The sequence below is a fragment of the Cupressus sempervirens genome, chromosome 5 (assembly GCF_028749045.1).
Source record: "Cupressus sempervirens isolate cs-2001-9-10 chromosome 5, ASM2874904v1, whole genome shotgun sequence".
NCBI lineage: Eukaryota > Viridiplantae > Streptophyta > Pinopsida > Cupressales > Cupressaceae > Cupressus > Cupressus sempervirens.
In genome coordinates this window covers 509963007-510107185 of record NC_143122.1, presented here as the reverse complement: position 1 = coordinate 510107185, position 144179 = coordinate 509963007, and the positions used below count along the sequence as shown (strand labels likewise).

The window sequence follows — 144179 nt, the reverse complement described above, 5'->3', positions numbered from 1 at the left end:
ATGTTTTACTAAATCACTATATTGATAAACGATCCCTCTACTAAAAGATCAATTTCCTCTAAATTACTCTAGGAAGAATTATCTATTTTCAATTGTTATCACTTTATAATCTCAATAATTTATAGAACATCCTCATAATTTATAAAACATCCCCATATAAATTCTAATTCGTTTTAATCTTTTTAAATACAAACTGCATCAATAATTGATTTCTACAAATTTAATAACTAAATAAAAATTTCATCAACAAATTATATAATAATATATAATTATTATTATTAAATTATATAATAATAATTATTATACATTATTAATATATAATACTAAAAATATAAAATAATTAATATTAACAACAAATTATATAATAATATATAATAATTATTATTATTATACATTATTAATATATAATACTCAATAAAATAATTAATATTAACACAAATTTTATAAACACAGAATAATAAATGTGTTTCCCCCCTATGGTATGCAGTACAGTTCTCTGCAAAGTGGGGTCATACCTTCTTGCAATGCTGTCACTGCCTTAAAATGACAGGGTCGTGGCTGCCTGCTAAAGCAAGCCTGCAATAGCATTGTTGTTGCAGAGCCTGCGGTGATAGAGCCGCCAGCGTCGCTTTAACTAAAGGGGGGTGGGGGTTACGGGTTCGTCCCTCCCCGCCCCTTTTAAAATTTGCTAATATTTTTTATATTAACATTTTTAAATAACATTTTCAAATGCGCTTAAAAGCATTTTTGATAAATGCGATTCAGTTTTTATAATAAAATTTTTTGACTGTGATTTAATGAGTAGTGTTAACAAATATATATATATATATATTGTATGTATGTATGTATGTATATATAATACTTAGTAATAATCCGCATGTATATATATATATATATATATATATATATATATATATATATATATATATATATATATATGTATGCAGATTTGCATCATTTAAAAAAAAGAACAAATACATAGTTTTTAAAACAAACGGGCTTTCTAATTTTATAATTTAAAACCTCTTCCTATAATGATTGATCTCTAGATTTGCCTAATTGATCCTTCTAATAGGTTTGTCCATAGGCATTTGAAAACCCTAGCCCCCATAATTTCCTTAGATCTATGGATATGGAAATTTTTTATATAGAATTTAACCACCCATAACAAAATGCATAGAACCAAGATATGAAAATTCTCATAAAGCATTCAAAAGACACGAAGAAGATAGGAAGTGCAAGAAGAAAAATTTCATATGCAAAATTCACAAGTGTCTACCTGGACACTGATGCTAATTCACTTCTCCTCAGAATCCATAGAGCAAGCTCCTTCCTTCTCCAATGTTCTCGAGTCCTCCAAACACGCTTTCTAAGCTTCTAGGAGTGCCTAAATATAAAGAACTCTCAGGAAACACCTAGAATGTCTCTAGAAACAACCAGAAGGTGTTGACAACTAAGCATGAGTCTTTTCCAACCTTTTAGATGAATCACAAGGTTGTAGACACCATGTACTTAATTTGTGTGCTAACTCCTATGTTGTTGACATACGTGAAATAAAAAGGTGCATTTACTCCTAGTTAGACTTATAACTTTTATTTTAATTCTTTTATCTTTTCTATCATTATTATTTATTTATTATTTTATTATTATTATTATTATTATTAATTTTAATTTCTTTAATTTAATTCTTTTTCTCAATTAATTCCCATTTAATTAATTAAAATCAAAATATCAAAAGATCATGATATAATATTAATTTTTCCTAAAATAATTAAATTATTAATTAAATCTTTTAATTTAAGACTTAATTAATAGAAAATTCACCATAGACCTCCAATATAAAATATGAAGATCCATTACAAAACAATCCATGCAAAATCAGTCTAAAGGGTTAAAATCACAAGTTATGTCATCTGACACATTCGAAAGGTAAAATATCTTGGATACTTGTCCTACCTTTCTAGGAAAAATGGTTTAAGGATTTAGGATTTGGACTTGAGAATTTATCTCCCCTCTTTTACCATTGAGATAGTGCGATAGGGTATGCTCATCCTGGCAATTCAGGGAAGTCGATGCCCGGTACCTGCAACCTACATTAAATCCATGTGTGTACATACAATATATAAATACTAAGCTAAACAGGCAATGACAGAAAGTGGTGCATCATGTAGATCCTGACTAGCAGGTGACTATGACTCCCTTCCTTAACCACATCAGAAATGCCATACAATAAGAGAACAAACACACACACCATACACACACAAGTATGGGGTTAGTATCCATAAGAAAACACATGTAATAATAACCATCTAACTAATCATGATCAATAACTAGAAATAATGTAATAATCATGATGCATTTATGAAATGTAAAGTTTAATTAATCTCATCACATATTAGCTAAATCCATAGCACAATATCTGATAGTCTCAAAAAAATGCTACTAACCATCAACATAAAACTATTCTAACATAGTCCAGCAATAATAGCAACAATGTGTCTAGAAAAATGTAAACAAGGGCAGGCACTATAGCTAACAAGTTGTGATTGCAAGTTGCCATCCTTGTGAAAAAAATTAAAATATTGCATAAAAAGAATGCATGTCAAAGCTTCAAATGCACAAGGACTACTAACGATTGTTTGCAGGGTTGCCCAATGCATAAAAATCTAATTTTTCTTGTTCTTTACTTTTACATGTGCGACATATAGTAGTTGTTTATTCTTAGGCACATTAAAACTTACAATTGGGATCTTTTGGTGATAGGAGAGTATGCTCTTCACCCTTGTGGTGAATCAGAAATCTTGACTTACCATTTGGTTTCAAGAGTAAGGGGCAACTGAATCTTCTTGGTGTGTTTGGGAGAAAATGATTGGAATAAGAGAGTATGCTCGTCACACTTGTGGTGAATGAGAAATCTTGACTTCAAAAAGTTGATCCTCTCTTTGTGTAATTTAGAATCCTTTAGAGGGCTTGCTCTTGGACAACCTGAGAGAAATGACCCAAGTGGAGACAAGTCGATTGACTGGCTCTTCCAACCCACTATAAACACAAGGCTACCAAGGACACAAAACCTTGGTAGACGTAGTGTTTGTCTTTGCCTAGTCTAATTGCTTATGGGATTTTGACCATAGGGAGATCACTAGGTAAGACTGCTTAAGGTACTCTTGTGGTCATGAGATCGGTTACTCATCACAAGGTAAGGTGTCCCATAATTGAGAACAAGAGGAACACTATGAACGGAAGCCCTATCTAAACACCCTAAGTTAGTAACTACCCTTTTTAGCCACTCAACTTCTTGGTGCAAGGATCGATCCTAGTGGACTAATTGAATCACCCCAGGATTTTACACTCACCATCTGTGTTCCCTTGGTTATGCTTATGAAATTTCCATGACAAAGCCAATATCTCTTGTGAGCAACCACTTGGTGTGAGGCAAAGGAGTATCAAGCGTGGGCCAAGTTGTTGAGTAATGAACCATGTCCTTTAGGTATATATTTCTTGATGTGTTCTCAAATGTGCTAGACCTATGGAATTCTTTGGAACATACACATGATGATAGTTCTAGAAATTTCTTTTGAGACCTCACATATTCTTGTATCATGCAAGGTTGCCTTGTCCCTAGCTTGATTGTTTGAAGAATACTCCATGTGTCATTGTCTTGCTTGGAAAAAAATTGCTTTTGAACATCAAACTTGCTATGCTATCAACTATTGTCAAACTTTGTCAACCAAGTCAAAGCATCAAGTCTTAACATTTTTCTTGTTTTGCATGCTAAGGGGAGTCTCATCATTTGATTTTTATCTTAGAGTTCTTGAACATGCTTAAAGTGGCTCTTTGGTCTTAGTGATCTTGGTCTTTTTTTCTTCATGGTCTATGTTTGCTTGCTAGTTATCCTTTTGCTGAAATGGTTACCTTGATTTCTTGACTACACTCTTAGGTTTGGAAATTTGTTCACTTGTCACCCCACTTGCTCTATCTACTTGGTTATTGGCTTCTTGCCTAGCTCTGGACTTGAGTCACTAGTGTCATAAGTAACTTGGACACTTTCTTGACAAGTCACTTTACTCTATCTTTACTATATTGGCAAGTGAATAATCTACATCTCTAGTTTGGACATCAAGTTATCTTATGTCACCTTATTAGCTTCCTCTAGTCTACTTCATGCTTGATTATCTATCTACCACTATGGAATTCAAAGCTTGTGCCTACCAAACCTCAACCAAATCTAGGTGATCATGATATCCTCCATGCCGCTAAAGAGTTTCAAGATCTATATGCACAATACAAGGAACTAGAAGAGACAAATGATCTTTCTTACCTTCATCTCTCTAAGCACATGTCTACTCAATATAACAAGAAAGTTCACCCTCATGAGTTTCAAGTAGATGAAGTCATTCTTAGAGAGAATCCAAAAAATCAGCAACATAGAGAGCAAAAAGGGAAATTTGAACCTAATTGGTTAGGTCCTTACATTATCACAGCAGCATTCGGGTCTAGTGCTTATTAGTTGTCTACTCTTGAAGGGGAAGAGCTTGCAGAACCTATCAACATCCTACACTTGAAGAAGTTCTATGCTTAGAGTCTTGTTGCTTAGCTATCTTGTATATATCTATGATCATGAAAAAAAATCCTAAAAATCAAAACAATGCCTTGAAAAAAATGATCATCGTAGTCCCTTATGCAGACATCATAGTCATTTGTGGCATTCATCTAGTGATCTTCAACAATATCCTCATGATGAAACTCTTTTCTTTCTAGACTCTTCACTCTCCTAATATTGTCAAAGTATGGCTAGGGAGAGTTGTTTTCTTCAAGAGGACAATTCTCCCATTCCCATTCGAAAGACAAAATATCTTGCTTCTACTTCACCTAATATGGTCCAATGATCAAGGGTCATGCCTAGCAAGGTCTTCGTTGTCTCTTTATCTTCTTATATGCTGACTCAATTTGCCAAGCAATCTCTAATAGCACTAGTTTTTCACTTGGATATCTTGGAAGCTTCTTAAGATTAATGAAGGCACCAACTACTTGAAGATATGTGAATGCTTTGAACTGGATGAAATAAGCTTAGAGAATTGTAGTCTATGCTTTGGCTTCATTAGATAGCCTCTTCCCATAATCTCTCTCAATGAATTGAATCATCCCAAAAGTGGATGCATCATTCATGATTCTATTCTTCTTACTTATGCTGAGGGCTTCTTCTTTATTAGCTGAGGGTAGACTATGTATGGCCAGGCATTAGGATCTTGCATACTACCTCTCCTGTACAAACTAGGGTAGTTTATCACCCTTGTCGCAAGCAAGTGTACCATGTAAGAAGTCATATAGAACTTCTTCTTGTCTTTTATTGTCCACAATTGCTCACACAATTTTTCACTTAGTGTGGTGGCCCAGTCCAATGGTATCTTCGCTACTCTAATGGTCTCAATGAAGTTGACCATGAAAGTGATGAGGTGGCCCACTATAGGTAAACTCATAACTCTGCTCAAAAGAATAATAGAATAATTGATATCCTCCTTCATTTATCCTTGGGTGATATCCACTTTTCCTATTATGTTTCCCCTAGGAGGCTTCTCAATGAGGTATGATGATTATATAAGGTCTATCATCTCCTACTAGTGCTCCTTGTACCATCTCTTTGCCACTTCATATGATATTCTAATGAATTGATCAGCCCTTGGGAGATGGAAGACCCTCTAAATATTGTTAGGTCATACATTCAATACAACTTCTCCTGTGACACTCTTGACCACTCTCTCTTCAGCAACAAAATGTTGCACTAGTGTCATGATTAGTTTTCCTAACTGCACTAATATGGGATGTGAAGCTACACTCATGAACCCAAAATGAATCAGTGAGGATACAAGAGCTAACCTCTTGGTGGGCTTATTGTAAATTCTGAGGAGTTCTCCTAAGTCAGTATGTCCCAAATCTGTATCTTTGATTTTTGTGTGATCATCATGGAATTTTGATTTTGATGGTATGCCTTGGAATTTAAATATGACAGGCTTGGCTACCATTCTCGATGTGGATGCCATTTTAATCTTTGATCTACATGACGTGAGAAAAAATGTTTATTAGTTAAAAATAATAAAGACTTGGAAATAAAATACAAAAGCCTTAAATTTAATGAAAAATAAACATAAAAATGAAATGCCCAATTTGGAAACTTTTATTTTATTTTATTTTTTTTTAAAGTCTATTTTCTTACTCTATTTTATTATTTTTATTTTATTTTATTTTTTACTTTTTTATTTATTTTTTCTTTTATTTAAAAAAAAGGGTGGGGGTGAAAAGTGGATCCACACACAATTTAGGGTTTGGAGGCACATAGCGCTACTTTGGAGCGAGTATGGAAGACAATAGCATGAGCAGTGGTGAGGTTTTAAAATGGGTCATGCTATGTGGGAGTGTGTGTAGGTGTGTGCCATGTTGTGCGGGAGTGTGTGTAGTGGAGCACATAGAAGACACGGTGCCATGTAGCACACTGAGGGTGGAGTGTGCAGAGGGTGTAGTGTCATGTAGCACATGGAGGGTGGAGTGCATGAAGGGCACAGTGTCACACAACACATAGAGGGCATGGTGTCATGGGCTCACGATGTCATATTAACATGGGCACACAACTCCAGTTGTGCTGGAGACATGTGACAATGTTTGGGTGCACCTTTGTATAATGCATGCGGCATGCCAAGCTCCTCAATCGCAATGTGAAATAGAATAATGAAGTGTTGTGGGGGGAAAGGGAGGTTTTATGACCCCAATAGACATGCAGGGTGTGTGTTTCACCCTTGAGCATATGCGCAAGTATGCGACGCGCACCTCGCGGGTTGCACGTGCATGAATATGGTGCACTCTTTGATTTTTTTTGAAACTTTTATAATTTTTTATATTTTTTAAAATTTTTAAAAAAAATATTTATTTATTTATTTATTTTTTACTTTAACATTTTTTCTCAAATCTTGAACTATGAGTTTAGGAGTTCGAAAAAAATAGGGGGTCCCTATTCCGAGGGAACGAGGCATGTGTTGTGGGAACTACAACAAATAGCCCCAAAAAAAGGAAAAAATGATGAAGGCATTTCTTCATCTGTAAACATTCTTCCAACGTGTGTCAAATACCAACCAAACTTTGAACATCTCGAGCTTATTTTGAATGACTCTGCAATCAAAACTCTAGAATTCAAAATCTTCAAGATTAGTGTGTGATTCATGTGTTCATTCCCTTTGATGTCTCAGGATGCAGACTATAAAATTTTTCTAACAACTCAAAAGCAATCTTCCACTCCTTCTGGCTCATTCATTCAAAATCTCTATGAAGGTTATTCATCGATCATTTGCTTGACCAGAAGAGAGCATCAGTTTGAGGGCTCTTGGCATGGTGTCATGTTCTTTTAATTTTCTAAAAAAATTGAATAATCGCTCCATGTAGTTTTGATGAAGCAATGTTTTAGATACAAGATACTTTGCCTTTGAAAACATATCTTTTTTCCATTTCAGATCTTTAGAATCCTTCAGTCTTAATAGTGCATTTTTATTTTTATTTTCTTTCTCTTTTTTTATCTTTTGTATCTTGACTATGGTTAGATTGTGTAGTCAAGACATCAGTGTCATTTGTTGGATTTGATCTCTTGTGAACATCCCTTACATTCATCGTTTAGAACTTTTTAAAGAAACTCTCACCCCAAACAATGATCTTAGCAACCTTTTGAGAAGACCCCTCTTGTTTCAACCATTTGGTGTTTGGGTTGCCCTCCATCATCTTTGACTTCGATTTAATAGCACCTAAAATAATCAAATTTTAAATTTGCAAAGTGTTGAGAACTTGTTGGTCTAAACTTCTAATTTCTAGATTGAAAATCCCCTGTTTCTACAAGAAATGTCCGTTGCTCAGTTGGTATAAGACACACAATCATCCAAATGTCTTGACAAAGAAATACCTCTTCCTAAAATCATAACCAAAGAGTTTTTAGTAAAATCTTGAGAGAAAATCTCAAGTACACCTTACCCCCTAGGACCGACACAACTTTGAAAAGAAAACACACAATGAAAGCAAACACACAACATGAAAGTGAAACACACTTGCGAAAAATAAAAACCTAACTACTTGCAGAAATAAAATTTAATTAAATATAGAAATAAAATCTAACTATTTTTTTGTGTTTTAGGCTTCAAAATACTGCTTTAGAAACTGCCCATTTACAGGCAAGGAAAGAAATTCCCCCTATAAGGAACTAAGCCTAAAAGTATTTTCTTTGAGGATTTACACAATCTGATAAGGACCCATCCACAAGTGTTGAAACTTTGTATGACTACCTAGCTTTTCCTTCACCTTATCCCACAATAAAACAAGGCCAAAAATCTTGAATGACTTTATCATGTCCCTCTTGTCGAACCATCGCTTTATGATAGCTTGATGTTTAGCCATGTGCTCCAGTGCAGCTGTGCATTTTTCATCGATCTCCAAGAGATTCATCAATCTAATTTGTACTTTGTTAGCATCTTCAGCATATCCACTCATGAACTTTAGAACAAGGATTCTAAGGTTAAGTGGAAATACTGGCTCCTATCCATAGACAAGAAAATACGAGGAAGTCCCCAAAGCATTCTTGACCCTAACTCAATCCATCCATAAGGCATATTTCAATTGCATATGCCAGTCTCTGGGGTTCTCCTTTAATAATCACTTTATTACTATGATCAGGTTCTTTTTTGTAGATTTTGCTACTCCATTTCCTTATGGGTAGTAATCCAAAGACAATTTGATGATAACTTTATTCTCAAATAACCATTGAGTCAGAAATAGTAATGTGAAATTAGACTCGTTGTCGCACATAAGAGTGAACGACATCCCAAATCTAGTGACAATGTGCTCCTCCAAGAAATCTATTACCACTTTGGTAGTGCAATTCTTGTAATTTTTTTCTTTTGTCCATCTTGTGCAATAGTCTGTGGCTATAAGAATGTAGGCATGTCCAGTTGATGATGGTGGGCTAATCAGACCAATCAAATCCAACCCCCACTTTGTGAAAGGATGTATCTCATATACAGGTTGCAATGACATCGTTGGGTTTCTTTCTTTGTTTGCACTCATTTGATAGACATGACAAGAGTACACGTGATCAAAGGTGTCCTTAAACAATGTGGGCCAAAATTATCCCAACCTCAAAATCATATGAGCCATCACTTCTGCAAAACCATGCCGTCTACCATATTTGTCATGAAATTATTCTAGGACTTCCTTTGCTTCTTCACATCATTGGCATTTTAAGTAGATCCTCTCATAGTTCCTCTTCTACAAATTGTTGTCTTGCAGCATGTAGGAGTCACATTTCATTTTAAGTCCTCTACATTGTGAACTATTCATCCAACTTGGGCATCGATTCTGTAGGAGGTAATACACAATATCCTAGTACCAGACGTCTATCACTACACCTTGGCCGATATTGACTTGAGATATTATCATTTTTTTCATGTCATCTTTATTTGTTTCACTATCAAACTTGAACTCCTTTTCATTTCTGTCATGGATATCAGCTATCATCCACGACAATCCTTGACCTCTGACTAATTTCATAGGTTGGATCTCTAGGTCAAACTCTTGAAGTATTGCCATCCATTTACCCTGTCTTTCACCAAGTTCACTTTGCATCAAAAACATCTTTATTATTGGGTCAAGCACAATAGCATACACCTTACTTCTCAGTATGTAATGGAAAAATTTCTTCACTACTTTAACTAAAGCAAAAGACTATTTTTCGAGGTTAGAATAGTTTAACTCTACATTCCTTAGTGGGAAACTCATAAAAGCAATAGGTCTTTCATCTTCCTTCTCCTTCTTTTGAGTCAACACCCTTGCACATGAATGTCCTAGAGCAAAGGAATATATCTTGAAGGGAAGGTTGTAATCAAGATTGGTCAGTACTGAAGCCATGGAAATGACTAACTTGATATCCTCAAATGATCTCTTAACTTTAGGGGACCATTCTATCTTAGCTCCTTTCTTGAGCAAGTTATTAAGTGGGCACATAATCTCTGCAAATCCACTTATGAATTTTCAAACAAAATTTATCTTCTCAAAGAAAGATTTGAGTTCCTTTCGACTATTTAGGGGTGACAACTTTAAGATAGCCTCCATTTTATTAGGACTAATGGAGATGCCAGCTTCCAAAATGATATGACCTAGGAGTTTTCCTTTAGTGGCCCCAAATGAACACTTTTTGGGATTCAGAGATATGTTGTATTTATGACACCTATTGAGCACTTGTCTTAGGTCAGTTATGTGTGTAGTTTGGTCTTTTGAAAAGATAGTCAAATCAGCCATGTAAATAACTATACATCTATTGATCAATCCCTTGAATGCTTCATCCATGGCACGCTGAAATGTAGCTCCTATATTAATCAATCCAAATGGCATCCTCCTGTAGGCAAAGGTTCCATATTTGGTTGTAAAGGTAGTTTTTAGTCTATCTTCCTCTTCGACCATTACCTGATTGTAACCATAATATCCATCCAAGAAAGATATCATTTTTGAACTATTCATAATCTGTAAGACCTCATCAAACAAGGGCAATGGGTAATTGTCCTTCTAAGAAGCAAGGTTCAAATTGTGAAAATTCACACAAAGTCAAATCTCTCTGGTCTTTTTTCATATAGGAACTAGAGTAGCCACGCATGTGGAGTGATGTATAGGGAAGATAATTTTTGCATCCAATAATTTCTTGACTTCTTTCAGTATCAAAGGTTTGAGGATGGGATTAATTGGTCTCTGCCTTTGTCAAAAAGGTTTGGCATCCAGTTTGAGGGAGATATCATGTATAATGATCCAAGGATCATAAGTCTTCAAATCTTCATAGCTCTAAGAAATGACATCCTTGTATTCAATGAGTAGTTTGAGCATGTCTTCCCTTTCCTACAAACTGCATGCTTTCCCAATCTTTACCATCTTGGGATCATCTTCTATTCCTAAATTATATTCATCACGTTTCTTAGTCCCCTTTTCTTCCAAAATTATTTTGTTAAGTGTTGATTCATCATGATCAAAGATACATTCTAATTCAACCATCCCCTTAGGAATAGTATTGGTCTTGAGGTTCAAGATTCCATCTTCATCTTGAATTTTAGGATCCTCTGATTCGTCATCAGGGGTGTCATCTAATTCTTGTCCCTTAAAGTGACCACTACACATGATAAACTCTAGTATGTGCTGATCATCCTAAAAAACTTGAAAGTTCATGATATTGTCTAGAATAGATGGGGTAGCAAGCAGTTCAACTAAAAAATGTTTCAACTTTGTTCCTTCAATGGGTTGCAATGCACTCACTGAGATAGCAAGGGCATCAACTACCATGTTCTTTCTTCTAGGGATAGACTTTATGTTTAAAGCTTGGAAATCATCTAACAAGTCCCATACCCTTTTTCTATAGACAATCAATCTCTTATCATTGCAAGAGTACAACAATTTTACTTGTCGAATAACCAATTGAGACTCTCCTTCGATGATAAGAGTTGTTACTCCTTTCTCAAGTGCAAAGAGAAGTCTTCAAATCGGGGCTTCATATTCTACAACATTATTTGTGCATCTAAATTACAATCAGTATGCTGAATAGAAAGATTTACCCTTTGGGGGAACTAGCTTGATACCTGTACCAACTCCTAATTTACACTTGGAATTGTCAAAGCAAAGAGTTCAAATTAAGTTTTCCTTGGGTTTTCTGACCTTGTACTTATTCATTCTCAATTTCTTTTTTATTTGATCTTTAAAGGATTGTTTCTTTGGAACCCATTGTAATTTTCCAGTAGGAGGACTCGGCGATTCATCATTGTGAATACCTGATAGAAGGTGCATATGTTTTTCTTGTTTTTCATGAATATCCCCTACTAGTTCTTGAATTTCCTCAACTTTTGACAGAGGACATACAACCACTGAAGTCTGCCCCTGACCTTTTATGTACCTTCTTTTTCTTTGTATTTTGATCATTCCGAGTAAAAGAGAGGATAAACCTCTACCATCAGAAGAGGTATCACTTTATGGTGCATTCAAATCTTTAGTTTCCCTTTCAATTTCTTGAACAATATTGGATGCATCTATAGGAGTTTGATTTTCAAAAGGTTCCCTCTATAGATCATCAACTTTCTTTACTTTGACCAATTGGGTCAACACTCAAGCAACAACTTCTTGACATGAAAAAAATTCAAATTTAGAATGACTAACTTTATGCAATTGAAAAAATCCTGGAAAGAGGAGAATATTGGGATCAGCCTCTTCCCCCAAACATTGTAGGTTGGCCATCATCTGGTCTATGAATTGTGTTATGACCTCATCTTTTGGGGCTGAAATTGTGGAGTCCATATCTTAGTCATTTGGTTTCTCGATTGATGTAGTATCAAAAACCATGATCTTATAGGAGCCTAGATCTATTTGGAAGAAGGCTACCTCATTAGGGGCATTAAAATCAGTGATCATCTTTTTTAACTTGGGCTTTGCATCTATCTTGATTTGATTGTTCAAATATTTCCATGGCAACTAAAGCTGGGTAAAATCTATGGAAAACCACCCCCTTAGACACTTTGTCCATTCTCTATTGAGGAGAAACCTGTATGTTTTTGGAATATTAACCACATGTATATCAATGACGTCTTAAATTTGAGGGTCGACTATCAACTATATCCACACATCTTTTAATATGCCTATGACTTTGACCTTTGTTTTGTCCAACTATATCACTACCTAATTAGTGGGTTGAGGGGTAACTTGTAGCTTTTGTGCTATGGATAATAGCATGACATTGCATGAAGCTCCCAAATCAATAAGTCAATTATGAAGATTTTTCCCATATATCCTTATATTGAGCAAAAATAGGGGCACCTCCATCTTGTCTTTGAACATAGTGGGCAATGCCTCCGCGGTGTTAACTTGTTGTGACACCACCTTTTGAGGGGTGGTATTCACATTGTGGGAAGACTTTGTATAGTCCGGAGTCTTCATGAGTGCCTCTTATTGTTGTGGACAATTTTGAAACATGTCAAACATAGACATATTGGGTTTTTTTTGTTTTAAGTCATCCATTGCACATTTTTCAATATTTTTGGCACATTGGCTTGGTTCTAATTTTGTTGCCCCGTAGTTGGTGGTTTAACTGGTGCTGGATTGTTACTCACCCTTGGATTGGGAGGAATTGGTTGTTGTGCTAGAGGAATCCCATTTGTTAAAGGTTCTTTTTTGATTCTCAAGTTGTATGTATTCCAATTATCGCTACGAAAGGAAAACATTTCTTCATGCTGAAAGTCAGGTTCTCGGTTGAATGGAAATGAGAATTCTTCACTGATGAATTATTCTACTTGTTAATTTTGTGTGGGGTCATAGGATTCTAACAACATGGCATTAAATTTCATAGGAGTAGGATTATCACTTTCCTAAGAACTTTGAGCCATCTCTGGGTTCCCATTGTAGTGTGAAATGTCATTACTAAGTGCATTATGACCATCCTCATACTGATTGACATCCACATACTGAATGTTGTTGTTGTTATCAACAAGAATACTTCCATTATTTGGATGTGTATTCCACTATCAGTTATGTCTCTACAAGCCATTGTTGTGATCGAGAGGATTGAAATTGTTTCCCCATTATTATTTCCTGCATTGTTGTTGTTGCCATTGAAGTTTCTGTTGTAACTTTGGCCATAATTGTTGTTATAAGGACCGACATTGTTTCTTTGCAAGTTGTTATTCTATCCTTGTGACAACCTAAGTTGTTCATTTGTGACATAGTCTTTTTCATTTGATCAAATTATAAAATGAAGTTATTGTCTATTTCTACAAGAACTATTGCCTTCTTCTCAAAGAAAGTAGTCTTAGGAGGCTCATACCCTAGATAAGTCAATGTAAGGTTCTGTGGAGTAGGTGCTTGCTATAGTGGAACTAGATTTTCTAGTACAAATGGTCTAGGCATAGTAGGCACTCCAACTAGGTATGTTAGTGTTGTTTTGATGGCTTGAGGTGGGAGCATTAGTCCTCCTCCATTAGGATTGGCTTGTTTGGTGAAAGTTATTGCTTCTACAAAAACCTTCTCTAATGTATCAATATCTTCTATAGGAAGCCTTCTTAGAAAGATAGCTATAAGGGAATCCATGGCATTCAAATAAATTTGAATAGCTGCTTTAACTAGTATAGTGTATGGTGCCTCTAGCTTGCGATATTCCATTTGGAAGCAATGGTTGAAATGGGAAACCATCTCAGCTGGGTCCCTTTTGATTGATATGAATTGTTGATGCATCACAACTATGTAGATGAATGTTTTGAAATGCTCCAGGAATAATTTTTTGAAAGTATTCCAATCTCCAATACATCCCTATGAAAAATTGATGTACCAATTATAAGCAACTTCCCCCACAGGGTAGGGGAATAAACAAAGGACCACATCCTCATTGGCAATCTACTTTTGGTTGCAAATTTCTTTGAAAACTTTAATGTGGTCTTCTACAATTCGAGTTTCCCCATAGATGAACCTTGGGAAAAATTTCTCAAGATTATTAGGGAGTTCATGGAGTGCACCTCTCAAGTTTATTGGTGAGTCTATTGCATTTGTGAAGAAGGCCATCGGAGGATTTGGCAGGCCTAAAGGTGGCTGTTATGGAGGTGGAACTATGGGAGTATGCAATGGTCCACCAGGTGGTTTGAGTGGAGGTGGAGTTGATGAAGATGATGAAAGTTTGAATGGAGGTGATTGGATCTGGGGTACTCCCTTATCACTATGTGGTTTGCAAAAGTGGGTAAGCTCAAGAAACTCGTGTGCCCTTGGTGAAGACCTCAATGCTCACTGAAAAGGGGATTCTAGATCGGAACCCTCCAGTTTCCATCAATTCTAGAAAAAGTGTACCTTTGTAGAAGCACACTTTTCTCACCTCACTAAATTTTATGCACCATAGAGTTTCACACACCTACATAGCTATGGATCTATGTACTTGAAAACCTACAGAGCTACGCACTTGCGCACCTAAATTTCTCAAAAACTCAAAAAAAAATTGAACTTGTGTGAAGTGCAAATTTTGCAAAAAAGTGTAGAATTTTGAAACTTCGGCAAATTTTCCTTCATTTTTTGAGAATGAAAAGTGTGGCCCTCTTTCTAGTGCCACTTTTATTGAGCTATCATTATACATGATACTAAATGAAAGGAATTCTTGAGAATTCCTCTCTTGAAAAGCTGATTTTGTGAATCAACTCCAAGGTTTCGGGTTGTCTTGTGATGTACAAAAATTTGCTCAATTGAAGATAAATGAGATTGTTCACAAGGAGGCCTTTGCTAGTTCATTTTGATTTCAGAATCAGATGAAGAATCTACATGCTGCTCCAAAATAACACTAAAAGAACTATGTTTTTTTTTTTTTGTATTTTTTATGTTTTCTAATGAATGCAAGTTAACAATGCAACTAGTATGAATTCCTACTCTAACAAAGGGGTTAGAAAAGAAAATAACAAAACTTGAGAGAAAATAACATGAAATTAAAATTCTTAATTGACATAAATTATGAAAAATGACACACTTGCAAGTTAAGCTTTCAAAGAAATCAATAAATAACTAATGCAAGAAGGAGTAGCGCTTCTCTGATTCCATCGATGCAATTGTCAGTGAGAAACTTAATAGGCATATGATGTTTCACCATTCATCATATCACAAGGCCACAAAAAGTGCCCTAATGTGAGATGAAAAGTTATGTAAGAACAATTCTATGATTAATTCATAAGCTAGTTACACAAGAGAATTTTTTGATACCATAATAAACACCAGAACTAATGAAATGCACAACTAGGAACTAAGCAATAAACCTTTGGCTCAATCAAAAATTAATGAAAATAAATCCACAAAATAATGACACATTCAAGCAAGAATTACTACACTCCAAATGCAAGCACCAAAAGCATAATTTTATTGAAAAATAACAACAACCCTCCTTACATATTACAATGGGGTATTTATAAGAAATCGTCTTCAAAAATTGTGTTGAGATTGAGGGATATCTTCATGCAATAAAATGCTTTTAAATAACAAAATAAACTAGTTATATGCAAACTACAATCTAATTGGCACAAAGTAAGACTCCATCCATATTTTAATTCATTAATTGGATGCACGAGGCTTTTAGATGTTTAAAAACAAAGAAATATGAGAGTTCAAGTCGAAGTGGAAATGTCTGGGAGTGCCAAAAATAGAAGCTAATCCTTTAACTGCTATCAGAATGCATTTTCGATGCATGGAAAGCTCTATTTTTGGAGCTGGTAGTTAACTATCGGTGGAACTTTCTTGAAAATGTGCACCTACGAAGCTGTGTACCTGCATAACTACGCACCTCAAAATGGTTCAAAATCTCAAAATTTTATTGAGTGTCAAAATTGAAATTCGAGCATCTGGGTTTTGTTCTTCTTCATCCCAAAACTATGTTTGGATGTTTGCCCTTGATTTTTTCTATCATCTTAGTAATTTTAGCTGCATTAGGTAGATCTAAAGACTCATATTTTTCTTTGACCTTCTATCGATAATTGTCTACCTCAATTTGGGTATTAGCAAAATCCCTAAGTTTGGTATCCAATTCTAACAATGCTTCTTCAGTTATGAAGGCTTGTCAGATGTCTTCATCATCATCAACTTCCACAAAAATCTTCCTAAAATTCTCTACTACTACCTCAATAGGTAATATTTTTTCTTGTTCCTCATCTTCAAAAAATCCAAGCATGCATCGCTATAATGTTTCTCCACTTCCAAAATTTTCTCTTGGGCTTGTTCCTTGAGCCGATGAATCTCCTCATGTAATGTTTCCATTACTTTATTGCTATTCGCTATTTTCTCCATCCAATAATCGATCATATCTAATTCTTCTCTTGTATATACATCAATCAAAACCTGATATATTTGACCCATTATGGCTTGTAGAGTTTTCAAATCCTTACTCTAGGTCCATACTTCATCCATGATACTAAAGTCCTCCTTCAAAATTGCTACCATTTTATTCACATTTTCTTGCGTAGCATGCAGCAACTTCAAATTTCCCGTAATAATTTGGATACCTTTCTCCTCAAAACTTTCCCACCACTACTGACAGGCTTTCAAAAATGGATCCAGATGTACACCTCCCCCCTCTCTAAGTATAGTGTTCAAATTTTTCTCAAGCTGCTCAAGATCCAAGGGACCAACTACTTTGGCTAGATATCCCTTTAGGATCTCAACCTACGTTTGAAGTGTTTGGAGTTTGGCCTCATCATATTCCATGTTCTTGAGGACCTCTTTGACTCGTAGAGTCATCATCAATTAGCCTAAATATTGTGTAGGCCTCCCCAACATAACATCCTTTAATTCATAATCCTTGAGACCAAGGCTTTCCACATCTATGTCTTTAGGAGGGACAACCACTTATGCAAACAATTCTTGGCTCTGTGTACTAGTGAAAAATGCTAATGGCATTGCCTCATGGGATGGAGACTCGGGTTTATTCAAAATCTTTGCAATATCACAAATGTCTTCCTCTAAAGCACAAAATTGAGGCTTAGTACTCCTCATTATTTCCTTTCAGATCCATCTAGGGATATGTCCTATTGAGTACCTAGCTCTTGATGATGAAGGGGTATGTTCTACAACTTCCTTTCCTTTTTCGCTCCTACTTGGAGTTATCTCCTATTGGTAAGGCTCTTCTTATGTATCCTTAGTGTTAGTAGACCTTGCAACTTGAACCTTAGTGTCTTGGGAAGGTGGTTGAAAATATTCCATTACTTGTTCTTCCTTTGACACTTCATTGGTTTCCATTTGTTCTACTCCCTCTTCTTATGATGGTTCCTTCTAAACCTACTCTTCTTTTGAACTTTAAGGTGGAGGAGTAACTAAGCCCTTATCTATCACCATAATTTGTGGTGTAGATTAGGGAGTAAGATTAGGACCTTATGTATCTGGAAAAATTTGTGTCCACTCTTCCTATTGAGGTTCATCTATAGGGGTGTCCCTAATCATATCCCCAATCAATTCTATACCCACAAGCATAAAATCAAAATATGACATTGTAAAAATGCCATCGCCCTGATCACTCTACTCATCCACACATTGTTTTACTTCATCTTCCAAAGAAGAGAGTTCTAAGTGTTCTAATTGGGTGGATGGTGAGGTACCCATGGCACTCTTTCTCCTTTGTAGTTCATTGGCTCTTGCTAACTGAGTTCTTCCCTGCAGGGGCACTTGTTCCTCTTCCTCTTTTGATTCTTCTTCTTCCTCCTCTTCATCCCCTTCTAGAATGGTAGATGGAGAAGGCACCAATCTTCTATTGATCTTTTTCCTCTTTTTCATGCAAATCTTAATCCTCTTCTTTTGTTTATTGGAGGCAGAAGGAGAAGCGGGCTCTTCTTGTGCAGGAGGAATGGAGACTTTTGAAATATCTCCCTCTTCTAGTTGGTTGGGCACAATGGGAGGAAATTAAGGTTCATCCTAGACTTGAGTAGATCAAGTATCTTGGGACCCTTGTGTAATCTCTTCCTACTACTATGGAGGCACCTATTCTTCAGCCTATTGTGTTTGAATCCTCTAAGGGGAGGCCCTCTTCCTCTTGTTCTTTCCTTTCCTCTCTGGAGGGTGATAGTATCCAACCGGGCGATCAAGATGGTATATTGTCTCTGGCCTGATAGGAGACTAGGTCACAAAGGTAGGAATTGTTACTTTCATCCCTCTACCTCTTTCAGGGTGGGTTTGAGTGTGGAAGATAACTGTGTTAGGTATTGGATCAAGTTGAAAAGGCTTTTTGATACAATCCTTGTTCATTTTGACTATGTGCCTTGCTTGATGATTAATATCATCACCCTCCTCCCTATTAACCTTGACATTCATGATGGGTCTCTCTCCTATTTTATTTGAGTTAAACAAGGGCTGCAATAGCTCCTTTGAATCATGTTGCCTTATCTCCTCTGGGATATCTAACTAGAGAACCTTCTCTGCTAAATAAAAAGTCATCCTACAATAGGCCCTTATGCAAATATCATAGTCATTTGTGGCATTCATCCAGTGATCTTCAATAGCATCCTCATTATGAAACTCTTTTCCTGCTAGACTCTCTACTCTCCCAATATTGTCAAAGTATGACTTGGGAGAGTTGTATTCTTTGAGATGATAATTCTCCCATTCCCATTTGATGGATGGAATATCTTGCTTCCACTTCACCTAGTATGGTCCAATGACCAAGGGCCATGCCCATCAAGGTTCTATTGTCTCTTTATCTTCTCATATGCCGACTCAATTTGTCGGGTAATCTCCAATAGAACTAGTTTATCACTTGGATATCTTGGGACCTTCTTTGGATTGATGGAGACACCAGCTACCCGAAGATATGTGAACATTTTGAACTGGATGAAATAGGCTCCAAGAACTATAATCTATGTTTTGGCTTCATCAGATAGTCTCTTCCCATAATCTCCCTTAATGAATCAAATGATTACAAAAATGAATGCATCATTCATGATTTTGTACTCCTTTCTCTATGTCAAGAGTTTCTTCTTTACCAACTGAGGGTAGGCTATGTATGGATTGGCATTAGGATCCTGCATACTGCTTCTCTTGTACAAACTAGGGTAGTTTTTTGCCCTCACCGCAAGAAAGTATACCATGTAAGAAGTCATATAGAAATTTTTTCTATCTTGTATTGCCCCCAATTTCTCACACAAGTTTTCACTTAGTGTGGTGGCCCAGTCTAGTGGTATCTTCACTGCTCTGATGGTCTTAATGAAGTTGACCATGAAAGTGCTGAGGTGGCCCACTGCAAGTAAAACCATAACTCTGCTTAAAATAATAATGGAATAACTTATATCCTCCTTCATGTATCCTTGAGTCATATCCACTTTTATTGTTATCTTTCCCCTAGGAGGCTTCTCAATGAGGTATGATGATTGTATAATGTCTATCGCCTCCTACTGGTGCTCCCTATACCATCTCTCTACTGTTTCATATGAGAGTCTAATGAATTGATCATCCCTTGGGATATGGAAGACCCTCTCAATATTTTTGGGTCGTAGGTCTAATATGACTTCTATGAAACTCTTGACCATTCTCTCTTCAGTAACAAAATGTTGAGCTAGTGTCATGATTAGTTCTGCTAACTATACCGAAATGGATTGCAAAGATGCACTCACCAACCTGGAATGAATCAGTGAGGATACAAGAGATGATCTCTCAGTGGGCTAATTTCAATTTTTGAGGAATTCTCCTAAGTCAGTATGTCTGAAATCCATAGCTCTAATTTTTGTGTGATCATCATGGAATCTTGATTTTGATGGTACACCTTGGAATTTAAATACGATGGGCTTGGGTGCCATTCTAAATATAGATGCCATTTCAATCTTCAATCTGCATGACGTGAGAAAAATGTTTATTAGTTCAAAATAATAAAGACTTGGAAATAAAATACAAAAGCCTTAAATTTAATGAAAAATAAACATAAAAAAGGAAATGCCCAATTTGGACGCTTTTATTTATTTTTAAAAAATATATATTTTCTTACTCTGTTTTTTAAAAAAAAGTTATTATTATTATTTTTACTTTTTTATTTATTTTTCTTTTATTTTGAAAAAAGGGTGGGGGAAAAAGTTGGATGTGTGCACAATTTAGGGTTTGGAGGCACACAACACCACTTTGGAGTAGGCATAGTGGACGCATGCGGCATGGTGCGGGAGTGTGTGTAGTGGAGCATATAGAGGGTGCAGTGTCACATAGCACATGAAGGGTGGAGTGTGTAGAGGGCATGGTGTCATGCAACAGATGGAGGGCATGGTGTCGCACAACATGTGGAGGGCATGGTGTCATGGGCACATTGCACCATATTAACATGGGCACACGATGCCATTTATACCGGAGGCATGCAACGAATTTTGGGTGCACCTTTGTATAATGTGTGTGGCATGCCAAGCTCCTGAATTGCAATGTGAAATAGAATAATGAAGTGTTATAGGGGGAAAGGGGGGTTGTATAACCCTAGTGGATGAGCAAGGTGTGCATCGCTCTCTTGCGCGTATGCGCAAGTGTGCAGTGCCTACCTCATAGGTCGTACGCACATGAATATGGTGCACTCTTTGATTTTTTTAAAAAAAATTGAAACTTTTATAATTTTTATGTTTTCCAATTTTTTTGACTAACATTTTTTCCTGAATCTCAAACTATGAGTTTAGGAGTCCAAAAAAAATAGGGGTTCCCCATTCTAAGGGAATAGGGCATGTGTATCTTCTTCTTCCATCACATTATAATTTACTAGCCTTCCTCTTGGATCATGTCTAACAACAAATGACCAACCCAGTTTATGTGGAACACCAAAGTAAAACACTTGCTCACATTGGCTTGGACAAACATAGGGATCATATCCAACTGGCTCAAATGACCTTGCATTAATCAGTGTAAATCCACTATCATGTTCAATAATAGTTGTATTAGGATTATTTTGATTCAGCTGCAGCTTGTACCATTTGATGACAAATAGAACTAATTTTAATGAATTAAAATTGCACTCAAATATATAATCCAAAATGTCATACTATCAATTTTTAGATTGTTGAGGATGTATGTCATTTCTAGATAAAATATTGGTGACCTCAAAGACTACACTTATCCCAGAATCAAAAATTTTCTTCATTTTATCTAACTTTTTTAAAACAAAATTTATGAACATGGTTGTACATAGCTTTGTGGTGTTTGATATGCAATTATTCAAGCATGTCAAAATTATTTGCATCAATCAGTGAGTTAATATAAAACTTATAGGTCATGATTAGTAATCTTCTATTTACCTTTCTATCTCTTAAGACATATGCTAGATCAAGTACTATTGTGGTAACATTAGGATATCCATTATGACTAGATTCTTTAACCAATGATACAACATCGTCCCATGTTAATGAGTGACCATTTTCTTGAGACTAATGAATCAATACCATCATCCAATCAAATATTGTTTGAAACATACAAATGTAGTGAATCCCACTCATGACTAACTATAAAGAAAATAATAGACCAGTTAGAAATAACTTATATTGACGATGGATAAAAAATAATTAACTACAATAACAATTTATAATTACCTCTCACTTTCCTCAATCTACCTTTCCCTATCAAGTACTCCCCTTCGAATATATTACTAGAGTGAAGATTCCAAATGTGATCTACATAGAACTTTGATGTAAAATTGGGAAAATATTCACTAATATATACCATGTTCTAGTATACCATATATCCCTCTTCCATAGAACCCTTAGGATGTGTTCTTTGTTGAACCAAGCCCTTCATAAATTTCAAGTGCCTCTAAACCATCCACATGGACCTAGTTTTTACAAGTCCACGCAATTCAATCTCCTCAACTTGATGTATGATATAGTGTTCTTGAACATTGAAAAAAGTTGAAGGTAGACACTTTTGTATTTCACACATAAGCTGTGGAATTTTTCTTTTCCAATATTTATATCTTTTTTATTAATTTCTTTAGATGATAACTGTAATCACCTAAAAATGGTCATCTAGACTATTAACCCCCTTCTTAGCATTTTGGCTAAATTAATTTAATCATTTACCTAGACCAAATTGCTAATAATCAATTTATTTGATTATAACCTATAGTTTGACTATGCTATCCTAAGTTCATTATTTGATTAAAAGAACATGTCCTCTTTTAATTAAATAAAAGACCCCATTCTTCTAACCCACTTAAAGTGCACACATAAAGTCCTTTTTTTATTTTGCAATTAAAAGAAAAGTCTTTGTGACTTTTGTCTTATATGAAAAGTCAACTTATATTCTATTGGTTGACTTGTGTGTGCACATGGATCACTCCTCTTTTTGAATTCCACCGTTGATCATCCACCATCTTCATCTTGATCTCTACCATCCATACATCTTTAAAAGGGAGAGAGCTTTCCCCCTCAATCAATCCTCATTTTTGAATATTGTTATGCTGCAGGTTTTCTAACAGGTTTCTTTGGAGCTTTGTGGAGAATTTCTCTTTCTTGTCTACATTCTCTCATCCATGGCATTCTAGCTTAGCTTAGCTTTCATTTTTACATGTAGCTTAATCTCACATAGCTTAATAATGGTATTGTAACACTCTCATACATGTTTTAGGATAGCTCCACTTTGCATCTCATTCTAGCTTAATTTTCATTTGCATTGCATTCTTGAGGAACTCCTTGGGACATTTGCATTCTTGCATCTTATCTTTGGAACCTCCCATTGCATGGTTTACTAGCAAGAAGAGTATCTCTAAGGCTAATCTAAGAGCCTTTGAACTTGAAATACAATCTCTTGCACTCCGTGGATAGGGAGCTCTAAGCCGGCATCCAAGCATTCTGAACTCATGGAATCATTTGGATAGAAGGGTTTAGGGTGTGACACAAATCAAGTGTACATTTTTGGCACCCACCGTGGGGCTTGAATCAAAGTTTTAGCTCCATTTTCTTTCATTTCTTATCTCTAGTTTTTTATAGCAGCATATTGGATTTAATTAAGTGCTTTTGTAGAATTATCACTTTGATTTTAAGACCAACCCATAAGTAGATTGGTTTGAAGGCCAAAAATCTAGTTGGTTTAAAGATTTGATCATATCTTTTAAACCACTTGGAGTTTGGTTCTGAATTTTTTTTTCAAAGTTAACTATGTGTTCAAAATATCTTAGTCCAATTTTTAGAGAATTTTGAAATGATTTGTGGGAGTTATGATTTTTTCTTTATTTTTGATAAAAAGCCATTTCTGATTGCAAATCAGTGCATTTTTCAGAAAAACTTACATTTTCAAAAAAAAATTTGAATTCTTATGGGGGTTATTTCTTTGTGTTTTGAATTTTGAGGTTGTATTAAGGATCAAAAACTCGATTTGATAAATTTGGCCTATTTTGACAAAATCGATCTCTAGAGTGCAAATGAATTTTTTTTTTTTTTAATTTTTTGTTTTTTTGGAAAGCTCTCTAATTTTTAATAGGGGTCTCTTCTTTTCATTTCTATTTTTGGATTCGGAATCATAACAAACAAGTCTAATCTTGTTGACTAGGTCAAAATCAAAGAGTAAAAATGAGAGCATTTGTGATTAACTTGCACTTTCTTTGCATGCACTTGGTTGGAAGATAAATTGGATTTTTGAGGAAACTAACCACTTTTTATTGCATACTTTTATGTTATTTCACACTAACTTTTGGTGCTAACAAGTTGTGATTACAAGTTGCCATCCTTATGAAAAAAATTGAAACATTGCATAAAAAGAATGCATGTCAAAGGTTCAAATGCACAAGGGCTACTAACATTGTTTGCAGGGCTGCCCAAACCATAAAAACCAAAAATTTCTTGTTTTTTTATTTTCATGTGTGGCATTGACTAATTGTTCATTTGTCATAGGCACATAAAACTTGTGATTGGAGTATTTTGGTGATAGGAGAGTATGCTCTTCACCCTTGTGGTGAATCAGAAATCTTGACCTTCCATTTGGTTTCAAAAGCAAGGGGTAACTGAATGTTCCTAGTGTGTTTGGGAAAAAACAATTAGAATAGGAGAGTATGCTCTTCACCCTTGTGGTGAATCAGAAATCTTGACTTCCAAAAGTTGATCCACTCTTTGTGTAGTTTAGAATCCTTTAGAGGGCCTGCTCTCGGACAACCTGAGAGGAATGACCCAAGTGGGGACAAGCAGATTACCTAGCTCTTCCAACCCACTATAAACTCAAGGCTATCAAAGACACAAAACTTTGGTAGACATAGTGATTGTCTTTGCCTAGTGTGATCACTTATGGGATTTTGACCATAGGGAGATCACTAGGCAAGAATGCTTAAGGTACTCTTGTGGTCGTGAGATCGGTAACTCATCGCAAGGTGAGGTGTCTCATAATTGGGAGCAAGAGGAACACTATGAACGGAAGCCCTATCTAAACACCCTAAGTTAGTAACTACCTTTTTTAGCCGCTCAACTTCTTGGTGCAAGGATCGATCCTAGTGGACTACCCGGATCACCCCAAGATTTTACACTCATCATATGTGTTCTCTTGGTTATGCTTATGGCATTTCTATGACAAATCCAATATCTCTTGTGGGCAACCACTTGGTGTGAGGCGAAGGAGCATCAAGCGTGGGCCAAGTTGTTGAGTAATGAACCATGACTTCTAGGTAGATATTGCTTGATGTGTTCTCGAATGTGGAGACCTGTGGAAATCTTTTTAATATACACATGATGATAGTTCTAGGGATTTCTTTTAAGACCTCATATATTTTTGTATCATGCAAGGTTGCTTTGTCCCTTGGTTGATTGTTTGAAGACTACTCTATGTGTCACTATCTTGCTTGGAAAGAATTTTTTTTTGAACATCAAACTTGTTATGCTATCAACTATTGTCAAACTTTGTCAACCAACTCAAAACATCAAGTGCAAACATTTTCTTGTTTTTCTTGCTAAGAGGAGTCTCATCATTTGACTTTTCTTTTATATGTCTCTAATTCTTGAACATGCTTAAAGTGGCTCTTTGGTTTTAGCGCTCTTGGTCTTTCTATCTTCATGGTCTATGTCCACTTGCTAGTTATCTTTTTGCTGAAATGGTTGCCTTGATTTCTTGACTACACTCTTGGGTTGGAGAGTTTTTCACTTGTCACCCTGCTTGCTCTATCTATTTGGCTATTTGGGCATCTTGCCTAGCTATTGACTTGGGTCATTCATGTTGTAAGTTTCTTGGACACATTGTTTGACAAGTTGCTTTAATCTCTCGCTACTATCTTGGCAAGTGAACACTCTACCTCCTATAGTTTCAACATCAAGTTATCTTCTAGGCTCTTTTATGCTTGGCTTTTCATCTAAAACTATGGGATCTAGACCTTGTGCTACCAAACTTCAACCAAATCTAGATGATCATGATATCCTCCATGTCACTAAAGAGTTTCAAGATCTATATGCACAATACAAAGAACTAGAAGAGACAAATGATCTTTCTTACCTTCATCTCTCTAAACGCATGATGGAAATGAAGTCTAAACTTGATAAAAGGTTAGAGGAGAAGATTGCATCATTACATGAATCTTCCTTAAGGTCTTTACATACATGCGAGTCACCTTCTTTGAGGTCATCCTCTTATTTTAGGTCTACATGCTCTACTTCAAGACATCAAATGTCTTCATCTTCTAGATCTAAAGACCTTTGTAGAGAACAAGCACTTGAGGCTATGCCAAAATTTAATGATGGACCTATCTTTGACGAAGATAATTATGAAGACATGAATGCATGCTATTCACTTGAGAAACAACAAGAAGATCCTAGACATATTTTTGTTAGAACTTTTGCTCCCTTGGAAGATTCTTATGATGACACTTTGCAAAAACTTCTTGGCAATAAGATCATCATGTTACCTAAGTCTAGCTCATATGAAAACCCATTCTTGGATATCTATTGTGCTTATCATCAACATAATGAGCATAGTACTTCAGATTGCGTTGTGCTAAAACATAAAATCCAAGATCTTATGGATAATGGAATTATTAGAACCTCTAGTGACTCATGTGCTGAGGATACTTCTCTTGAGCAAGATTATATTGATGAACCTATATCTAGTAGTGGCTCCATTACATCCTCCACTTCTTCTAACACTCATGCATCTCCCAACACTTCAAAGCTTTCCAAAATGCCTCCATCAAATAAAGAACCTAATGCTTTCCACATTGACTACGTGTATCCTCAAGGGCTACCTCTAAAAGAAACTCAAGCTAACCTTCACTTGGCTACAAACCTTTTCCATGCTACTAATCCTAAACATCCTCAACCTTCATGCACTATTATGCCTAATCCATGCACTATTCCATTCACTCTTCATTATCCCTTGTCCTTAAAAGTGGCTCCATGTCAAGAGGATTCTCAAAAAGAAAAATCTATAAATGTCAAGAAAGATCAAGATCAAGCACGCTTTCATCTCTTTCATGATTTTCCCCCTCCATATCCTATATCTTGTCCACCTCCTAAGTATTATGAAGATACCACTTCCATTATCTCCCTTGAGCTTACTGAAAATTATGAGAAAAGTTCTCTTTCTATGCTATCCAAAGCTACTTGTCAAGATCAAAGTGTCCCCTCGTGTTCTACTTCTCCATATCCACTTCAAAATTTTACTCAAGCTTCAAGTGCTTCTATTAAAAATGTTGTTCCTATAAAAGGTACTTATGAGTCTATTGATGGCTTTGACCATGTTGCTCACTCTAAAGATGTTGATATCCCTCCCCACTATCCCTTTGCATCTTCTAAATCTATCCTTGGTCCTTATCCATCTAAGCTAAAGCATTCAAACCTTCCATCCATATTGGGGCCTTATGTTCCTCCATCTCCTACATTCACTCATAGCTCATTCCCTAGCTCTCCTATATTACCTCAAGATCAACAAAGACACTCATCCTTGATGACTTTTCACCCATCTATACATCTAAACCAGTCATATCATCCTTATTCATCCACAAATCCCAAGTCCTTTGGAAGTGAGAATAAACATAAGAATCCATTGAAAAAGAAAGATCACTATGTCCCATCTAATCGACATGTGAATGCTAAGAAGAAAAATGCACAAAACAGACTACAAAGGTCCACTATTAAGAGAGCTAAATCAAAGCAATGTGGGTTCCTAAATCCATAATTGAAGAAATGCACTCTCAAGCACCCAAAGAACAAGGAAAATCTAAAGCTATGTGGATTCCCAAGTCTCTTTTAAAAGACTTGAATATTGAAAATACTTCAAAGTTGACATTCAAGCTTCCAAAGGCTTCCATTCTATCTTCTTCCAAAAATCTTCCTAAAAATGTTCCAAAGCCTTCCACTCCACTTTTTTCCAAATCTCTTCTGCCACCTCATACATCTAAACCTCAAGCTACTTCATCCATGATTCCTCCATCATTCCAATACCCTTCAAGGTGTGTGTTAATGTTGATCTTGTCCAATATTTCAACTACCCTCATGAAATCCTCTAAAGCTTACACTAACTTTCTATACATGAACTCTTATCCTCCATATACTCTTCCTACTACCATTTCTCTTTCATCACCCTATCAACATCTTTGAGCATGCCTTTCTATCGTCTTGGCTTATCATGACTTATCTTTTCTATAGGAGCACTATCTACATTCAAAAAGCTTGAGCTCTTTCTAAAAAAAAAATTTAAAAAATGAAAATGTGCCTTGGTGAAAACCACTTCTTGTGGCACCTTGGTAGCAAAAGTAAAGAGAAATAAATTTATCCTATGGTGAAAACTACTTCTTGTGGCACCTTCTATAAGTACCATGATGAAAAACTGGCAAACAGGCATCATGCATAATTCTTCCATCATCCATCTATCCCCTCTTCTCTCTTTGATCTTGACAATGTTGAGCTATCTTTGCATATTGGCTATCTTATCCAGCAGATTTTCCATTGTGCTCTCCCATTCACTCATAGCCTCTATCTTGAGCTTTATTTTTATTTCTCTATCCCATCACTATCCTATCTAGTTGACCCCTTGGTCTTGATCATAATAAATGAAACATGGTTCTCATGGGTCTCTTGACATGGTTACTCTTTTGGACTACACACTTCATGCTATCTCACTTGTTGGCTTCATTGCTTATCCTACATGCTATCTTTCTCATTACTTCCATTGCTTAGCCAAAATATGCTTCATATGACTATTTCACCTCTTTCCCTAGCTTGGGTACTCTTGAGGAGTCAATCCTTGAGGATCACTTTCACTTGCTTCGTACTCCTTTTTCATCCATCTTTGCTTATCCACTGACTTGTTTCTCCATCATGTCCTATACCTTGCTAGACATTAGGAGAAAATGATGTGATATTTCTCGAGAACTAGTAATCTCTAAAAACCTTCTAAAAAATCCAAAGAATCATATATGATCCTGAAAAAATCCTTAAAATTAGAAAATGTCCTAAAAAAATGATCATCTTAGTGAAAACCTAGCAATAGGTGCTTTGATGTATCACCAAAAAAATACAAAAAAATTGAAAAAAGTCCTAAAATTTTTTTTTCAAGTGGTGAAAACCTCGAAACAAGCACTACTTGAAATCGTTGCACCCATGTCTATCAGTCTCAATCACCTACTTTGCTACACATTTCCTTTCATATATTTCTTTACTTTCTTCTTGTTCATGTCTTTTCACCTTCTTAATCTTTCACTTCATCTCTTTTCTATCTTATCATCACATTATATAAAGTTTTGACCTCTTAAATAATTTCAACATCCTAGATTCATTTTCGGATCAAAATCCCAATTCGAGTTCATCTTGATGGTCAAAATTGTCTTTTAAAATTCTACTTTCTTCTGAGTAGTTAGCTGACCTTTTGAGGTCTAATCTCTGAATCATCACTGGGGCATCTTCATTTCTCCATGTCTTCATCATTTCGATACTTCATATCTACTTAAATTCACCGTTTCATGCCTATAACTTATAGTTTGACTATGCTATCCTAAGTTCATTATTTGATTAAAAGAACATGTCCCCTTTTAATTAAATAAAAGACCCCATTCTTCTAACCCACTTAAAGTGCACACATAAAGTCCTTTTTCTATTTTGCAATTAAAAGAAAAGGCTTTGTGACTTTTGTCTTATATGACAAGTCAACTTATATTCTATTGGTTGACTTTTGTGTACACATGGATCACTCCTCTTTTTGAATTCCATTGTTGATCATCCACCATCTTCATCTTGATCTCTACCATCCATACATCTTTAAAAGGGCTAGAGAGCTTTCCCCCTCAATCAATCCTCATTTTTGAATATTGTTATGCTGCAGGTTTTCTAACAGGTTTTTTTAGAGCTTTGTCGAGAACTTCTCTTTCTTGTCTACATTCTCTCATCCATGGCATTCTAGCTTAGCTTAGCTTTCATTTTTACATGTAGCTTAATCTCACATAGCTTAATAATGGTATTGTAACACTCTCATACATGTTTTAGCATAGCTCCACTTTGCATCTCATTCTAGCTTAATTTTCATTTGCATTGCATTCTTGAAGAACTCCTTGGGACATTTGCATTCTTGCATCTTGTCTTTGGAACCTCCCATTGCATGGTTTACTAGCAAGAAGAGTATCTCTAAGGCTCATCTAAGAGCCCTTGAACTTGAAATACACTCTCTTGCACTCCGTGGATAGAGAGCTCTAAGTCGGCATCCAAGCATTCCAAACTCATGGAATCATTTGGATAGAAGGGTTTAGAGTGTGACACAAATCAAGTGTACAATAACTACTTAAAAAATTCAACACACAAGAACATATAAATGAGATTTCAGATAAAAATATACAATAAATTACATAAAAATTAAAGCAAGTCATAAATATAATATATGTACAAAAAATTTAAGAAATAACACTTCTAACTTCATGTATTTTGTAAGATCATATATAACTCATTTAATACTATTGTCAAACTGGTGTGGGAGGGATAGAGGTAGGACATACTATAATCATTAAAAAATAATCTTTTCAATTATATATTATGAAATAATACAATAGGTAGTACATGTAATTTTACAAATATATTGTAAAGAGAGAATATGAATTACCTTGATGAAGGTATTGTAATCATGTGTTTTCAACCCTAGCCCAAAACCACATTTCTTTGTTACAAGATTTTACTGCATCACTTTGTTGCTCCTTTAATAACCAAGGAAGGGCACTCGTATTTATGTGGTTTCCATTGACATTTGATTCAATAAAAAATTTTACTGCATGATTGGATTCATAAAATTCATTACAATTTTGTCACTTTTTTTTTTATCGTGCCTTCCATCCAATATTTTCCATAGTGTGTTTGTTACATTCTTTCCAATATGCATGGTATCAAACAAATGTACGATAGGGAGAGTAATATAGCAACGTACTAAATTGAGTAGGATAACTTTTTATTCCTCTAGAATGTTGGTTGACAACCTTCAAAATCATCAATTACATCATTACTAAATAAAAAACAATATCAAAATATAAATTTCAAACTTCAGACCACAAATAGGACATTACCTCAATGATTTAGTCGATTGTATTCCAACTTCCATAGATGAGGTGTCATTCTTCATGGCCTTGATGTTGTCTCTTCTTTTCCATTAAAAAGATGTCTTTAGTAATTCGATACTTATGATTATTGTGGAGAAATTTTCTAAACTCATTGAACACCTAATTTTCTAAACTTCTTGAATGACAAGATTTTATCTTTGAACCATGAATTGGACATGAAAAATTTTCCCTTTTTTTTAAGACCTAAAACATCATGTATTATTGGATCATGTACAATTATCATGTGCAACTTAAACATACAAGAATAATGTATAAGCACTATAATAGACCAAAAATATGTGACTTTAACAATAAAACATACCACAAAAATGAGTTAGCCTAGGGCCATCATGTATTGTCCATATAAGAATTACATGAAATTGAATTTGTCTTTGTCTTATTGGTTTAGAGATGTCATACACAGTGACCCCATTCCATAACTTCAATAACTCATTAATAAGGAGCTCAATATACATGTTCATATCTTTAACTTGTTGAATGAACTTAAATATTACATAATTATTATGACCATTTTGATGCACTATTGATTAATTAATTTAGATAAGTATTAAATAAAAAATACCCGATACAATCATTGACAATATTATGTGCTCCCTCTTTATGGACATCCAAGGAGGAATGTTATTGTTAATGACAAAAATAGGCCACACTGAGTAAATAGATCTCATATCTCCAAATGGATTGACACTGTTCACTACCAATGAAAGCTTGAGATTACAAAGTTCTTCTTTGAAGTGTGGCCATATTTTTTCTATCTCTTTAAATATAGAATCATCCACAGGCATTCACATAATGTCATCTTGACTTCTATTGCATGTATGGTAATCCATAAATTGTGCCAAGCTAGTGAAATTGAATAATCGTTCAAGACATGGAATAATGAAAATGTACCAAAGAACCTTGTGAGACACCAATTTTTTTGTTATTTGATTTGATTAATATCTACTAATATGAAAATTAGAGTATTCTGATAAAAATTCAAGTTTTTTATGATATAGAATGTGATCATTGGGACATGCATGTATTGTCTAATACTTTATTCCAATTTGATCCATAATGGTAGATAGTTCTCAGTACAAACAAGGAAGAATGTTTGATGATGGTAACAAAAAATCGCTTATCAATTTACAACAACAAATATGAATTGTTAATATAATGAATAGAAATGGTATGCTAACATTGAAGATGACAAAAATGGAATACCTTAGTATATGTGACATTACTACATTGGATAAACCATTCATAACCTTCAAGATCAGCAACAAAACTATAGTAGAGAGAAGAGTTGTTTGGGAGCCTTGGTATAGGGCCTCATGTAACTTCTAAAGTATAGGTATATCAAGACCATCTTCATCATCATAATCAGATGTGCTAGTACCATCATTGTGAGCATCTTCATTAGCTACACCAATACCATCTTCTTCCATGGAAGTGTTATCCTCAACTTGGATATTCACACCTCCATGTTCCTCCAGTTGGAAATCCACATTCACCAATTGATGAAAATTGTGGCCCCTTCAACATGATCATGTTTCCTACAATGACTCTAGGCTGTTGTGATTATAATTCTTTAATTCTTTAAGACCTTACACTTTTTGCAAGGACAATTACATTTATCAACTTTTCTTCATAATAGAAACCACAATCTAGCAATTGTCTCATAAAACATGTCCAATATTTTTGTAAATATAAATATTAATTACACCAAAATTTTCTTTCAAAACCATATGTGCAGATATAAACATTAAGTACAACATGTCCAATAATTTTGCAGATATATTTTCCTATGAAGAAAGGCCACACCTAGCAATATGAATTGAGAGGAAAATATTTACTCAATGTTTATATCTACACATATGGTTTTGAAAGAAAAATTTGGTCACCTCACTCAAATTCACCCATATTACAATCAATGAAAAGTTGTCTACTTATAATACTCTTTGTTAATTGTACAATATAGAATGCTCATTATATAATAGTTAATCACCAAGCTCATGACCTTGGTATTTAATTTTACATCTACGATAAATTCTCATAGATAGTTATTGAAACTATACCTCTCCATATTGAAATCAAATTTTAAAGATTTGCCAATGTTGCTTCTCACTAAATCCTACATTCATATCACTCTAAGGTTTCCTTTTTGGTGAAAATTAAGAAAAAAAAATAGTAAAAAAAGCAACCCTATACCTTGAACTAATAAAGAATTTTAGATAAATTGATTATACAAGTTTAAGATATTACTAAATCTAACCCTAGAGTGCCCCTAGATCTTATGAGAAAGTTGATTTTGTAGTATGTTTTAGTTATATTTACATTTAGGAGGACATAGTGATGAAAGCTAACCAATAATTGGTAATTTTAGAATATAAAATTTCATTATTTTTGGTTAAAGATTTATTATTAGGGAAATTGGCAAGGAAGCAAGGACAAAAGTACAATTCTAGTTTCGAATTTCCACCATGAGTTGTTGAACTGAATAAGTACCAAAAGAGAGAGAATGACAATATGCAAAACCTAGAAGGTCCCAGGTCCAAATGTTAGAAGAAGCCAAAGATTTCATTACAAGTATGCCCTCCCAAAATCTAATCACAAAAACATAAAGAAATAATTTTAAAAAATGCAAGATGGAGAAGCAGAAGAGTTGGACAAGGTTCCAATAAATTCAAAATTGTTAAATCTTCCAAAAAAATGGAATTCTTATATGTTTGATGTACAAAAAGCCAAATTAGGGTAGTAGTGCAGGGCCCAAGGTCCTAAACAAGATGGTCAAGCATCAAATTTTGGATGGATTAGGTGATTAATAAGTGTCCAAGTTGACACATGACAATAAGTCAATCTCAAGCATCGTAGAATGAATTTTAGGAAAATTTCTTGCATGTTGTAACAAGGCCTATGGGCAAGTTGTAGGTTAGTCATTGTTGGTCAATGCTATGAATTGACCAAAAATCTTCAATTTTATGTTTGTTAGAGTTCTTGTATGATTTATCAAGTTTTGGTAGGCATTTGAAGTCATTTGTTTGGAAATATAGATAACGATAAAAAATTGTCAAAAAGTTCTCATGCAACTTTTCTTTCAAATTTGGAAGCTCAACAATCACAGTTGTGTTTTGATCAAACAAGTAGAGGTGAATATGTAAGGTCAAGAGCCTTGGAATATAAATAAAATGTTCTTCAACCTAGGAAGGTTTTTGGTGTTGTGATTATGAAATTTGGATCAATAAAACAATTTTTGGTGGTAAAATAAGTGCAGATAGCAAGTACTATTTTGAGATTTCCTTGCAAAGTTACAGTAGGTGCATATTTTAATTGTGAAAAGTTGTGTTTCTACTTCCTGGTGAATGTACTAATTAGTTGTTGGTGAATGGGATTAGCTTGAAGTAGATTTTCTTTATTTTGTGCCTACTAATTTTAGATTAAGGTAAAAACAGGTTTTGAAGGGGCCCTGAAACCCTTTACATCAAAAAGAAAGATATACCATGAAGCTCTACCAAGTTTTAAATGGACTTGAAACTAGCAGTACAATAAAACCAAGTCAAGCAAGGACCTGAAACCAACATAAGTGTTCAGAAAGAGAGACCGGCGAGGATACTGGAACCTGGAAAAATAGATTGGAAAGTGAGGCAACCAGAGAAGCCTCCCAGACCAGGAAAATCACCTAAGATTGTTGATCAAATTTGTTCTTCCAGTCACAACTTCCTTAGAAACGTTCTTTCTCTAATGCTTATTCTTGAAGCAGGAGAAACTCAGGCTTTTGTTATCTAACAAAATCCTAACAATATCTAGATTATGAATACTATTTAGCCCCCTAATATACCAAGTAATGATTTTCATATCTATTTGTTAGGGGTAAAATCTAGAATAGTTGTCTGCCTGCCATCAGCAATATTCTGCATACTTTCTAACTCTCTGGTTTTCTTAGTGGTTCTTTTTCCAAATTTTTCTAGACAACCAACATCCGGTTTCACCTTGGACTATTGTTCTACTCTTTTTCCAAATTTATCCAGACTAGAAGCAAGAGAATTTATCTTGGTTTGCTGGACTATTTTGTTGTTTCTAGTCTCTACCCCTTTCGTAATGTTCTTAATATCAACTCTTTTTCTTTGGTTTGGTTTATGCTTTGAGTTATCTCCTTTTTCAATAATAGCATCTAGGGGGGGAGGTTTATCCAAAGGAAGGTCATAATCAGCCTAAAATAAAATCTAGAACTCCCTGGACTGAGAAATAGGAAGATCACCCATCTCTAATTGATTTCTAGCTTCAGCCAAGAATTTACCTTCCTCTAGCATGGATTTATCTTCTAAATCTCTCGTTTGATCTTCTATCCTTTGATAAATAACAATTTGTTTTGATAAATCAACTAGATCATCTATTCTTTGCTCAGGCATTATCGTATTAGATTGAAAACCATGTCCTTCTTCCTCAAAGATTGCTTTCTCAAATGAAGGCTCTTTATCCACCTTAGCATGTGATGATTTAGAATCATCTTTGGGTTTCCATTCTTTCTTTTGCTGGATCTTGGTCTTTTTCCCTTCCAGAACACTATTCAGATGCTTTTTACTTTTGGAGGGACAATATTTAACTAGATGCCCTTGTTTCTTACAAGCAGAGAAAGAGTTAGGCAAATCTTCAAATAAATTTTTCTTGAGTCTTTTTACGAAGTTTGGATATTAGTTCCACCTTGTCTGAGAGATGATTTAGGTTAGCCACTTTAGCATAAAGTCTGGCACTTTGAAGTTTGGTTCTATAAATCGTAGTATTATCTAGTGCCACTAATTCACCAAAAGAATTAGCAATACCTTTGAAAATGTCCTCATGCTAGAATTCTAAAGGGTGACCAGGAAGTCTAGCCCAAATGGGGGTGGTTAAGAAAAAAGAATCTGAAAGATCCATGTTAGGCTCCCATTTTTTAATTGTGAGAGAACATTTACCAAAAGACCATGGTCCCCCACAAAGAACCATATTCTTATCTTTAATGCAATTGAAAACAAAAGAGAAGAATCCATTCAACATTGGGGCAATATCAACTTCTCCTCAAATAATCCATTTCCTTTTAACCATTTTTCTAAGAGATTCAAGAACTAGTCTTGCTCCTAAAAATTTACCCACTAGGGTGAAATCCATGGAGGACATAGAAAAATTAACTAAAGGATCTAGAATAAAAACTTGAAACTCACCTTTCTCCCAGCAAGACTTAGCAATCACAAGTGGGAAAACAGGTTTTCTTATAGGTTTCTTTCCAAAAAGAGAAGACTAGGGTTTCAAAATCAGCAACATCTTTCTCCTTCTTGAGATCCTGCCCCAACCCATGAAAAGAGTCCAATGGGGGGACACAAACCCCACAAAAAGGACCAGATTCACGCAGCTTCTTTCCAATATCCACATCGACCAGAGAGTCTGACCTGCAATTCTTCTCAAAACCCCCAACAGATCCTCTAAGGATAGAACATCCTGCCAGATTCTCTCTGACCAGTTTCCTTCCTACCTATGAACCAGATATTTTAAATTTTGATTGAGCACAAGAAGGATCATATTCACACAAGATCTTTCCATTATCCACATCAGCCAAGGATTTAGTCCCAACATTCTTCTCAAAACCCCTTCCAGCGCCTAGAGGGTCAGTTCCTCTTACCAGATACTCTTCGACTAGATTCTCGCCTACCCCACAAAAAGGACCAGATTCGCGCAACTTCTTTCCAATATCCATGTTGGCTAGAGAATTTGACCCAAAATTATTCTCAAAACCCCCAACAGATCCTCCAAGGACAAAACATCCTTCTAGATTCTCTTTGACCAGTTTCCCGCCTGCTTGCGAACCAGATATTTTAAATTTTGATTGAGCACAAAAAAGATTAGATTCACACAAGATCTTTCCATTATCCACATCGGCCAAGGATTCAGTCCCAATATTTTTCTCAGAACCCCATCCAGCATCTAGAGGGTTGGTTCCTCCTGCCAGATTCTCTCTGACTATTTTCTCGCCTACCAGTGACCTAACCAATTCAAATTCTGAAAAAGCGATCCTAGAATCCTCCTCCATTATTTCCAACAAGATATTTTTTTATTTTGTGCCTACTAGTTACCCTAATCTATGCTTAGGGTTTTAATTGAAATGGATTCTCCTTCCTAATCTCCTCAGTGGAAAACCCTAGTTTTTGGTGTATAGAAGAGGTATAGGATGGAGATTGTTTTCTAATTTTTATTTTACCACCACCCACCTACTTGTAATATTCTAACAACATTTGAGCTAAGCATCTTCATGTGCTTAGCATGTAGACAGTCACAAATCATGTTGTAGAAGGAATAAGGAAGCTCATGGGTTCTTGAGGTTTGATAGATGATAATATGGAAGGGTTCCCTAAGTTTTGATGGAGGTATTTCTATTGTGGGTTTCAAAGTTGAAGGTCTATTAACTCAAATAGTGGTATTAGCCTTAATTTTTCTCAAACTAGGGTTCGAGAGTTAAGGGGTAAGGAGAGTCGACCTAGAACCCATTTTGTGAAGTTTTTAGGTTTTCATAAACCATTAGAGATTCTATAATTTTTTGGTGAGTTGTTCAAATTTTTTTTTCATTTGGTGAATAATTTGGTTGGACAGGGCTACTAGGAAAGAGCCCCTATTAGGCCTCCTAGAGCAACTTGTAGTTTTGGCTTAGAAGGAAGCCCAAAACCTATCAAATGGTTGTGAAACTTGGTAAAATTATGGAAAAGAGTACAAAGAGGTGTAGTAGAGTTTGATATCCTAGACAACACAAGGGAATGAGGTGTGGAGAAGATTTGGTTTCCTTTTTGAAGGATTGAGGATACTTGAAGATAGAGTTGGTATTCGAAGGTGAAGTGGGAAAGTTGTGGAAGTCATTCACCACCACTCTAGTCTTAAGTAGGTCCTAAAGAATGGCATAGGTATTGGTTGAAATTAGTATAATTTCAAGGAAGGATTTTTGGGGATAACATAGTGATTGACACCCATTACTTGCATCAAGTAGCATATACTTGTATACATAGGAGGTGTGGACCCAAATGAAGAAGGGAAGAAATGCTATATGTTGAAGGCAATATGAAAGGGGATAAAAGAAAACTTGGCAAAAATGCTTGTGATATGAAACAACATAAGAGATGCTATAGTTAGAAAAGAACCAAGGATAAAATGTGGCACAAACCATATCTAAGACACATGCAAGAACCAAATTGGTGTATCAACATTTCTTCTAAACCTAGATGAAGAACAATAGAATCCTTTGATAATTTTGGCATAAAAGATGCCTAGAGAATAAATGCAATCTAAGTAGAAATATCATGAGAGATATTTATAACCCCTATTGGTTTGATGCTAGGATGATTATTATGAACTCATTTAATATCAAGTTAATATGAATAATCTAAAAAATGTCGCAATAATACTTAGCATACCAAATGAATATCTTCCATTAAAAAATGGACCTTTTGCCTTAACTTTACATAGTTTTATTGTGACTACAAGTCATCTATTTCCTTTTCAATCCAACTACATCTTAGAAGCTTTTTAATTTATCAATTTTCAAACTCTTTAGCATTGGATCACATGATCTGCCCACTTCTTTGAAGATGTTTGAAAGAAGAAGATTGGTCACATAATTATTAAGATCCAAATTAAAAAATAATGTTCATGAAACACTTGTGAGCCTACTTTCATTGTGATTTATAGGTGGCAAGTAAGAAAATGCATAGACCCACCCCATGTTTTAATTCACATAGTTGTAATAAAAAGTTACAGATGTTCTCAAGATGAAATGAGGAATTCATATTTTTCTATCCTAATGATCATTTTCTAGAAAGATGGGATTTCCTAAAAAATGCATTTATTCCAACGACATTCAATACTATCAAAATAGTTGAGAAGCTATAGATGATGATGCTAATGCTAAAAATCATCTACCTATCACCTGCAAGTCATTGTTGATGTTCCTAATATAAATGGTTACAAAGTAATTCTTAAGGTTCATGCAAGCAACAAGAAGCTAGGAAAAGATTTCTTATTTGATGGTGTTTCCATGAGAACACCCAGGTTTAGTGGTGTTGATTTTGTAAACCTCTTAAATGAAGCAAAAACTTTTGCTGCAAGACAAGGAAAATAATACATATCACGTAATGAAATAGATGATGCAATATAAATTATTGTACTTGGTATGGAGGGCACATCAACGATTGATGGAAAGAATAAGTGTTTAGTGGCTTACCATGAATTTGGACATGAAATTTGTGTGTAAGTACACAAAAATAAATATCTATCATTACTTTATTGTATGCTTTTATGTAGACCCTTCACATATGTATGGACCACAAGTTGGAAGTCTGATTTGCAATAATATATGATATCAATGTGTGTTTCATAGGAAAATAAATCTTTTTTTGGTAATTGTTACAAGGTTAGCACAATGACCCCTAGAGATTCCACAATCCATGGATTGTTAGAGTTGACCATTTAATTATATACAGATAGATATTGTTTTCATGAAGGGTGATTGCAAAAGATATACATTGATACAATTGAAAATGATTCAAGTGTTGTTGGCTAGTTGGCAACAACTATTATATTTTGTTGTGAAAGAAATTACCAACATGGATATGAATGACCAATAATTCTTGTGTATTAGTGACTATTTTGACTCATATGCAACAAGCCATTCCTTTGGTATTTTAGGAACTTCTCATTGCATATTATCATTTTTTAGAGATTCATGGACTAGTGCAACTGATAACTCTTGCATTGAGCTTCATGTTTTCTTGGAAAACTCTAAAATATGACCTAGTAATTCTTTTAATCACATTATCTAGTTGTAAACCCAACACAAGATTGTTCCACTTCATGATGGAATTCAATAGTGATATGACTTCTCATCTTGGATTCTATTCCTTATTGTGCCCTCTCTATGCAAGGTATAATAGGGTGACTTTTGGTAATGTTCCCTCTCACTCAAACATTTTATGCATATCCTCGAGATTCAAATTGAGGATTCTTTCCATGGTAGGGAGAATTCTTTGAAATATCATGCTCTCATATGAAAACTTGTCTTTTTGTACCCAAATCTAAACATTTTTAAAAAAATAGATAACACATAATTAGAAAGTTAAATTCGAGGAAGAGATTTCCATTTTACCTCATGTAATTTGATTTCTTTTCATACTTGATCTGAATGTGTGGAAGATAAAGAAAATGTGTTAAAATAGTCCTTAAGTTTTCTAGACCTGAAATTGATAAAACATCACAAACAACAACAAGTTCAAGGCTAGGATATTGTTTTTTTTTTATATAATATCATACGATACTTTTTAGTATAGGCTACGATACTTATATGTTGTATAATATTTCTCCCTATAGTCATGTGATAGAACTTTGTATACTAGTGCAATAGATTTTTGTATAGGTATATAATACTTTTACTGGAAATTCATCATATAGTAGTATTAAGAACTATCGTATGATACTGATAAAGTATCACACAATAATCATGACTACAAAGAAAAAAGGTAGAACATCAAGTGGAAAATGCAAGATAAAAGTGTAGATTGAGAGGCAAAACTAGAACATTCTACCCCTACCTCACATGCCAAAAATGTACGCTAAGAAAGTGTACTTATATAAACCCTTCTATCCAAGTTATTCCATAGATTTGAACACTTGAATGTTGTCTTAGAAATCCCTATCCATGGAGTGCAAAGGTGTATGTTTGTGCATATGAGGAGCTCTCAAATGAGCCTTAGATACACAACCCTTGCTAGTAAACTATGCAATGGGATATTCCTTAGACAAGAGCAAGAGTGCAATTGTCTAAAAGAGCTCTCAAACATAAAATGCAAGAATGATCTATGCTAGAATGGAATGTAATAATACAAATAAATTAAGAAAGATGAGAATATTACAACCATTTTACTTAAGCTATGTGATCTATGCTAATGTGAATGGAAAATATAAGCTATTCAAAATTAATATAAGCTAGTATGAAAATGCAAAGAATTAAATGAGAAGAATAGGAGTTCTCCACAAAGGTTCAAGAAAACTTGTATCATAACATTAGCTCAAAATTGAGATCCTTGGATGAGGAGAGAGATCTCCCTTTTAAAGGTATATGGATGGTTGAGATCAAGATCAAGAAATGGGTGATCAATGGTGGGGGTTAAATTTTGGCATGATCCATGTGTAAGAGCAAGTAAACCAATAAAAAGAAGTTGACTTTTCATGTGAGACAAAAGCCTTTTCCTTTAATTTATAAATGGGAAAAAGACTTTAAGTGGGTTAAGAGAATGGGGTCTTTTATCTAATTAAAAGGGGTACATTTTCTTTTAATTAAATATAAACTTAGGATATTATAGTCAAACTATAGGTTAAAATAAAATAAATTTATTTTTAGCAATTTGGCCTAGGGAAATGATTAATTAGTGTAGCCAACATGTTGAGAAGGGAGATAATAGTCTAAATCACCATTTTTAGGTGATTACACCCTTTACTATTGACAAAGCTAACTAATAAAGAGAAATAACTTATACTCTTAATGCAATGAGGTCTTCAATAGTGCTCTTCAAATAATTATACCTTGTGGTGTCATAACTAGGTTGATGGTGATATCAGGAAAAGGCTTTGGAATCAAAGAATCTAGGAAAAAGTTTTCTTGGATTAATTGGTGTGTTTGGATAAAGATTAATGTGTTGGAAATATAAGAGGAGTAATTGAGAGGGGAGGAGTAAATCAATTACTACTAAAATAAATCCTAGATCTCTTAGATGTCAATACAAAATTACAATCTATAAACCAAATATTGTTGATGCTTGATAAATGCAAAATGTGTTAACTTATCTAATCTTAAGATATTATTAGTGATTGTTTAATCATAATTGCAAGCATGAAAACAATATTAAGAACATATATGGCACCAGGATTTAATGTGGAAACCCAATTTGGGAAAAGCCGCCAATTATAACTAGTTACTATTTTTCACTCTTCTAAAGTAAGACCTATTAGGAGCCAACTCTGTTAAAGGTTTACAAAACACACTATTAGGTGTGACCTTGTTAAAGGATTTAATCACCCTATTAGGAGTGACCTTGTTAGAGGTCTTGAAATAATTCAATGAAATTTCCACTTTGTTAGAGGATTTACAAATGGCTATTAAACCAACTTTGTTAAGAGATTTTAGATATCTACTACAATGGTTAGAGGGTAACAATGGAATGACCTGATTGAGATGCAATTGAATTACTGATTACAGATCTCTGTTCTAGTTTATACTTGATCCTTCTTGATCGAATATCACTTTTCTACTCCATAAGGATACTTTCTTATCCTTCAAGTTCACTTCCTCCTTTTATCTCTTGCAATTCATTCAATACTTCTTGCATACTTTGAAATCATAACTTGACCTTTTACTTATACCTTCTAGATTGTCAAGTTGGCTCAAATACAAATTAGAATAACTAATATTCATTACCATAGTTGGCTAGAATCAATAGGTAAGATAATTAAGCTTCACATGCCAAAATAAGAAAATCCTTTGTTAGCTGACCCAACTTGGTAGAAACTAACTCAGAAGTGATTTCCTGTGTTAACCAATAGAAGCTCAGTTAACACTATGAACTTGCAAAAATCCTTTGGTAACCAAGTGAACTTAGTTAATACTGACTCTATTCAATTGTTCTTCATTAACTAAGTGAGCTTGATTAATACTCTTTTCCTATATAAATTCCTTCGATGCCCGAGTGAGCTTGGTAGAAACTGTCTTTGCATAGAGAAAACTTAGGAATGCTTGGTAGATAAGGAAAACTATCTTCACTAACTAAGTGAGCTTAACATGCACTAACTATTAACTGATATGACATTTGTGTAACATCAAAGACAATACACAATTAATCAATTGTATTCAATAATCTCCCTCTTTTGCATTGATGGCAACACAATATGTCATAACACAATGAAACTTTGAGAACAAGACTCCTTGTGCCAATAAACTCTAGTTTGCCAAGATCAATCTCTAATGATGTTCATTTGTAGAACTTCTCCTCTGCGATAGAACTTATTAACTTCTCCCTCTTGAAATGACAAAATTTCTGAGAGATATGACAATGCACTTCTCCCTATTTGACAACACATGCCAAAGACAATAGTTCTCATTAGTAATAATGGACCTTGAGTACTGATTCATTTGCAATATTTTTTTTATTTTTTATTGCATCAACTAATTGATTTTCAACTTAGTTTCTATTGATGCATTACTAACCTTTATTTAGTGAGCTTCAGATAGAGGAATGAACCCTAGCTTACCTCTTAGATACAAAAAGACATCCTTAGGTAATGGTTTGGTGAATATATTTGTAATCTGTTCTTTTCTATTCACATATTCCAATCCAGCTTCTTTGTCCTGTACTAATTCTCTTACAAAGTGATATTTTATAGCAATGTGCTTTGTTTTGGAATGCATCATTGGATTCTTTGATATATTGATTGCACTAGTGTTATCACAATATATGACTATTGGTTCTTTGATTTCAACCTTCATTCTTTCCAACAATTGTTTGAACCAAACAATGTTAGAGAAATTTACTACTACTACCACATATTTTGCTCCTATTGTGGATTGAGATGTTTAGTTTTACTTCTTTCTTGTCCAAGATACCAGCCTTATACCAAGGAAGAATGCTCCACCACTAGTTCTTTTTCTAGTCATCAAGATTTCCTACCCAATCAGCATCAATAAACACTTTAAACTCAAAATTGCCTCCAAGTTTGTACCATAAGCCATAGTCTTTAGTACCTTTCAGATATCTCAAGATTTTTTTGATTACCATCATGTGGTTTTCTCTGGGTTTTTCTAAGAATCTTGCCACTATCCCAACTGCTAAGGAAATATTAGGCCTTGTATGTACTATATACTATAATTTTCCAATCATTGATCTGTCTAAGGTCTGATCTACTTCTTCGGAGTCATCATCTTTCCTAAGCTTAAGTCTAGTACAAAGGGGGGTTCCAACTAGTTTTGAATCTTCCAATCCAAATTTCTTGAGTATCTCTTTAATATACTTAGATTGAGTGATATAGATACCATTTTTGTTCTACTATATCTAGAATCCAACAATTTTTTTTATCTCAACAAACATGGACATCTCAAATTCTTTATTCATTTGTTCTAAAAATGCTTTGCATAAGTCATCATTTCTTATAAATAAAGTATCATCAACAAATATTTTTGCCAACACAATCTTCTTATCTGGTCCTTGCTTGATATACAAACTACTGTTGTCATTTGTTCTTTGAAAACCAATCTGTATCAAATAGTTATGTAGTCTTTCATACTAGGCTCTAGGAGCTTGTTTGAGACCATATAGTACTTTTTGTAATTTGCAGACCATGTCCCTTTTGTCAGGATCAACAAAGCCTCTTGGTTGTTTAATGTAGACTTCCTCATCAAGAATTCTAGTCAAGAATGTAGATTTAACATCCATCTGATATACTTTAAATCCTTTGTGAGTTGCATATGCAAGTAAGGTCCTAACACCTTCTAATCTTACAACAAGGGAAAAAGTCTCACCATAATCAATACCTTCTTCTTGAGAATAGCCTTTACATACCAATCTTTCTATTTTTCTTGACACTTTTCCATATTCATTCAACTTATTTTTGAATACCCATTTTGTACCAATCACATTTTTATCCTTAGGCCTACGAATAAAACTCTAAGATTTATTTTGTTTTGTCTGTTCTATCTCTTAATCATAGCCTGAATCCAACTTTCATTTTCCAGTGCATCCTTAACACTTCTAGGTTCAAATTTAGCAAGTAAACATGTACCTTTTAGTTTGCTTCTTGTTAATGTTCGATCTGATTTGTTTCCAATGATCTAATCAAGTGCATGATGCCTTCTGACATATTTAGCCAATACAAGTTCTTTTACTTTGAATGAATTCCACTATCTTCATTTTGAATCTCAACTTCAAGCTCAGGTCCTTCTAACTATGACTCAGGTTCTTTAGACTCGGTTTGAACTAGCTTGGTAGCCTTTGAATGTGACTCAGGTCCCTATGCATCAGTTTGCACTTCCTACAACTTGGTAGTTGCTGGAGATTTGGGAAGCTCAAGAGATGAAGTCTCCTTTTTGTTAAATATATTAGGTTCATAGTAAACAAATATTATGTAATCTTCTGGCTCCTTTTTTCTTTCTTCTTCTCTCCTTTATGCAAACTCATCAATTCTCACATGTGCACTTTCTATGATCTTGTGAGTAGACAAATTCAAACATTTATATTCTTTCCTTCTACAAGAATATCCTAGAAAATACCTTCATCACCTTTTACATCAAATTTTCCTTTTCTAGATTCTTTCAAGATATATCATTTGCTACCAAATACTTTCAAGAAACTTAGTTTTGTTTGAGTCCTTGCTCAACTAAAATTGGTTCAAAGTATGAAATGCAGTGTTGATAGCTTCCTTCCAGTATCTGATAGCAACATTCTTTTCTTTCCATTCTGCTCAGGAGTACCAAGGGCTGATACTTGTCTTTTTATTCCTCTTTCAATGTAGAAATTATTGAATTCATTGGAGATGAATTCACCACCTCTATCTAATATTAAGCTTTTCAATTTCTTCTGAGTTTCTTTTTCTACTCTTTCCTAATAACATTTGAATTTCTCCTCCAGATGCTTTGATTGCACTGACATTGGCTCAGTTCTTTCCACATATTTTGCAACATTTTCATCTTCTCTCATCCTCATTTGATCAAACTATCCTCTAAGGCTTTCTTCTTTGGCTCTTCTTACATTGTCATCTCCTCCATAGATTTCTTTCAATTTGTTCCACATATCATAAGCAGTTTTACAATCTTTGACCTCATCAAATTTAGCATAACATAGAGCATATGCAATATCAATCATCATGATGTTATGGTTCTTTTTCTCAGCAATATCTTTGTATTCTTCATCAAGATATTTGCAACCTCAATCACTGATGGTAGCTAGATGAAGGCTCATAAATCCTTTCCATGCTGCAAAGTTGTCTCTATTCAGCTTTGGAATCTCTCTTTTGTAAGACATCTCGATCTTTAGCTTAGGTCCTTGAAACCTTCTCTGTAAGCACCAAGAGCTTTGATACCAATTTTTGGAAATATAAGAGGAGTAACTGAGAGGGGAGAGATGAATCAATTACTACTAAAATAAATCCTAGATCCCTTAGATGTAAATACAAAATTTCAATCTGTAAACCAATTACTGCTAATGCTTGGTAAAAACATATAAAATGTCATAACTCGGTAAATGTAGAATGTGTTAACTTATTAGATCTTAAGATATTATCAATGATTTCTTAATCATAATTTCAAGCATGAAAATAATAGTAAGAACACATATGACACTAGGATTTAATGTGGAAACTCAATTTGGGAAAAACCACCAATTGTAACTACTTACTATTTTTCAAGCTTCTCAAGTGAGCCTTGTTAGGAATGGCATTGTTAGAGTTCTTGAAAAAAATCAATGGAATTGTCACCTTATTAGAGGATTTACAAATGTTTGTTAAACCAACTCTATTAAGATATTTTAGATCACTGCTACAATGGTTAGAGAGTAACAATGAAATGACCTGATTGAGATGCAACTAAATTGCTGATTATAGATCTCTATTTTGGTTTATACTTGATCCTTCCTGATTGAATATAATTTTTTTTCTCCACAAGGATACTTCCTTATCCTTCAAGTTCACTTCCTCCTTTTATCTCTTTCAATTCATTCAATACTTCTTGCATACTTTGAAATCACAACTTGACCTTTACTTATACCTTTTAGATTGTCAAGTCAACTCAAATACAAATTATAATAACCAATATTCATTACCATAGTCATCTAGAATCAATAGGTAAAATAATTAAGCTTCACATGCCAAAACAAGAAAATCCTTCATTAGCTGACCCATCTCGGTAGAAACCAACTCAAAAGTGATTTCTTGTGTTAACCAATCAAAGCTCGATTAACACTGCAAACTTGTGAAAATCCTTTGGTAACCAAGTGAACTCGGTTAACACTAACTTTGTTAAAATTTTCTTTATTAACTGAGTGAGCTTGGTTAACACTCTTTTCTTACATAAATTCCTTTGATGTATGAGTGAGCTCAATAGACATTGTCTTTGCACAAAGCAAACTTAGGAATGCTTGGTAGACAAGATAAACTATCTTCATTGACCAAGTGAGCTTGGCGTACACTGACTGTCAACTGATATGAAATTTGTGTAACATCAAAGACAACACACAATTAATCAATTGTATCCAACATAATGACGTTAGCATTGAGTAAATTTTTCATCACATAATTGAAATATATATACAATGGAGTGTTAGTATGATTACTATTAGGCATAGAAATAGAGGACAAGGGGGGAACACATTTTAATATTGTTACCACTTTAACATCTATTATATTGAATGATTTATTGATCTTGATTTGATTTTTAGGATTATAAAACTTATTAGGATGAGATGTGACATCACTCTTATCAATGGTAATAAGAGACATTAGAGTGATTCTCAAAAATTAATTCACTTTTAGTTGATAAGCATTAGTCATTGCCCATAATTGTAAGAAAGAGGTATTCTTAGTAATGAGAATCTTATCTCTAATTTCCTTTTGCAAATTATAAATAGATATGTGTTGTATATCAAGATTGGGGACAAGATAAGAAATTTGAGAATGCAAAATGTTTGAATCTTCCAATATGTCACTAACCCTTTCTTTAACCCCTTATTTCTAATGCATTAAGTTAGTTAAAGAAATTAGAAGTAATATTGTTTTAAAATTATTTAATGAAAGCATTGGCAAGTTTCTGAAAGGAAGAAATGAAATAGGAAGGTAAGGAGCATTACCATTGAAAAGCCTTGTCTTGAAAGATTCTAGTGAATAAAATATTGACAAATGTATGATCATAAGCAAAATTACTACACAAGGTTTGAATTATTTTAACAAAAGTCATAATACCACCCTTGCCACTATATGTCTCAAGATGTGGTATCTCATTATTTCAAGGAATAACAACTCAAATAATGTATAAGGACAAAGAATTAGCAATATTACATGTGGGAATGTTGAATTTGGATTTAGTCAATGAAGAAAGTTATCATTACAAGGAATAAACCATTGAAATAGGTTACTAATGGTGATACTAGTAGAGGAATGATGAAAAAAGATATGTTGGATCTCTTAGGAAAGTTACATGAGGTAGAGAGAACATTGGAAGAAGCATGAAGCATGGTAAAAGTGGTGGAAATAGGATTAGAACTAGTAAAGGGAACATTATGGTAGGAAACATGCCTATAGTATAGATCTAGCTGGAAAAAATAGGCAAGATGTTGAGTGCCCTTTCAAAATTTGAATTAGTTGGTTCGCGTGCAGGTAGGAAACTAGTCGGGGGGAATCTGGCTAGCAGTACTAACCTTGGGGGAATGACAAAGGATGTTGAGGAGTTTACGGGGTCAAAATCTTTGGTTGAGGTGGACAATGGGAAGTCTTTGGGTGAATCTAAACTTTTGTGTGCGGTCCATGATCCACCTTTGGGATCTCATTCTGCTTCTCATGTGTCAGGACAAGATCTCGAGAAAGAAAATGAAAATGTTGTCTCTTTCAAGGAAAAGTCTTTTGGAGGATAGAAGCAAGGGGCCTTGGAAGGAAAATCCTAGTCATCCCTGTTTGGTAAGAAACCAACTGGAAAGTCTCTCTTTCTACCGGTGACTACGAAGACTTGCTGGGAGAAAGGTGAGTTTCAAGTCTTTATCCCAGACCCTTTAGTTGATTTTTTCGTATCTTCCATGGATTTCACTCTAGTGGGAAAATTCTTAGGCACTAGACCCAATATTGATACTATTAGAAAGATGGCGAAAAGAATATGGGTTATTAGAGGGGAGACAGATGTAGCCCCCATGTTGAATGGGTTCTTTTCATTTATCTTCAACTATAAGGAAGATATGGATGGAGTTCTCTATGGAGGACCATGGTCTTTTGGCAAGAGTTCTCTTACCATTAAAAAATGGGAACCCAATATGGACCTCTCAGACTCTTTCTTCTTAACTACTCCCATTTGGGCCATACTCCCTAGACTCAATCTTGAATTCTGGCATGAGGATATCTTTAAAGGTATTGCTAGTTCCTTTGGTGAACTAGTGGCTATGGATAATGCTACAGCATCTAGATCCAAACTTCATTGTGCCAAACTTTTTGTTAAGGTGGTAGACTTGAATCACCTCCCAGCTAAGGTGGATCTAATTTCCAAGCTGGGTAAAAGAACTAAAGAAATCATGTTTGAAGATTTGCCTAATTCTTGCTATGCTTGTAAGAAGCAAGGACATTTGGTTAAGAACTATCCCTCTAAAAGGAAAAAATAGGCTAGCAGTGGGTTGGAAAGGAAAAAGAACAAGATTCAGCACAAGAAAGTTTGGAAACCCAAAGTAGGCCAATGCCAAGAACAAAAAAGAAATTAAAAAATTCAAACACAACAGGCTGAGGTAGAGAAAGAGCTTGCTTTTGAGGATGACAACTCCAAGAAAGAAGGTCCCAATTTACAATTTGAAACCAATGTACTTGAAAAAGAATTGGAAAATTAGGCAAATATCTCTAAACAAATTGTTATTTACTAGAGGATAGATGAACAATGGGGAGATATTGATGACAAAACTATGCTTGAGGATGGTGAAATCTTGGCTGATATTGGAAATTTACCAGAGGAAGGAGTATGTCCTCCTTATCAATCCAGGGAAAGTCACATGCAAAGCCAAATGGAAAATGACCCTTCTATGGTGGAACCTCCTCCCTTGGAGGATGTGAAAGAAAATGGCTCAATTCATAAACCTATCCAAAGGAAAAGGGTCGATAAAAAGAACAATACCAAGGGGATAGAGACTAGAAGCAGCAAAATAGATCAACATAGCAAGGCAAAACCTCCTATGTCTAATCTGGAAAAAATTGGGAAAAAAATAGGTCAACACATTAAGGTAAAATCGGATGTTGGATCCCTGGGTAATCCTGGAAGAAGATCTATGAAGAAAACTAGAGAGTTAGAAAGTATGCAGAATATTGCTGATGGTAGGCAGGCAACTATTCTAGATTTTTCTCCCAAAAAATGGATATGAAGATCATAACCTGGAATATTAGTGGGTTGAACAGTAACAATAAAATGGACATTGTTAGGAATTTTGTTAGAGAACAAAAGCCTGATTTTCTCCTGCTTCAAGAGACTAAGATGAATAAAGAGAAAGCGGAACAGATTAAAGCTTTTAATAAATATTCTTTAAAAGCTAGCAATTTAGAAGGAGCTTCAGGAGGAACTTTGATGTTATGGAAAAAGAATTGTTTCTCTGGTATTATTTTGTTTGCTAGTAAAAACCTTATGATAGCCAAAATTTCTAGTTTAGACTAGAAGAAAGAGTGGTATCTTGTGAATATTTATGCTCCTAACTCAAAGCCTTCAATGAAAAAGGTTTGGGATTTCATTTCTAACTTTAAAAGGAAAAACTACTCTGATCGATGGATCATCATGGGAGATTTTAACATCCCTCCTTATGACCACGAGAAAAAGGGAGGAAATGCAAGTCAGTTGGAAGGAAGATTGGATCTAAGGGAATTCATCAATAATGAGGGCCTTATGGACTTGGACCTCCATGGAATCCAATACATGTGGAGCAACAAGAGAATTGGTAATGAATGTATTTAGGCTAGGCTTGACCATGCTCTTATATCTCCTAACTGGACTAAAGACTTCATCTATAATCTGGAGGCTTGTTAAAAAATCAGTTCGAATCATTTCCCTCTTTTATTCACTGCTGATAAACTCAAGAAGAATTTTCCTTTTAGATTTGAGAAGATGTGGATGTAGCACCCTCATTTTGAAAATAAATTAAAATAATGGTGGAATATAGAGTTTGAAGGTACTGCCCTCTTTAGAATTGCTTCCAAGCTAAAAAATGTTAAAATGGAAGTCAAAAAATGGAACAAGAATAGCTTTGGGAACATTTTTGAGAACAAATCTATGGTTAAGGAGGATATTCTTAATATTCAAGAAAAAATACAGAAGGAAGGTTATACCTCTGATCTCCTCCTTGAAGAGAATGAAAAGCTTGTCCGATACCATGACATCATTACTAAAGAAGAAATCTTCTAGAGATAGAGATCCCGATTGCTATGGTTGAGAGAAGGGGATAAGAATACTAAGTTTTTCCATCTTTCCACTTTGAAGCACAAGGCCAAAACTCACATTTCACATCTTAAAAGGGGTGATGTGAAAATTGTTGAGGACAAGGCTATCATGAATGAGATGGTGACTTTCTTCTCTTCCCTTATGACAATTGATTCTAACATTAATGTGGAAAGTCAGGCTGAATTCCTCAAAGTAATTCCACCACTGATTACTAAGGATCAGAATAAAATGTTATGTTCAGTTCCTAAGGATGATGAAATTGTCAAGGCTATTAGCTCACTGGGAGGAGATAAAGCCCCTGGCCCTGATGGATTCCCCATGTTCTTCTTCCAGAAGCTTTGGAAAGTGGTTGGTATAGATGTTTGTGATGTTGTTAAGGAATTCTTTGGGGCTAAACAACTGTTCAAAAAACTCAATTCCACTTTTCTATGCCTTATTCCTAAAAAAGTTGGGGCTGATTTTCTGGATCAGTTTTGTCCAATCAGCCTCTGTAACTCTTTCTACAAAATCATTTCCAAAGTTCTTACCTCTAGACTTGTTCAGGTGATCCCATTGATCATTGCCAATTACCAGAATGGTTTTGTCCCTGGTAGACAAATCCTTAACTCTATCATCTCTGCTCATTAGAATATTCATTCCTTATCTTGTTCCAACAATTAGAGTTTCATTATGAAAGTGGACATTACCAAGGCCTATGATAGAGTGGATTGGTCTTTCCTTTGTAATATTTTTCTTGCTTTTGGATTTGATCATAAGGTTGTGGGTTTGATCTGCCAATTGGTTTCTACTATCTCTATAGCGATCTTGGTTAATGGTAGTTCCTCTCCCTTCTTTTTTCCTTCTCGAGGGCTGAGACAAGGAGATCCTTTATCCCTCATCCTTTTTGTTATTATGGCTGATTTTTTGGGGAGATATATTGGGGACTTAGTCCAAAAAGGATTGCTCAAGGGCTTACAACCTTCTTCTCAACCGTTAACTTGCTCCCATGGTCAATTTGTTGATGATACTATCTTCATGGGTAAGGCTGAAGTGAAGGAAGCTAGGATTTTAAAGCAAGCTATTAACTTATATTCTATTGCTTCTGGTCAAGGGGTTAACTCGAGAAAAAGTGTTGTGTTCTTCATTAACACCCCTATCCACAAACAAGTTAAAATTGCTAAAATCTTGGGATGTTCTATAGGTTCTCTCCCTTCCTCTTACTTGGGGCTCCCCCTAGGTTTGAAGGTCCCTGATGCTTTATGGGAAGATCTTATTAATAAATTGAGCAAAAAGTTGGCAGGATGGAAAGGTAATCTTTTAAGCCAAGCTGATAAGTTAACTCTTCACAAAGCCTGTCTCCAGAGCATTCCTACTTATGATTTAAGTCTTTTTAGAATTCCTTTTAAATTTGTTGAGTCACTTGATAAAATTTAAAGAAACTTCTTATGGTCTGGTTCAGAGGATAAAAGGAGAATGGCTTTAATTGCTTGGGACCAAGTTTGTAAACCTTGCAGTGAAGGGGGATTAGGAATTTGGAAAACCATTAGTTTGAATAAAGCCCTTCTAGCCAAACAAGGGTGGAGAGTGTACCATGACAATAAAGAGTGGAGTTCCATTTGGAAACATAAGTATCTCTCTAATTCTTTCTCCCTTTCTGATTTCCTTGAATCTCCTGATGTTATTCACTCTTCCTCCATATGGGAAGCTATTCAGGGGACCAAGAAAACTATAAAAAAAGGATGTACATGGAAAGTTGGCAATAGACTTAAAGTGAATTTTTGGGAAGATATCTGGCTTTTGGATCACCCTTTGACTGAAGACTTTAATGACAAGGCCTTAATCGATCATTGCAAGTAGAGATTTGGCATTCTTGCTTGTCATTATTGGCAAAATGATTCATGGGTGAATTTAACTAATGTTAGCCATGTTTTCATTAATATCCAATTATCCCTTAATGCTGTCTCTCTTTACCTTTGTTTGGAGGATGAGATTATCTGGTTTGTTGACCCTAGTGGGAATTTCAAAGTCTATTCTATCTTTGCTCCTAAGAATAAGAACTATCAACCTCTTTGGACTCAAGCTTGGATTAAGGGTCTCACTCCCAAAATTAACATTTTATTTTGGATTCTTCTCCAAAAAAAATTTTTGACTCTTGATAATTTGCAAAAAAGAGGTATAAATTTGGTTAACATGTGTTCTTTATGTAGAAAGGGATATGAAGATAGAGATCATATTTTTTTGAGTTGTTCTTTTTCTCAAGAAGTCTAGACTGAGATTTTGAACTTTTGGGGCATGACATGGGTTCATCAAAACAATGTGGAGCTTTCTTTCAAGAGCTGGAGATGCCCCTCAAAGGATCCTGATTCTCAATTTCTTTGGAAACTAACCCTCCCCAATCTTTGGTGGGGTATATGGAAAGAAAGAAATAATAAGATATTCAAAAATAAAGATCTTCTAGGTTGGGTGCTTGGTCAGAATATTATCAGAGCCTTCAAGGAGAATTTTTTGTCCCAAAGGGAGCCTGCTTAGACCTTCCAACTTGATCACCCTTTAAGATTTCAAGATCCTAAGTTGAAAATTGATAATCCTAGATTGATTATAAAATGGTTGTTTCCTCCTAATGGATGGATCAAAGGAAATTTTGACAGAGCAGCCAAGGGTAACTCATGAAGAGCAGGATGTGGAGGCATTCTTAGAGATCATATGGGAAATGTTATTGATGTTGTTGCAACCCCTATTGGTCACTCGAATAGTCATATTGCTAAAGCTACTGCTACCCTTTATACTACCATTTTAGTTGTTGATTTGGGTTACTCCAAATTATGGTTGGAAGGTGATTCTTTGAATATTATAAATATCCTTAATAATAAAAATACTACCTCTTGGGCTATAAAGGCAACATTTATGAAAATCAAAACTCTATTTCAAAATTTTGAAAAGGTGGTCATCTCCCATACTTATAGAGAAGCCAACAGGGTTGCTGATTGGATAACTAATCATGTAGTACAAAGGGGGCAAAAGATGAGGTGGCTCGATTACTTACACAAACATGTGGATCTTAAAGCAATCATTAATTATGATGTTATTCATTCCAGAGTGGAAAAGATTTGCTCAGATTAGAAATTTAATGATTTGCGAGAGTGGCCTTACGATTGTCAGTTTAGCATTCCCAAGGAGGTACATTCATGTGAAGGCTATGTGCTCTCTGCACGTATCCTCAAAAAGGTATACTTTGCAATATGGGAGGTGAACCGAGGAAATAGGAACCCAAAAAATGTGATGATTGGAAGGCTAGGCAGGATGTTTGGAAGATACTCTAGAAAGGGAATGTGGCTAGGTACCTAGAGCAATTGCATGGATTCAAACCCCATGTAAACACTGCCTTCTTCAAAAATTGGGCGGATGACAAAGTTACTCTACATGGAGTGTAGGTTAAGCTGACTGAGGAATTCATTGCCGAAGTCACTGGTCTTCCCATGAAAGGTATCAAGTTTTTGAAGCAGACCAATATTTCCAATGCGACCTACAAAAAATTCTCAAAGATAGAAGAAGAGGAGCTGCAATTGGAAAAGAGTGGCAACTTCTTTGATGTGCAACAGATAAAAGGTATTTGGCATGATGTGCTTGGTTGTATTCGCAAATATTTCATCCTTGATGGAAGAAGTAAAAGGGTGCACAAATTCCACTTTGTATTCCTTAACCATTTTAGGTACAAGGATGGAATTTCCTTCCCTTTCTATTTGTAGTTTTCTTTGCTCCAAAGTTTGAATGCCCATAAAAAGAAATAGTCTCGACCCATATTACATGAAGGTCTGATTTTACTCATTGAGGGTCTTTGTAAAAATAAGTCCATTGCTTCATCCCCGTCCTCTGCCAAGCATAAGACTCCTAATCCCATTATAGGAAAAATAGATGAGAGTGTTAAAAAGATAATAAAGGCTAAATTGAAACCCTCTAGTTCTCAAAGACAAATTGAGGAAGAGGATACTGAGGTGGAGAGCACTGATGGCTCAGATAAGGATGTCCCTAAGGAAGAGGAGGGGACGGATGTTGGGGAGTTCAGCTCTAACCTAGATGGTTACCTAGATTCGAAAGACAATAATGAGGAGGGGAGAGAGGAAGATATTATGGAGGTGAATTTAGAATAGAGCAAGTCTAAAAATGAGGACACTCATATTGTGTCTAGGGGAGGTGATAAAGAGAAGAAAAATGATAATTTAGCCATTTTGAGTGAGGAGGAAATCATGGGGAAAGCTCCCACTCCTCTTAAGGAGACTAAGGGACATGATAAGGAGGGATAGAGCCACCATACTCAAGCAGAGCCTAGTGAGGTGGAACCATTAGATGAGGGATTCATATTGATAAAGATGGCCCTATTCCACACACCATTATTGATGATGCAGGTGACTCCCTGGTGAGGGAAACCAATCTCTCCTTCCTCCACTCTACTAAAAAAAAAGCTAACTCTTTCCTTTAGGTTGATTCCTAGTTATATAATGAAATAATGGGGCTAAAGAAGAAAGTGGATACCTTGCAACATAACTAGGAGGCTGACCAGGCTATTATTCAACACATGGAGGTGCAAATGGGAGATATCCCAAAAAAATGAAAGGATTACGAGAAAAATCTTAGACTGCTCATTAGGGAAAGTGGAACAAAAATGGAGCAAGTTATCTCAAGCATCTATGCTGCCGCGGTGACCTTGGGTAAAAGAGTTGATGAAGGAACCATATCTTTGGAGGGCCCAAGCAAGAGGACAAGACAGAGTTCGAGGAAAAAAGCTTTGATTGATGCTACTTCTTTGGTTGCTAACTCCATCTAAGATATGGCTAAGATTGGTAAGGAGGATGTGAAGATGATTACAAAATTGTAAAAGTTTCCTGGGTCTTCTTTTCGGGTTTGGTTCCTATGTAGGTCCTATTTGCTGGTTGGTTCTTCTAGTTCCTATTTTTGGTCCTATTTTCTGGATTTTAGTTTTTTCATATACTATCGGTTCTAGGTCCTTGTAAAACCTAGGTATTTTATCTAGACTTTATTAGTGCTTTCAGGTCCCTATAAAACTTGATTTTGATTCTAATTTTTAGTAGGTTTTTGGGCTCTTTCCTGTTGGTTAGCTTGTTTTTTTTTCCTTTTTTGAGGATGTGAAAGGGTTTTGAGGTCCCTTCAAAACTTGTTTTTATCGTAATCCAAAACATTATGGTAGGAAGGAATAGATGAAGGTAATGAAATACATGGGATACTTGTAGGAAGAGTGGGAAGAGGAAGACTCATATTTATAGGATTGTAAACTTGGGTTGAATTGGTAACAAGCATTAGCACATAAATAGGAACACTGGGAATAGAAGTAGAAAGTGGTAAGGAACTTTGAACACTTGTAGAAGGAGAAACATATCCTATCTCTTGATCACTATATACAAAAGGTTCAATGTTATAATTTAAAAAATTTAAAATGCTATACAAGAGGGTTATGTCATGTTCATCATTGTGAATGAGTTTCCTTGAGGCTTATACAATGTAAATGGTATATGTACAGCGGTTTTCTTGAGATAATCAATTTTCCAATTTCTCCATTTTATTAGTAAGATTTTGGACTTTGGTAGTAGGAAGGTGCAATCAATAATCATCATCATGAGAAGAATGAGAGAAATTATTTTCTATTCCAAGATTAGGAATACTAGGGAACATGTTGGTCACATCGAGATTCCTAGAAAAGAAGGACGAATTGCAATCAAAAGATCTCATGATATACAAATGCTTCTAACTTGAATGTTATAGATGAGGCACAAAATTATAAATATCTTGTACAAAGAGACAAAGAAAATGACAATGTAGAAAAGATATATTGTAACAATATAGATCTAGGAATCAAAATGTCAAATAAAACTCTGAAATGGGATCTAATTCTCAAATCAAGAATGTGTAAAGTGAAACAATGTATACAATGTGAAAATGAAAAGAAAGATTAGATAATGAAGATCTAACTACACAATCAAAAGATATATAATGTAAGAATGATGGGTTTACCAAATTATCTAATGAAGGTGAACACACAATTATGCAAAGTAAGATCTAAAATCAATCCCAAAAACATAATGAAGCATGAAAGTAATAGGATCACCAAAATGTAACATAAAAATTAGGGGCACAATAAATATGTGAGATAGATATTAAGATGTGTATATTGAACCCCTAATTTTAGATGTACATTAGGGAAATTAAAATAGGGACCTTCAAGCTTTGCCTTCCAAAAGGCCTAAATCATATTAGTATTACCCAAAGTAGATGTAAGGGGCTCCAATGCTAAATCCAAGTCCTTTTCCACGATCATAGTCAAAGGATCTATTTCTATAGGATGTTCTTTCCTTTTAATTTTGTATTACTAATTTATTTTATTAATTTTTTATTTAATACAATTAGGCTAACCAATTAAATCATAAGCACTATAAAAACACATATGATAGATAAGCACATGAAATAATCAGATCTAATACAACAAAGTGCTAAGTTTTGATGTTTGGTAGCTTTAGTAGGATAAACCTATGAGATTAATTAATATAATAATATTGGTTCATATATATATATATATATATATATATATATATATATATATATTAATGAATGGACATGTCTCCTCTTTTTTTATTCCTCATAAAAATACAAAGAGATCATTGCATTTGGAACACACATACCAAAATACATAGTGCAAATATATTTGTAGGGATCCTCTAGAAACAACAACATGGTATTAGAGCCAGACAAAAAATAAAATTTAATAGGTAAGATTCATTTTTACATAATAGGTATGCATTGGTTAACATAGATTTACATAGATTAAATATCATTTTTTTGTGTTTACTCATTGTAAGGAAACACAAAATATTCATGAGGTTTGAAAGATTCAAGAAGAGCAGTGTATAGACATAAGTGATCTTCCTCAACATATGTTTGAATAAAAAACAAGTAACTTAGTGAAAATCAATAATTATAATGCTTCTATACCAGTTTGATTGTCACAATAGCTTAAGTGTGCTAGCCTAGTGAGTAGTACTTGGAAATCACAAGGAGAAAGTTGTTGGATAATAAAATCTATTTTTGAAGATTTATAATCTAGCCATCAAGAAAGGAGAAATCAAAGGTTCTCATTATGGGAATAGATGTTTATCCTCTCATTGGATACATCATGAATTATCTCTCTTTTCTCTTTGATTACAAAGAATCTTTAGTAAATATAATCATAGATTTATTGGTAGTGCTACCTAACAAAAATTTGAATGATCACTCTGCCACACTATCTTCTTAACTAGGATTGATAATCTTCACGCTGATGTATAATCTTGACAAGAAAGATGACCTATATAAATATGTGGCTATGTCAATTTGTTTCTCATGAACACTGACATTTGGAGTTGGATAAGTCTTGTAGATAATGCCACCTATAGAATCTAAAGTTAACAAAAGTCATAGTAAAAGGGAAATAAACCTTTACATCAAGGTAGAATAACTTGGCATCAAGTGTCACATGCACCATCATCATAGAAAGGTTTGCATGGGAGTTGTAATGAATGAAAAGTTAAATGTGGAAAAAGGGGTAACACATTTCCAATCCCACCCATTAACATTATTAAACTGGCAGAAAGGATATTACTCACTACCCACCACAAGTCATACCCCTCATCATTATCATAATTGGTGGCTTCAATAGGAAGGATAGGTTTGGTATAATAATGATATTTGTTTTCTATATAAAGTGACTTCATTCATGGAATTCAGAGTAAAGACAAAAGAAATTATGGATGGAATATGACGATTGAGGAAAGTTGCACATGGGTAACACCCATTCCCCTCTATACATTCCATGAGATATCCCCACTACATACCCTTGACCTTAATATAGTATTAAATATAATGCATTGAGCCCCACAATATGTCTACAATGTTAGATGTGGTTAATTTATATATGATACTATAAGAATCTTCAAATAAGATGTCTTGCTCATCACCATAAAGGGAAAGAAGGACCCACAACCGAGGTATGGAGGAATATATTAATGATTATAGTTAATATATATTTTAGTATTATTATGGATTTCTAATATTCTTATTTTAGATAAATTACAAATATAATGAAATTCATTATATAATGGTCAAAAGGAATGTCATTTTAATAATACATTAATTATATTATTTGGATGAAATAAATAATATTATTTATTATTTTCTAATAAAATATTAATGTCTAATGGAATGAAATATAAAATAAAAGGATATTGATGTACAGATAAGTATTTAATATCATTTAGTATTTTTTTAAATCAATGTAGTCTCTCTCTAATTTTTATTTCTTTATATACTATAAAGCCATTTCCCCCTATCTTTTCCTCGAACAATGTTTTTGTAGGAAAAGGAGGATTGATATAGATTCAAGGGAAGTTTAACACTTCTTCAAAGGAAAAAGGGCTTATAATATTGATGTTTAGATGGAGTCTGACACACATATCTAAAGGAATGGGTAGAGGATATGTTTCAATTAATCTTTTAAGATCTAGATCATATCATAATTAGAGGGAGTTTCTTACTTCATTTAAACCTTTGGTATCACATGTGACAGCATAATTTAATGGGCCTACTCCCTATATACATCATTAGAAAGTGATGACTTCCAAATGATTATCATGTAAATTTGTAGAAGTTATTGAAGGTGACAATATTTCAATAATTTAATCTATTGTAATAGATATCTTATGATGTTTAAAATAGATCATGACAGATTACATCTTGTATGGTGTATTAAGCTGCTTAATAGACCATGGTCATCTATTATGATAGGAATCTTATGATGTCTAAGTAGATCATGATATATAATATCCTTTGTGATGGATTAAGTTCCTTAAATAGACCATTCCCTTCTATTGTGATGGACATTTAATGATTTCTATGAAGATCACTACATAATGGATTAAGTTCTTGATGGGGAATTCTAAACTACCTCACAAGAGCTCTTCTAAATATTCCTAAGACCTATCCTTTTAGCTTGCTAGGGTACTTTCCTTACCTTACTCATACATCACTACTAAGATCCCTATCTCTTTTTTAACTCTTCACCAACTTCAAACTACAAACTATACCTCAACTTCCTTTGATGCACTAATTAGCATAATTAGTCATTCTTCTTCCTAGACTATTCTTGTGACTAGGAATAGGTTTACTCATTGTTCCTTGCTATTTTTCAATACTCCTTGATCCATCCTAATGGTTTCTCACTTGGGTTTCCCAATTTTTTCTTGTTTGGTTAGTTCTAGGTCTTGTAGCCTTTTTGTCCTAATTAGGCCCTCCTAGAAACTAGGTTTCTTGAATTTCTCACAAAATCCCTTAACAACCCCATAAGTAAACTATGGATTTTTTCTACCATTATCCAGGACTCAAATATTTCTTGGGTCTTAGGTTCTAACACTATCCATACGCTAGATTTCTACCAAACCCCTACTTTCAAGGGTTTGTAGGAGCATGTAACCAATCTGACTTCTTTGATTTCAAAAAGTGTATTAGATTTATTCCCTTCACTCCTCCTTTCTTTTTTATTTCTAAGACACATGCCTTTTTACTTTCAAACTTCTATATTAGCACATCCAATCCATTCAAAAAGCCCTCTTGCTATTGTTCTGAACCAAAGACTAGCCAGAATGTTGGTGTACTCACCTAGCGTTTGGTAGTAAAAGTATTTCCCCTAAAATAGTAAAGTCCAAAATACATATTTACACTATATATAGGGTTTTTTAAATTTATTCCAAGTGGCCATGAAGTTTTAACCATGGGAAGTCAAGTTAAAGCCATTATTTACATGATTGGCCCTAAACTAGGTAGTGAAACCACAAAACACAAATAATTATCAAAGTGATCACCAATCTTAGAAGAAAATAAACCAAATGTGAAAAATGATAGATAAATAACACAAATTCAATTTTCAATGCATTACTTCAGTCTCTTCAATCAATTAATGGCTAGATGAAAACTCTGATACACAATTACAACCAATTTCTTACTCTTCCCAATCCAAAATCTGTACAATGTCCTTCCTAACTATTAGGTTATGGTTTTGATGACCTTATATATTCCCTTACCACATGTTTGGAACCTTAGGTTAGGCTTAGAATACCATTAATCCCAATTCCAAGCTTTTAGGAAAAGTTGTCATGAGCAACTTTTACAACTTTTTCAATTTTGACAATTTTGTCAAACCATTAGCCTCCATGGTTCACCTTGACCCCAAACCACCACATAAGAAATTAAAACAACTAATAACATCAACATATCAAAATTCATTCCACTTTTGGATCTTGGTCAAATTTTGAACCTTTGGTTGACTTTCTAGGACTTAACACCTAGATCCTAAAAGACCACTCAAATCCCTTGGCTCCACTCATCCCTAAAACTATCCACACACACACACACAAAAATAAATTTGGGACTTCATAGCTTAGTCCTTGTTAACATGTAGTTATCTAGGCCAACCTACATGCCAAAATTTATTGAAGACCTTGAGGTGCTCTTGCACCATTCACCCCCTACAACAAACAAGTTAGGGAACTTGTGGTGTTAAGAACTCCTTGCTGATTTCATGCTTCTTGAAGTCACTCTTAGCTATCCAAGTAGCCTCTAGCTCTAGTTGGTGTCTCCACTTTACCAAGTGTTCCATGTATATCTTTTACCTAGTTCTCTTCTTCACCCTAGAATCTAGAATCTTCTCATCTTGTGGCTTGATCTAATCAAGTACCTTGAGTTCCTCCACATCCCTATTCACTTAAGTAATTTATTGTTCATCCTCCATCTCTGGCCCTCTATATTTGATCAAATCCTTCACATTAAATATGGGAGAAATGGACATCTCCTTTGGTAGTTCCACCTTGTAGGCATTGGGTCCATATTTGGACAACACCTTGCATGGTCCAATCCTTTTCATTTGTATCTTTCTTGGTATGCCCTTCTATAATCTAGCTTTGTTCAAGAATACCATCACTAAATCACCTCCATCAAATTGTAGATCTATTCTCCCTTGATCTCTCTTAGCTTTCAATTTTTTATTTTCCTCTATTTTAGTCTTCTTTACCTTCTCATGTACTTCTCTCATTGATTGATGAAAGTCATCAACATGATCACTGATCCCTTCACAACCCTTCAAGTCTTTGAGATCAAGTAAACCTCTTGAATGTAACCCATATACCACTTCAAATGGGCTTCTACTAGTATTTTTTTTTGTACTATCATTGTAATAAAATTCTTCTTGATGAATGACTTTCTCCCATCCTTGTCCATACTCCTTAGTCAAACACCTCAACAAGTTACCAATTATCATGTTAACTACTTATGTTTGACTATTTGTTTGGGGATGGTAGGTACATCTATGAGACAAGTTGATTCCTAATCTCTTCCAAGGTGTCTTCTAGAAGTGGCCTATAAAATTCACATCCCTATCTATCATTATGCTCATGGGTGAGCCATGTATCCTAACTATCTCCTTGAAGAAAAGGTGGGCAATGTGGCTAGCATCATGTGTTATTTTGCATGGAATAAAATAGCCCATCTTACTAAACCTGTCCACCACCATAAACACACTATCCAAACTAGTAGATTTTATAGGTAGGCCTACTATAAAGTCCATGTTGATGCACTCCCAAGGCCTATTTGGTATGGGAAATGACTAATAGAGACCTAAATTTGATGATGTTCCCTTTGCCTTCTGGCACACTTCACATTGCTCTACATATCTCTTCACATCTTTTTGCATCTTAGGCCAATAGTAGAACCTTTCTACTAAGTCTAGGGTCTTGTTCAACCTAAAATGTACACTCATACTCCCATTATGTTTAAATTGAATAAGATTCTCCCTTATTAAGCCTACTGGAACACACAACTATTTGCCCCTGAATAGTAACCCATTTTGCAATGTGTAATCAACATATTCACTATGAAAATGATTATCAAATGTAGTTCATGCCATATGGATCCCTAGGAATTCTACATCCCCTTTGTAGAGTTCTTTGAGTTTCTCAAACTAGTAGATTTGGCCTCATATTTTGATAAAAAAATGGTCAAATTTTGTACTCATGTTGGTCAAATTATATAAAAATTAGTTTTTCACTATTTTACTAATCAAAACTTTCACCAATCCAAGTTAACATTGGAATATCAATGCAAACTTTGGTAAAAAATGGCCTCCCTTATTTGTAAGAAGGTCTGTCATACTTTCAACCCAACTTAGTCAAAATGGCTCCCTCGATCGACTAGGATGCCAAACCCCATGATGACATCCTAATTGATGTTTTTGTGAAAAGTTTGACCAAAGTTTGGTCAAAATTTCACCCAATATTGATCACCCTTGGTCAAAATTTCAACCAAAATTTGGTCAAAAATGGCCTCCCTTGTTTGCAAGAAGGTCCAATGAACTTTCGACCAAACATGGTCGAAATGGCTCCCTCAATTGACCAAGATGCCAAACCCACAATGACATCTAAGTTGATGATTTGGTCAAAAGTTTGACCAATGCTAATCAGCATTGGTCAAAATTTTTACCAACATGATTTGTTTAAAAAAAATTACATGAAGATAAATATCCTAAGTAATCACTTACGACATCCTAGTCGGTGATTAGTTTGGATATTTATCTTCAAGTGTTATTGTTTGTTTGCCAAGTTGTTAGTTCCTATTGCCTATATAGTGAAGGAACTATATTCTTAAATCAATTCCTTGCTAGGCCATAAAAAGAAATATTTAGTTCTAGGTGTTCATCAATTTTATTTTTGTATGAATGGCATTAAAAGGGTGTTTCTTGTCTTCTATGGTTTCTTGAATAAAACATTTGTATTGTCTACCTTACAAGATGAAGCATTAGAGATTGAAGTATTTTCTTTACAAACAATTTAGGATATATTGTTGTGCAGGAAAACACATTGCTTGTCTTTGAAGTATTTAATTTTTAGTATAAGTTGTCTCTCTAATCATACTTTTACATAATTTCTATGTTTGAATCACAAATATAAAATATGTGATCTAATATATGCACAAACCTAAAGTATAGAATTGAATAAAGAATTGTAAACTTAGAGAAATATATTACACATATATTTCAAGATAAGGCTACAAGATTAAAAGATAATGATTACACTAAACTACCATTATAGGGTATAATGTTAAACAATGGACAGAGCAAAAGAAAAGAAATAGAGAAGCCTCACAAATTGTCAAGTCATGAGGTGCTCAAATAGCAAAAAACTATGATAGTTAAAACCATAGTAATGAAAATCAAAAGGATTTGTGTGATTTGATGATTTGATTCAAGCCAAATGATTTTTTGTGAATTGGTGAATCAAATTAGTGATAAAGGGTTTATGAAATAAGTTACTCACTAAATTTCAAGGATTTTTTTAATTTTCTGATTTGTGGATGATTCATGATTCAATTCAGCTTGTTGATTCCAATTTGATTTGTATTCTTGTTACTTTGGTTAAAACCTAAAATGATATTAAAAAGTTAAAAGTATTAGTCATTTATTTGTTTTTCTCCATTTGTTGTATGATCATGATGTATGAAAGATAGTAATGGAAAAATCCCAACTTGTCAATTATTGTTGCAATCCTAATGGATTATTATTTAAGTGCAAAAGGAGGAAACATGTCATGTGGACTTAGGGCATCTATCTTAACAAACAAGCTAGACCTTATTGTGGTACTTTATGAAAAAATATAAGGAAGCAACATTGAAATGCTATGAGAAAGTGTCACAGTAACCAAGGAGTCCATTATGATAAGGACAAAATGAAAGATTAGTTAGCAAATAATGGATGACTGTGAGAAAAATTATAGGGTATGAAAATTCATGAAAAAATCAAGGTATAGTCATTTAGAATAGATGACTGAGAGTTAGAGGTGCCTGTCACATGACTTTTTTTTAGTTATGGAAGAGATGTTACGACCCCCAACATAGTAGATATAAGTGGGCATAAGGTATAAATGTGAGGGTTTATGACATTACTAATAGCCCTATGAGGATTTGGTAGGGGATATTAGGCAATGACATGATAAAAGAGGGTTGAGTCCTTTCAAAAGAACATATAGTTATAAAAAAGATCAAAAGAACATGATGCACACAACATAGTTCGATGATATGCGACAATGCTACAAGAAGATGACTGTGTACAATGATTACAAATGTGAGGTGTTGATGATGACCTAAACAAGCCACAATGCTAGAAGCCATAAGTATATGATAGTGAGAAGTCAACAGATTCCTCACATGCCCATGGAAGGTAGACCTAAGAGAGCATGAAAGTTTCCTGTGCCTAGAGAAGTGTCAAGATACTTTATGTGGACAAGCATAATACAACCTAAAGAAACATGATAGTTTTATCATGATTTTGCAATTCAAAATTATAATAACAATAAGGCATGGGACAAAGTTCATGAAAAAATATGGTGATAATGAGGGATAGAAGATGGAGGTGAAGAAATTTTCTCTCAAAAGGCATTAACAGAGAAGAGTGTGAAATGTATATTAGTCCTAAAGATAATCATGAAATGCATATCGGTCCCAAAGACAATCAATAAGTTATGAAAGTCATAGGGATCATCACGAAACCATAAAGAGCATGTTAGAAGACTTACATCAAGGATGTTATGGATAAAGGACAAAGGGTAGTTCAATCATGTGGATTAAGGCTATCAATGCACCACAAAGACACCAACATGGTATGCGGTACAAAAACAAAGAAAAATCAAAAGAGATAGTTTACCAAAAAAATTGAAAAGGCCACATTAAAGGATTGTCTACAAAGAATGCATAGTCTAAAGGAAAAGGAGTAAGGATAGAGGACATGAATGGGCATAAATGACATGGGATAAAGTCACAAATGTGAAGAATGTTTATAAGAGGATAGTCAATGTTATGAATGACTACCACCATACAAGAAAGGTGAACAGTCATTCAGTCATAAGTGTATGAGAAAGTGTGGTGTAAAGACACAGGCATAAAATATTAACTAATAATTTCATGTTCCATTCTTTTGTAAGTATAGAAGTATATTTTGTTAGTTCTTTAACTATTATTGATTATGCTCAAGGATAGTGAGAAGAGATGTGTAGCAATTTATAGTAAGTAGAGATTTTAGGGTAAAGAAAGATAGCTATGCCACTTCCTGAGAGTCATGGTCATGAAAGTTATGAAATGTGCTAGGAATAGTCAAGGCCAAGGTTAAGGGATGTAAAGTGACTAGAACAATTAGACAATGAACCTAGAGAAAATAATGTAAAGACTAGTTTAAAAGGAATTGCACAAAATGCATGTTGAATCATTATATAGGGTTTATGGATGATCACAATACCTAGTGTTTGGTGAGACATTGCCTAGTGGCTATTGGAAATAATCAAGACTAACAAGGTTACTAAGAGGGGAGGGGTGAATCAATAACCCTAAAACTTTAAATTAATTCTACATAATAACATATTCACCATTTATCCATCTAATCTACAAATGCATGAAAAGATAAACATTTATAACACATGAACACACTGATTTGGTGACCCAAAAACCTTCCAATTAGAAAGTAAAACTGGGGTAGGGATGGTGCCCACAAAACTTCAATACTGCAACATAAAGTTGGCTTGTTAAGGCTTACAATGATCACTTTTGATGATCTACCCTGTTAGGAGCAAGTAGGATTGCTAGATCCACCTTGTTAGAGGATTTACAAACAGACAATGAAGTATGCACTCTGTTAGGAGATTTACAAAAGATTGCTAAGTCTACCCTGTTAAAGGATTTACAGACTGATTCACCTGTTAGAATGAAGTAGTGGATCTGGTTACAACTGATTGCTGATAAGATCCTTTATGCTTTGATCACCTGATGTGATAGATACAGCTTTTCTACACCAATGTCGACCTTGTTGTATTCCTCTATTCTACTGTTGATTCACTTTCTCTCTTTTCAAAAATATTGCAATACAAAATCCCATCCAATTTTCTATGTTTATGTACAAATGATATAATACATCACATATATACCATTCCAATATTTTCTTAACAAGGTCAGCCAAACACAAGTGAACAAAATATTACTGAGTCAGCTAGATGGTAGAAAACTCGGGTTCCTAAAATTGACTTGATGACCTTCTAATACTCGACATCCACTACAATACAATGCATCATCATGCACTCAGTAAGAGTAGAGGCACGGTTCATACTTACCATTGTAAGTAGCTTGGAACTTGGTAACCATTGGTGACTCGATGAATATTGTGTCACTCGGTAAAAACTAAATCCATTGATAACCTTCTTCACTGGGTAAACACTGATTCCTTCATTTACCTTGATTACTCAGTAAATACTAAGTTCTTCATTTACCTTGATCACTTGGTAAACACTAAGTTTCTTTGTTTACCTTGATCACTCGATAAACACTAAGTTTCTTCGTTTACCTTGATCACTTGATAAACACTAAGTTTCTTCATTTACCTTGATCACTCGGTAAACACTAAGTTTCTTCGTTTACCTTGATCACTTGGTAAACCTTGAGAAGTTGGTAGATACTGCTGAACTGCCCATATGCTTAGTTTCCAAGGGAATGCTTGTTATAAATTATAGACTGTGTGATGAGTTCGGTAAGCATTCAGAATCGAATAAGTGTTGTAACTAATGACAAATATATCATAATTCCAACAATCTCCCCCTTTGACATTATTGACAAAAACACTTATGAGCCAAAATTATATACAACATCTGACATACTGACGACTGATTCTACTGAATATACATGGCTTCTTTACATATATCTCCCCCATACAATATACAAGGTATTTACATGAGTTATATGACTTTTATTCATAGTATCTCTTTGTCCCTTTTGTACATTTATCTCACCAATATTTCTTCCTTAGTATCTTTTTCTCCCCCTTTTTGATAATAATGCCAAAGAATAAAATAATGTATTTACATAGAGACACCAAAATGTGAGAAAAACTCAGAATGTACTTGGAGAATGAGTTGCAGAGTTTTATCCCAATTCTTTTGCAAAATTTTGCATGTGGATAGAGCTACTTGAACTTCTACAGAGAATTCAATCACATGTTCTGCAGCAGAGAAATTATTGTCATGGATTAATGTTTTTGAATGTGCAATGTGCTTTTGCATTGTGTCCATGATGGGAAGGATCATATTCTGAATATCTAACAATGTAGATCGGATCCTTGCCTCATCTCTCAACAATTTTGCTTGCTTTTCTGACAAAAATTTGATCTTGAGGTGATGAGATGAGCTTGAACTAGGATCAAGCTTCAGGTTTTGTGTGCTTTCTTTCAGATCCTCATCTATCTTATTCAATTTCTCTCTTATCTCCTTAGTATACTTGGTAACATCACAAAGCTTAGCAAAAAGAGATGTTAGATTATTAAAAGAATTTTCAATGTTGGCCAAAACTGTGGTTAATTTAACCTATTTTATTGCTATATGCTAAGCAATATGCTCAAGCACCTTATTATCAAACTTCTTTTCTGCCTTCTCCATCAACTTTTCTTGATAGAGATATCCTCATTGAATTTATTGACTGCCTCTTCTAATTGTATCAAAATGTGTTGAGAAGTATCAACATCAACACATATAGCCTCAGTAATTATATTTTGGGCATTCTCAATTATTTTATATTCCTTATTCCTTTCAGACCTTAGCTGCTTCTGTGTAGCCTTCATCTCAATTAGTTGACTAGCATACCTCATTTCTTCAATGGTAGCATTTTCATGGTCAATCTTTGGGATTACTATCTCTGTGTCTAAGTCAATATCTTCAAGAATTTCCTTTCCAGTGATCACAAGTCTTAATGGTTGCTTTTGTTTGACTTCTGTGATGACTGGTTTGACCTTAGGAATAGACACAATAGTAGAGATGGAAGGACTAGCAGTGAAAATTGGGATGCTTGAGGGTTGAGTGCCAATAGAAGTATATACTGGATCAAAAATTGGAGTACTTGCCAAAAATGGTGATACACTCGGTAATGCTGTATCTAAACTAACTGGGTCTGAAGTAGATGCAGATAATGCTGACAAAATTGTAGAACAAATTGGAATTGACAAAATTATGGAACTTACTGCTATACTGACTGATGATGATGGAGCTAAGGAGGCTAGCTTGGTAGCTGAAGAAGAGGGATGCAGCTCGATAGATGAAGTGGTAGACACTTCCATTGTTGATACCTGGAGCTGAGATGTGGTAGGTGTAGATGATAAATATAATGTAGATGTTATCAAACCTGCTGAAGCTGACTCCAACCTTGATGATGTCATAGTTTTAGGTGGAGAGTGAGGAAGGGATGCAATCAATGCTGCTACAATTTTCACCAGATCATCTTCCTCCTTATCTTCCTCTTCAGCTTCTTCCTCCTTGTCTTCTTCCTCTTTATCTTTCATTAGTGCATGCAGCTCTCTTGGTGAGACTGTGATGGATGGAGTGCTCTCAAACTCATCATCCTTGCTACTATCATCATCTTTGATTTCGAACGGGTCTTCACTGGGCTTATGTAGATGATAGATGTTTTTACACATGTTTGTAGCATCATTTACAACATGTTCAATGTCTTTAATCAAAATCAAACAGGTGTGGAATCTGATCATCATTTTACTTTCATGGCTTTTCATTTCAATTTTTACTTCTACTCTAGTGAGACTTGGTCGAAGATTCTTTAGGGATTTCTCATAAATATCTTTTACTGTTTGGGTGGCTAGCTCCCATCTCAGTGCAATCTCTCTAGTGGTTCTTTTGAGATTTGAGGGGCAATCTGGTCTGGGGAGTATTTCCATTTACCCATCTTATTGAGTACCAGTTCCTCAATCTACATTTTCTTAGCATCTGTTCTAGTTTCAAATTTCAATACCTTGAAATTTGTGATGCCAACTCCTTCTTCCAATTGTTTGAGCCTTTGCTCAAATGTGGGTGTAGGCCTAACTAGTATAGGTTGCTACTTACCTTTTTTGGTTCTTCTGGTAAATACTACAGTAGGCTTTTTCTTAGGTTTGGTAATGATTACCTTACCTTTCTTCTTTGGCTGTTCTTTTGCAAATTCTTCTTCTCCTTTTTCTTCTCCTCCTTCTTCTTCTCCTCCTTCTTCTTCACCTACTTCATCTTCACCTTTTCCTTCAGTGAGCATAAGAGGACCAGTTGAAGTTTTCAATTTGGCTATTTTCCTCTTGACCTTGCTTATGGCCTGTGGTAGCTTGATTTCAAGCTCAATTCTTGCCTTAGCTTCATCATAGGTTCCAAAAATTTGTTGCCTTGGGTCTATTGGCTCATTTACTAGTGCTTCTATAACATCTCTGGCTTCATCAATATTTACCTCATAGGGAAGAGGTTTCACCCATGCAACTCGGGGTCTGACTGCTTGAATGTATACCTTGTCACAGTCAACCATGAAGCATACATCATCCTTATAATCTTCAACAAGCTTGGGAGGAATTTTGAATCTGGTATTCATCCTCTCTTTGAAATCTTCAAAATAGTTATCCATTACCTTATCAAAATTTATACCCATTTTTGCAATAAACTCATTTATCTGATACAAAACTGGAATATCTTTTCTCCATACAATTGGACCTTTAGAAGGGAAAAAAATTTGTACATAGAAAAATAAACAAACTAACAACGAACCAAATTTACAAGAGTTGGTTTTTGAGGTCCTTATACTATCCATGTTCTTATTTAGTTGTTTCAATAGCACATCTGCTAGGTCAAACTCCATATTCTTCTTCACAATCTTATAGGCTAAGTCCACAGCCTCATAGGGCACACTATTCAATTTTCTGAAACTATACATCTTATATGCAATTAAATGAATTCCAAATCTTAGCTCTACATTAGATACATTGTTAAGTTTCAATCCTCTACCATCCCATTCAGCGAGGGTTAACTTCTGAAGTTCATCCTGACTTAAGGTTTTAGTGGTTATGGATTTTCTCAACATAGGTAAACCCATGATCTTATGAATCATCTTCTTCATTATTAGGATGGGTTGCTCTAACCACAACTGACCATTATGCACATGGCTTAAAATGTATCTTATCCATTTCATTTGAAAGTTCCTTGGCAAGTGCGGGATATGGGTCAAACCTTTGGTTTCCAAATGCTTGTGGTTGAGTTTGAGGGTTCCATTCACACATAACTTAGCTAGGGCATTATCCATATCTAGTGTCCCTATTTCTTGAACAGTGCATTTGAAATGAGTACAAATGTCATTTATAAGTAGTACCTTTGGTGGAATCTGTGATTGGGCTTCGTGTGGGTTGAGTGATTTAGCTATGGCAGAAATGAGCTTGAAGCTAGGTACTTTCCATTCCACTCCCTTCACAAGCATTTCAGAGCCTCTCTTTGCCTTGCAGATGCCATTGCTGCTTGGTGAGTAAATGATTTCGTAAAAAAAATTCTTCGCTAGAAAATTACTTCAAATCACTTGAACTCACTTTTGTGCTCTTGGAGATCTCTTTGCTCTATATATTCTAAATTTGCGATGAAAAATGAGATCAAATTCTACCTTTTTGATGAAAAATCTGCCATTAATGCTTAGGTACGAAGGTAGATGAGATGACCGAGGGTTTGTTAGATAGTCACCAACTTACTTGGTAAACCTTACAACTCGATGAACAAACAAAACTTTTCATATTCCTGACCTAGCTCAGTTAAGTCTAAAACCAACCTTGCTCGGTAGATGAACCATAGTGAACTATGTCTTGTATCTGATATACTAACTTTCCATTTGCACTCCTTTATTCTGGAACTGCTTAGGATGTTTCTTGAAGATGCAGTCCCTAATATTCCTTGATGAGTCTAATTAGAAATGGTGAAGTCACCCACTTCTTGAGTGACATTGCCATTATTTGAATTTTCTGGCTCAATGAATGTCAGCTCTAGCTTTCTTTTCATCTTCAATTCTTCCTATGTTCATGAAATTCTTGGATATATGACCAAGTTTGGTACATGTATAACATCTTATAGTAGTATCTTTCTTCCTTAGGTGATGCCTTGCACAGTTAATTCCAATATGTCCTTATTCTCCACAATAATGACATCTGCACCAAGTATTGTAGTCCCAACCAAATAATGCATTGACAATTTGTTCTGTTGGATTGAATGATTTAGATTTGCACTTAGATGCCTTGTGACCTTGTTTCTTGCATTTGTGACATTTGCCCTCAAATTTTGGTTTCCCTTTGCATTCATTTTCTTTGTGACCATGCTGATTACAGTTGTAGCATTTAACATTGAATTTTCTTTTACCATTACTCCAACATTTGTTTGATGTATGTCCTATCTTGCCACAGTGATTGCAAGTGGGTCTTTGATTCCTTTGAGCAACTTGTTTGGAGGTTTCACCTTCTTCCTTGTTTCCAAGATCGGCTTTACCTTTTTGTCTATGAAGATTTTGCTCATTTTGTTGATTCAATTGATCCATATTTGCTTGAGATTTTATCATCCTTTCATTGACTTGCTTTTCAACATTTAAGTCATTTTCCAAACTTTCATTGATTTGTCTTTCAGATCTCAAATCACTTTGTAAGCTTGCATTGATTTGTCTTTCAGTGATTAAATCATTTCTCAAACTTTCATTCTCAGATCTTAGATTCATAATTTCTTCATTTGCATTAGATAGTTGACCTATAAGATCTTCATGTTGAAGGGATTGATTATTTCTTACAAGTCTTCATTTGCCTTGTTTCTCTATTCCAAAACTTCACATAGCCTAATGGATTGGATTTCTTGTTCTCTTTTGAGCTTTCTTACTTCTTCCTGCAGAGAATCATTCTTTGCTAGGAGTTTCTTGATTGCTTCATTAGCTTCATTTGAACTGCTTGATGGTAAAAGGTCTTCAATCTTTTCTTCAATATACTAATGATCATTCATTTGTCTTGCAAGTTCCTTCCTTCTTTTCAGAGATTGAGAAAGATGCTCCTTTGCTTCTTTGAGTTGAGCCATGGCCATTTCTAGATCTAGCTTTTCATTTTCAATAGATTTGTCAAGTCTAAATATCTCCATTTTCCTTGATCTTTGCTCAAGCTATCAAACTTTATCCTAAGAACCACAATGCTCTAATACCAATTGTTGGAAATAATCAAGACTAACAAGGTTACTGAGAGGGGAGGGGTGAATCAGTAACCCTAAAACTTTAAATTAATTCTACATAATAACATATTCACCATTTATCCATCTAATCTATTGTATGCATGAAAAGATAATCATTTATAACACATGAACACACTGATTTGGTGACCCAAAAACCTTCTAATTAGAAAGTAAAACTGGGGTGGGATGGTGCCCACAAAACTTCAATACTGGAGTATAAAGTTGGCCTGTTAAGGCTTACAATGATCACTTTTGATGATTTTCCCTGTTAGGAGCAAGTAGGATTGCTAGATCCACCCTGTTAGAGGATTTACAAACATAGAATGAAGTATGCACTCTGTTAGGAGATTTACAAAAGATTGCTAAGTCTACCCTGTTAAAATATTTACAAACTAATTCACCTGTTAGAATGAAGTAGTGGATCTGGTTACAACTGATTGCTGATAGGATCCTTTATGCTCTGATCACCTGATGTGATAGATATAGCTTTTCTGAACCAATGTCGACCTTGTTGTATTCCTTTGTTCTGCTGTTGATTTTCTTTCTCTCTTTTCAAAAATATTGCAATACAAAATCCCATCCAATTTTCTATGTTTATGTACAAATGATATAATACATCACATATATACCATTCCAATATTTTCTTAACAAGGTCAGCGAAACACAAGTAAACAAAATATTACTGAGTGAGCCAGATGGTAGAAAACTTAGGTTTCTAAAATTGACTTGATGACCTTCTAATACTCGGCATCCACTACAATACAACGCATCGTCATGCACTCAGTAAGAGTAGAGGCACAGTTCATACTTACCATTGTAAGTAGCTTGGAACTTGGTAACCATTGGTGACTCAGTGAATATTGTGTCACTCGGTAAAAATTGAATCCATTGATAACCTTCTTCACTTGGTAAACATTGATTCCTTCATTTACCTTGATTACTCAGTAAATACTAAGTTCTTTGTTTACCTTGATCACTCCGTAAACACTAAGTTTCTTTGTTTACCTTGATCACTCGGTAAACACTAAGTTTCTTCATTTACCTTGATCACTCGGTAAACACTAAGTTTCTTCATTTACCTTGATCACTCAGTAAATCTTGAGAACTTGGTAGATACTACTAAACTCCCCATATGCTCAGTTTCCAAGGGAATACTTGTTATAAACTGTAGACTGGGTGATGAGTTTGATAAGCATTTAGAATCAAATAAATGTTGTAACTAATGACAAATATATCATAATTCCAACAGTGGCATGAATCTTCTTTGGGTGCAGGTCAAGTGGCATGTACTTCTTCTTGAAAGCCTCTCTCAAAGTATTTTTTGGGTATGGGAAATAATATTCAAGACCTATGCTATCGATTTCCTGACCACTTTGCTAAATATAAAAATAATTTAGCTTCAAATTAGTAATAATTTTTAAATAAACCAAACCAAGATTAATTGAAGCCTCGAATAAAATCAATAGGTAGAAATCAGTTCAAAATAAAATGGTTGTGCAAATAAATCCCCCAACTTAAAAATCCCAAAAACCCCTAATGACTACACTAAACACTAATGACCACAAATATGACAAAAACCACACCAATCTAAGCAATGTCTAGAAAACATAAAAAACTCAATATTAAAGATAAAGAACTTGCATCTTTGAGAGCTTGGTTGGTGCCCCTCCTATAATGTTATCTACCTTGAGCAGTGCTAACCCAACCTTGAGTTCCTTCATCTGATTCAATAGATCAGACTTGCTCTTTATGTGCAATTCATGAACCTTGATCCTCATTGTCCATTACAAAATTACCATAAAAATCAACAAAATTCAAAGTACCCACAATCTTATCCAAAGACAAAATCAGACTAATGGTGAAACAAATATTAAAAAATGTCAATTTAAGAACCCAATTAAAACATTTTTGAATGAAAAACATCAAAGATTTCTTATCCATTAGTTATTTGAATTCCATCAAATCCAAAACCCTGAGGTAAGTATAACCTAACTAAAGAACTCTTGCAAGAAAAACTACAAGTAAACTTGTATGCCTTCATATCCATGATGGTCACTTATAATCTTTGGGTTAACAAGTACAATTAAATACGTATCCTATGCTTGAATATAAAATACAAAAAATATGTTTAATTTTAAAAATTTTGAGTATTAAAAAGATAGAAATTAGAATTAGCCTTTCTTTTGCATTATGATCTCACTTTGGTAATAATCATGTTAACTTGGTATTTTATAATATGATCATGAAATAAATATTGCATTTAATTGAATTGATATAGAAATATTGGATCATAAATTAAGGTGTACAAATATTGGATCATCTCCTCTAAAGTATATGAAAGTACTATATAAATACAATCTAGTCTTGATTTCATTTACAATGACATCATTTTTTATAGATATCATATTTATGTTGAATCAAAACTTCTTTTAATGTAAAATTTCATGTTGTTGGCACTTAGATCATGCTAGTTTCAATCTTCTATGACTAGTACTTGTACCTTAGGATTTGATGGGTACGCTGAAAAGATATGGAAGGTCATGAGGTGGGAAATGTGGTCTATTTCTGTAAGTGACTTGTGGGAGAATAAATTTTGAGAGATATAGATAAAGAGGCAAAGATAAATTTATAGAGGTCAAGAAGATGAGGGGAAAGAGATGGATGGATTGAGATAGAGAGGTGTGGGTTGAGTTTTGTGAGTTTTGAGTATTTTAGGTGTTCAAAAATTGAAAAAAATCTTGTATTACCTTAGATATACATTTTGTACCATTTGTAAAGGTTTGGGATCATCTGACATCAATTAGGATCAAAAATACAAAAAGTTGTCATGTTCAGCAAGAAATTACAAAAGTGCAAAAATGCAATTTTTGAAAAGTTGTCATAAAAGTCATTTTAAACCTCTCAATGTTCATAACCATTAATATTTGGTTTAAACTAGTTGTATGAAGGTATTTAATATTTATTGTATCCCTTTCATAATAGATCATCAAGTTGTATGGAAGAATCAATATTTTTATGAAAGAAAAACTTGTTTTCTAGGGCAATCTTGTCTTGTACGAACCTATATGGATTGGTGAGGACAAATAATGCACATATGTTGTTAAATATATATGTTAGTTTTCATTTTCACTTGGTTTGGTTGAATTTGATTAAGTTTTGCGACAGTTACAATATTTTCTTTGACTACCAGTCTAAAACCCTCAATTCAATGGTTTGGAGCCAAGAAATGGCCTTAACTTGCAATTTCACCATTGTAAATTGATGACTTTCAGTGAAATACAAGAAGGTAGGGTGTATTTTAAGAATCCAAAGGCTCAAGATAGGGAAATCTCATTTTCCACTTCAAACTTGATACCCTAGGCTAAATATAACTATGTATTTAGCCTTAAAATGTGATGTTTGAGCACATGATCAGTAAAAGAAGATTGTGTTTCAGATTTTCTTGATTGAATAGTTCAAACTTGGTCTATAGGAGAGCACTAAATAAATATATTAGTTTCATGCACCAAATTGAGGCAATTCTAGTAAGCCTTAGCCTATTTTGATCACCTAGGCTAAAGTGTTGTTTGTGGTTCCTTTGTTTTGCTGGAGTGAAATTGATAGTTGGTGTTTGGGGAAAAGTAAGAGTTGTATTTTAAATTTTGAAGTCCATTTCAAGAAGTCTTGAAGCCACAATCTTAACCTTTTTTAGAGAGAAGTTTCTAGGAGAGACCTAGTCTATAAGAAGGCCAAAAAGCCACAAATCTACAATATAGGTAGTCAACCTTTTGATGAAAAATTTGTTGATTGAAACAAGTATAAAATCATTCTTTTGAACTAGTATAGGAAGCCCTAAGCCTTGGTTCTTCATATTGAAACTTATAGTGCCTTGTGAGCAAGTAGGAGCCAAATAGTGAAATAGGAACCTAGGAGAAGGAAAGGTAGAAGTTTGTGTGGTTAGTGCATTAGCACATTAATCCATATCAAAGGTTTAGATAGGAAAGAAGCTCTTGTTATGTACTCTAAATTAGGATGGCACATAATGGCCACTTTCAAAAACAAAAAAGAACAATTATATCCCCATTTGCAGAAAACTGATGTAAATATTAGCTAAACAAACCTCTAAACTAGGTCAAAGATAGTAGTATTCAAGATCTAAGCTGATCATAGATGGCTCATAAAATCTAATAGCTTTATGTAGATATTTAAGATGGCTATATTTTTTTTCCCTCACCATTCCTATAGAAAAAGGCTTAGAAACATAATAAATATTCAATTCAAATCATAGTAGGTTTTATATTACAATATTAATAATATATCACATTAAGTTGACCCAAAAAAATATTTTTTTAAAGGATCAAAGACAACTCAAACACCCTTTTTTCTTGTCCATTTTCTATAATTTTAATCCAAAGAGATGTCAGCTCTATAGCTATAACTTTATTGAATTCATCAAACTACATGAATTCAGATCAATAGTTATTCAATTAATCTAGAAAATGTAACATAGATTAGATGTGGTAATTAAAAGAAATAATGAAAAAATAGTAAAGGAGTACAAGAGTAGAGGAGTGAGGAAATATAATAAAGCATCAAGGAATATCTAGAGAGAGGTGTGAGAGAAATATTAAGATGGTGATGTTGATAAAATATAAACAAAGAGGTAGTGTGCCTAACCAAGGAAAATAGAGTGATGTTAGGAATTAGGAAAAAAGATTATTTCAAAACAGTTCTTTCCTTTAGGTGCATCACAACATTAGGTGGAAAATAAGAGGTCTTGATTCAATACTAGAAGATGAAGGGACTCAATGAATGAATCCTATCAAAATCCCTCTTTCTTGAACTAGAAAATGGTGTTATTCTCTTCTCAGTTCCAAATATAACATCAAGATTACTTATGCCCCATTATGTGTTGATTTTGAGAAAGACCAAATTGAGAACAATTTTTAAATATTCTCAAGAGATATTATAGGAAAATTCACATGAATATGTCAAGTGTACTATCACTTTATCTATGGTTGATGTAAACTAAAAAGCTTTAGGCTTCAAGGTATTAATTGACTAGAATAGAATATAGGCATCAAGGAAGAGCCTTATTCTTAGTGAAGGCAGTGTTGAATCAACTACCCTACAATTCTTGTGTTGATTCATCTAAAAAATATAGACCTCCCACTATCTAGATTAGAGTCTAGGTTCTTCTTCCTATTCCCCTAATATTCCAAAAGAAATAGGAACTTTAAATAGTGAATAATAAATCAATAATGAAAGTAAAATTTCTTTGACTAAAATAAAACTTGTATAAGATTGTACCTCTCAAAACCTTGATGCTTATCCCCAATAAATTAATATTCTTTGTAAAAATGTCTACAACTATTTGTTATTGTTAGCATTGTAAAGATGAAATTTTTCTTATGTTAAAGATGGCACATGGTTGTATAGAGCTTGTCAGTTGTTAAAGAGTTTAACATATAGATTGGAATTTTTTATGATTCATCATCTTATTAATTAGTGATTCTCCATTGTAATTAGTAGCACTTATAACCAATCAATGGTAACAAATCCTAGTCTACTAGTTAGTTGGTTATATTTTTTAGCCTAATCTATTTCTATGAGAGAGGGGCCATCTATGGCATGAAACACACCAAAGGAGAGAGGTGAGGAATAAAATCTTGACACAATAGTTAGAAGTAGTCTAATTTGTTTGTGTGTTCACCTATGGATCTAAGAAAGAGGCATGAGGGAAGCACATTACTTAAGGTGTTTGAAAAAAAAATACAAACTAGCCCAAATTTTCTCCTCCAAAAAGAATGTGAAAATGGTCGTTGCATGAAAAACTACTATTTTCCAAGGGTAGAATTCAACTTGGTAGCAACATATGTGACTAGAAAGGAGAAGGGGTAATGCAAAATCTATAGTGCGGGCATGCCACAAAGAGGAGGTTTCTTATGCAACAAAGTGTATATGTGGTGTTTGTAAAGGGATACATTGTCGAAAATAATTGTTAGTAAAATGAAAAAAAAAACCTCTTTGAAGTAATGCATCAAAATTCTCACACCTCAAAATGTTATGAATGCCAACTTAATGCTCTTATGATTCTACCATTGATGGCCACATCAAGGAAAAATCTCTTTATAATCCAACCTCTATCACTTTTAGCATGGTAGGCTTGTTAATGAATGATATATACAAGGTACAGTATCATTGGCAATTATCTTGATATGTTTCGATGCCTATCTAGTAATATTAATATTTTTATGCACTTTCATTGAGGGAATGAATGGTCATCAAAGCTCTTGGACTATACTAATAGTCAATGATATTTTAGGCACTAGTTGGGATCTATTTGATGGTTGATCTCTTGTTTAGCCCGAATAGTCAATTTTTAGTGTGCACAAAAATTGACAATAGTTTACGACTTTATATACATTGTATGGGGATGTTAAACCTAGTATTTGTATGTGGGGGCCTTGGTGAATCTTCTATTAAATATACTAGGCCAATTGACATGTAATATGACATATTTTTAGTTAATATTTTATGTTTATTACTAACAAGTTTTATTTTGGGCCCCTTATCCCTTCAGTGATATTGCTAATTATATGCAGTCCTATGTGCCATACATACCTTCCATAGACAAAAATGATGAAAATATCTAATTTTAACAAAAAAAATTGTTAGATGGTTTATTGATGGTACCATTTTCAATATTTTGACTGCCCACCTTTATATCTCTTAACACAATGAATGTATGTGCAATTTCACACTATTTTATAGTGGTTAGATTTAATCTTTTACCCTTATCTAGAAGAAATAACATACCATATTCATCAATTGGAGCATTATGGTAATATCTTGTAGTAATAAAGGGGCTTCCTACTGTATGACCAAAGTTGGTTCCTCCATGATACTGCAAATTGTACAACTCAAGCATTAATTCTACATATGATGTTGATGAAAGAGTTCTAAATTGTTAATCATGTATGCTCCAATATGTATCTCACATCATTCACATAATACAAATTTTAATAGTTTTTGATAAAAAATAACTTTATTCCACAAAAGCTTCTTTTATAGCCACCAATTCCTCTAATGTGCACAACCAATTGATACCATATAATAATTTTGCATTGTGACACCCTTTTGAAAGAAGCATGCAACAATAAATGTCACGTCCTCCATAGGCCTATATGGTGTTGCACCCCCAAATGCTTGAAAACTATAAATTAAATCACTAATATATGTTAAAAAAATATTCTACCTAATATATTTTAAAGATATAATATACCTATATATGGATCATAAGTAGAAATTAACAATTTATACACTGATTATCTAAAGAAACATGTTATGGGATTGAAAATAAATCTATACATACCAGCCAATCCAATTTTATATCCAAATTTTTGGCTTTTTGTTAGAATTTGGAGTAAATCCATCACAATAATAATCATTGCAAGTATTTATTTGCAATCCAAATATACCATCATATCATTTTTATAACCAAATAAAAAAAAATTATATCTTACAATTAAAGTTTCAAATTAATTGTATTTTATTTGTGTGGTTCAACATGAAATTGCTTAGGTGGTTGGCTTCATGGTGAAGGTTCAATCATTGATAATAATTGTAGAAAAAAATGAAGTAATATCATAAATAGTTAGTGATTTTCATACTCATTAGAATTGGCTAGTGTTGAAGCTAATCTACTCTACATTAGATGTGATCTCCAATGAAATAAAACCTATATCTAACGGCCCTTAACATTATAATTTTACATACATAAAATGTTAAAAGTGGAAATGAATTTGAAGAAGTGAAACAAAACTCACAATTGGATTAGGAGCATCTTCTTGTTTGCACATTACTCAAGAGACACCTATATTTTGTGCATAAACCATAGATGTTGTGCATTTGACATATGATTTTCCAAATTCTCCATAATAGAATTCATCAATTCGATACTCATTTTCAATCTACAATTAATATAGTAAGCATGTGGACTTAAGAAGATCAAAGCACTCTTCTTCTCAAGAAATTTTTATCTAGAGATTAGAAGGTAACTTTTATCTTGTAAAGGTTTATGATAAATAGGCATGCTATTGCAAAGTTTTAACATATTGAAAGGTAAACAAATACAAATATGAGCCAAGAAGAATTTTGTGCAAACCGTGTGTCTCATAATTAAAGAGGCTAGAAAATCCCCTTTAAAGTTGAGCATGAAAAATGTTTTTGGTCATTATTGTTTCTATATTGTTAGAAAATATAGCATCTAGCCCTTCAAATTTATAAATTCAAATGTTGCATTTAGTTGTTCTCAATTATACATGATTGATTATATTTAATATATATTAAGAGTTAGACATACATCTTGAAGACAATGGATATAGTCATATTCAAATAAAGAAAGTCCACCCTATTTATTTTATTGTGACAATTAAAATGTGAATTTTCACATAGTAGTTAGGTTCTTGTCTCTTTTATTTTAATCAATACTTCTTTGTTCATAGCTATACCATAGAGTATCATCCCATCATTCTAGAATTACAATGAATAAAATTGATTAATTAATGAAGATATGTTAGTTTGAGCTTCACTTGGTTTTGAGAATACCTATTTAACAAGGCCAACCACATGAAGGTGGAAGCTCATCTGACCTCACCCCCCCTCCCCCTAACATCTATATAAATTCCTCATTAACATCTAATTACATACTTCATACATTCATTCATCCATTTATGAACTATAACATTCAACTAGTACAATCATATAACATTCATTAATATGATATAAACTTCATTAATATGCAATACTAATCAAGACTTCATTAACACATAAGAATATTTATTAACATAGGGTGGGGGCCCTAGCTCGGTTGGCTAAATCTTCCCTATTGCAGGGGGTCGATCATGGGTTCTAGTCTCCTCCATTCTCGTGGTACCGGTGGGTGTGTCGCACCAGCGCTACCAGTCACATTAAAAAGTTTACCAGGCGCACTGCAGTTTATAGGGGGGTCATGTTGCACTGATTCCTGCAATCTAAAAGATAAAATAAAAAAGAATATTTATTAACATGACAGAAAAATCAATAATAACATGAAATATTCATATATAATTACTTAAAACAATGTTCTTTCATTATCCAACAAAGTTTATCAAAGAGCATTTTTTTAAAATCATTTCCTTTTTTATTTTTGTTTTTCTTAGCTTTTGTAAGGAAAAGATTGATAGGAGCATCAATATCTTTCTCATTCTCCTCCTCTTGTGGCACATGTAATGTCAAATTATGATGCCTCCTCCTATTTTGAGGAGCACGAGGCTGCTGCACTAAATGGGGCTCTATTGCAATAATAAGTAAATGGGTTAAATTGGCATACCAATTTACCTATGTCTAATCTCATGTACCAGATTCTTTGGTATGGATTTTGGATTCTTATCATGTGTATGCAACCATGACTTTATAGCCTTACTTTAAGGAAAATTTTCTATCTTCATCTATGGGCTCTACATTGAATTTTGTGCCTTGTATTTTTTACTTAATAATGTCAGTTTTGCATGTATGATTTGATTAAACAAAGTTGTTTGCAACATTATATAAAAAATAAAATTATATGAAATTTCATTGCTGATACTTACAAGTTGAGAGTGAAGTTTCATATAGCCACCAAAGCCAAGTTTGTGTTGGCCAACCTTTTCTACTCTCGCTTGTGTAACTTTTGATGTGTCATACAGTCTATGAAAAGTTTTAAACATGTTAAAGCTATAAATTTACAAAGATCACTAATTAGTGCATGATTACATTCCACTTAATACTATCATAACATACCTTCCTTATCCCTCTTCTAGTTCAATTCCTTTATCCTGTAGCCTTTTCTCTTTTGCATCTTCTATTATTTCATTCCACTCCATTGGTGGAATCATAGGAGGATGCTTGTACTTTGGGTTAATCTTTAGAGCCCTTCTATATTGGTGCCTCGGAGTCTTCATATGTTTGGATGCTCTTTTAAGAAGTAGGCCATTGTCAAAAATGTTTTTTTTCCAACAAGGTCCTCAAAAGACATAATGAGTTGATGTTTTAATTTAGGATTTGTTCATTCCATCCTTTTTGAAAAAATATAATTATTAGATCAATAACTTTAATATAGTACAATAAGTGGAAGAAAAGAAAAATATTGTAGTAATTATATGAAACTTCATACCTTTTATGTATGGTAGGTCTAAATAGATTCATTGTCATTTCAAAAAGAGTATCATAGAAAACATCATTTCCTACAAAAATATCATGGGATTCTTAGTCCAAAATGAGTTATGATCAAGTAAATTACAATTACACTATAAATAATAACAATTTTAAGCACCTAGAATCTTTGGTAATTTTAGTGGAAACATGGTTTTCTTACTCAACAAAAATGACCCCACAAATGATCTAGTACTAGTAACACGGTCCAATCTAGGAAATGCTTGAGCTTCACTAGTAGTGGTCTATGTTCTTCTATCAACTCTAGGTGTATCTAGTAGTGCACAAAATAGGTCCATGATTATAAAATCCACCCAAGAAAAAGTAGTAATGCATGATTAGCACATAACAAAATATAAAAAAACAAGGTTTTATTGTTGTACTTGATATAGAAGATGTATGCAAGCTCCTTGTTGCTAACTATGTAGTTGGCAATATTGGAGTGGTGACTAAAGGAGTCGTCTACATTTTATCATGAGCTGAAGAATACATTGTTAGCAAAGACATTTGAAATGAATAAATATCAAATGAGATACTAGCTAGAAGCATCCCAAAGGTTAAATGAATGGTTAAAGGTTTAAGGATACTTATATGAAGGTTGTGCACTATAACCCTCACCTTATTTACCACACAGTCTCATAGGTGACACAAAATCTTGTAAGAAGAACACATAATATTTAAGATCATGACCCATAAGATATTATAAAATATAAACATCTATTGAACTTTTATTATTTCTTAAGATTAGTTATTGCTTACCTTCAAAGAATTGACTCTACATATCAATTTATCTTTGAGTGATTCTGTCTCTTCAATTTTTTTTTGTTCGAGGACAAGATTAAGAATTTCATTACTATATTTTTTTATAAGCTGACTAGCCATGAAGACGAGCTTAGCACTACATGAAATGTCATCTAAAAATGATGCCTCAATTTCATATCGCATTTGATCTTCTCACACTTTTTTATTTTCCCTATTAATAAGTATCAAGTTGTGACATCAATATCAATAAAATATTCCATCAAAATAACTCCAAATCTAGAAAGAAAATAACATAATAATATGACATTTGTTTCTATATAATTTGTATAATTACAGTAATTAAGGCTTACCTTTTTTGAACAAGTTGTATGAGGAACATCCCACCTATGTCTTGTCATATATCCATCTTTCCCTATGACAAAGATTAATAATTCTTAGCAATCAAAAGTGAAATGAAAGTAATAGACATAGAAAAAGAATTATTAATAAAATATTAAATTATCTATTTGAGTCAATAATAATTGGAGGCAATTAGTTTAAATGTTGTACTAACCAGTCCCATGATAGTGAATTTTTTTGTATCTACATGATTCAAATTGTAATATATCAAAATCTCTTCTCCTGCACTTATTGATTTGATCACACATACAAAACCGTGATTTTTCTCATATGCCTTGAATATACAATTTAGTCACTTATTAGTTGACACAAGTTGAGAAATATTTATAAATCCTACAATAAACCATGTTTCTTTTGGTCTTTCATCAATATACATTATGAGTCTTTTACTTTGATATTTTTCTTTTCATTGTATATAATTTGGTGACAATGCATACCTACACATACTTTTTTTTAAATGCACAATCCACATCCAATTATTGTAATTGTAACAAGGTTCTACACACTCCTTCAATTCAATAACTTTATTATAATTGACCTTTATGCAATCCATGGAAAATAGGCCCAAACCATGTAATGAAGATGGATCTATGTGGTGTATCCTTCTATTAACAGAAAAATCATTATTAATTGGAGGTAGTTCCTTGGGTACCCATTCTTTGTAAAGATGTGTGTGTTATAAGGGAACCTTCCAATCACCTTTTCTCTCATTATCATAAGAACATGACCTCTCCTTAGCAAGAAAATTTTGCATTCATTTATTTAATTTTCTTCTAATCTATTGACCTCTAGAATCTCCCTATTTTAGACCTACTAGATGTCTCACTTTTTGTCTTCTATTCCTACAGTTTCCTCACAAAAGGAAGAAAAATTAGAAAAATACCTATTTGGTGATACTTGTAATCCATAAAATGAGATACATACTAGGAACAAAATTGATGTTGATGGTAAAGAGAAGATATGCAAATAAAAAATTATATGTATAGGGTCTATTGACTTATACTTGTTGATCCATGTCACTATGCATGTTCCTAGTCAAAGGCATTAAATAGCTTGCATATGTAAATTATTTATCTTAAGTTACCCAAAAATTAGATGATATATATGCTACAAATTACGTAAAAGAAAAAATTACATGATGCATTCATCAAAATTAATGTATATTTTTTAATTCCTTACCTCTACTTTATGTCTGGTAGCTATATAATATCATTGTATATACTCCACCATAGTAGAGTTCAACACATAATAACTTAATTATAAAAATATACAAGTCAAACAAATTTCTATGAATCTATTTTCATTTCCAACTTTTTGTTTAAACTTAAAGTTCTAGGTCCTTGTAAAACTTAGGTTTGTTTTCTAATTAGATTACTCATGTGGTTTTAGGTCCCTGTAAAATCTAATTTTCTATATTTTCATGGTAAACTTTAGGTTTTAGGTCCTTGTAAAACCTAGTGGTGCTAAATGTTGATCTTTAGCTTTTGTTAAAGGGTTTTGGGTCCCTTCAAAACTTATTTTTTCCTTAATCTAAAACAAATTTCTATGAATAAATCACTCAATTATACTTGACATTGATCATACATCGACATACATTTCATTGATAATCAACTTCATCCATGTCATCATCATCATCACCATCATTGTACTTGTCAATTTGATCATCATTATCACCACCACCATCTTCATTGCCATCATCATCATCATCATCATCACCATTATCATGTCCATTATTTCCTTGATCATCACCATCTTCATCACCATGATCATGATCATGATCATCATCACCATCATCTTCAACATTTTTAAATCATCATCTTCTTCTTCTTCATCATCATTGTGTAACAATAATTTATGATCATTATTTACTTCCTCTTCTAATTCTTCAGTATCTTCTTCTTCCATCACATTATACTTTACCAACCTTCCTCTTAGATCATGTCTAACAAAAAATAACCAACCAAGTTTATGTAGAATGCCCAAGTAAACCACTTGCCAACATTGGCTTGGAAGAACATAGGGCTCATCTCCAACTAGCTCAAATGACCTTGTATTAATCATTGCAAATTCACTATCATGTTCACTAAAAGTCCAATTAGGATCAGTTCAATTTAGTTATAGCCTGTACCATTTAATGACAAATAGAACTAATTTGAATGAATTAAAGTCGCACTCAAATATATCATCTAAAATGCCATAGTATCAATTTTCATATTTTTGAGGATGTATATCATTTTTAGATGAAATATTGGCAACCTCAAATATTGCACTTATCCCAAAATCACATTTTTCTTCATTTTGTTTTACTTTTTTATGTGAAATTTATGACCATGGTAGTACATAGCTTTTCTGTGTTTGATCTAAAATTATTCAAACATGTCGAGATTATTTTCATCGATCTGTGAGTTGATATTAAATTTATGGGTTATGATTAGTAATCTTATATGTACCTTTCTATCTCTTAAGCCATATGCTAGATCAAGTATCACTAGCATAACATTGGGATCAAGATTGCAATGAGATTCTTTAACCAATGATGCAACACCATCCCAATTTAATGAGAAACCATTTTCTTAAGACTATTCAATCCATACCATCATCCAATCAAGATTATTTGCAACATACAAATGTAGTGCATCCCACTCAAGACCAACTATAAAGAAAACAACTAGACAAGGTAGAAACAACTTATATTGTTTATGGATAAAAATTAATTAACTGCAATAACATCTTATAATTACTTCTCACTTTCCTCAATCTATCTTTCCCCATCAAGTACTCTCATTTGAATCTGTTAATGGATTTAGGATCCCAAATGCAATCTACATGGATCTTTGATGCAAACCTGGAAAGATATTCACTAATGTACACCATGGTTTGGTATACCATGTTGGAAATGATTGAAATGATCATAAGAACAATTGTTGGAATAATATATGGAACTGGTAAAGAATGTCCTCAATCATTGTTTTGTCATTGATGTCAAACTTGCTACTTGCAGGGATGACAATTGCTTTAGTGATCCAAATACTATCAATTAGTTGATTGTCAAGGTGGAGGCAATCAATAAGATGTAACTAGAACACCTAGAGAAAGGTTGAATTTATGATGTTGTAATGAAGTACAAGGATCAATCAAGCCATTAATGAAACAGTGCATTGGATGACATACTAAAAGATACAAAGAATGAGCACACTGAAACATATCAAAGATTTAAGGTTTTAGCTAAGTCTTTTGTAAAGCTCAAACTAAGTTCACTAGTAAGTGTTGAGCAAGCTAGTAAGAGCTGAGCAAATTCCTAGTTAAATGCCGAGCAAGTTCAAGTGCTGAGCAAGTTCAAGTGCCGAGCAAGTTCATGTACCGAGCAAGTTCAAGTGTCGAGTAGAACCAAGTACCGAGCAGGTATAGGTGCCGAGCAACACAGAGATGCCGAGCACCAGTAACTCAATGATGTCGAGTAACACAGAGGTGCTGAGCACCAGTAACTCAATAATGTCAAGTTGCTGCATTTTTTAGAAAATTGAAGATTCGTCAGATCTAAGCTAACAAAATTGTTATCAAGGAATTTGTGAATAAGAATGATGAGTTGGTGGCATAGAACACCATGTAGAACATTTTTAAGATACAACTGGTGAAGTTTCAAGAAGAAAACAAGATATGGGGTAGATACATTGTATCCTACCTAATCCATTTTGAAACCCTAAAATTGGAGAGGGAGAATTGAGCGAAAAAGGAAAATCAGACTTGTATATAAGAAGACATTAGTTAATGGAAAAATAGAGTGGAATAGAGGGGATAGTGAGAGAGAGAGCCGTGGTCAAGCATAAAAGCATGAAATGCTGAAGAATGAGCTAAGGAGAAGTTAACACAAGAACTCTGTTTGGATAGACGACCACAAGGATGATTGCATTGGCAGAATGAGTAGAAAGAATCAAGGAGATGAAGCTTGAGAGGGAGACAAGCAGTCAGAGCTGAAGTGATTGAAGCCAAGCATAAGGATTGAATTGAAAGAGTGATCTGAAATCTACAAAGTATGTTGTAAGTTATGTTAGATCAAAAGACCATTATCATTACTTTCTAGCAATTGTAATAGTAAGATAAATCCTATAGACTTAGGTTGGTTTAACAACCATTAGATAAATCCTTTAACAGGGTGACATTCTAAGTGAATATTCTAAAGACCTTTAACCAACCCCATTCTTAACAGTTTGGTGAAATCCTCTAACAAGGTCACATTTAACAGTGTGTTGTAAGATTTTAATAGGGTAGGCTTTTAACAGGGCATCACTTCAGAAGAGTGAGAATCAAGTAGCATGTTACTGGTGGTTTTTCCCAAACTGAGTTTCCACATAAATCATTGTGTCATGTGTTGATCTTGAATGTTTTATCTTTGCATGTTGATTTACAGTAATTTTCTTATATGACTGATTTAGGTTTGATCATTTGAAAAGGGTATTAATAGGGCATTTGGACCTTGAATAACTGATTCACCCCCCCTCTTAGTTATTCTAAAGAATTCTAACATACCATATATCCCTCTACTATAGAACCCTTGGAATGTGCTCTTTGTCAAACCATGCCCTTCATAAATTTCAATTTTCTCTCAACCATCCATATTGACCTAGTTTGTATAGGTCCACACAATTCAATCTCCTCAACTTGATGTATGAAGTAGTGTTCTTGAGCACTGAAAAAATTTGAAGGTAGACACTTTTACATTTCACACATAAGCTGTGGAATTTTTCTCTTCCAATATTTTATATCTCTTTAATCAATTTTATTAGATGATAACCACCTAAAAGAGATTCAACATGCAAGAACATATAAATGAGATTTTAGATAAAAATATACAATAAATTACACAAAAAGTAAAGCATATCATAAATATAATATATGTACAAAAAATTTAAGAAATAACACTTCTAACCTCATGTATTTTTCAAGATTGTATGTAACTTGTTTAATACTATTTCCAAACTAGTGTGGGAGGGATAGAGGTAGGACATACTGCAATCATTAAAAAATGATCTTTTCAATATATTATGAAATAATATACTAAAATTTACATACAATTTTACAAATATAATGTAAATAGAGAATATGACTTACCTTGATGAAGGTATGCCAATCATGTGTTTTCAACCCTGGTCCAAAATCACCTTTCTTTGATACAAGACTGCTTATATTTACAGTGAATCCTATGGGAATTTCTTTTTTAATGACTTCTTTAATGCATCACTTTTTTTCTCCATTAATATCCAAGGAAAGGCACCCATATTTATATGGTCTCCATTTATATTTTATTCAATGGATTTTTTTAGTGCATGATTGGATTCATGAATATCAATACAAATTTTGACAAATTTTTTTTATCACACCTTCCATCCAATATTTTCCATAGTGTCTTAGTTACACTCTTTCCAATATTCATATCATCAAATAAATGCATGATTGAGAGATCCTTGTAGTATGGTAACCTACTAAATTGAGTAGGATAACTTTTTATTCCTCTAGAAAGTTGGTCATTGATTCCTTGATGACCTTCATGAACATTAATTACATCATTACTAAATAGAAGATAATATCAAAATATAAATTTCAGACTTTGGATCACAAACTAGACATTGCCTTGGTCATTTAGTCGATCGTATTCCAACTTCCATAAATGAAGTATCATTCTCTGTGGTCTTGATGTCGTCTCTTCTTTTCTATTAAAAATATTTTATTTAGTAATTTTATACTTATGAATATTATGGAGAAAGTGTCTAAACTCATTGAACACCTACTTTTCTAAACTTCTTGAATGACAAGATTCCATCTTCAGACCACAAATTGGACATGTGAATTTTTCCTTTATCTGAAGACCTAAAAGATAATATACAATTGGATCATGTATAATTATCATGCACAACTTAAACATACAAAAATAATGTGTAAGAACTAAAATATACCAAAAATATGTGACTTTAACAATATAACATACTGCAAAAATGAGTTAGCCCAAGGGCATCATGTATTGTCTATACAAGCATTGCATGGAATTGAAATTGTCTTTGTCTTATTGGTCTAGAGATGTCATACATAGTGACCCCATTCTCCCCATTCTATAACTTTCAACAACTCTTCAATAAGGGGCTCAATATACACATTCATATATTTAACTTGGTACTTACTTAGTAATTGAATGAACATAATTATTGCATAATTATTATGACCATTTTGATGCACTATTTATAAATTAGTTAGATAACTATTAAGTAAAAAAATACCTATTACAATCATTGACAACATTACTTTCTCCCTCTTTATGGACATCCACAAAGGAATGATATTGTTAACAACAAATACAAGCCACACTAAGTAAATAGATCTCATATCTCCAAATGGATTGATGTAGTTTGCTACCAATGAAAACTTGAGATTATGAAGTTCTTCTTTAAAGTGTGGCCATATATTTTTCTATGTCTTTAAATGAAGAACCATCTTTAAGTATTCTCATAATGTCATCTTGACTTCTATTACATGCATGGTAATCTATAAATTGTACCAAATTAGTACACCTTAAAATCATTCAAGACATGGAATAATGTGAATGTACTAAAAAAATTTGTGAGGCACCTTTATTATTACTTGATTAGATAGATATCTACTAATATGAAAATGAGGGCATTCTATTGCAAATTCATGTTGTCTATGACATAGAATGTGATCATTGGGACATGCATCTATTTTTTGATAGTTCATTCCAATTTGATTCATAATATTAGATAATTATAAGTACGAATGAGGTAGAATATTTGATGGTGGTAACAAAAACTCACTTATCAACCTACAAAAATAAATAAGAATTATTAATATAATGAATAGTAATGGTATGCTAATATTGAAGATGACAAAAATGGCATACCTTGGTATACATGACATTGCTACACTGGATAAATCATTCATAGCCTTCAAGTTCACCAACAACACTATGGTAGAGAGAAGAGTTGTTTGGGAGCCTTGGTATGGGGCTTGTATGCCTTCTCAAGTATAGGTATATCAAAACCATCTTCATCATCATTATCAGATGTGATATTACCATCATCATGATCATCTTGATCAGTTGCACCAATACCATCTTCTTCCATGGGAGAATTATCTTCAACTTGGATATTCACACCTCCATGTTCCTCTAGTTTGAAATCTACATTCACCAATCGACAAAAATTGTGGCCCCCTTCAATGTGACCATGTTTCCTATAACAACTCTAGGTTGTTGTGATTAGAATTATTTGATTCTTTAAGCCCTTACACTTTTTGCAATGACAATTACATTTATCAACTTTTCTTCAAAATTAAGACCACAATCTAGCAAGTATCTTGTTATTTTGTTTTAGGTTCATATTACCAGGTGTGATCTTTCTTCACAGGAAAATATATCATATTTTGAAAGAAAAGTTTGGTGTAATTAATGTGTATATCTACAAAAATATTGGACATGTTGTACATAATATTTATTTCTGTACATATGATTTTGAAAGAAAAATTTGGCCTTATTAATGTGTATATCTACAAATATATTGGACATGTTGTACTTAATGTCTATATCTATTGAAAATATAAGAGGAGTAACTGAGAGGGGAGGGGTGAATCAATTACTACAAAAATAAATCCTAGATCCCTTAGATGTCAGTAAAAAGTAATTCTGGCAAAACTTAATTCTTCTGAAGCTCGGCAAACAAATAAATATTATAACTCAGTAAACACTAAGAATGCTCAATAATTACTTAACATGCAAATCTTAAGATATTATTTGTGATTATCACTATTGTAACCTAGTTGCAAACATAGAAAAGAAATAGCATGAACACATTTGACACCAAGATATAACATGGAAACCCAATTTGGGAAAAACCACCATTTGCAACTAGTTACTATTTTCACTCTTCTAAATTAAGCCATGTTAGGAGCCAACCCTATTAAAGGTTACAAAACACGATGATATGTGTGACCTTGTTAGAGGATTTGGTCACCCTTTTAAGAGTGGCCTTATTAGAGGTCTGTAGATAATTCAATAGAATTGTCACGTTGTCAGAAGATTTACAAATAGTTGTTAAGCCAATTCTATTAAGAGATTTAGATCACTGCTACAAAGATTAGAGAGTAACAATGACATGACCTAATTTGGATGTTGAATTACTGATTATAGATCTTAGGTAGGGGCCTCTGCACTGGCAAACCCTACCATTCTCTAGGCGATTGAACGGTTAGTCGACCAGGTTCCTTTCTCACCCCTCTACATGCACGGGAACCGGGAATGCATGCAAAGTCCTAATTGCCAGCCACTCGGTCCCTATTTTGGCTTATACTTGATCCTTCCTAATTGAATATATCCATTCAACTTCATAAGGATATTCTACTTATCCTTCTAATTTGCTTCCTCATTGTATTATTAGATCTTCAAAATCTTCCATGCATTACATTCTTACACACTCTAGCCCACAACTTGACCTTTTATTTAGTCCTTTTATTTTGTCAAGTTTTCTCTAATACAACTTAAAATAATTAATATTCATCTTCTTAGTCAGCTAGTTAGCTAGAACCATTAGATAAATGAATTAAACTCAATATGACAAAATAAGAAAATCCTTCATTAGCCAACTCTACTCGGTAAACACTAACTCAGAAATGATTTCCTATGTTAACCAACTAAAACTTGGTCAACATTTTATACTAGCAAAGCTTCTTTAGTAACTAGGTGAGCTCAATTAGCACAGGTTCCATCCAATATTTCCTTCATTAGCCGATTGAGCTTGGTTAACACTCATCTTTCACAAACTTTCCTTTGGTACCTAAGTGAACTTGGTAAACACTACTTTTTGAACTAGGCAAACTCTAAATTTCTTGGTAGCCACAGAAAACTTTCTTCAATGCTTGAGTGAACTCAACACCCACTAATTGATAATGATATGACATTTTATGTAACATCAAAGACAATACATAATTTAATCAATTGTTTCAACAATCTCCCTCTTTGGCATTGATGGCAACACAACATGTCATAATACAATAAAAATTTGGAGCAAGAATAAAGAAAGGAATGTATCCTTAGTTTCATTTTGATTCTCATCCATGCAAACTCCTTTTTTCAAAAAACTTTTGGCTGCTTAGAACTTTTGCCAAGTTTATTCTCCCTCTTTGACATTTCTTCACTATGATAGCACACTTCTTCTTCTTTCCAATAAAATTTCTATGATATATGATAGCATACTTTTCCGTCTTTGACAACACATGCCAAAGACAATGTTCAATGGAATTTAATATAGCTTAAGTACTGATTCATTTGGAATATGCACTTATCAATATTGCACCAATTGATTGATCTTCAACATGCTCTGGTTGATACATCACTAAACTTTATCTAGTGAGCTTCAGATAGGGGAATGACCCCTAGCTAATGGCTTGGTGAATGTCTGCAATTTTTTCTTAGATAAAAAAAATAAATCTTTAGGTAATGGCTTGGTGGATGTCTGCAATTTTTTCTTTTGTATTCATATATCCCAATATGACTTCTTTATCTTACACCAATTCTCTGAAGAAGTGATATTTTATAGCAATGTGCGTTGTTTTGGTATGCATCATTGTATTCTTTATTATATTGATTTCATTGGTTTTACCATAGTATATGACTAATAGATCCTTGATCTCTATCTTCATACCTATCATCAGTTGTTTGAACCAAACAATGTTAGAACAATTAACTACTACTGCCACATATTCTGCCTCAACTGTGGATTGCGAGATAAAATTTTGTTTCTTTCTTGTCCAAGACATTAGTCTTTTATGGAGAAAGAATGCTCCTCCACTAGTTCTTTTTTTGTCATCAATACTTCCTACCCAATCAACATCTGTAAATACTTTTAAATCCAAATTGCCTCCTATTTTGTACCATAAGCCATATTCTTCAGTACCTTTCAGATATCTCATGATTCTTTTGACTACCATCAGATGATTTTCTTTGAGATTTTTGAGAATCTAGCAACCATACTGACTACTAGTGTAATATCAGGCCTTGTATGCACTACATACTACAATTTTCTAATCATTGATTTTTATGTGGTCTAATCTACCTCTTTGGAATCATCATTTTTGGAAATCTTATGTCTAGTAGACATAGGGGTTTCAACAAGTCTTGATTCATCCATTCCAAATTTCTTTAGTATCTCCTTGATATATTTAGATTGAGTAATGTAAAAGCCATCTTTCTTCTACTAAATTTGAAATCCAACAAATTTTTTTATTTCTCCAAACATAGACATCTCAAATTCCTTACTCATTTCTTCTAAAAATTCCTTGCACAAGTCATCATTTCCTATGAATAAAGTGTCATCAACACATTTTTTTGCCAATGCAATTTTCTTGTCTGGTTCTTCTTTGATATATAGACTATTGTTATCATTTGTTCTTTGAAAAACAATTTATACCAAGTAATTATGAAGTCTTTCATACTAAGCTTTGGAATCTTTCTTGAGACCATATAATGCCTTGTGTAATTTTCAAGCCATGTCTCTTTTTCTAGGATCTACAAAACCTTCTAGTTGTTCAATGTAGACTTCCTCATCAAGAATTCCAGTCAAGAATGCAGATTTAACATCCATTTGATAAACTTTAAATTCTTTGTGAGTTACATATGCTAGTAGAGTTCTAACACCTTCTAATCTTGCTATAGGAGAAAATGTTTTACCACAGTTAATACCCTTTTCTTGAGAATAGCCTTTACATACCAACCGTACTTTGTTTTCTGAAACTTCTCTATATTCATTTAGCTAGTTTATGAACACCCACTTTGTGCCAATTACATTTTTATCCTTAGGTCTAGGAACAAGAGCCCAAGTTTTACTCTTCTCTATCTGTTCTATTTCTTCATTCATATCCCCAACCTAACTTTCATTAGCCAAAGCATCTTTAACATTTGTAAGTTCAAATTTAGCAAGTAAACATTTACTTTTTAATTTGGCTCTTGTCATTGTTCCATATAATTTATCTCAAATGATCTGATCAGGTGCATGATGCCTTCTAACATATCTTACTAACATAGGTTCTTTGGATTTGGAATGAATTTTATTGATTTCATCATGAACTTTAGTATCAAGCTCAAGTCCCATTGTCTATGACTTAGGTCCATCGGACTTGGTTTTTTCTTGATGTAGATCAGTAGCTTTTGATCGTGACTTGGGTCCATCAGACTGTGATTTGAGTTGTGTTATCTACAACTTGGTAGCTATTGGAGATTTTAGGAACTTGAGAGGTGAAGCCTACTTTCTTTCAAATAGATTTGGCTGGGTATCAAGTTCATAGTAAACAAATCTTCTATAATCTTTTGGTTCTTTGTTGCTTTCTTCTTCACTCTTTTCTACAAAATCATCAATTCTCACATGTGCACTTTCTATGATTTTATGAGTAGACAAATTCAAACATTTGAATGTTGTACTTCTGTAGGAGTATCTTAGAAATATCCCTTCATCACCTTCAACATAAAATTTGCCTTTGCTAGACTCTTTCAAGATATAACATTTGCTATCAAATACTTTCAAGTAACTTACATTGGGTTTGTAGCCATACCATAATTCATAAAGAGTTTGATTTGAGTCTTTTTTAAGCTATTCTATGTTCAAGGTATGAATTGTAGTGCTAATAGCTTCTTTCTAGTGTTTGATTGCAACATTCTTTTCTATCATCCATGGTCTTGTACAATCCATGATGGATCTATTTCTTCTTTTAGCTATACCATTCTGCTTTAGTATACCAGGGGTTGATACTTGTCTTTTAATTCCTTTTTCAATGCATAATTTATTGAATTCATTGGAGATTGATTCACCATCTCTATCTAATGTTAAGCATGTTAACTTCCTTCTAGTTTCTTTCTCTACTCTTGCCAAGTACCACTTGAATTTTTCAAAAGCTTCATATTCTTCTTTTAGATACATTACAGTCATCATTCTAGAATAATCATCAACAAAAAGAATGAAAAAATTTTCTTCACTATAACTTTGTATTCCAATAGGCCCACATAAGTTTGTATGCACAAGCTCTAAGACTTCTTTAGAATGATAATTCTTGCTTTTGAAACTAGTATTTCTCATCTTACCAATTTGGCAATTTTTGCATAGAGCCATATCAAGTTTCTTCAAACTAGGAATACCTCTTACTCTTTTGTGTTTGCTTATCTTAACCACATTGTCAAAGTTTACATGACATAATATTTTGTGCCATAACCAACTTTCTTCTACTTAAGCAATAAAACATGAACTTTCACTGAGACCAAGATAAAATAGATTACTTTTTGTTTGCTTTCCAGATCCAACTATATTTCCTTTTCCATCTAGTAGTTTGTCCTTTCCATCCATGAATGCTCCCTTGAATCCAATGTTATTCAATTGTGCCACACTCAGTAGATTATACTTTAGTCCTTCAACCCAATAATCATTATCACATACAAGTTCATTGGTTAATGAGATATAACCTTTTCCTTTTATGCAAAAAGGTTCATTGTTTCCAAATCTTACACTACCTCCATCATAATGTTCCATGTGCTTGAATTTCTTTTATCTCCAGTCATATGATGTAAGTAGCCACTATCAATAATCCATGTATTGTTTTTGCTAATTTGAGAGATAAGTTCCATTTTATCTCCTTCATCATTAGACTCATCTTGTACATCATTATATACCATTTCATCTTCAGTTTTATCAGAATCTTTAACCATAAAATAAGATTTCTTACCTTTTTCCTTGTAGTTCTTGTAGTTTTCGAATTCCTTCTTGCCTTTTTACTTATTACTTTTTTTTTCATCCTTATTTTCTTTATTTGAACACCTAGCAGCAATATGACCAAATTCTTCACAAGAAAAATAGATTAGAGGAATCTTGCCTTTGTACTTTCCTCTGCCTTTGGAGTATTTCTTTGCAAGTAGGGTTTCAACAATTTCAAGATCACTATCAGAACTTTCTTTTGTTTCTTCTTCACTTATTGATTGATTGATCTTTGATTTCTTGGTCTTTTCTTTGAGTGACAGTTTGGCTTTAAATGCAGACTCAACATTTTTGGAACTAGGAACATAGTTATCATACTTATCTAACTTAAAGACTATCAATCTTCCAACTGAGCATCCAAAGTTATTTTATTATTTGGATCATATCTCATTTCTTAAATAGCTAATACTCTAATTACATAAATAGGAAGAAGAGTTCTGAGTACCTTGTTTACAACTATTTTGTCATCAATGTCTTCTCCAGATGCTTTAATTGCACTCACACTTGCTTTGATTCTTTCCACATATTTTGCAATGTTTTCATCTTCTCTCATTTTCATCTGATCAAAATAACCTCTAAGACTTTCTACTTTAGCTCTTCTTACATTTTCATCTCCTCAATAAATTTCTTTTAGTTTGATCCACATTTCATACATTGTTTTACAATCTTTTACTTCATCAAATTCAGCATAACTTAGAGTAGATGCAATATCAATCATCATGATGTTATGATTATTCTTTTCAACAATATCTTCAACTGATAATGTTCTAGTGGGAGTCTTGTATTCAACATCAAGATATCTGCAACCTGAATCATTGATAGTCACCAAATGTAACCTCATAAGTCCTTTCCATACTGCAAAGTTGTCTCTGTTCAACTTGAGAATCTCTCTTATGCTTCCTGATCTTTAGCTTAGGTTCTTAAAACCTTCCCTACAAGCACCAAATGCTTTGATACCAATTGTTAGAAATATAAGAGGAGTAATTGAGAGGGGAGGGATGAATCAGTTACTAAAAAAATAATTCCTAGAACCCTTAGATGTCAGTACAAAATAATTCTGGAAAAATTTAATTCTATTGAAGCTTGGCAAACAAAAAAATGTAATAACTTGGTAAACATTGAGAATGCTTGGTAATTAATTAACATGAAAATATGAAAATATTATCTATGATTATCATTAATTTAACTTAGTTGCAAACATAGAAAAGAAATAGCATGAACACATTTGACACCAAGATTTAATGTGGAAATCTAATTTGAGAAAAAACACCAATTGCAACTAGTTACTATTTTCACTCTTCTAAAGTGAGCCCTGTTAGGAGCCAACCTTGTTAAAAGTTACAAAACACACTGTTAGGTGTGACCCTATTGGAGGATTTGATCACTCTATTAGGAGTAGCCTTGTTAGAGGTCTTTAGACATTTTAATAGAACTACCACCTTGTTAGAGGATTTATAAATAGTTGTTAAGCCAACTTTGTTAAGAGACTTAGATCACTGCTACAATGATTAGAGAGTAAAAATGACACTACCTGATTTGAATGCAACTAAATTTTTGATTATAGATCTCTATTATGGCTTGTAATTTATCCTTCTTGATCAAATGTATCCATTCAGCTTCACAAGGATAGTCTACTTATCCTTCTAGTTCGCTTCCTTATTGCATTATTACATCTTAAAAAAATTCCATGCTTTACATTCTTACACACTCTAGCCCACAACTTGGCCTTTTATTTATATCTTTTATTTTTTCAAGTCAGCTCTAATACAGCTTAGAATATTAATATCCATCTTCTTAGTCAGCTAGAACCATTAGATAAATGAATTGAACTCAATATGCCAAAATAATAAAATCCTTTGTTAGCTGACCCTACTCGGTAGACACTAACTTGAAAATGATTACTTGCGTTAACCAAATAAAACTTGATCAACACTACACACTAAAAAAGATCCTTTGGTAGTAACCAAGTGAGCTCAGTTAGCATTGGTTCCATCCAATATTTCCTTCCTTAATTGAGTGAGCTCAGTTAACACTCATCTTCCATGGACTTTCCTTTGGTGCCCGAGTGAACTTGGTAGACACTACCTTCTGAACTAGGCAAACACTAGATTGCTCGGTAGCCACAGAAGACTATCTTAAATGCACAAATGAGCTTGACACCCACTGACTGATAATGATATGACATTTTTTGTAACATCAAAGACAATACACAATTGTTTCAATTGCTTCAACATATCTACACATATGGTTTTGAAAGAAAAATTTGGTCACCTCGCTCAAATTCACCCATATTATAATCAATGAAAAGTTGTCTACTTACAATGCTTTTGTTAGTATCCTCATTTTTGTCATGTCATTCTTAATTCTTCTTGAAGATGTAAATTCTTAAATAATTTTTTATTTCACTAGTTTCTAAACTTCATCACTAAAATACCTAATGGAGTATATTGTTTACCTACCAAATATTATAAAGTGTATGTATGTTAAATTATAAAATGGTTATGCACTATAATTTACTAATGTCCTTAGAGTGTGTAAAATCTATTGTAAACTCATTGCATGCCCAAAAGTAGTATATATTTATAAGATTGTAAACACAAATTAATTTTTTATTACCTTTCAATGTCATCCAAATATATGAATTATATGACACACAAAATGTTTATTATCTTAAACTTTACTTTGAAATGATATTTTAATAATTATAGATATAATTTCCACATATTTTTCCAACCATCATGCCAAATATTCCAAACAAAAGTAAGGTACAATGTCCTAATGTTACAATCATTACAAACCAAATTTAACAAATATACCCCCAAAAAATAGTTTCAAAAATGTTAAACATATTATGGATAAGTAAATAATTATAAAAATAGAGAACAGTTTCAATTCTCTCTACAACTATCTTAAATTGGTGCAAAGAACCTAAGCTTATCCTTCTTGAAGAGTTTTTGTTTTCTTTGTTTGTGATGTAATAAGGATGTGATGTGTTAACACCATCCATTTTGTGTGGTCAAGGTTCTTCGTGGTCACTTGATAAGCCAAGAGAGTCCTTAGTCTAGGTCGAGTTTTCTTGTTTTTTCAGTATTTTAGTGTTCAATAATGTAAAACATGTTTTTTCACCTTAGACATGAATTTCCTACCATTCCTAAAGGTTTAGGATCTGTTGGTGTCCATTAGGATCAAAAATGCAAAAAGTTGTCATGTTTGACAAGAAATTGTAAATATGCAAAAATGCAATTTTGGAAAAGTTGTCAAAAATGTCTTTTTGGCCTCCCAACATTCATAAACATCAAATTTTGGTTTTAGCTAATTGGATGAAGGTATTTAAGATTCATTGTTTCCATTTTATAACTAATCATCAAGTTGTATGGAAGAATCAACATTTTATGAAGAGAAAAACCTATTTTCTAGAGAAAATTTGTTTTGTATGGCTCTTTATGGATAGGTATAGATAGATGATGCACATGTGAAGTTGGATTCCTATGCTACCTTTCATTTTCAATTGATTTGGTTATATTTTATTGAGATTGGATATAGTTATAGCAATTTTTTTGATTGTGGGTCTAAAACCCTCATTTCAAGGGTTTGAGGCCAAGAAATGGCCAGAACTTACAATTTAACTATTGGAAATTGATGCCTTTTAGAGAAATACAAGTAGGTAGATGCATTTTGAGACTTAAAAGCCTCAGAACAAGAAAATCCCATTAGCCACTTCAAACTTGATGCCCTAGGCTAAATATGACTATGTAGCCTTAGAATGTGTTGTTTGAGCAAGTAATCAAACAAGGGAAGATTGTGGGTCAGATTTTATAGATGGAATAGTTCATTCTTGGTCTATAGGAGGTCACCAAACCAATATATCAGTTTCATACACCCAATGGAGGTAGTTCTAGCAAGCCCTAGCCTAAGTTGATCAACTAGGTTAGAGTGTTGTTTGTAGTTGCTTGTATTGATGGAGTGAAATTGATTATTGTTGTTTGGGGAAAAGTAAGGATTATAATCTAAAATTTCCAAGTCCATCCTAATAAGCCTTTAAACCACAACCTTATCCTTTTTTGGAGAGAATCTACTAGCAAAGACTTAGTCTACAAGTAGGCAAAAGGCCACAAATTTAATATGTAAGCAGTCAACCTTTAGATGGAAGGTTATATTATTGAAACAAGTGTAAAATCCTTCTTTTAAACTAGTGTAGGATACCTTAAATCTTGGGTCAACATATTGAGATTCATAGTGCCTTGGAGGGAAGTAGGAACCAAGAAGTGAATTAGGAATCTTGAAGAAGGAAGAGTAGGAGTTTGAGTTGATAGTGCATCAATACTTTAATCCACATTTGAACTTTGGATTGGGAAGAATCTTTGTTGTGTAACTTTGCATGATAAATTCCCAAGAAGGCAAATCATGAGAAATTTTTTATCTTGAAACACATCCTCTAACAATAGTATTCAATCAAAAACAAATTCCATGGGAAGTAACAAGACAAAATCTTTTTAAACAAACTCGAAAAGACATTTTTACGTCAGACTATGTTGAATTCAAGACTTCTCGCAATCAATCAATCTAAACAAAGAAGACAATTTTATGTATTAATTTTTTGAGCCTTGACTTAGTTAAATTAACATCTAACATTTAAGGACTTTGTTCAGGCAAGTAGGTGAGACATGTATGTACAATAGGACAAAACTGTTTATTCTTTATAACTAAGTTTCTTAAGTATATGTTTTATTGCCTAGTACTTCCAATAGCTTTTATGATTTAGTAATATTTTATTAGATAGAGTGAAGAATGTGTGAAAATGAAAAAAACATCCATTTCATCCATGGTGATTAATGAGCTATCCCAATTCAAAACCTTAGTCTAAGGAGGAAAAGAGAAAATTTGAATGAAACTCGAGGATAATTAGCTAGTGAAATTGCTTATGAAGATGTCTTATCTAATCCAATAAGAATTTGTGTTTAGCTAGTAGAGATATGGAAGAGTCCCCATATTTTATTTGGTGGCCAAGGATGATAAACTCATTTGGGAAGAGTTAAAATGATTTATCACAACTAATTTAAGACTAAACTACTTTATTCTTCCTTATCCTTGACAAGAATCTCAATAATATATGACAAAGAGTTAAAATGATTTATTATAACTAATTTAATTTAATTTAATTTTATATTTTAAAAAAAAATTTATATAAATTGGAATAACAACATTTATACCACTAGATCATGAAAAAGTATATCAAAATATGTGAAAAGGAATAGAAAAAGATTGAAGAATATATGAACATGTTATTTGGAAAGGGTATCTATCACTATTAAATAGATAATTTCATGTACTCTAAGTTCTTAATAATATAGAGCTATTACTTTAGCTTATTGAGAGTTTAAGGATTTTAAAAATCAATGAAGATGAATTTGAAGCTGCCATAAATATATTGGTTTATAACAGAATCTTTGAAGAGGGGTTATGTTCATGAAAATCTCGTATTAGAATAATTCCTTATCAATTTTATTGTGATCTTCAAAAGAAAATAGATAATTATAGTTAAAATTTATTTTTCAATTTGATTGATATAGCTACCATGATGATTTTGGAATCAAATTGCAATGCTAGTAATCTTTGACTTGTTTGATTCACTTGATCATGTCATATAGATATGTTTCATCATTCAAGTTTTTTTCCCCCCCTTTTTTCCTTTAATTCATGTCATATGATATGATATATCTATTATATGTGTTCATCTTTTCTTATAATCAACTATTGAATACACATGTTGGTATTAGATGGTTATTTCAAACAAAATCGAAGTTGTTAATTTTGAATGTAATATCTATATCTATAATAAGTCATGTTGGTAGCCAATATTTTTAGTAAAAAATGATCTTTGATTTCTTGATTTACTTGATCATGTGATTTGGATATATCTCATCATTCAAGACTTATTCTTCAATTCATATGAAATGTTGTAATATATATCCATTGTATTTGTTCCCTTTCTCTTTTATGGTCTCTCTTTTCAAAAATGATGACACATGTTAGTGCTCACTGTTTTTAATCATGTTGTGATGCAAATAACCTCTACTTTCTACTTTCTTTGACTTACTTATGAAATGGATGTGTTTCATATTTTTCTTCTATTGACATGACATGGGATGATGTCATATATCTATTGTATTTTTTTCTCCCTTTGATTATAATTAACTCTTGTGAAAAAATCAATTTATTAAAGAAAATTAGTGATGGAGGCAAACGCAAGAGTAGGGGAAAACACACACTTTGTGTTGGTACAAACTTCTTCCTCTCCTAAAAAAGGCAAGTCATGATGCTACTACAATAGATTTTTCCTCCTATGGAATTTACCTAATGGATTCCCATCAAATTCAAACATGATCTAACATAAATAAGCCACTTATTGAGTTGTTTAACTCTCTTCCTCCCCACAAAAAAGTATGATCTCTACACCACTTCTTCTTTTTTCCTCTCAATACACGATCTATTTTACTTCAATCTAGTTTTAATTTGTTGGGTGTAGGTAATATTAGTGGATCACTATGTTGGAGGCATGACTTTGACCTCTATTAGCTATTTTGCCCTCCCACCAAAATTCATATTTCATTTTTGGAAAATTTTCTAACAATCGTTCAAAGATTGAAAATTCAAACATTAGGGCATGCAAAAGTCATATTTAAAAAGACCTTAGGGTTTTCCCTTTTCCTAAGTGGCTACATAATTTGATATTTTATGGGCTTGCATCTTCTTATCCATCAAATCAAGATCATCTGTAGGTTGTCACTTTTTCACTTTCTCAAGATGTGAGGATTTTTAATTATGTGAGAAAGAGAGTGTGCAACATGTGGATTGTGGGTCCTATTTTCCTTGTAGGTCATGGGTGAGGTGGATCAATGTTAAATAGGTTTTCATATAGGAAAGTTCTTATTGGTTTAGGTTTTGGCATAGTTATTAAGTTGGTTGCATGTTTCTAGGGCATTGGATGGAGGAAGATCAATGTCTATCATTATGTCACTATGGGAAAATGATCGATCTTTAGTTATAGAAACATAGTGAGGTTCTACCATGTGTCCAGGTGGGCCCATTTTCTTCAATTCCTATTATCATGAGATCATAAGGGTGAAAAGTTAGACCTACAATGTCATGACCAATTTTCTATGCTTTGACCTTATAATCTAGCATAAGATTATGAAGCTAATTTTGGGAGTTGTTGATGTTACGATATTTAGCTATTGTAGCATCATAGAAGTGTATGGTCGCAAGAGATGTTAAGAAGGGTTGTGATTTTATGATATGTGATGATCATAAGATTGTAGACATCAGCATTCAAAGACTCCATGAGGTGGCTAAAAGATATGATGCAGGAGCATTCTAGGTGTAAGAGCAATCTTGCATCACCCAAAAATATTTTCTTTTTAGTCTTTTTTATTTTAATAAGGACTAGTAGAGAAGGTGGTTATTATTTATGGGAACTTTGTATTTTTAGTAAGTTTGTCACATGAGCTCGGAATGTTCTCATTTTCTTCATAAAGGTTCATCTTAGAGTTATAAGCCTACCATAAAATTCTCTTTGCTCTAGCTTAAGTATTAGAGAAGTTATTATGGATTTTCAGTGGAAAAATTTGTACAAAAATCTTTAGGCTCACCATTGGAGGCCTTAGGGTGCTCGAATGAGGTCTACAAACTTGATGAAAGGGAACTTTCACAATCTAAGGTTGTAGATCAAGAGCTAGCATTTTTAAAAAGTGGTTATAATAGCCAATCAAAACAATGGTTCGAGAGTTATGGCCTTCTAAAGTTGGGCTACCAAAATATCTAAAATAATTTGTCAATAATGTATTTAGCCAAGTTTATATGTATTGTTAGGGTCTGTCAGCCTTAGTTATTAAGTTTGAGCATCTAAAATCTTCCTAGGTGGTACAACATTTCCAATTTAAGAAAGGCTCGAATATTGTCCAGGACAACTCTGTGTGGTGGTTCGCAACTTAGTCTTGCAGATTACTGTAATGAGGGTGCCCATGTGGGTTAGCATATTGTACTTATGAATTATGTAATTCTACATTTACAGTGCAAATAAGAAGTTTGCATTTTGTTCTCGTGTTTGTTGTTGTTTCTTTGTTTATATTATGTGTTTATGGTATTAAGGGGAGCACCCTTCATCAAGATATAAACCATTGGTCCATATGGCTCATCTTGGTTGCATGACTCAGTTAACCTATTGACCTTCCTAATTTTTTGAGTCAACCAAGGGAGAAGTAATGGCTCTCCTCCACAATTTGATCTCCATGATCAATCCCAACCACTTTAGAGTTATGATCATGATAAAAACATGTAAAAGACATGTTTCCGTCCACTTGGTTATCCATTTGAGGGAAGTTTTGCATTGATAGTTGTGGTTTCTGTCTCCTCAGTGCTCTAGTTTTGGTAAAATATTAGATTTTCTTGCATTTGGATGTGTTTGAAGGTCATATCTTCTTGATCTATATGATTATTCTTTGCAATCTTAATAGTAGTACTTTTCTTTTACCTTAGGGTAGAAGCTATCTGAATTATGCTTGAACTATAAAGGATGATTTTGTAATCTTTCTTAGGGTTGGTCCTTCTCTATTTTCCTTGGCATGTTTTGGCATACAAATTGTAAATTCCCTTTTCCTCTGAACTATTCATGACTTCCTACCTTATCTCTTTTAGTCATTGATGTACTATGCAAGATCTATTTTGCCTCTCCTTAATGTTTTGTGGATATCTATAACCTGTTTGATTGTATCTTTTGACCTGTGAATGATATATAAGTGAACTCTCTCCTTCCTTGAGTCGTTTATCTAGTTGTGTGATCTACATGTGATTATTAGGTTAAAACAAGTATGGATGTGTATATCTTTTGGTGTCATAATAATTCAAGTGTGCATGTATGGGGAGAGATAGGATGAACATTCTATTTTGGTGCATCACCCCTTAGATTAGATTAGGGAGATTTTATTTCATGCATTCCTTATCCCTTTTCCTCTCTAAGTGTAGTTAGGTACATCCTAATAGTAAAGGAAGCCAGCCTTCTCCAGAGACTCAACCTCATAGCTCAAGTCCCACAACTTGGAGGTTGTTTCCATGTTTTACAAGGTTGTCCTTGGTAAAATTTTTGGACAAGGGTGCAAACTTGTGTGACAATAGTTTTTGGCACACCTGGTGGGAAAATCATATCATAAGATTTTAAGAGTAATGGTGTCCAAAGGCAAGAATTTTGAGTTGATGCTAAGAAGATAGTGTTGGTCTCAGTATTCTAGGCTTTCAAGAAGCTCTTTTCCATAAAACACTTGGCAACTCTACATCGTTCAAATCTAGTTTCCAAACCAAAGTTGTTGTGATTCATGCCCAAAGCTAAAACAATGGCATCTTCTAGAGGTGATTTCCAATACCAAGAGCTTTCATTTTCAAATCCTAGAAGAAGAAAGACTAGAGTATCATTATCACCAATTAGGAGTATAGAGGAAATACATACCCCTGCAAGATCAATCTCCACTCCTATTGTGAGATCTCAACCTAGAATACCCTTTGCTCATATCAATAGGTCACTTGCTTATATGGATAAAGCTCATGCTTTTGCCAAATTTAATGGTGGAAGTCCTCTTTTGTTAGCCTAAAGACATGACATACCAGTAGCTGCACTTACAAGTATACCTAAATTTACTGTTGAAACTTCCATGTCTACCTTAGAACACATTCAAGGGGTTTCAATTGTCTACAATATTCACAGTATTATAGAAGATGATGTGGTCATTAGTTTCCTAGCTTCATCCTTAAAATGGAAAGCCCTACAATGGTATAGGGGTCTACTACATGGTTCTATAATGGATTGGGATGTGTTAGGAGCAGGACTATGTAAACATTTTGAAGACAAAAGTGACTATTTGTCATGTTTAGAATCGCTAACTACTATAGAGAAAGCCCCCCATGAATGTATGACTAATTTCAACTACAAATTTCAAAAGAAATGGAAAAATATCTAATTCAATGAAGCCTACTCCTAGTAATGCCTTCTTGTATTACCTTAGAGCTTTTAATAGTGATATTTCCACTACAATCCAAACCATGAGAGGCGATACATTACCTGATGCTTAGGAAATAGCAATAAGGGCAAAAAACATATTGATACAAGGATGAAAGTTAGCCCCAAGGCCTCCTATGCCTCTCTTCCCTAATATTCCAAATCACCAACCAATGATAGCCCCTATTTCCACATCTTCCACATCATAACCCCTTTCTCTAACCCCTTAAGCTTCCACATCTTCAAGTGGAATGGATGAAATTAAGGAGATGATGAAATCTATGAAGGAGATGATGCAATCTATAATGATGAACATGGGTAAGAGACTCCAAGATCAAATCTTAGAGAAATAGTCTATTAGGTAGGTCATTGGTCAACAACATTCATTTATTCAAAACCTTGGAAATGAGGTAACAATCCTCAAAGGAAAACAATCCTAGATTGCTAGGTTCTCTTAACCCCTAAAGTGACATGGGCTAGCACATCAAAAATCAGCCCCATGGGCACAAAATAAACCTTTCAATGGTATGCCTTATGTAGCTCTAGACTAGTCAAGGGAAATTGTTTATCAAAATAACCTAGCTCAGGAACAATAAGGATATAGTTATGGTTATCCATTTAATGATCAAAGTTCATTTCCTCAAGCCCTAACTATACAAGATATGTCAACAACTTTAGGACAACAATGCCATGTAAATTAGTCTAATGTTGGATATCAAGCTCGAGTGTAGGGGAATGCTTCTTATGTCATCTTTGGTAAAGAAGATTTTGGTAATGGAGGTTAGAGAAATAATTTCAATGCAACCATGCATGATATGAACCTAGGGATGGCAAGGGGGGAAATATAACTAGTTCAAGATCAGAGTAAAGGATAGAGTTGCAAGAAGAAGGAAGAGCCTAAGGTTATTTATATATCAACACAAGGTGAATCTTCAAATTTAGCCACCCATATATAGCCCCATGAGGAAGGAAATCAAAGTAAGAAAATGAAGCCACCTCCTTTTTATATCTCTTTAGTCATAGGAGATAAAATAGTCCATAATTGTATGATAGACTCTAGTGCTTGCACCTCAATCATGCCTGAGAGTGTTGTTGATCAACTAGGCATAAAATATGAGCTTATGACTAATGGGATTATTCAGTTGGATGGAAGTTCTTATAGGACTATAGGAGTATTCAATGTTTTAGAGGTAACTCTACATGCATGTCTTGGCCACACTATGTTGTAGGACATAACTGTTATAGATCCCTTGCACATTCTACCATTTGCTTATCCAGAGATTTCACTACCAATATAAGTGGAGAATGCGTATCTATTGATTGGTCCTAGATCTTTTTTTTAAAGATAAGAATGGAAAAAGGAATTTCATCATGGTAGAGACATTCAATAATAGGCATGTAGAGCCCTACATGGTTGACCCTTCAAATATGAATTGTGGTATCTTTGATAGGGAGGAGGGTCACTGCAATCTTTTTATATGTGAAGATGAGGTTGACCTAGGGATCTATGTTATACATGAGTTGAATGTTGTCATCCCAAATCTGATTTGGGCTGAAAATGAGGAGATACTATCCAAGCCACTTTTATCTACATGGTATGAGCATAAAAAACAAGTAGAGAAACTAGGAGAGTCGTGTTTATATCAAAGATTTGATGATGATATTTTTGTCTTCAAGGATATAAAGGAAGGTTCTAATTAGCAGGATGATAGACATGAGTATAAAGATGAGCCACCTTTTGCATTTGATCCTGGTGGGGTATGGTATTTTAGTTAGCCACTTAATGGTAGGATGATGATGTTTGAATATGTCAAGCATTCCAAGGTTAGAAAGAAGGGCAGTTATTTCAACAAGTCAGTCAATGGTTTTGTTTGCTTATTTTCTCTATTATTCATGTATATAGTTAGAGTAGTTTGTTTTCTTCTTTTCCTACTTCCAAGAAGTGCACATGCACATGGTGTTGTTCCTCCAAAATGACATTTTTGAAGAGTTGTGTAGAAGCAATTTTCCTTAATTTTGAGGTTATAGAGAGTCACAATTTTTTAGTGTTTCAATTTTTGGTAGGGTAGATTTTCAATTTTTTTTGACTTTGTAGTCCAATGGATTCTTTAGGTCACTGGTCAATGCATAGTAGGCTAGCATCCCCTCTAACTTGCCAAAAAATTTAGCTATTTTTCCCTCCCACCAAAATTCATATTTCATATTTGACAAAATTTCTAACTGTCATTCAAAGATTGAAAATTCAAACCTTAGGACATGCAAAAGTCATATTTTTTAAAGACCTTAGGTTTTTCCCTTTTCCTAAGTGGTTGTGTGATATAATATTTTATGGGACCATATCTTATCATCCATTAGATTGAGATCATCTGAGGGCTATCACTTTTTTTCTTTCTCAAGATGCAAGGATTTCAAATTATGCAAGAAAGTGAGCATGTGACACATGGATTATAGGTCATGTTTTCCTTGTGGATCATGGGTGAGGTGGATCAATGTTAGAGAGGTTCGTGTATAGGCTAGTTCTAATTAGTTTAGGTTTTGGCATAGTTAATAAGTTTGTTGCATGTTTCCAGGTCATCAGATGGAAGAAGATCAACATCTCTCATTATGTTGCTATGGAAAAATGATCAATCTTTAGTTATAGCAACATAGCAAGGTTTTTCCACGTGTCTAGGTGGGCCCATTTTCTTTAGTTCCTACTATCATCAGATTGTAAGGGTGAAAAGTCAAAGCTATGATGTAATGACTAATTTTCTATGCTATGACCTTACAATCTTGTGTAAGATCATGAAGCTAATTCTAGGAGCTGCCAATGTTATGATATTTAGCTATCATAGCACCGTAGAAGCATATGGTTGCAAGAGATGGTAATAAGGGTTGTGATCTTATGATATGTGATGATTGTAGGATTGTAGAGGTCAGTACTTGAAGACTCCATCAGGTGGCAAAAAGATATAAACCATTGGTCCACATGGCTTATCTTGGTTGCATGACTCAGTTGACCTACTGATCTTGCTGATTTGTTGAGCCAAGTAGGAGAGAAATAATGGCTTTCTTGCATGACCTGATCTCCATGATCAATCCCAACCACTCCAGAGTTATGGAAATTCTAAAAAGATGTGAAAGACATGTTTCTTGCCACTTGGTTATCTATTTCAGGGAAGTTTTTCATTAATGGACATTATTTTTATCTACTCAAGGCTTTATTTTTGGTAAAATATTGGATTTTCTTGCATTTGGATTTGTTCAAAGGTTAGATCTTCTTGATCAGTATGATTGTTCTCCACAGTCTTAATGGTAGTAGTTATGCTTTACCTTAGGGTAGAAGTTATTTGAGTTATGCCTAAACTATAAAGGAAGATTTATCTTTCTTAGGGTCAGCTCTTCTCTTTGTTCCTTTGCATGTTTTAGCATGCACAATGTAAACTCCCTTTGCCTCTAAACTATTCATGACTTCCTGCCTTATCTCTTTTAGTCATTGATCTACTATGCAAGATCTATTTTGCCTCTCCTCAGTTTTTTGTGGATGTCTACAACTTGCATGATTGTATCTTTTAACCTATGAATGATACATAGGTGAACTCTCTCCTTCCTTGAGTCATTTATCTAGTTGTGTGATATGCATGTGATTGTTGGGTTAAAACAAGTCTGTATGTATATATCTTTTGGTGTCAATGATACAATTAAACATTCTATTTTGGTGTATCACCCCTTAGGTTAGATTAGGTAGATTTTTTTTCATGCATTCCTTCTCCCTTTTCCTCTCCAATAGTAGTTAGTACATCTTAATAGTAAAGGAATCTAGCCTTCTCTCGAGACTCAACCTCATAGTTCAAGTCCCATAGCTTGGAGGTTGTTTCCATGTTTCACAAGGTTCTCCTTAGGAAAAAAAACTTTGGACAAGGGTGCAAACTTTTGTGAAGTTACAACATAATGTGAAGTTGATTTTAGGTATTTTTTGATGTAATAAATTAGTATGACAAACATGTTGGTTTCCTATTTTAAATACATTTTGTAATAAGTGGCTACATTTTGTGCACCAATATGAGCATTAGAATACAAAGTGTGTGTGTGAGAATTATAATTCTAATACATGATTTCCTAGCATACCTTCATCGAATACCTAAATGGTGAATTTTTTCATTTTTAAAGTTAAAAATTTGGGTTTTCTTTCCTTGATGAGAGATAGGATTACAAAACATGGGTCAAGGAGTTTGATCTGAAAGTTATACATATAGAATTGAATTATGAGAATGATGTATGTCATAACTATGTTTACTTCTTATTTTTCATAATTGATAGAAGATATATTTGAATTTCTATAGAATGTGTATTTTTTGGGGGTTTGAGAGAGTTCTATTGATGGTTGCAATGCAATTTTCATATGAATTGATTGAAGGTGGGAGAGGTGGTGCAGGAAGGGTTCAATTAGATTGGGTGACAAGGGTGAAGACAGTAGTGGATGCAATAAGAGGTGTGGCTCATATCCACAAAGAATCCTTGGGAAAACCTAGCCATGGAAACATGAGATCTTTGAATTTCCTTCTTAGCGATGTGATGGATGGATGCATATATGAATTCAATGTAGCTCCTCTAACAAGAACTTCCACTTCTACTTCCACTTCCTCTTCCTCTCACATTACAGGGTATAAAACTCTAGAGGTGATGGAAATAGGGAAGGTCTCTCACAAGACACATAGGGTCTCTAGGGTGCTACCCATGCCTAAATGTCATGGTTGGTTCCAAGTCCAATGCAATAAATAAAGACGTATATCCCATTCTAAAAACTTTATCACTCTTATGGTAGAGCCAATAATCAATTAATATGTATTGATCTTAAAAATTAAAAGAAGAAGAGGATTACAGTAACATACAAATAGCCTAACCACAAATAGCTCCTATGCACATAGACCCAATCCAATCCTCTACTAAAATGTGAAACTAAATGTTGTCTTTTTCCTTTTTTTGTTTATGAACTTGAGTTGGTCAAAATTTTGACCAAATTAGGTTTTCCCAATTTGGTCAAAATAAAAGGTTGAAAATTGACCTATAATGTATTAGTGTCAACTTCAATGCTTTTCAATTGAATCTCCTGAATAGTGAGAAACCTCCTGCTAACTGCATTGAAAACCTTATTATTAATTCCCTTCTTATGCTTGGTGGTGAAGGTGTATGACTATAGTAGTTCCATCCACTTGATATGCCTCAAACTTAGCTTGTCTTGGGTGTTGATGTAACTTAGGGCCTCATTATTAGTGTAAACCACAAACTCCTTAGGCAATAGGTAATGCCTCCACTTTTTAAGGGTGTGTACTAACAAGCATATAGTTCTAAGTCATAGGATGAATACCTAGACTTTTCCTCATTTAACATTTCACTAAAGAATTCCACGGTCTTAGCTTAGGATTGCACTCACCAAAATGTTACTTGCATCACATTCTACTATGAATGGCTTATCAAAACTAGGCAATACCAATATAGGTTAGGTAGCCACTTCCTTCTTCAATCTCTCAAAACCTACATTAGCTTCCTTGGTTCATACAAAATTTGTATTGAGTCCTCATTTTATGGTGTCAAGCACTAATGCACAAATTTCACTAAATCTTCTTATGAACTTCCTATAAAACTAAGCCAACCCATGAAAACTTCTAACTTTAGTCCCTCTCCTAGGAGTTGGCCATATTAAAATGGCTTCAATCTTTCACTTGTCCATTTTCAAGTTGCCTTGTGATAATACAAATCCTAGGTAGACTATTTCTTATTTCATGAAGTCACTCTTTTCAAGGTTTATTGTGAGGTTTTTCTCTTGGAATTTCTTCAACACAAGTTCTAGGTGTTTCATGTGTTCTTCTTTGGTTTTACTAAAGATAAGGATATCATCTAAGTAGACTACTACAAAGACTCCTATATAATCCTTTAGAACCTCATTCATTACCCTCATAAAGGTACTAGGTACATTTGTAAGCCCAAATGGCATCACTAGCCACTCGTATAACCACTCTGTAGTCTTAAAGGCTGACTTCCACTCATATCTGATACTATCCACTTTTTAAATCAATCTTGGAGAAGTCTTTAGCACTCCCTAAGAAATCCATTAAATCTTATATTTTAGGAATAGGAAACCTATATCTAATAGTTATCCTACTTATTGCCCTAGAATCAATACACATTCTCTACTTACCTCCCTTTTTAGGAGCCAACACCACTAGAACAACACATGGGGTTATACTCTTCCTTATTAGACCTTGATCCAAAAGCTCTTGGACTTGCCTTGATATCTCCTTATTCTATTCTAGTGTTATTTTTTATGCATCCTTGTTAGGAAATGATTCCCCAGCACAAAATCAATTTGATGGTTGATTTCTCTCTTTGGTGGCAATATAGCTAGTGTACCTTCACATATGATGTCCTTGAATTGATCTAGTTATTCCTTTAGCTCTTCTGGCATGGGTGATTGTTTAGGTATCTCCTTTTCTTTTGGTTTCACTAGTATGGCATAGCCAACTCCTTCCTTCTTCATATTCTTTAGGAATTCCTTCCCACTCATCAAAAGTGTATTGGACTCTACCTTCTCCACCTCACCTATTCTAATAAATACTAAATTTTTGAAGTTACTCCATTCTTCTTGAATGAGTACTTATTCTCCTTACCATAGTGTACTACCTCCCTGGCATACTACCATGGTCTACCAAGAAACAGATGGCATGTATCCATAGGTTGCACATCACAAAGTATCCTATCTTGGTACTTCCCTATGGTGATATCAACCCACACTTATTCATTGACCAATATGGTCTACCCCTTATTTAACTAGGTGACCTTGTGTGGGCATTCATGAGGTATCTTAGTAAGTTTCAACTTCTAAACTACATCCTCTAAAATGAAATTATGAGTAGATCCTAAACCAATTATGACCCTTCATACCTTGTCTAGTATCTTGCACTTGACCCTAAAAAGAGCCCTTTTTTTCTTGTGCTCATCCTTGGTAGGTTCCTTAATCAATATCCTCCTCAACATGAGATTCTCTCCTTTCTCTAAACCTAGACTCACCTCTAATTGTTTTGGACAATCATCTTCTTGCACATAGGAAACCTTCTTCTCACCTTGTGAAGATGAGGGTTTATTATGACACATATAAGCTGGGTGACCCAAATGCCCACAATTATAGCATTTCATGGAAGAAAAATGAGAATTTCATTGAAAACCCCTTGATCTGCCCCTATCGCTATTGTAAGAACTTCTGCCTCTAGCATATCCACCTATGTTATTTGGCTCATGTCCTTTCTCTATAAGCTTAGAGTCATCTTGGCTCCTACTATCATTACCTCTTCCACTTGAACCACCTCTATGACCACCACTAGTGTCTTTGCCTCTTCCTCTACTACTAGTATTAGAGTCTTGGTTCTTCTTGAGTTTTTCCTTCACTTTAATAGTCATCTGATAATAGCTATGAAGGGTAGTAAGTGTAAAGAGACTCAACTCTTCTTGAATGTTCCATCTAAGACCATTTAGCTACCTTGCCACTTTAATGCTTTCAAGTTCTTGGACTATAGACTTTAGGCTTAGTTTTTGGAACTCTTCTATGTAAGTAGCTACATCTAGGTCTCTTTGTCTAAGATTTTTCCTCTTCTTATGTAATTGGATGTCACAATCCTCAGGTAGGTATTTCTCTTTCACTTTAGCCACCATTAATTTCCAATTTTTTATTGGCTTCTTTCCTTCCTTCTCTCTTTCTTCTTGCAATAATTTCAACCAGGTTAGTGTTTGTCCTCTTAGCCTTGATTTGGCTATTTTCACCTTTTGAGCATCTTTTATTCCATCATATTCAAAGTGATTTTACATACCTTCAATCCACTCCATAACTAATTATGCATCCATTCTTCTAGTGAAAATAGGAATGTCTTCTAGTACTTTGTCACTTAGTTCCTTCAATCCCTTTAGAAAAGGTTCATTTGCTAATGGAGGGTCTGGTTTTGGCTCTACTTCCTCTTTTGATTGATTATTTCTCTTTTCCTTATCCACTTCTAACTACTCTTTCATCTTGCTTGTAGTTTCAGCAACTTCCTCTAGCTTTTTCTTCATCTCTTCCACAACTTCCTCAAGAAGTGTGTTATTTTCTTGTTGTTCTATCAAATCTCTTTCCAACTTAGCATTAGTCACCATGATGCTCTCTCCTATGGATTCACTTACCTCTGACATGCACACTACACTGCCCAAGCCTTTTAATGGTTCTGATACCACTTTGATGGGAAGTTCTAAACTACCCTACTCAGAGATCACTACTAATATCCCTATCCCTTTTTGAACTCTCCACCAACTTCAAACTTCAAACTATACCTCAACTTCCTCCTATGCACTCCTAGGCATAATTAGCCATTATTCTTCCCATAATTTTATTTTCATTAGGAATAGGTTTCTTTGATATTCCTTATTAATTTTAAATATTGCTTGATCCATCCTGATGGTTTCTCACTTGGGTTTCCCATCATTTTCTTGTTTGTTAGTTCTAGGCCTTGTAGCCTTTTTGCCCCATTTAGGCCTCCAAGAAACTATGTTTCTTGAATTTATAAAAAAAACTCCCTTAACAACCCTTGAATCAACTATGGATTCTTCCTACCATTGGCCAAGACTCAAATATTTCTTGGGTCTTAGGTCCTGACACTATTCATACACTAGACTTCCACCAAAACCCTATTTTCAAGGGTTTCTAGGGCATTTTAACCAATCTGACTTCTTTGCTTTCAAAAAGTGGATTAGAGGTATTTGTTGCACTCCTCCTTTCTTGTACATGTCCAACAAACATGCCCCTTCACTTTCACACTCTTGGATTGGCACATCCAATCCATTCAACAAGCCCTCTTGTTATTGTTCTGAACCAAGCACTAGCCAAAATGTTGTTGCACTTGCCTAGGGCTTGGTAGTAAAAGTAGTTCCCCTACAAGAAAAAACTCTAAAATCCATATAAGTGGCCATGAATTTTTAATCATGGGAAGTCAAGTTAAAGCCATTATTTATATGATTGGCCCTAAACCAAGCAGTGAAACCACAAAACATAAACAATTATCAAAATGATCAACAGTCTTACAAGACAATAAAGCCAATGCTACAAAGGAAAAATACACAACACAAAGTCAAGTTTCAATGCATTAGTTCAGTCTCTTCAATCTATTAATGGTTGGATGAAAGTTCTAGTAGACAATTACAACTAATTTCTTGCTCTTCCCAACCCACAATCAATAAATATCCTTCCTAACTGTCAGGTTAGGTTTTGTATGACCTTATATATTCCCTTGCCACATGTTTGGATCCTTAGGTTTTTCTTTTAATAACATTAAGCCCAATTCCAAGCTTTTAGGAAAAGTTGTCATGACAACTTTTGCAAAATTGTAAAGTTGTCATGAGCAACTTTTACAACTTTTGCAATTTTGGTAATTTTTGTCAAACCATTAGCCTTCATGGCTCAGCTTGACCCCAAACCACCACATAAGACCTTAAAACAACTAATGACATAAAAATCTCAAAAATCATTCCACTTTGGAGTCTTGATCAAAGTTTGGCCCTTTGGTTGACTTTCCAAGACTTAACACCTAGATCCTAAAAGACCACTCAAATCCCTTGACTCTACTCATCCCTAAAACTATCCACACACATAAACAAACTTGGGACTACATACCTTAGTCCTTATTGACTATTGGTTAGCTAAGCCAACCTATAAGCCAACATGTATTGAAGACCATGAGGTGCTTTTGCACTAGTTCCTTAAACAAACCATGGTTGTTCATATGGTAAGCATTATGAGTGTGTGCATACACATACCTAATGAATATTTTGAGAACATGGTGAATTTTATGCAAATTCATGTTTAGGAAGCCATTACATAGAGTACATGGTAAATATCATGAGACTTGATGTTCAAAAGGCTATTACTCACAATACTTGATGAATATCTTGTAACTCAACACCATTGCTTTGATATCATGAGATGATATCTAAATAACAGATTCTTTATATCAAAGATATCCTTAATCTTACTAACTTGATATTACTTTGTGCTAATACATGTGTTTATCCTCCTTAGCTAATAGGGAGTGTTGATGTTTGGTAGCTTTAGTAGGATAAACCTATGTGATTTAAAAATATAATAATAATGAATCATATATATAAGATTTTCATTATATTAATTATATTAATGAATAGACATGTCTCCTCTTAGGTTTTTTCTCATACAAATCATAATGCCTACCCTAATTTTATTTTAGTTATATTGTCAAACACATTTAGGCCAATTTTCATGTTATCTTATTTGATTTAGTGGTATTTAGTTATCTAGTTGGTTGTATCTTCATGATTTGATCATATATATTTGATGAGCTACTTCGTACTTGACATATTTTAGTGTTATTGTGATTCATACTTATTCCTATGATGATGCTTTAAATGCTTTTACATAATGATTTCATCCATGTTCATGATGTTGTTCTATGTAGATTATGAATACTTACCCCATACTTGTATGTGTATGGTGTACATGTTTCTTTTTACTTTTGATTGACATATTTGATGTGGTTGAGGGAGGGAGTCATAGTCACCTGTGAGTTGGGATCTACACAATGCACCACTCCCTACCATTGCATGTTTAGATACATATGTGTGTCTGTGTATGTATGTGTGTATGTATGTATGTATGTATGTATATGTATGTATATATATGTATATATGTATACACACACACACATATATATGTATGTACATATACATATACATATGCATATACACATTTATACATATATGTACATGCTCAACTTTTATGCAAGTTGTAGGTACCAGGCATTAACTTTCTTGAATTGCCAGGATGAGCGCGCCCTATCACAATATCTCAATGTAAAAGAAGGGAGATAGTTTTCAAGTTTAAATCCTAAACTCAAGGCTATTTTGTCTAGTTTAGGAAAAGTATCTAACTTTTCTACCCTTTTGAATCTGTCAAGGTGGTGTGAAATCAAGAACTTAAGCCTTGAGTTTGATTTTTTCACTTTATCTTTTAATCGAGTTTCTTTTGAGTGTGTCGTGTATTTTGTGACTTCAAATGTAATTACACAACCAAGGGAATCAACTAAATTAATTAATTAAATGAGAATTCTAGGAGAGAAAATATTATTAAATTATATTTAAGTAATTAAAATTTGATTAAATAAAAGAGTTAAATTTAAAAGACTTAATTAAAAGTCTAATTTTGGAATTAATGGCAATTAAAGTTGCTACAACTAATTTTGGCATAATTGTAATTATTTAATTTAATATTTATTAATTTAGGAGTTGATTTATAAAATAATAAGATTTAAGTATTATTATTAGTTAAAAAAATTAATAATGTTTTCTAAAAATGTCTTGTTAAATTAAAACAAGTGGAAATGTTTTAAATAAGACTAATCGAGAACTTAAGCCTTGAGTTTGATTTTTCCACTTTATGACTTCAAGTGTAATTAAATAGCCAAGTAAATCAACTTAATTAATTAATTAAATGAGAATTCTAGGAGAGAAAATATTATTAAATTATATTTAAGTAATTAAAAATTGATTAAATAAATGAGTTAAATTTAAAAGGTTTAATTAAAAGTTTGATTTTGGAATTAATGGCAATTAAAGTTACTAAAACTAAATTTGGCATAATTATAATTATTTAATTTGATATTTATTAATTTAGGAGTTGATTTTTGAATAATGAGATTTAAATATTATTATTAGTTAAAATAATAGTCTTGCTTTCTAAAAATGTCTTGCTAAATTAAAGCAAGTGGGAATAATTAAATAAAGTATTATTTTAATAAAAATGTACTAAATTTGCATGAAAGAATTAATTTAATAAAATAATAAGAAAGTCAATTAAGGGAGAAATCTTTTAGAAAATAGAAACCCTACTTAGTGTTAGAGGCCATTATTAGAAGCTCATTTGTCTACACATAGGTTTGGAGGAACAATTTGGAATTGGAGGAAGAGAATTTTCTAAGCCTTTGGAGAGCGCAAATCTTGCAAGCACAACTAGATTACCAAATTGTTAGCATCAGAATGAGGTAGAACCCATAGAACCCACAATAGAAAAGATTTTAAAAATTTTGTATTCTTCGTGCTTGCAAGAGTGGATATTTACTTTGGAAAGAATATGAAAGTTTACATCGATATTGTTGTCATGAATTTGGTTGAAAATTGAAAACCCTTGTTTAGAAAATGATTGATCTTCATAGTTAAACAATCTGTGAGAAAATAGGATTGAAACTCTTATTAGAAGAGCTAGAATCTAGAAATTAAATTTGTAGCTAGGGTTTGAAAATGAAAAAAATATATAATTGACTAAATTCAATTGATTGGAAAATATTCCTTCACTAGATATGGGCATTAGAATTATATATATATAACACCGCGGTAATTAAAAATTAGTATGATGCTTTAAAATTTACTAGTTTTAGTAGATTTTTTTTTAAAATTACAAAAATATTAAAAAAATAAATTGGGGCGGGGCGGGGCGGGGGGGGGGGGGGGGGGGTAAACCAATTCTCCTAACCCTCTCCTCCCTCCCCACCCCTTTACCTTTGTTAGCAACGTAGTTGTCATGACAAGGTACGTTGCATGTCAATATTGCAGTAGCAGCAGTCGTATGTTGTTACATGTAGGAGGCTACGTGTGTAGCCTACACTATCGCAGCAAGAGCACCTCATTGAGGTTTGTTTTGTTTGAAAAATATATATACAAGTTTTTTCTTTAAAAAATATTTATAATTAATTTTTTGATATGATTTAAAAAATTATATTTAATATTATTTAAATTTAGTTTAGTTATAATTAAATTATGATTATAATTTAATTGTATTAAATTTAATTATTATTAAATTAAATTTAGTATATTTTAAATCTGATTATTATTTTATATTAGTATAATTTGATTCTAAATATTTCAAATATGAATTTTATGTAATGTTAAATAAATTAATTACCCATGTATAAAATATTATTATTATTTGGAGTAAATTTATATTATTTATTATTATGGTCAAATAGATATATCATTTATTTGGAAAACATGGATTCTTAAACTATGAAAATGAAACTTATTTTTTGATCAACCTAAACTTGGAAAACTATATCTACTAGAAACTTTTGCAAATGAAAACTTTGAATTTTACTCAAATCAAACTTTAAGAAAGTATAGTAAAAACTACATTGCTGAAAACTAGACTTGTTTAAAGATCTTTTGTGGTGTTATGTTCTATCTGGTGATGACTTTGGGAAACATTGTAGTTAGCCAAATTAGGAATGTTTTCCAAAGGCAAGGAGTTGTGAGTATGTTTTTAGTGAATTGTGTCAATTTTGTTGTTATATGTGTCTTTGTGATGAGACACAATTTTTCTAAGTGATGCTCATGTGTCATTATTTCTTGAGATAACCTTTGAGGTTTTGAACTCTAGTCTATTGGTGATACCTCTTAGCATTCTTGATGTGCTTATCTCCAACTCCAATAGTTTTCCAGCCACCTCTTTCATCTTTGGTAGATCTTGGTCAAGGACTAGGGTGTCATTCTTTCTAGTGTTGGATCTTGTCCACTTCCTAGAGCCTTCATCCAAGGTCATGTCTTTTATGATGTTGGTGGAAGGGTCCTCCTCCTTGCTGATGCTTTGATCGTCCATATAATTTGTGAACCTCTTGATGTTCTCATTGGCCTTAAGAATATTAGAGCCATATTCCATTGTACTCTGCATAGAGCTTTCCATTCCATTGACCCTATTTTTAACTTCATCCATTCTACTGTCCACACTCAATTCTTCCTCCATAACCTTGTTCTTTAAGATATATGTCTCCCTTTCCAAAGTGCTCACCCTTTGTTTGAGTTCAAGAATTTCATGGAAGAGCCACTTTGTGGTGCAGAAGCTATCCACCACACTATTTTTCCCATTGTTGAGGACATCCATATCCAAGTGCTCCTTAGCAATGTTGTTGAAAATCACCAAAGCAGGGTAAATCAACTCATTCATCTAGATTTTTCCCTCATTGTTTTCTTTAACCTGTGTTTTGATCAACTCTCGTTTGATGCCCATTTTAGCCAAAATGGAGTCAAAATTCTGCCACACCACCTTCCTATCCTTCCCTATGACCGAGCATTTGTAATTGCTTGTGTCAAATTCCTTGTAGCCCTGTTTGGTTCCTCCCTTACACTTTGATTGGGAACATCTTCCACCTCCTCAATCTCCTCCCCCTATTTCTCCTCCTTGTCTTCTAGGATTTTCCTTTTCTAGCCCTAGGAGGCTGTGACTTCCTCCTCTTTATTTGTCCACATTTTGATGATGATTCTCTTGCCCTTCTTCTGTTCCCTGCCTTCCCCTTCCTTGATATTCTCCTCTCCCTCTGCACTATCCTCTCTCATATCCATCCCTTCAGCCCTATCGTTATAGTCCCTATCTGAGGAGGTGTCAATTTCCTGATTGGGGTCAATAATAACATTTTTCTCCTTTCTATCTGCTCTAAAGATTTTTTCTCGAGCCACACTATGGGTAGTCAAACCCCTTCGAGTCCAAATGCATCTCGAGGCTTTCCTCTATATCTGAGGGTGAATAAATGTCTTTAGAATTTTTAGACTCCTCTTTTCCTTTCTTGCTCTCTTTCCTGTCTTTGATTTGTTTACCAATAACCCTAGCTTTCAAGTATTTATTAATTAACAATAGTAGCCCCTTGTGGAGCACTAGATTCCTAGTATGCTTCTCTTAATAATCATTAATGTTTTCATTAATTGAAGAGTAAAGGTAGAAGAGTATAGAGATTTTTTGTCCCATACCTAAAGTGGTTGAGCAACATGAAGTGGTGAGTGCATAGGTGATCAAACCTAGTGTCAAGAGAAATATATTGGATGATAGCTTAGAGAATGAATCACCATAGAGGCTTGATGGAGCTTGGAAGATAATGAGTTCCTCTTTTCACCAAAGCCTTTTTTCATCTTGGTTCTTTGTGAATTCCACCATCGCTTGCCCCAATATTTTCCTGTTGTTAGGATTAAACCACAGACATAAATAAAAATTACATGCAAATATAACCAATATTAGAAAATAAAATATCACACAGAAAAGAACACAAGACACCAAGATTTAATGTGGTTCACCCAAACCTTGGGCTATGTCCACCAAATAGCAAATCCAACATTTTTACAATCTAGTGATTACAACTTGATTACAATCTATAATCCCTTATAGCTCAATACCACTGCAAGAACCAATTTTGCATCACCTATTACGAAAAAATCCCTAACCCTAAGCCCTTTTATACAAGTATTTTTACTACTTTAGGTTTATAATTCATAATTACATGTTGGCCCAAAATCCCACTAAAATAGGGCCCCAAAATTTTTTTTTGGGCCGATGCCCCGAGTCCTAAAGAATTTATGAAGTATGTATAGTACTTTCCTAATTAGTCACTACAAACTAAAAATCTCCCACTTGGGGACTAATCAAGCACCACACTAAATAACAATCTCCCACTTGGAGACTAATCCTATAGCTATGCCACTACTCTATGAGACTCCCACTAGATCAAATCACCCTGGACTCTGCTATTCTTTTATTCATGTTCTGTCTAGAAGACCAATCGAAGTTGAAGAGGAGTTCAACTTCTCCCTTGTTCCTACTTTTGGAAACATATCTGCTAGATTGTCATATGTATGTATCTTGTCTAGCTTTAACTATCCATCCTCCAAAATTGATTAAATGAAATGGTACCACAATTGTATGTGTTTGGTCTTTGAATGCAGAGCTGAATTCTTTGCAAGATGAATGGCACTCTGACTATCTATAAACAAATAATTATCCTTATGAGGATTTTCCAATTCTTCCAAGAAGAACTGAAGCCATATCATCTCATTGGCTACCTCTGTAGTAGCTACATACTCTACCTCTATAGTGGATAAAGCATTAACCTTTTATAACCTATAAACCCAACTCATGGTTGCCCCACCAATAGTAAAGACATAACCTAAACTACTCTACCTAGCATGAATATCCCCTACCAAATCTGAGTCAATATAGCCCTATAAATTAGTAGTAGAGCACCCAAATTGTAAACACTTATTAGATGTTCCTCTCAGATATCCAAGAATCCATTTAACTACATTCCAATGCTCAATTCCTGGATGACTCATATACTTGCTAACAACTCCCACTACATGTGCAATATCTGGCCTTGTACATACCATAGCATACATCAAGCTTCCTATAACTGAAGCATAGGGTACCTTGGAAATCTTACCCTCCTCTTCTTGTTTTTTGGGACACATCTCCTTAGTCAACTTCAAATGACCATCTATAGGTGTACTGATAGCTTTAGCATTCTCCATAAAGAAATGTTGCAACACTTTCTCAACATAATTAGCCTAAGATAACGTCAATTTTTTGTTCTTCCTATCTCTACAAATCTTTATATGAAGGATTTGTTTTGTTGCCCCAAATTCTTCATAGAAAATGCATGTGCTAACTGGCATTTCAGCCCCTTTATATGATCCATGTTAGACCCAGCTATAAGCATATCATCAACATATAAACATAAAATAATGTAGTTGTCATTATCCAACCTCTTAAAATAGACACAATGATTTGAATGACACCTATTATATCCATGCTCATGCATAAAACTATCAAATTTTAGATACCACTACCGAGGTGCTTGCTTTAAGCCATATAAACTTTTCTACAATTTGCACATTAAGTTCTCCTTACCTTTGACCTCAAATCCCCATGGTTGAACCACATATATCTCTTTATCCAAATTACCATGAAGAAAGTTTGTTTAACATCAAGCTACTCTAAATGTAAATCTTCACTAACCACAATACTTAAAATAGTATGAATAGAAGTCATCTTAACAATAGGAAAAAATATCTCATCAAAATTGATTCTTTTTTTCTGTGCAAGTCCTTTTACAACTAACCTGGCTTTAAATCTTTTCTTACGTCCATCCCCTTCTTTTAACCTGTAAACCCAATTATTATATAGAGCTCTTTTACCTGCATGTAATTTGCATAAATCCCATGTCTTATTCTTCAGCAAAGAGTCAATTTTGTCTTTCATTGCAGACTCCAACTCAATCTTAGTATCCACCTACACAGCTTCATCATAACATTTAGGTTCACCAGCATCAGTAAGTAAAATGCAATACAAAGATGGAAAAAATATTTTTGGAGGTTTAATTTGCCTTTTTGATTGTCTAACATTAATTGGTGTATGTGGTATTTGTTTTTGTGAGTGTTGCACATCATGAGAAATGGCTGGAATATCATCTTTTGGAGTATCATCCAGCACTACATAATCATCTTCTTTCTTCTCATGTTGCTACAATAGATCTTTGTACAACACTTTCTCATTGAATATGACATCTTTGCTTCTTAAAATTTTATGATTTTTAAAATTCCAAAGCCTATAACCAAATTCATTAATGCCATACACAACAAATACACATTTATTTTACTTTACTTCCAGTTTGTTTGTATTTTTAGAATCTATGTGAGCAAAAGCTTCACAACTGAAGGTTTTGAGAAAAGAATAACTCGCCTTCTTACCAATCCATGCTTCCTCTAGAATACCACAACCCAAATGAGTAGAGGGACCTCTATAAATCAAATACATATCAGTATTCATAGCCTCCACCCATATGTGTAAGGGAAACTTAGCATGCAACCTCATGCTCCTTGCACTAGTCCTATTCATGCATTTAGCCACTCCATTTTCCTATGGAGTTCTTGGAATAGTTTTCTATCTACAAATACCATTAGTGGAGCAATAATCTTCAAATTCATGACTACAATACTCACCACCATTATCCAATCTGAGACATTTTAATTTCTTACTAGTCTCATTTTCAACCAACCATTTCCATTTCTTAAAAGTTTAAAATACATCAGATTTCTATCTAAGGAAATAAACCCATAATTTTCTAATTACGTCATCAATGAATATAACATAGTAATGAGAGCCACCAAGAGAAGATACTTGAGTCGGTCCCCATACATCTCTATGCACAAGCTCTAATTTCTCTTTTTTGTTTTCCTTCCCAATCTCCACAAAACTCACTCTCTTTTGTTTTCATACACACAACTTTCATAGAAATCCATATTAACACATTTTAGACTTGGTAAAACTTTCTTTGAATGAAGTACTTTCATACCTTTCTAACTCATGTGCCCAAGTCTGTTGTGTCATAGTGTTGTATCAGAATCTAAAACAACTATTTGTTCTCCCTACTCAACTACAAAAATTGTTCTTGAACATTCATTTTTCTCTAAAACAATTAAAGTAGAAGGACCAATATGACCTCTACAAAGATATAAGGTGCCTACTTTCACACCTTTTGCTACTAAAAGGGAACCTTTTGAAACCTTCAAATTTTTATCATTAAAAGTAACTACACAACCCTCATCACTAAGTTACCCTACTGAAATTAAATTCCTACTTAGCCTTGGAACATGTCTTACCTCATGTAGTAGCCAATGATTCCCATTCTGCAACTTAATCTTAATTTTTCCCTTTCCAACAATCTGACAGGGTTCATTACCAAATAAACAAGGCCAAAATTCCCTTGGACATAATCAATGAAATAACCTCTATGAGGTGTAGCATGAAATGAAGCACTAGAATCTAAAACCCATGAATCATCAACACTTTCTAAAGGCAAAAGCAAAGCATCCTCTTCAAATTTGTTACTTACCACATTTGCCTCTTTGTCTCCATCTAGTTTATCTCCTTCATTTTTCTTTTGATTCCAACAATCTTTCTTTTTGTGCCTTGGTTTCCTATAGTACTAGTATTCATTCAATCCTCTCATTGAGACCTTCTCCCCTTTGACTTTCCTCTTGATTTCCCACAATTTTTGGAATTACTTCCTATCTCAGTCGTTCTACCTCTGCTTTGTATGTTCAAAGCACTTCCTAATGTAGATCAACCTGAGCTTTTCCTATGAGTTTCTTCACTCAAAATAACACTGATTACATCATCATATTTTAGGGTACTAGATCGAAGAATAGAATTACTCACATCCATTACCAAGCCATTCTAGCTTTTAGGCAAAGAACACAAAATCAAGAGAGCCCTAATTTCTTTATCAAAATTGATGATCATAGAAGATAACTGAATAGTAATAGTATTAAACTCATTTAAATGATCTACAACAAATCCACTTTCTACTATTTTCATATTAAATAAATGCTTCATGAGACATATCTTGTTTGAAGTGGAGGGCTTTTCATACAATTTCACTAGGGTTTGCATCAATTCTTCTATCATCTTCACTTTTGTAATATTAAATGTCACTAATGGTGCCAAGCATAATTAAATGCTTCCAAGTGCCTTTCTATCTAAAAGATCCCATTCGTCATTTGACAAAGATCCCTAATTCTTGGTTTTTCCTTCCAACGGCTTCCATAAATCCTTCTAATATAGAGTCTTCCATTTTCATCTTCCATAACTAAAAGTTCTACCCATTAAACCTATCAACCCTTAGCTTACCTTCATCTACGATCACTCCCACTTAACAATGAGACTTTCCTACAGAGGATAACTAAAAAAACCTTGCTCTGATACCAATTATTAGGATTAAACCACAGACAAAAATAAAAATTACATGCAAATATAACCAATATCAAAAAATGATAGATCACATAGGAAAGAACACAAGACACAAAGATTTAATGTGGTTCACCCAAACCTTGGGCTATGTCCACCAAATAGAAAGTCCAATATTTTTACAATTTAGTGATTATAACCTGATTACAATCTATAATCTCTTATAGCTCAATACCACTGCAAGAACCAATTTTGCATCACCTATTATGAAACAATCCCTAACCCTAAGCCCTTTTATACAAGTATTTTTACTGCTTTAGGGTTATAATTAATAATTAAATGTCAGCACAAAATCTTGATAAAATAAGGTCCAATTTTTTTTAAAAATTTATGAAGTATGTACAGTACTTTTCTGATCAGTCACCACAAACTAACACTTGTCTCTATAAAATTTCTTGCCTACAATGGAAATGCCTGTAACCTCAGAAATGACTTCCTCTATCATAGTGAACTCCACCCTGTCAATTTTGACAATTCCCTCATTCTAGCTCTTAACCATACTTTTGGTGACAGAGGGTTTCCAGCCATGGAGGCAATCTATGAAATTTGTAATTTCCCTTTTTTTAAGTATGTTCCACACCTTGGAATGTCTTTACCACTTCTGGGCTTTGTCCTCTGGCTCCCTCCTATGTCTTTCCCCAACCATGGTATCCTTCTCTGTGCAATCTCTATAACTAGTATCTAAGCCCTTCAAAACTAGAAAATCTTTGGCTCTCCTCATTTTCTTACACCCTTTTTTTGCCTTGTGATTTCTTGTCCCACAAATATTCCTTGATGTGAGTTGATGGATATTGTAGATATGGGAAGTATGAGTGAAATTGTACTTCCATCTCACGACTCTTCACATTCCCCATAAATCACTGACTATCATAATAAAACCACACATAATATTTCTGACCACTTCCCATAATTCATTAACTTTCATAATGGATTTTAATTATACCCAATCTATCCAGGATCCTATCCCCTTTGATCACCTCATTAATCTCTAATGGGATATTATAGCCTTCCATCCACTTAACCACCTCATTGTACTTGACTGCCCAGTTTTCCAGCCTATCTGCCACATTGTTGGCTTCTTGGTACTCATGAACCACAGGTTTTTTCAAAGATTTTGAGGTTTTGAATACACTCATCTATAATATTAGCAGTCATCCAAGTAGGCTTGCTCTTCTCATTTAGGCAATCAATAATATTTTTTGAATCTCCTTCCAGCCATGGATATTTCACTCCTATATCTTTAGCTAGTTTGATAGTCTAGTGAGCTGCACTGGCCTTCGCATAATGATTAGTTTGTATTCCAAGATGGGAAAAAAACATAGCAATCCCTTTCCCTGAAGTAATTATGATGATGCCACCAGCCCCAACCTTCCCCAAGTTGCCTTTGGCTGCCCCATCAAAATTAGCCTTATACCAACCCTCAGGCAGGAGAGACCAACTACATCCCTCTCTTTTGTTGTTGTTACTAGTCTTAGAATTGAATGGAGGGATAGGGTCTTTTGTGTTGGTGAAATTTTCCAACAAGGCATTGAGGCACTTGTGGAAGACAACTTTAGCCTTAGCTTCCTTATCACTAAAAATTCTATTGTTCCACTCTTTCCAAACCCCCCAACAAACATGGGAAAAAGCCCACTTCCATAAAGTCATAGAGTCACTTTCAACCAACCCAAACTGCCATTGGTCAAAAAGCTCCAAAGTATAGTTCTAATGAAACTACAATGTATAAACAGATGGTCAACACTCTCATTATGATTTTTGCATAAAATACATCTATTAGGCATTGTATTACCCCTTTTGGTGAGATTATCAATGATAAGGATATGATTTTGGAGCATAATAAAAAAGAATATGTTAATTTTTGGGATAAGGCCTAGATACTAGGCTTTGGCTCATACAGGGGCCTAGCCTTGATATTGCAAAGTCTCATAACTAGAGGCCATTGTGTAAAGACCATTCCTAGTCTCCCCCAGATAATGGTGTCCTTTTTGTGGGATAAAGGTATATGTCTAACCAAGTCCATCAGTGGCTTTAGCTCAAGAGACACCTCAGCTGGGTCAATCCACCCATTGTGATTCCTATAATCACTCACCCTACTCCCAAATCTTTCAATACAAACATTAGCCCATCTATTTGAAAGACTCAATCTCCCAAAGGGGGCCTAAACCGAGCCAATCATCATGCCAAAGCTAATATCTACACTATTTCCTACATGCCATTTAGCTTTTCACAAAGGCTAAACCCTTAGTCCTCATAAGGCCATTCCAAATGTAAGAGGCTCTAGGCTCAACATCCCTATCGATGAACTATTTTAGACTGAGGTTGGTAGCATACTTGGACTTTAGAATATCTCTCCATTCACCTTTGCTATTAAAGATTATCCAGATTTGTTTCACTTGGAGAGTATGGTTAAACTATTTTAGCTTTTTGATCCTTAGTCCCCCTTTCTTCTTAGATCTACAAATAGTATCCCAAGCCACCAAAGGATATTTCTTGTTCTTATTGGTGCCTAACCACATGATATTCTTCTAAATAGCTTCAAGATACTCAACCACCTTGGGAGGAATAGAAAAAAGGTTGAGCATAAAAGTAGATAAGTTATGTAAAGTAGACTTTATGAGCAAGACTTTGCCTACCTGACTTAGAGAAATGCCTTTCCAACCTACTAGCTTCCTATTGAATCTATCCACAAGATTGTCCCAAAAGTTGTCTGGAGGTTTAATCCCCAAGGGAAGCCCTAAGTAAATGGAAGGGAGGGACTCAGTCTTATAGCCCAAAATGTGCACAATTTTCTTCTAACTTCTTAAAGGGGTATTGATAAAGAACATCAAACTCTTGTCCCAATTGATGAGTTTCCCTGAGGCCCTAGAGTAAGTATTCAAGATACTTTTCATAGTCCTTTCTTCTCTCACCGAGGCCTCACCTACCATAATGGTTCCATCAATGAACTATTGGTGAGTAAAAATAGAAGGACCAAAAGACAATTTCAAGCCCACCAGATCCCCTTTACTTCTTTTGGAGGAAATGAGCCTTCCAAGGCCTTCAACCACAATGATGAAGAGAATAGGGGATAAAGGGTCACAATATAAAAGACCCCTTGAGGGTTTGAAAAAATTAGAGGGGGCGCCATTCACCAGAACTGTAAAGGAAAGGGTATAAACCAGTGGAGAGATAATCTTTCTTACTTTGGCATTGAAGCTAAAAGCATCAAGAATTTTGTCCAAAAAACCCCAATCCACCCTATCATAAGCCTTAGAAAGATCAAGTTTGAATAGAAAACCTTCCTATTTACCAACCTCAAGAGAGTGGATAACTTCATGAACTTCCATGATTGAGTCCAGAATTTGCCTACCAAGAACAAATCCCAATTGTTGAGGTGAGATTATCTCCAAAAGTAAATTGATAATTCTATTAGTAAGAACTTTTGCAAAAATCTTATAAAATGAGTTGCAAAGGCTAATAACCCTAAAAGAACTTAAAGTATTCACCCTAGGGATTTTAGGAATTAGAACTAGAAAAGTGGCCTTAACTTCTTTTAGCAAGTTTTTGACACCAAAGAATTCCTAGAAAACTTTAACAAGATCACAATGAATAATATCCTAATACAACTAAAAGAAGAAGGTGGGGAAACCATTAGGGCTAGGAGCCTTCTCTGCCAAAAGATCAAAAACCACCTTTTTGATTTCTTCAAGCTTAGGGATAGCCAGTAAGGCCCAATTCTGAGAATCACTAATGACTTTGGGGATGGTGTTAATAATATCATTCTAGTTGTCAACATCCAAATTTAGATCATTAGTGAGAATTAAAGAGAAATACTTGATGGCCTCCTCTATTATCTCATTATCTTCCTTTATAGTATCATTACCCTTTTTGATCTCATAGATTCTATTGGCCATCCTGTGTTTCATGGTGGATAGGTGAAAGAATCTGGAGTTTTTTTGCCCTTCCTTGAGCCAAACTTACCTCAACCTTTTCCTCTAGAACATTTCCTCTTTCCTAACAATATTGTGAAGCTCAACCAGGACTTCCTTCTCAGAGTTGAGATTGTTATCATCATAACACCAAGTTTGGATTTCATCCTGCACCTCAACAAGGTCCCCCAAAATCCTCTCTTTATCATGAAAAATGTTGCCAAAGTCTAGTTTGTTCCATTTTTGGATCTCTAACTTTATGAATCTGAGTTTCTTAGCCACCTTGTACATGGTTGTGCTATCAACCTCAATACCCCACCACTCCTTGATTTTGTCATGCAAGCTAGGGTGAGCAGCCACATTTTCTCAAATCTAAAGGGGAAAACCTTTTTCCTATTGACTCTATCAAGAGTAAGAGAAATGGGAGAATGTTCTAATCCAAGCCTCAGAAGAGACAAAATATTACACTGAAAGTTTCCCAGCCAATCCATAGAAATAAGAGCTATATCCAACCTAATATGAATGCAATCTAGGCCAATTCTCCTATTGGACCAAGTAAACTAAAAGGGCCAAATCCCTAATCAGATCAGCCAAGTGTTGCCTACTTTCCACACTAGGCAGGAGCCCTCCTAACTTTTTAGAGGCTAAGAGAGGACTATTGAAATATCCCATAACAATGCCCTTGATGTCACTCAACCTGGTCACCAAGTCAAAAATTTTGATCCAAAAGATTCTTCTACTATTTTTAGTATTGGGGGCATAGAGGTTTAACAAAAACCATCTATCCTAATCTTTAGGATTGAAAAAAATAATAAGCAAAATATTACCTTCATTAAAGATGATATTGGCTTCCAAAGGTTCCTTCTATATTGTTAGCAGACCACCCAAAGAACCATCCAAGTTAGTATTTGAATTCCTCATACCTTTCCCAAAGGAAATATTTTCAACCTTCTTCTACATTTTAGTTTCCTAGATTAAGAAAACATCTAGTCCATGGCCCCTAACCATATTCCTAATAATTTCATGTTTATGGATTCTATTGAGTCCACAAATGTTTTAGGAAATGACCTTCATGCTTTGTTTTGATTACATGATTCTTGGATGGTTCTTTGCATCCCATCTAGAAGATTCCTCCTTGTTTCTTCCTTTGTAATTTTAATTTTTTTTCCTTCTTGGGGTAATGTATTTTCTTCCAATATCAGCTTTCACCCTACTCCTAGTGGTAGTAGGAGAGATTAGAGAGGGATCCCTACTATTTTTCTTCTTCTTCTTGACAAAAATCCAAGGAGCATTGTTAGCCTCCTTATAGCTATCAAAGAGATCCTCTAACTAGGAGAGGTGCCAAGGGTGGTGGCTAAGAACCTTTCTAGGAGCCTATTGACAATTGCAAGGGAAACCCCTTTGTTAAGGCTAGAGTTAGATTCCTCAGAAAGAGGTTAGTCCAACATAATAGGCCCATTCTGGGAATCTAGAACACATGAGGTATCTACCTCTATAGTATCCATAATGGGGCACTTTGCAGCCTCCTCAGTTGTAGTTTTTCCATCCTTTCCAACAATCTTCAACATACGGCTAATGGGCCTTGGAACATTAGTGAAGACCCTATTGTTGTTAGTCGAAGGGCTCTTTTTTTGTTCCATCTTATTAGGTTCAATAATTACTACCATATTATTCTTTTCCTTTGGGAGTTCCCTCTTATCATTTCCTTCACTTTCCTCACCCCCCGGGTTCTTTACTTCTAAAGCTTTTTCCTTCCACACCTTTTTGGGTGCCCATACCTTGTTCTTACCTTGTTTTCTTTAGGCTTTTATGGTCTTTTCCTTCTCTCTAAAAAGTGGAAAAGTCTTCGCTTTATATCCTACCTTTTTGCAATGGAAACAAGCAAAAGGGATATTATGATAGTCAATTTGTTACACCCTTCTACCCAGATGAGACTAAAACTCAATCACTTGATGCATTTCCTAGCCTTCAATCACCCCTACACATATTCTAGCATACATAAGTATTTTCTTGGTTGTAGTAATAGGATCAATTGATAGTAGTTCTCTAAAAGAGCTGGCAATGTCATCAAAAACATCTTCATGCCAATATTCTAAGTGAAACTCTAGTAGCCTAATCCAAACTAGGGCCTAGGTTAGGAAGTCATTATTCAAGTCTAGGTTGAAAGTCCACTTTTAAAGTATGAGTGTAGACTTATCCATCATCCAGTTTCCCACACAAAGGATTCTAGAGTAATCTTCTAAGTAGGAGAACTCAAAAGTCATAAAACCTTTAGCCATAGCCATTACTTCAACCTTCCCTATCAACACCCATTTATTTCTCACAAAAATCCTTACCAAATCAATATTTGGTCTACGGCCAATAAATTTCCCCACCCAGGTGGCCACCATATCCAGGATGTTGTGGTCAATAATTTCACTTGGAACTTCTAAGGCAAAGATCCCCTTTTCCCTATCAGATTTATCAATGATTTTATGAAAGTTTGACTTACTTGATGGTTTGACCCCAAAGAGATTCGTCCATCTCCCCCATGCCCCTGGGGCCGCTCCCCCTGAAGACCTTGGTAAAGGAATAGAGATATTCTTTTCTCCTAGGTGTGGATGCAAAACATGTGGCTCTCCATCTTCTATAGCATCTGCATCTTTGTTGTCCTTATCCTACTCTATCCCTATAGACTGATCACCATTCCCTAGCTTACACTACTACATTTAACCTCATTTTTCTACCAAAATTTTTGACCATCAACTAAATAAGTTTAGATTGGTCAGAATGTTAAGGCAAAAAAAAGAAAAAAATTACATGTAAGCTCGTGTTGGTCAAAATTTTGACCAACATGGGGCTTATACATCAAAAAAAAACATTTCACTTTGTCTTTCGCACGTGCGGGTTTCCTTGTGGAGACTAAATTAGTTACTGAAGGGTTCTACAATATCACCATAATAGATTGGGTGATGCCACTTATCAGGCAGAATAATATTCTTGCACTCTATGATCCAAGGTTGAGTTCACCCAAAAATTTGAAATTAGTAAAACAAATGGCTTTCATTGCAACACTGTGTATTTGATCCACCAAGGAGAGGAGATCTTCCATGAAAGAGGTCACGGTGGGACTAAAATTAGTAAGTAAGAGTATCCCCCTTCATATTTGGGATGGTCTCTCGAGGTCAAAGAGGAAGCCAAGTGTTACAACACAAGAGAAGGGTCACTTAACATAAGGCAATGATAAGCCCCGCATGACAATAGAAATGAAACCCTCTATGAGTCAGATGCCCAAGCCTATGAAATCACTAGTGAGAGCATCACTAAGGAGTAGATTTTTAGATGAGGAATCCAATCTCAATGTTATCAAAGAGTTTCAAAAATCTAGCAGTATTTTGAAGCGAGGGAGTGGAAGAAATCTGGTAGATTTGTTCAGTAAAATAGTAGAAACTTCAAAATCTAAACCAGTAGATTGGCAAGCTCTTGCAAAGTTGAGGAACCCATCAATGACAGTGCCTAATGGTTGAGTCCCATTGAGGGAGGCGATGCTTATTAGTAGATCACCTACCTCGCTAGTCATCAGGTCAGGTCCTTCACCAATTTTTGGTGATATCCATAAGAATCCTCTAGGCCAAGCTGTAAGAATTCCTTCTATTGGATGCATAAGGAAAACACCTATTTACATAGATCCTACATTACATTACAAGTAGATACCTCAAGTTTCAAAATTCAAGGTTGTGGAGTGAATCAGCTAAGTAGGCTTAAAACTATATGGGTCTTCAAGAAAATGCTTCAATTGAGGTTTAGGTTTGGTAAGGTGTAACAAAATTTATCATGCCTGCTAGTTTTTCCTTTTACTCAATTATTCTACATTGCAATGATCCTACACATTCATTTGTTTGAAAAAAGCTTAGATCTTCTTCTATCATTTTGTATGTTCTTTTTTTTAATTATCTAACTTGTTGGTTGCTACATAAACAATCATTTCTCATGATTGGATGTTGGATGTTTTTTCCCATCATGACTATGAGTGAAATAAAGCTTGTATATTACAATGAAATTAGCTTACTCAAGTTGTTACAATCATTAGTTAAAATATTTATATTATCTAATCGAGGATTAATAAATTTTCCTTAGTTTGGAGAAAAAGTTAAGAATTGGGTTACTTTGGCTCTATTAATGATATAATATTTCTAGAGTGACATAGAAAATTGTAGCCCCATTTCCCTTACTTTATTTTATGTTATTATTTTTATTGAGTATTTTTTAAGGTACATGCAAAGGAGGTCCCTTCTGTGTACAAGAATTTATTTTTTAATCGAAGTATATTGACTATCACTTTTTGGAGGGAGAGGATTCTTCATTGTAAGTTTATGTGCTATGTTGTATGAAGAGTGCAAGAAAATTTACCAAGACTTTACTTTGAATTTCTCTTCCTCTTCCTTGGCTATCTCAACTTGATTTGAGGACAATGTCCAGTTAATGGTATCGACATTGGAGGCCCTATAAACTTTTGAGGAAACCTAAACCCCAATGGGCCTTGTTAGGTTGGCTACCCACATTCTCACCCACTACTTCAATCAAGAACAATGTTAATGGATCATTATAGATGGGGTAGAAAGCATGCCAAGCCCTATATCTACTTTAAAAACCAAGCCCCACAGTTGAAGCTTCAGACTAGATTTTTAGTTTTACATCCCATTTGAATTTGATAAGGGCTATGATAACTCTCTTCACAGTGTCATTAGTTTCTCCTAAATTCAGCACGACTATCACAAAGTAAGTGGCAACAATAGAATTAACTCAAAGTTGTCCTACTTTCATAAATGCTTTTCCTAGCACAATCTTATCATTTATAGAATCACTGAGGAGTTAATTTAAGTATTTTCTCTTACACAGCTCTAAGATTGTTCAAGGAAACTTGCCACACTTTGGGTAAGTTCACTGTTGGATTCATCAATGTAGCATGAAAAATATATTTTTTTTGCATAGGAATCTAGTAGTGTTTAGTACATTTCACAACACCCATTGAGTTTTTGAGTGATTCAGAATTACCATTGGTGGTAGAGAAGCTTAATTTTTCTTGTAAATTCCATTTGGAAAATACATTTATGCTTTCAAAGACTTGATTAAAAAACATGCATCTTGCCTCATATTTTGGTTAGTACATTTCTTTTGTTGACAATTTTTTGCCCTTGCACATTCTTAATGAGGGCTTATAGAGGTAATTGGGTACTCTAGCTTGATTCTTTTGGCTTTCAAAGAAAGTTGCTGATAATAGACAAAGTTAATGATCTTAATCTTTAATAACTCTTCTCAAATACCCATTTCCTGACAAAGGTGAGCCTACAATGATTCCAATATGATTGCTTTCAAGAGTGTAATGAACATATGCTCTTATGTGTTTCAACAAGGTAAATATCAATGGTTGATTTTCTATTCTTTGGTGTGTTGTGCTACCCAGGTAAGAGTGTTTGTAATTATAGATTACAATATTGTTTCTTTGTGGTTTTATGTTTGTTTCTTCCATTTATTTTTGTGTCATCTAAGATTTATTTATTGATGAGGTTTTCTTTTTCATTAAATATTGAGCCATCTCCCAAAGTAGTTTGTACAATTCTATTTATGTTCTAACATATAATTTAAATTCTCAATAGATTATTGTGACAGATGTTATCCACTGTATCCATGAAAAGGTGGATGAGATTATTGTGAACTTAGTAATGTTTTTAAATATAATTTTTATTTGTAATGCAAATCTTTATTGTAGAAAAAAATAAAAATAGAAAACATACAAAAGAAAATAGATACATTAAAAACTTGTATGTGCGTGTGCTAACAAAACAGTATGCAATTTTTGAGTCTAATATAGTAGACATGAATTTACAGGTTTCTATATAGATGTGTTTACCAAGTTTCACATTATCCAAAGGTTATAAAAAGGTCTAGCTCATCTGAGATTAGGTCCATGCTCCCATCCAATAATTCTGATGCTGGTATTTAGGGGAACAGGGAATAGAAGAGAAGATTATATTGTTGGGAGACAATATGAGGTCAAAAAATAGCAATTCAGGAATGCAATTCTTCTCATCATTCTATTGGAAAGTACTGAAAAGTACATAGCAAGTCTTCTTAAACAAGAGCCATGAAGCATCCTTGATATGAATTCAATTCACAAGTCACCATTAGAGAATATAGTAGTCTTGCATGTTAGCAATCATGATCTATCTGGTACATGACAATGAAATCAACTAGTATACCACGAGTGACATGATGTAAAAGCACTAGCATCCACATAGTATACATCAATAGGGGTAATGGTACTCCAAAAGGAAGATGAAAATAAAAGCACTAGCCATATGTTGCCTAGATTTTTCACTCATATGTCCTTATTCCTCATTAAGACATAGAAAGACTAAGGTCATTGACATAATCAAGTTGTAACACTAATATATTCAACTAGTTCCAGTAATGTGCCCATAAGAGGCATTCACTCTTAACCACAAAAACCTTTGGGAAAGTAGCACCCCCATCATAAATTTTCCTCCACAGTGCTTTGAGAGCTCACCATTCTATCATCCCACCACCAATTTTGTGATTGCTTAAATAGGTTGAAAGTTAAAACCTAAACTTACCTATTGTCCCATGGGCAATTCTGTGATTTCTTTAAAAGGCTCAAAAGCTTAAAGCTAAACTTGTCAAAGTAGGTCTTAGCAAAATGATTATGGGAGTGATCTGGATAAGTGGTTGGAGAATGAAATGTCAACAGTGACTGGTTAGTTTTTAACAAATATACTCAAGATGTTTCTAGTTCTCCAGTGAATACAATACTTATAGAAGGTGGTTGATACAATCCACTTGCATGGGAATTCTGTGTTTATCTAAAAAACATGATGAGTCAAGCCCAATAGGTTTTTGATAATTGATTAGTGTAATTCTTTTTACCTACAAAAAAGAAATGTGTGTAGCTCAAAACCCTTCATTAAATCTACAACCATCTAAATTATACCCTTCAATTAATCTACAACCATCTAAATTGTACGATGCAATTAATCAGGGCTAGCCATGAAACTAGATTCCCTATAATCTAAAGTTCATTTCAATGATCTTCAATATCAAACCAATTTTTTGGATGAACTTTGGATAAAAATTTTAGATTAGTTATTGGTCCTTTCTCTTTTAGCTATCTTTTTTTTTTATGATAAAACCATTCTATCATATTTGAGGTACAAATATCCATGAATGGACTTTACAAAGACAATGTTCATTTACTATTTGAAGGGTCAAATGTCTTGATTATTTGGGAAAAGATTTTGGAGATATGTGTTTATCTTGCAAACTTATTTTATAATATAAAACACACTAGTGTCAAGAATAGGTGATGTGGTTACTTGCTTATTTTATTCATTTTCCCTGATTGTAAATAATTATGTCTGCAGTGAAGCTGCACTTTTTTTTTCATGGCAATCATTTTGGCTTCAATGTATGACTATAAATGCCTTTTTTTGAAATCTTTTAGAGCTTTGTTGAAGATCAATTTGGCCTTGGTCTTACTGCAAGGGTTGCTAAAGAAGGAATAACATCTATAAGGCCAATGGGTAGAATGATATTCAACATTGGAGGTCATCTAGGGCAAGCTGTTTGTGAGCATTTATTTGAAAGAAGATGCTATTTCAAGGAAATTACTAGTTCAAAGGAAATCTTAAAATGATTAGGAATCCTACCAATTAGTTTAGGCTATTTATAGAATGCAAGTCTTCATAGTTTGTAATGAAGTCCTAAAAGAGGACTAATAAACATGAGTGAATGTAATTGTCTAGTGGGGTTGTCACTTGGAAAAGGGAGATAAAGGTGAAAAGCATGTTGAGAATCCTATAGACACAATAATATTAATAGAAAATCAGTTCTTAAATGCCTATATATGAAGGATAATAAATCTCCACAATTAAAAAAAATGTTCATCTGTCAAAACATTTTTATTAATAGTTCCTTCTATAGATTATTTCCATCAATGTCTTATTCTCCTTTGGAATCTTAAAACTAAAATTTTCATAAAGTTGTTGTTCAGTTGGAAACTTAGTAGATATTCATTGTCTTTTTTGTGTTGACTAGCTGCATTGGTGTCTTTTTCAAGCTTTTGATACAAACATTTTTACACTTGTGGAAATTTAAAAAAGTAGTCGTCATCGATTTGAGTTCTTCATGGGTCTTGTAAGTGATGAGCCTATTTGTGCTCGAATAGCTTTGGCTTATGCAAAATTGAAGGGAAAATTTCACACACTTTATCAGTTTACAATTGCGAGCTACAACAGCCAAATCATGTATGCCAAATTTTTTTTTTCATATCCTGTCAAGGAAATAGTTATTTTGTGTAGTGATTTTTTTCCCCAGATTTTGGCTCTATATAGTTGCAAACGATAGGTCAAAACCATTTTCAACTTCTTAAAAAGGGTTTCCATGAAGCTAGTAGTTCTTTGGATTTGTCTTTCAAAGATGATTCAGTAGCAGATGGAATTGTCTTGGAAGAGCATTCTTTTTTTCCCTATGAATCGCTAGCAGGAAGTATGAGATTTTGTAATCTAATTGTGCATTTCATGTACATCTATCATCATGTTCCTTTAATGCTAGATGTGAGTTATTTCTTCTTTCCATTTGTACATATTTGTTATTTTATATTTCTAATCAACCTATTATGTTTTATTCTTAATCACATAGACATGCACATTTTCTTTAAAATGTTTAATTATTCTTAAGCATGTGAGTATGGAATTCTTGGCTATTGTATTGTAAATGTAGTATGCAATGGGTTCTTGATGGTTTTTAGTTTGTAATATATGAAAATGAAGATGATATATTTCACTAAAGAAAATTTGCATGAATGAGAACGTACTTGTCATTTTACCAAAAGGAGAATGGAAAATTATTTAGAAATAAAAGAATCATAATACATGTTTGCCTAAATACATAAGGAGAACGTATGTCATATGAATGTCTTCTTACAAGAACTTTTTAAAAAAGAGAAGAAAATAATACAAATTAAGTTATTGATTCTTGTGGGAGGTAGAGAAATGGGAAATAGCTCTAATTGATGGTCCTCATTATGCACATTCTGAAAAAATTACCTTACATCAACTTAGGATATGAAAAATAATATTTAAAAGAGTTCAAGACTAAGCATTGTTTGTAACACCTATAATTTGCATTTTTTCCAAACTATTCAATTTTCTCCACAGTTAAAGCTATAGTTATGATAGGTATGTCACTACAACATTCATGTATAATATCTACAAACTAGTGATGATAGGTACATCACTACATATGTATTTTCTATATTCTAGTGATTGAACCTTTATAGGATCAGAATTGTAACAAGGAACTATATGTAGATTAGGTTTGTGATCAATGTGAAGCATAGTGCTAATGAATACCATTCTTAAAATTCTTAATTATATATGTGATATGCTTGCTAATGGGTATTAATTTGTGTGCCTAGGTACATAGCAAATGCACACTCTGTATACTTGTGTGATCATAGGGTCTTCCATATGTTTTGATTGCAATGGGTGAATTAAGAAGTTTTTAGATCATGAATCATGTTCAACCTCTGAAGTATGCATCTATCGACTACAATCAAGGATATGTTTCAATCATTAGATGATGGAAAAGCTTGTAGATGTGAATGGCATGTATTTCCTATGCTCTAATAGCCACTGAAGATAGAGTCAACAATTGATTACAGAGTGCACAATATGACATGATAGTTGTCTTCACATATACAGGGACTAGAAAGGATCTCTCCTAACTGATCAGCACCCAATTTTTCATGAATGAAAAATAATTCCCCTATTGTCTTCGTCAATTATATACTACTCCATTTCATACAATGATCCTTGTTTGTTAACTATAAGGGAATTTATATGCTGATGGGATAAGCCAATGAGTGGATTATTGTTTCTTATTGTATCCATAGCTTAGTTGGCTATAGTGTATTCCTCTGACCCATCTGTTGTCAAATTCCTTAGTAAATTATCATTATTTCTTCTTTTTAAATTTTTACCTTCCCCCCCACCACACCCCCTCCTATTTGATGACTTCTTCTATATATGTGTGCGAAGGGATAAGGAAGTCGAGCCTTTCTTATCTGTTATTTACTGATTCAGTTTAATAAATATTTAATATTGGTATTTTTTAATGACCAACACATGCACCTATAAGGTACAACAATGACGCAGATAGTTAGATATGTTGTGTGGTATATATTGCTCAAGTTAGATATCTTTGTATCTCTCTTACATTAATCTTATTGTCTATTGATTTTTGAGGATACATAGGATTAAGGAGTAAGTTAAACTTTTTATTTCTTGTATTGATACCTGTTATCATATTGGATTTAATTTGTGGTGTTAAATTAATATGTTATATCTATTTAAGTAGTTATCATGTTGTGAATGTTCCAATATGCTTCTGTGCAAAAAAAATAAAATCTTTGTATTTTAAAGTTATGATAGCCTATAATTAGCTTGAGAGATGAATTTCATAAAGGTTCTAGAATGTGACATTAGAAGAAAATCAATACCAATGATTAATAGAACTGAGGAGGTCATAGATGCTTGATGTTAAATGTTTACTTGAAAAACATCAACTTGACTTTTGGATTATGACCTGAACATCAGAGAAACAATTTTGTTTCATTTATGACTGATTTGAAATTCTCAATCATTGACATCAAGTAATTAAGATAAAGTTTGTTGAGTTTTTGTAGACTTTTTTTATATTGATCAAATTTGATAACAAGGTGATAACATTAGGCAATTAAATTGTTTTATTGCGTGTCCTCCAAGGCACCATCCTCGGCTCACCCAATATGTTTCATGATTTCTAGGGCTTAATCTCTACCTTTCATATATCTATACTATCCATTTTAAGCACTCAAAAACAAACTAAGAGTTGGGTAAAGGAGTTTAACAACACATAAAAAACTAGTAGTGTTATACCATGACCACACTTTGTTCATGAATTCTATCAAAAAATTCACATGCCTTGTCTATGCTTCCATTTTTCAAACATGTCTACCATGGCAATTATGAATACAACATCTGAAAAAAATTCTTTATGCTTTAATGCATGTCCATAGCTTATTCCAAAGCTCTTGTTTTGGCACAGGCATCAATAATGTTGGCAAAGGTTGTGTGATTTAGCTTTATACTTGCCAATTGTATTTTCTTGAATGTAAACACACAGGTTATATATGTGTTTAAACATATATAAACACACAACTTTCTTGGCAAATTGAGCAACTTTCTTTCTTAGTTTCAATGGTGTGAGCTCTTTCTTGGCTTCTTGGTCTATGGACTGCAGAACTTTAAGCTCAATGGGCAGCCCATGGCAATCCCAACTAGGCACATAGTGCACCTTATACCCTTCAAGCAGCATATATCTATTGATAGAATCTTTCAGTATCTTGTTCAAGGCATTGCCCAATATGAAAATCTCTCGACATAGATCCTACTCATGATTATGAAGGCACATATCCTACACATGACAAAGGCCCTAATGTGCATCACAGTGATAGAGGTACATTTTCAATTTTTATTGAAAATTAATTATGTAATTATTAATAAAATTTGGCATCTTAAATTGCAATTGGTGTAACCTTTATGTGATAATTTTTTAGTATGGAGAACATCATGGTAATGGAGTTGAGTGTGATGTTAGTATTGAGAATGTTGAGGTTGGGGATGAAAAAAATGTGGTAGATGATGTGGCACTATCAAGTAAAGAAAAATCCCTCTTATGTTCTTTAGATTAATGAAATAATTATAGCATTTAAAAAAATGTTTTGAATTGAACCCATTTATTTCTTATTACAGGGGTGCATCAGCCTTATGCTCGAAAAAAGAAGAGGAAGCTTCATGCTATAATATTAGAAGCACAAGAGCCATAGGACAATGCTGAAGATAGTCACGATGTGCCTATTAGCCTTCATAATCATGAGTAGGATCTATGCCGAGAGTAGAAGGATGCAGTGAAATGTCATGCATATTGTTATCATTGTTCAAAATTAACATCAAATATATTATTTCTCATGAAGTTCTCAATTTGAGTTATTATTGATTAAGCCTATTTACCTTTGTGTGAACCAATGCACCAAAATATTCTACATTTCTTTGGCCACTAGAATCTGTGTCATGGCAGGAAACCACTGCTTTATAGCCTTGCTTGAAGCCAATTTTTTTGTCCTCTTCTATGGGCGCTAGATTAAATTTATATATTATAGAGACAAACAACAATTTATTATTCTCCTTAGCATAAATTGTTGTTTGTCCTCTAGAATTGTGTGTGTGTGTGTGTGTGTGTGTGTGTGTGTGTGTGTGTGTGTGTGTGTGTTTATTTATTTATTTACAATTGTATTTATGTAGATATATATGTTTAAATGTATATTTCCATATATATATATATATATATATATATATATATATATATATATATATATACAAACTATCTCCCATAAGTATATATACCTATATATGTATACATATGCAGATCTAAATCATTCATATGCTCTCCTCTGTATATATATATATATATATATTTCTATTTGTGACAAAAGCTAGAAGTGTAAGGTGCTAAATTGTTTTACGGCTTCTTATTTTGAGAATAGGTGGCTTGTCGGATATTTATTTTAGGGGGGTAAGACCTATTAACTCCTTATCCCCCTTCTTTTCATTGCCATGGAATATTGTTTTTTTATTGCAAGTTATTCAAGGATTGCAACATTTACCTCTAGTGTCCACCATTTCTTTAACTAGACCTGAAATCTCCTCAAAAAAAATTTGCTCCAGTTTCCTCCAACATTAATATTTATAACCCTCTCAGCCACTATTATTTGTAATCCCCAATATGTTGGGAAGGGAATCTGGCTGAGACGGATTTTGATCCAACCTTGTATTTGTTTTGGAGCTTCTTCTATCGGAAATCCTCCCCTTGTATAAAAGGATGTATGCCTTCTTAAAGACCCTTATAAAGGGCATCTATAATGTATACAAGACTCTGGTCTTGGGCTATACTG

The 144179-nt window shown here is 33.9% G+C and overlaps 1 pseudogene; it reads left to right on the top strand.

The window, feature by feature from the left end:
- The first annotated feature begins 51356 nt into the window (after positions 1-51356).
- LOC149556945 (uncharacterized) lies at positions 51357-134856 on the top strand (annotated as a pseudogene).
- Positions 134857-144179: the final 9323 nt, after the last annotated feature.